Source organism: Boleophthalmus pectinirostris, unplaced genomic scaffold (genome assembly GCF_026225935.1).
Source record: "Boleophthalmus pectinirostris isolate CB_2022bp ecotype Guang Dong unplaced genomic scaffold, ASM2622593v1 HiC_scaffold_9, whole genome shotgun sequence".
NCBI lineage: Eukaryota > Metazoa > Chordata > Actinopteri > Gobiiformes > Gobiidae > Boleophthalmus > Boleophthalmus pectinirostris.
The window spans coordinates 23,247,286-23,391,464 of NW_026571541.1; the positions used below are offsets into that span (position 1 = coordinate 23,247,286).

General features: G+C 38.5%; 1 protein-coding gene across 1 annotated transcript; it reads left to right on the plus strand.

The window, feature by feature from the left end:
• The first annotated feature begins 1,953 nt into the window (after positions 1-1,953).
• On the plus strand, positions 1,954-108,735 carry pdgfd (platelet derived growth factor d). The gene is made up of 7 exons (XM_055147742.1): positions 1,954-2,567; positions 61,292-61,481; positions 66,317-66,494; positions 84,959-85,009; positions 88,349-88,559; positions 102,476-102,693; positions 108,435-108,735. The coding sequence occupies exons 1-7, from the start codon at positions 2,450-2,452 to the stop codon at positions 108,564-108,566; spliced, it is 1,098 nt and encodes a 365-aa protein (XP_055003717.1). The 5' UTR covers positions 1,954-2,449; the 3' UTR covers positions 108,567-108,735.
• Positions 108,736-144,179: the final 35,444 nt, after the last annotated feature.

A 144,179-nucleotide genomic window follows, 5' to 3' on the forward strand; every position in this document is an offset into this window, starting at 1 on the left:
TGGCGATCTTTAAAAGCTCTCAGTAATTCATGGGCCCGAGGCATATGTCTTTGAAGCGGAGTGCGGCTGGCTAAATAGCTTTTCATTTTAATTCATTTTGTCCCTCTCTCTCTCCCTATTAATAACAGTATCATCCCTGAGTGGAGCTAAGTTTGGAGGTGTGCATCGCTCATTAGCCGTTAGCTCAATAATACGAAGATGCACTGCCAGCAGAAACAAGAACTTGGCAAGGTCATCCAAATCTGAGGGTGGTTACTTAAAAGTGGCTGGAAAGTTGTTCAGACAAGTTAAAAGTTGCAAGTTGAGGTAAAATGTGGTAAGTGTATTCGATTTTACAGTAAGTATCAAACCACAATCATAATCCAGTGAAACGGCTTTGGAATGTTGGCTATTTAAACAGTAAAGCTTTGGTTTTCGGCTTTGGTTTCTTTGTGGTTTACATAAATCAAATACAGCTATTTCTGCTAAGCAAACTTAAGGATGTGCAGACATGTTTAGACCACAGATGTGCACACTGTTTATTTAGATAGATTTAATAAAAAGCTGTTTATTCACTGGTAAATGTGCACTATGTAACGTTTTGTATGGGGGTGATATGTCATTGCTCTGCCTGGAATATTCCACAGTATGACTTTAAACAGCTCTACCTTAGATTACAGGAGGCTTTATAGCTCAAAAACACCTGGAAAAGAGGCATTCTGACGGTGGGTGGGGTTACCTTTCCACAGATCTGACCTGTAACTTGGTCTAGTTTGGTTTCAGTGATGATAGAAAGGTTTAAAAACTGTGAGTGTGAAACATTCCAGACAAAGTAATAACATCTCCATGAGGAAACGGGGAAATGGGATTTTTCTCCAGTGACCAGGTCAGGAATCAGAAAACACTACACGGTTTGCAAGAACCCCGAAAGTTGCAGACCATGCACCAGCTAATCAGCGAAAAGCTGTGAAGTCATGACGTCAAACTCCAGCACCTGTCTGGGTCCCTTTTGTGGTACAGCACAACAGTAAACAAAGAGAGATGGATGTAGACGAAGCCATACATTCTGTGTTGGCAACGATTCCTGAGATCGAAGATTTAAATCCGGAACAAAGAGAATGTTTGTTGAATTTTATTAAGGGGAAAGATGTTATTGCCCTTCTTCCTACGGGATTTGGCGCATTACATATGTCATGACCAAATAGCAGTGATTGGTTAAATTTAAAAAAGTACCCGCCTACTGTCGAGTGAATGAATCCTAATGCTGCAAGGTCAGACATTTTCCACAAAGTGAAACTGGCTGATGAATCAGGCTAATTTTATGGACCCTCTACAATAAAAGTTACACAATGCACCTTTAAGAACTTGTAAACAAATATGACCACTTCTTCACCTAATTTCTAGCTGCTGAAATGGTGCTGTGGTGTTACAGACAGAAGGTTAATAACTTTTGTGAACCAAGGATACTGACTCACACTATATTAAGTTAAGGGCACTATATGTAACTTTTCTCGACTGCTCGTCTCCATTGCTTTGGCTGGATTGTCAGAATTCTTTGAAAAACGTGCATTCTTATTATAAGCAGCTCCTCTAATGTGACCTGTAACTTGGCCTTGTGGCATGCTTGTCTCTACTAGGATAGATATAGTTTAATGCCGTACTGTGCAACATTCCAAGCAAAGCAATAACACAGAAACAAGCAGGTGGAACCATCCCTCTGAAAGTTTAGTGCTCCTTTAAATTACAGTGTCTCAAAAGTACTCGCTGGTTTATTTCTGAGTTAAATTATTCAGGCCACTTCACAGCCCCGTATTTGGTCATCAATTACAAGACTCTTTATTAGCTCAACGTGAACGCGTGAACTTCCTCCGCAGACGTGCTTTCAGAGCCGTGTGTCAGCTGTTTCCTCTCCGTAATGTGTCCCAGCAGAGCGCACTAAAAGCCCTCTTCCTCCGCGCGCGCGGGCTCCTGGTGCAATAACACCTCCCGTGTCTCTGCGCGCGCTAACAGGGCTTTCCTCCCAAATGTTTCCTCTCTGGGCTCTGGCGCATTTCCTCGTAACTGTCCGCCTCTCCCCGCGCGCAGCATCTTGTCCACACGCACGAGAGCAGCGAGAGCGCGCGTCACTTATTTGGGAGAAAGTTTGAGACGAAGACTTTGTAACAGGCGTTTATGTGCGAGACACGTCTGACATAAAGTGGAACAAATATGCGCGATATTTCCCAGTGACCGGAGAGAATTTATTGAGAGCGCAGTGATAAGACGCGGGGCGCCGGTAATCTTATATCTGACCATGAACGGGGCTATAATACTCCCCACCTGCGCTTAATCTGACGGAGCGTTACCCTGGATAACTTCAAACGGGCACGGTGCGTATTTGGGCACAACATCTCGTATAATAAAGTGAACTTATCCGCGGATATTACGTGGTGAAGGCGCTCCTCGAGAGGACTAAAGTTGTGCCGTTGTCATGAGTGGACCCGCGCTCCTCCACCTGTGGATGCTTTTGTTGTTGGGCTCTTCCAGTGAAGTGGCGAGGGCTCAGGTGTCCAACGCCAGAGTGATGAGAGGCAACGTGAGGAGAGACGGTAAGTCCACTTTATTATTATGGAGGACATCTGACTGTTTATTAGCGCTGGGTTTTTGTTTAGCCACTTTGAACAACTTTGAAGCACATGAAAAGGAACTTGTGCGCTTTATACCAACATGGCCTTGTTAACTTTGATTAAGAGAAAGTCCATTCAGTGATCATAACAGCGGTACACTTTAAACACATACGAAGTTGGAGTCTTGTTTTGAGAATTATCTTAAGTCTGGAGGGGAATCAGGCATGAGAACAAAAGTGTAAGCAGCTTGAGTAAGAAGCAGACAGTATCATTTTGTAACAATGCCCTGAGCATGCTTTTTTTTTGACACATTTTAGTAGGATGCATTCTGCTTTGCTTTATATGACAGCACTCATTTCTCATCTTTACAATGCCAATACATAATATCCCTGTAATGAGAATATAATTGACACAAGGTACTACTTGGTATTTTGAACTGCATACACTGAGGCCATGCTTACTTTGTATGGGCCCTCGGGCTGGAGTCATGGCCCTATAATTACCCCTCTGCTGCCGGTTTAGTTTTGGCAGACGTATAGACACATTAGAGTCTATCTCCTCATCAACTAAAGGAAAACCTGGATATGTAGTGACCTCCTAGTAACTGTGAAAAATCTGTATAAACAAAACAATATGTATTTTTTTTTTAGAAACTTACAGGGCCTATATTACACAAAATTAAGTCTTGTGAGCTTCAAGTCATGTTAGAATGTTGTTACCTAATCAAAAACATGCCCATAGTTGTATTTTTTTCTCTGCATTATTAGTCTGTCTACATCTCCAGTGCTCTGTTCCACCTTGTGATGTCTGAAGTTATCAGCTTTTTTTTTTTTTTACCTTTTGTTTTGTAATAATTGGCATAATAATAATTGGCAGTTCCTGAAATCATCTGAAATGATTCTAGTGAAGGCATATGGAGTTTAAACACAGTGGAGCATAAGTATATATGTTAATGAAACAAAACAAAATTCCAGGTATGTTTTTTGATGGGGAAACAACATTATAACATAGATCAGAGAATAGTGTAATATTGACCCTTTAAAGTGTCACTATCTGGAAAATGTTGTAAAAGTGAGTTGAATCTTGAGGTCAGACAGTCTCCAGTGTTCACTGCTTTAACTTAACTTGATTTAATATAAAATAATGCCTGCTCCCATTTTAAATCAGATTTTTCTTACTACAAAGAGACAGAGTGATAGTTGTAATAGTTGCACATATCCCTGAGCTGTCTCCACTTGCCATCTGGCAGACTCATTCTAAATGTTGAAAGTACTGCTGCTTCTGGCTCTGTGCCTTCCAACTCCGAACTGTCTATGAAACAATGCTCTGATGAATCTGTCATCACGGTGACCAGACACCACAGATCAACACACGGATATTTCTTCGCTGACAGGTACATTGCTCATGTCTTGTTTGCTGATATACACTTAAAGGGGCATTGTGTAACTTTTCTGGTGGAGGATCCGTCAAATACTTTTCTCTATGTAGATGTTATTGCTTTGTCTGGAATGTTTCATAGTATGGTGGTATGGTATCATCATGGAGACCAAACCAGACCAAGTTACAGGTCAGATCTGTGGAAAGGGAACCTTGCTTATAGTCAGGATGTTTGTTTTTGTAGGTATTTTTGAACTATAAAACCACTTGCAACTTCCTAAATGTTCATTAATTCCATTCATTAATGTCATACTGTGGGACATTCCAGGCAGAGCAAAGATATATCCATAGAAACAAGGAGATGACGGACCTCCAAACAAAAAGTGACATAGTGCACCTTTAACATAGCATTGCTTATTTATTTTTAACTTTAACTTTTATTTAATTATTGTTTCTTCATCACAAACAGACCTAGAGTTGTGTTTTGTTTCATTCACACATGTTGTTGTCCTGCATATTGAGCATCAGTTCTTCTCTCAAACTGAATGATTGCAATGTCGTACATGAAGTACTCCACCATGTTTTTAAACTCCATACAACTTCACTAGAGTCATTTGGATAATTTCAGCCCGGAAATGTCTTGTCTACTGAAGAAAAAATAGCTGTTAACTTGAAAAGTCTTCAAACTTCAGCTTCATGACATTTACTTAATTCAAAAGATTAACCAATCATATGTGAATGAAACAGAATACAACTCCAGGTCTGTTTTTAAAGAGGAAACAACATCATAAGAGTCACATTTGTGTAATATAAGATCTTTAAATTCATTGATATGGTGCAGCAACAGCTAAAAAACAGAGTGAACTACATAGACCATGATCCTTTGCTTGTTTGTTATTAAGCATTTTAAAATCTTAATTATTTGGATTATGACACAACCAAAGACTTGGCAAGGCATTTTAAAAGTAGGGGAAAAGTAGTATATTCACAATTTGGCAAACGTTCACAAAACATGGTAATAAATATCATACAGAGAGATTTGGATATTATTACATCCCGAAGTAATTTAACAACACAAGTTTAGTGGCAGAGGGACTGTGTAACTGTTGTGTTGTTTTGGAGTTGTATTGCATATTTGTTTATTGAATGGAGAAACTTGGGCTATAGGGACTGGCAAGAGACATCAGTGATACAAAATGGGCTTGTTTTCCCTTCTCATTTACACTCCTGAAGTTGTGTTTACAGGAATTTTTGCATATTTGAGTTGTCTTTACTCACAGTTACAATTACGACACTATTACTCAGAAAACTAAAGTTCTCCCCTTTCCCACAAACTCATCTTTGGCTCTTTAAACAAAAATGCTGAACTCGCCATGATACTTTTAAACCAAATATCAGCTGACATGTGTCTTTCTTTCTTAAATATTTCAATTTAAAATATCCACACATACACAAATCTAAGAAACAATAAATGTAGCAGACAAAAAAGCTTTCAAAACTACATTATGTAACTTTTTTAAACCAAAAATAGACTAAAATAAAAGCATGTTTTTCTCTTCTTTTTTTCCCATTATAGTGGTGTTTAGTGTCCTGCTTGTTTCCATGTTGTTCCTTTGACTATAATATTCCACACTATAACTTTCCACCCCCAGAAAGTTCCATATTATCACTTTAAGAAAAAATATCTAGTGTCTTTCAGTGGTGGTTAAAGAAAGAGCTCGATTTTGTGTATCTTCCAAACAATATTCACGATATTTTTGACAATTTAATAACAATTTTGATATTGACCAAAAAACTTTTTCATTTCTGAACACACTGCACATTTTTACAGTAAGAATTTATCTAAATTATATCTAAAATCCAACTTCACATGTTATTATCTTGACACTAGGACAGGTAGAAGAATGTAGGTCAGTATTCCAGTATTCCAAGTCGCTTCTCTTATTCTATTATGATCTTCACAACAAGAGCAGGAAAAGGGCTTTTGTGGCTTCTCGGATCTTGACCTAGTAAAGTCTGAGTGCATTTTTACCAGGCTTATAGTGCAACGTGAGCTGTGAGTTCAGTGTTTGATTGACTGGTGCTGACGGGCTGTGTTTCATGATCTCTGCTGACCCGGGGCTGGGATGGACTTAGTTTGAGTTCACTTGTTCGTCTAGCTGTTGTTTCTCCTACGTGTCCTTTGTATGTGAGCTTTTGTGCCAATCCTCTGACAGTAGGCCCAAACTTATTCCAAGAATTCACCCCCGGGCTCTCTCTCCCTCCCTCTCTCCCTCTCTCTCTCTCCCTCCTTCCCTCTCTCCCATGTTTGTTCAGTGTTCTGCCCCAGTCTGCTCTCACTGAAGTGTGTCAGTGTGTAGTAAAAAGTTAGAGGACAAGAGAAAGAGAAGCGAGGAGAGAAGATGAGATTAAAGAAGAGAAGAGGAGAAGGGAGAGAAGAGAGAAGTTTAGAAAGGAGAGAAGAGTTAGGAGAAGAGAGGAGAGCGAAGTGATGAGATTAGAAAGGAGAGAAGAGTTAGGAGAAGAGAGGAGAGAAGGAGAGGAGAAGACAGGAAAGAGGAGAGGAGAGGAGAGAGAGAGAGGAGCGAGGAGAGATGAAGAGAGAGGAAAGGAGAGTGGAGAGAAAAGGGAGGAGAGCAGAGAGGAGAGAGAAGAGGAGAGGAGAGAGGAAAGGAGAGGATGGTGGAGAGAAAACAGAGCAGAGCAGAAAGGAGAGAAGAGGAGTGAGGAGAGGAGAGGAGAGAGAAGAAGAGAGGAGAGAAGAGAATGGAAAGGAGAGAGAAGAGGAGAGGGGGAGAGAGAAGAGGAGAGGAGAGGAGAAGAGAGAGGAGAAGACAGAAGAGAAGAAAAGAGAAGAGAGGAGAGGATAGGAGAAAGGAGAGGAGAGAGAAGAAGAGGGAGATGAGAGGAGAGGAGAGAGAAGAGGAGATAGGAAAGGAAAGAGGAGAAGAGAGGGAAGAGAAGAGGAGAGAGGCAAAGAGAAGAAAAGAGAGAAGAGGAGAGGAGAGAGGGAGGTAGTTTTAGGCCTGTAGTCTTATGGAAGTATAGAAATATGCACTCCCACAAGCAGGTAGAGACACAACCACCAACACAATCCATGTCTTACCAGAAGTGCTTTCGCAAAACAGGGTTAACGTTCCCGTTAAAACACGCCCACATATTCCAAATGTTTTTTAAATGATTTTCAAAATGATAATGTGTTTATTACCACAAAAATCCAGAAACTAGAAGAGATATCTGAAATTGTGAGCCAATATTGTTTTGAAGACTGGCAAAATTAGAAAATCAAGCATGTCTTCAAAGACGATATAAAAGACCCATATTACGGTAATGTGTGTGTTATAATGCTGTTTCCTCATCACAAACATCACATCACAACGTGGAAGAGAGCATTTTGAGATTTGTTGGTGCAAATTATGACTGAATGAAAGAAAACACAACTCAGGTATGTTTTTGATGAGGTGACAACATTCTAACAAGGTTTCACAAGAATCAATTTTCTACAAAGAGCCACTCGAAATCTAAACAAAATAAGAAAACATGCAGTGTAATCTTCCAAACAGGGTATAAAGTAATACTTCTGCACTTTAGTGGTCATTTTTACTAACCGTTCATATTTTGCCTTCCACTTGAATCTCAACCAGGGCACGCATAAAGGTACATATCAACACATTTCTGATGGACTGCCTTAAAGACAAAATAGTCCCTACCAAGATTTGCTCTTTTATATTAATAAACAACAATATGAATTTATTCTGATATTTTTCCAAACTCAATACTATTAATTTAACATGTTTTAGTTCACATTTTTTTCATTAGACGTTCTGAGATGTATTCAGTGATATGACGACAGGGTTACTCCTGCTGCTATTTCATTGCCTGCAGCAGAGTGATGTCATTAGTGATGCCAGGAGCCTAAACTGGGGAAGCGGCAGGACAGGGTCAGCACCCAAAGATGGAGGCTTGAGCAGGCGTGAGTTAAGACGCTGCTCACCAAACTTTGAAAAACTTTTCAAAAGGAACTTACTTGGCTTCATTTTCAGTTAAACTTGCCTCATAATGAGTCGCCTTGGAAAAAGAGCGACTATCGCCACAAGTGCACCTCCCAAACGGAGCCCTACTCGTGCACTGTTAGCAGCCCAATTCTATTGAGAATATTCCATAGGAAAATGTTTGGACATTACCTCACAAATATCTCATCACCAACAAGCAAAGGGAAATCTGATACAAACGTCTACATCGCTGTTATCCGCTAAAGAATCATCTTAGAAGGGCAATGGACATAAACTGTACATTTTGCGAACTGAAAAATGAAACCACCTCTCACTTATTTTGGACCTGCTCAAAGTCTGTGTGTTTTTGGAAAGAATTCATGAAACATATACATACTTCTTATCCCATTTTACCCTTTCTTATAAAGATGTGCTGTTTGGTTTTTGCAGTGTGCATCATACGAAAATTAAACAATATTATAAAATTAATCTGTGAATCAAGTAACCTATCAGTTGGTTTCATGAGGGACATTCAGGGACAGCTAGTCCAAATAATATAGCAATGTTTCATTTTGTCTTTAGTAGAGGCTAGTTTTCAGCATTTATCAGAGTATGCTACTGCTATTAAAGGCACAGTACCTTTCCCAGTCTTAAAAACATGAAAAACTAAACTAGTTCATTTGACATGGTTTGCAGTGATCCAAAGTTATTCCTCACTTACCTAAGCATTTTTCACAACCCTCAGATATCAGTGCGGAGTTCTGCTGTGACAGTAAAGCTAAGAACAACTAGCATGCTAACTCACACTTCCTGATTATTGGACAAGGAAGCACTTTATAATCAAATGCAGACGGCACAGAGCAGACTTATTTTGACTTAGTTTAAACGATACAAGTGCTCAAACACACAGACAGAATTATGGACAGGCCCTTTAATATACTGGCTCTTAAAATGGCTCCCATGGACGTCACCTCTGAACCACTTTTTATAGTTATCTTGGAATTACAATTACATTCTCTCTGTAGTCTCAGTGCTTGATTAGTGTTAATGCATTGTTGTAACCTTCTGGCCCCAAAGACAAAAAAGATTTGTCGTAAAATGTAATGTATCCTCACATCTGCTAATGGACACGCTTATTGTAATATATTAAAGGAAATCCAAATTGAAACCATGGACAATGACAGTGCTTCCTCAGAGATCCACAGAGGCTGAACTGGTGACTGGGATGCCGTGAAGAATAGATGGTGGTGTTTAAAGGCTGTGTGTCTGTAAATGTCAAGTCCGCGATTAACTGGCCATTACACAGACTCTGCTCATGGCTAATGTCAGCTCTGATAGGCTCCGGCCCCACAAGGAGGAACACAAGAGCAGATTTCAACTGGAACATTGTAGTATTGATGACTACCCCAATGGGACAGTCAGTATAATTCTTACTACTGTCAGTGAACAGAGGTGGGTGGTATTGACAAAAATTAGAGCTGCATTTTTTCCATTATTGGCAGGTTTTCCACACGCACTCAGAAATGTGCTAAAACCTGTCAGTAAAAGACGTGTAAAGGTATTGCACAACGTCAGAAAGTATTATGAAATTAAACGATTTTTACTCTTTAACCTGTGTTTCTTTGTGCATTCTTTGCTTGTTTTTTTTTTTTGTACTTTTTACATGTAAGTTGTTCATTTTTGAAAGTGTATGATTTAAACACAGTTTGACATTGAACCATCTACACAAGGTTACATTCTCATAGTAAGCCTTTATTATTCTGTCTGTCTACATCTCCAAAGCTCAAAAATGCACTGTTCCATCTTGTGATGTCAATCGATGCGGTAGTTTTCAAGTTAACAGCCACCAGAAAAGTTCATAGTGTGCCTTTAATAGATGATATATATATTCACAGTTTGAATATATCCAAACCTACAATGGCAAAACCATCAACTTTTTCACCTTTTCCAGACAAACATCACCGTGAATCTTTGTGTTTTGGAGCTTTATTGCAATAGAGTGATTAAAGAGCGTACATAGGATTGTTGTCGTAAATATTTCATAAACATCTCCAAAAATAAAAGGTTTTTACTTTGGGTTGCCAGGTCCTGCATCGAAAAACCACTTTGCAATAAACCCAAAAGGGCTTTTTCTCTATGATAGGATGTGTCCACTGTGTAAATTACAGCTAATGGCAAGGGCAGCCTCAGTGGTGATTGTATTGCTGTTTTAAAGCGATAGGAGTTCATGTTACTGTTATTACTTGTAAATGCGAGAATTAGGCTCAAAGCTACTCAATTTGCATAAAAATGATGTGAATGGAGAATATATGTAGAAGAGGATAGAAAGACCATAAACATTCAAAATTGCCCTCTGTACGAAAAAGCCTAGTGCAAATCTCTGCTTTGTTAGCGTGCGTCTTTATCAGTCTTTCGTTTGTCCGTGCATCTTTACATTTCTCCTTCAATCTCCCCTCTCTTCGTCTTCAATATTTATCTTCCATTCTGCTGTCATCTGTTTCAGGTCTTTTAATTCAAACCTATTTCAGCGTGTGGACAGTGTGAGCAAACAGAATGCAAACAGTGTGAGGGACGGGACGGGTTCACTGCAGATTACAGTGAAGGCAAAGTCACCTGGACAAGGACGAATCACTTAGTCCATCTATAGCAGCCTCCACGACCTCCAGCTCCTGATCATTTTCTGTCTCTTTTCACACGGGCCAAAGATGAGAGGAAACCTTGGTCACTTTTGTGGCGTTGGTGAGGGACCAATCATCACCGCAGTTCTGGGATGGAACTTGGCGTGTTCGAATTTGTGACGTTTTTGACAGAATAGGAATTGTAATATTGGAGATAGTCAGCTGGAGATATTTGGGAACTGTTGGTGGTTTTCAGATTATAATGTAGTCTATATGAAATCATACTCTGCGATGGGGGACAAGAGACAGTTTTCCAGATTAATAACATTGTACTTTGTCATGAAATATCCAAAGACTGGCTCAAAGAGCTTTCCATCAAATAGGGCACATTTTACGCTCTATGCTATTTTTGAGAGTAGAACTGCATTTTGGTTTGTATGGCATTTTTCAAACAGGCACTTTCCACATCAGTAGCGCTGAAAATATAATAGACTTAGACTTAGACAAACTTTATTGATCCACAAGGGAAATTATTTGGACACAGTAGCTCACAAACGCAAGAGACAGGTGTCAAAAAAGATATAATTATATAAATGTATATGTACAAGTCAAAATAAAATAGAGAGATAAGTAATAAAATATAAAATCACAGCTTTATAGAGTTCTATAATAAGGTAGTTGTTGAAGGTTTCTAAGCAATGTCAACACAAACAGTCAAAACTGCTTTTTGTTGAAAATATTTATTGTGTTTTATGGTTCTAGATCATTATTTCCACAGTAAAGTATTGTTCAGATGTAAAACGCAGGTACCAAAGAATTTGAAGATAACCAGCACTAGTGAAAAATGTATTTTAGTTATGAAAACTCAGAATATATAGACTTAGACTTATATAAACTTTATTGAACCACAAGGGAAATTACTTAGAAGCAGTAGCTCACAGATCACATTATATTATAACAAAGAGAAAAAATATAAATGGTAATAATAAAGTCTAAATAAATCACAAATGGCAAGACAGTGGTGTCAAATAAGGCATAATTATTAGGGATGTAACAGTATCCAAATCTCTCGGTACAATATTTTCACGATATGCATCTCACGGTATGATATTGACAAGATGACAAGATTTGGTGCAAATCATTACTGTCATAATCCCAAGAATTCAAATAAAAACATATTTCTTCATGTTGTCTGCACTGAAATGAATCATGGTATTTGTAGTTCTCTATGTTTATTAGCTTTTGCTACTATAAAACAATACATTTAAGCAAAAAATCTTGTAATTCGATATATTGTGACATCCCATGATATTACTGTGAGACTTTTTGCAATACTATGTCATGATATTTTGGTTATTGTTACATCCCTAATAATTATATAAATGTATATATACAAGTAAAAATAAAATAGTAAAATAAGTAATTAAATATCTCAACTACATACTGCTATATACTGATAAGACATCTTTTGGAACTGTAATCACGGTGACTAGATTTGCATACGTGTTGATAGACTGAGTTGAGATGTGTTGGGATCTGAGTGAAGAGAAAAGTAAAAAATATCTGTTTTAAGTGTTTGTGTCACAGGCCCGTTGCTGTGGAACCCATTACATTTACTGTTTCAATAGAATCACACAGCTGGTGATGTAATGGAATTCCCCAAAAACTCACATGACTAATAATGTTTCCCATGTAAGGACTGCTTTGTAACTGTTTATTTATATGTTCTCCTTTCACTCCTCCTTCATGTTAAAAGGTACATGTTAAAAGCGCAACTTTTCTAGTGAAGGGTGTGTTACGTACTAGTTTCCATGGAGATGTTATTGCTTTGCCTGGAATGTTCCATGGTATGATATTAAACATATCCATAGTATGTATTCATTACGGGTGTTTCTTTTGCTCAAACATACAATAATTCTTTCTGTGAATAGGGGCGGCTCTCCACAGATCTGAGCTGTAATGTAACGTAGTGCTGTAACCTGCTTGTCTCACTTGTGATAAATAGGTTTAATCTATAGTGAGGAACATTCTAGACATATGGAGACAAGCAGGTGGCAGACCCTCCACTAGAAATGTTACGCAGTGCATCTTTAAAGGTCTTATATTACAGAAAAAGGGTTATTGTGAGCATTAAGACAGACATACCTGGAGTTGTGTTTTGTTTCATTTACACATGTTTGAGTAATCCTGTATAATTAGTCTGTCTACATCTCCAAAACTCAAAATGCTCTGTTCCACCTTGTGATGTCATGAAGCAGTAGTTTTTAAGTTAACACCTACTTTTTACCTTTTGTTTGGTGGAGCAATTTCAGGTCTGAAATTATCCAAATGATCCTAGTGAAGTAGGGGTGTAATGATATCCAAGTCTCACAGTATGATATTTATTTCGATATCGTGGGAAAGCTCACGATATGGTGGGGAGGCTCGCGATTAGGGATGCAACAATAAATCTCTGAAATTTCTCAGTGCAATGTTTTCACGATATACATCTCACAGTACGATATTTACTGTGATATTTTGTGGAGGCGAACAAAACTGTCAATATGCTACTTTTTTGTCTTAAAATGCCAAGACTTAAAGGTTGTATGGAGGATTTTTTTTGTTTCAAATTGTCAATGATAGCATTATAGAGGTGCAGTAGCCTTGTAATTATGATGACCAAAAAAAAGAGAATAAAAATTCATCAACTCTGGACGTGGTGGGGCTAAACATTTGCCAATAGATAACGACACTGCCTCGTTATCTGTTAGCTGACAGGCTGTCAATCAATCTCCCTACATTTCTAGCGTAACTGACTTGCCTGCGCGCTGCCATTACGTGGTTTACGTACGCCTGTCACGCAGTCCACAGATGCACAGACGCTGTTTACTCCACCAACGCAACAGTTCTTAGCGGCTTTTTTTTGACCTATATCTTCCTCGCAGTTAGCACAAAGTTTGTTGCAATGGCGACAAGAATCCAGGAGCAGTTAGCCGCAAAAGAAAGTCTGTTTTTGAGATTGCTGAAAGAAGAAGACAAGGGGAAAAGCAGCGAAGCCAAACTAAGGTGATTCTTGTAGATTCATTCCAGCGATGGCGCGACTGAAGCAGACGCAGGGTCTAAAGACTGATGCATTGGTCGCCAAATTACTCCTGGACAGGTCACTTCTGCTTATTATGAAAACGTACTTTATTTCCAAGAGCTAGACAAACGTTTTTCAGGACACGAATGCGATATCCTATGTCTGAAAACTTAATTTTCAACGCAAAGAAAGAGTCCGCTTGCTGCTGCGTGTTGTAGTAGTAGCTAGTTCATTCGCACGGAATCTCCGCGCAACCTTCTCTGCCCGTTCCGCTCTTCTCCCTGCTCCTCACGGAATCTCCCTCACCGCTCCCCTCTCCTCTCCCCTCTCCTCCTCCTCTCCTTGCTCCCCGCTCCGTTCTTCTCCCTGCTCCTCACCTCTTCTCCGTGCACGAAATATCCACGCCCCCCCTCCCCCCGCTCCTCACTTCTCCACCTTGCCTAACCAACACTGTAGTTAGTTGTTTACAAGTCATGTGCAGCACCGGCTGTACCAACAAACCTGTTTCTGGCCGTAAGGAGGAGGCGGGAGGAGGCGTTTCTACGTTCTACGTAGGAGCTGTAGGGGAGGGGGGGTGGTTTCACGCATGCGCAACATTTGAAAAAGGACAAACAGTCGCTGGATTTCTCGTTCCTTGGAAAATCCTCTATACAACCTTTAATCCAAAGAACTAAGACTTAAAAGTGCTTAGAAGTGTTATTTCTTCATGTAGTCTACACTGAACTGGAGCAAAGGATCATGGTCTGTGTAGTTCCCTCTGTCTTTATTTAGCCATTGCTGCACCATAATTTTGTAATTCGATATATTGTGATGGTCCACAGTATTATTGTGAGATCTTTGATGATACGATATCACGATATTTTGGTTAATGTTACATTCCTATAGTGAAGGTGTATGGAGTATAAAAAACACAGGTTACCTTTTCCTGTATTAACACATGACATCACAAGGTGGAACAGAGTGCTTTCTGTTTGAGAGTCTAAAAATACAGGATCTGTGTGTTAAACATGTGTGATGTGTGATATTTGTGGAAACAGCATTATAACATAGATCAGAAATAGTGCGATACGGGTCCTTTAAAGAAGACATACTAGGATTTTCCCAGGTACATCGTGAGTGTGTATGTGACTCAGGAGTTCATATAATCCCACAGAGGACAATGACAGGATCTGCCTCATACAGAGAATCCCCACACATCTGTCATCACCAGGAACTTACAAACCCCACCACCCCACCTCAGGGTCCAGTGTCTCTTCCTCTTCAGACAGGACACAGGGAGGGGAAAGGCAAGAGTCACATGATCTCTAAGTACAGTTAAAAATACGACAGAAAGCAAGAGCAGAACAGAACAATTAAATATGAATTTGAGATACGGATGTGAGGTTAATAACAACGGAAACAGCAATAGTCTGATAGTCAAAGCACTGACCACCAGACTTCCCTCCCCCCCAGACACTTCCTCTAGCTCCTCCAAGTCCCATGACATTCAAAGGTTAATGCTCATGGTCTTATACTAGGTCCTCTACCTACTCAAGATGTCCAAGTCAACCCCTCTAGGCATTGTAAATGTAGATGTGGTTTCTGTTAAAAATCACTGCTGAAAACTACTTATTTTGCTCAAAGAAAAAGTTGTATACATAAATCTTGTGATGGTGTGGTGTTGGTCAGAGGGGCCAAAGGTTACCGCTACACAGTATGGAGTGAATGGATAATGAAGCTCTTTGTACATTTTAAAGGTCTTATATTATGGACAAAAGATAATTGTGAGCTTTAAGCCATGTTATAATGTTGTTACCTCCTCAAAAACATACCAAGAGTTATGTTTTGTTTCATTCAGACATGCTTGAATAACCCTTTATTATTAGCCTGTCTACATCTCCAAAGCTCATAGTGCCCAGTTCCACCTTCTGATGTCATGTCGTGGTAGTTTTCAACGTTACGGCTCCCTTTTATTTTAACTTCTTGGGTTCGTTTTAAAAGACAATATAGTAAAGTGTATTTACCTTGTTGACATGTTTAGGCTGCTAGTTGCAAGCCATCTTCAGAACTGTCTCCAGTGTTGGTGGTGACGTGTCGTATATCAGCTGTTGTTACTTCGTGTAGGCGTGGTCAACCTGATGGACCTGGCAGGTCGCTCAGAGTGACCACACCTCCTGTTGACCAGTGTTCTCTGAAGGAGGGTGTCCCAGGTGTGTGAAAGGAGGAACGCTCCGTCATCACGTTAATGCTGTCCTTGCCTTCTTTCCTGATTTCAGTGGCCTCCCTAATCCAACATTTGAACTTGTTGTTTTCTGATCCAGTGACCCGAGCCCCGTCCCAATCCATAATGTGGTTATTTCCCAAGAACTCAAGAAGTTAAAATAAGTTAAAATAAGAAGACAAAATTAACATCTTTGGCTACCTTTTATTTTTAGTTCAGTAGAAATTGGCAATTAAAGGGCTGAAATCATCCAAGTAATTACAGTGAAGTTGTATAAAGTTTAAAAACTCAGTGGAGCACTTCCTGTATTACCACATGACATCATAAATTGGAAAAAAAAAGTGCTTTCTGTTTGAGCAAAGAATTAGTGTGTTAAATATCTGTGACTGAAACAAAATTATAATGTTTCCTCATCAAAAACATAGTTGGAGTTGGTGTTTCATTCACAGATCTGATCAGAAAATGTCATATTTGGGCTCCTTAAAAGACACCAATATATAATAAAGAATATTAACGCTAAATCAGATTAAGATTATTTATCCTCTGACCCGTCCTTCAATGTGTATACAGCAATATGGTGTTTTGATCAGGACCATTATTATACTCTAATTATTATATTCTCTTTTGCATTACAGTACAACCAATGCTATAGGTGAATTCTAGTGATTTTCAACGGACAAATGTTAAAAATAAAAGTTTGAATGAGGATTTAAAAACTTTAAGGAGCAAAATGTAGGTATTACAGAGCTTAGATAAGTTCAAATACGCCATCATTTCAGTTTTTGGCCCTGTCAGCTTTAGAGCGGGAGATAGTGGACCAACAGCCTGCCAAATGGACAAAGTCTGCCGGATGAAGGACAGACAGAAGTGTAGGGCACATTCTGTATAGATAAGGTAATTATAGAAAGGACAGGACGATAAAATATAAGAATAATATCTGATCTCCACCCCAGTAAAGCAATGTCACTGCAATGAATCTTCACATGCGGCGTGTCAAATGCTCCGCGCCCGTCTGTATTGATTTTCCTCTCCTGACCACTGTTATTGAGAGGCAGTTGCCATGACGACAGGTTTGATGACTGTCTATCAAAAGAGACGCTGCTTTCGATGGTTACTGAAAATGTCTCTAGTTGTTTACTTCATTGTGGCTAAGCATGTTTATTTGGCCTTTATGTTGTAGTGATGTTCAAAGTTCAAAGTTTATGTTTTAAATGTGTCCAGGCAGAGGCGGCGCTACCATTAGGCAACTGTAGGCAGCTGCTTAGGGCCCCCGAATCTCTAGGGGCCCCCAACCAATTACCCTCAGTGCCACTAATGGCCGAGGCCTCAAAGCAATTAGATTTTCTTTCAGTATGACATTAAATGAGAGTAGTTTACATTTAAACAAGAAAACACCATGGAAGTAATATGTGCTTGTCAAATCTATTTTAACTGTCAATGCGTTCCCCCTTTCACATTAGAATGGATTAGTCAGCTTGACCCTGATTTGAACATAATCAAAGCATAATCATAATCATGTGTAATGGATGCAAACAAAAATGTAATTGTACTAGTTTAAAAAATAAAACTATTTCACCTACAGCTCTGGATTTCTAGTAGGCTAATCTAACTAAATTTCCAATGCACCCTAATTCAAATAGAAATGTGCGCGTCTCAAGAACAATGTTGAAAAACAGACAATAAGTATTTAAAAAAAAAACAAAAAAAGAGTGCATTATAATGAGGGCCCAAAGTCAAGTTCGCCTAGGGCCCCCAAATTGCTGACTCCGCCTCTGTGTACAGGAGAACTGACAACAGATCTAAACTACATATTTAGACATTGTATCCAGAATTTTTAAATTTGTCAATTGCATCCATTAAAACTGTGATTTTGCTTATGCGGCTGGTATTCCTCTGTTGCATTTACAAGTACATTCACTAAACTTTTAAAGAATACATATTATGCTTGAGGCTGCTATAGCTATAATCTGTGGATCCTTATTGGGGTGGACGAGGCACAATTCCACAAAAGACACAAGACACAAGATTAGGTCCACGAGAACGAGACAAGACAAAATTTTAAAATAATTTATAGATAATACATAGATTATATATAATAAAATATTTGTGCAATCCCATGTGCAGTTCTGCTCTCCCATTTTTTAACTAAATATTTTTTGGTGCAGAAGTAGATCTACTTTTTGGAAGAGATGTAACTTACCTCTTAACTCTTTTTTGTCCAGCTCTCACCAGATCATTTTCATCACATGTGCAATCTTGTGGCAATTTCATCTCCCATCCCTAGTCATTATGTTGTAGTCTGCACATTTTAAATCACAATATTTATCTAAAACAACTTAATAAAAGAGACACGTCTACTGATTTCCGCTTTAGAAAACCGCAGTGCCCAATGGAAGTCACAACAAAGACTCGGCAACTCCTATCTGCACATCACGCGAGCGAATAACAGATTTTTTTTTCTACTAAAATAAGTATGTGAGTCTGCCAGACCATTACTACTACTACTTTTATCACCGATTAAGAAAATAAAATTGGAGAGTACAGAGCAGTGGGCGTATACCAGTGGAGGTGAAAATGGGAGTCGGCAGAATGGTGTTTGGAAAATAAGTGATTAGAGATTGCTCAAACGTGCACGAATCTTTCCAAATACAACTTTATAAATATATGCTCTGAAAAGTCGACTTTGCATAATAGATCTGCTTTAATACAAGTGTGTAACAGTACTCTTACTTTACTACTTCCTCTTCGTCTTAAGTGTTGGATACTCTTGGCACTGTGAAGTCTACAAGTGACACTATTAAATGATTTGAACATTCTCGCACCGCTCCTTCAGATATGACTTAATTTTCTCCTAACCTTTAAAAATGTATTTGTGACACAGTCTATCTCTCCATCTTTACAACCCATTTACATTTATGCGGTTTTATGACTTTCCTCCCTCTACTCTTATTTCCCCACCAGCAACTCATGAAAACTTATTTTACCAAACTAAATTATTCCTGTAAGATTTTTTTTCTTTTTGCCTCTTGATCTTTTTGTGATGAAGTCTCTATAACTTTCTAAATTAGAACTTAGACGCTTTCTCCCATAGGTTCCTTCTTTTACTATTCATGTATTCCTCCTTGCAGAAGCTCTCTCTCCTCCTCCTCTTCCTCACCTTCGTCTCTTCTTTGACTTTTATCATGCGCTCTAGCTCTCCCCATTGGCCTAATCACGTTCTCTGATCCCTCTCCTGGTGGTATATGTAACGCAGTCTTCTTCACTGGGTCTTTCCACCCCATTTACCCTCCTGGTCCACACTTAAAATAACGTGTCTCTCATTGCTGCTGCTACACACCTGCCTGTGTTTTTCAGTGGGGATGGGACAAGATCTCGCCAGACAAAATTATGAAAAAAAGATTGTGAACTTAAGAGAAAAATTATCTTTTTTCCCCAGTGTTTACATTTGGATTGGAGAAAACAGTCCTGGCGAGTTATGTCTTTAATTAGTTCCAAAAAGCAGTGCCAGGTTGACAACAAAAATAGTGAATAATATGGAGTAAATACGAAATTGGGAACTGAATCAAACAATTTTTATCTTGTCTAGTGGAAATTGTGTCACGTCCCATCTCTTGTTCTCAGTTATACTAAATTGGAAAAGTTCTATCAGTTTGCATCTAATTCATTGCACTAGAATCAGAAAAACACAAATTACTCTGCAGATAGAAAAGTTTTTCTCATTCTCAGTATCTGAACTGCTCATGCCTCACAGAGCTGCAGAGGCTGCACTAGCACAAACTAGTGGTTGTCTGCAGGTGATGTGGTTTAGGTAGTGACCATTCAGATCAGAGAGAGTAGTTTTAGGTTTAAATCAACTGGATTTCACTGAAACTGGCAACACAAATGATGCTCATGCTGCTTTCTGATAGATAATAGTCTGGAAAACCAAACCACCAAATTATAACATAAACAACCTGGCCATCATATCTAGAGGTGTGCAAAAGTATTGAAATGTCAATATATCGTATCGTTTCATGTGATGATACAGTATCAATATCGTGGGCGGCTGTATTGATATATATCACCAAGAGTATTTTTTGATATATTTTACTAAATAATTTTGTTACAGTGCTACAGTTTTGCTGCTTGTTTAGAGAAAGGAAACTCATTTGACATTTTCACAGTTTTGAGGATTAAAATCAGTGTGTTTCATAATCACTTTGCACAAGAAGTGGTTTGCCAAAGACTTTTAGTATCACAGCCATCATTTAGCCATGATTTTTTATTGAACCGTATCGAATCGATTTGAAATACATCATATCGAATCAAAATCTCACTGTATCAAGGCCTGTGTATCGAGGTATGTGTCGTATCTGCAACTACTTAATGATACCCAGCCTGTAGGAGCCATTCGTGGGTTTTCTATTGGTTTCCTCACATGACTAATGTGCACGCGCTTTAACTCTGTGCACTACACTGCGGTGGCTGGGGGTGGCACGGTGGGTGTGGTGTGGCCTTTATGTGAGCGCGCTCACCTGCTAAGTGTAAGGCCTTGGATCATGGCGGTGGGGTGAGCATGAGGAGCAACTTTCTGTTGACTGTATTTTAACAGGAAAGATTTGCACATAGAAGGAATCAGTGTGTGGCTACGGATGGCAGCAGCTTTAAAGTAAGTGCTCAAACGCGTATGCCTTGTTTGTTCCGAGTTACGCGTCCACAGTGTTTTACCCTGTGTCTTAGCCTGCCGCGGCGTGTGGGATAAGCTTTGAGCTACATACGCCGCAATACAGCCCAAATCATAACCAATATTTTTGTTACAAAGAATAAATCAACATTAAAATTATTACCAGTAAAAGCTACAGGTTTCATGAACATGTCTACTCAATATCTGGGGACACGGTTAGGTCAGGTTTATGGCTTTTAAAGTCAAACTTTTACATATGGCTGCTTTAAAGCTACCATCTGTAATTAGAATGAGCGCCCCGCCACCACTAGATGCTATCTACATTAATTCCGTCTGATGTGTGCGAGCTTTGGTCTGACAGAAGAAGAGCAGAGTCCACAGGTGAGCCAGAGCAAAAGCCAGGTGAGGGGAGGGAGGACAGGTTTCACATCTGCATCTACTGGTAAATCAAAATCAATTTACAGATAGTAGCTTTAAAGAAAACATAAAGCATCATATTATAAGAGGACCACATGCGACAGCTCAATTCTGGCTTGTGAAATATGTTTTACGTTTTACTCTTTAAGTAATTTTTTAAATAATAGATAGCAGAAAGTAGATTTTTTCATGTGATACCTTTACTTTTACTTGAGTATTTTTTGCTCCTGTATCTAAACTTTTATTTGCGTAACAAAATCGAGTACTTCTCCCACCACAAATTACACCTCATACTGCTGTATAACGCACTTCCAAAATTATTACCCATCAATGACTACAGCTGCCAACAGAATTCTAAAACCAGTCACATTTTAGAGTTGGAAAACAGTGCAGAAATGAGCACCTCACCACCGCCATGACAGCTGTGCGCAGGTTAAGAGTGTGCTGAACAGTGGCAGAGACTGGTCCCTAAGCACTAGCATGGTTTTATGTGTGCGGGGGTGTCTTTGTTACTCTCACAATGGGTCCCAGACACAAGCCAAAAAGAACCCATTTTCCTCTTTCTGTCAAACACTTTTATCTGTGCCTCTGCAACTGTCAGCGCCTCGTCTCCCTCCATGTTTGTGTACCTCAGCACAAATCCGTCTGTCTCCTCCACTTTGCCCTGTCTCATCCTGTCTTCATTAGCCCTTCTCTGTCTTCTCTCTCCTCTCTTCTCTCTCTATCCCGTCATTAACACCGAGCGTGCTTTTATTGTGATGTGAATACTAAGGTTGAGGAAGCTACAAGGACTGTATTTTTATTTTTATTTTTTGTATGGTGACTGGTAGTTGGAGGACCACCCTTTGTCCTTGGAGGAACATGTCAAGAGGACTTCAGGCATCTGCACTACAATGTCAGGGAAATGTTGTTTAGAACTTGAGTTAAAGCCATTGAAAATCACAAAGACCAGGATTCTCAGAAAAAAAAATATTTAAATCACTCCAGATACTCCAGATACTAACAAATAATAAAAGTAGTATAAATCCTAGATAACCAGTTTGAACAAGTATTGATACAAAAAATCCAATAAGTAAAACCATATTGGACCTTTCCTGAATGGAGTGGTTTTGATCATGACTAATATGTCAAGATGAAAGAAGCTACGATTATTCTGTGAGGAAAATGTATTTAGTTACAGAATACTAAATACCTGCATTAAAATGTATTTTGTGATGCATTCTGACACGTGGTCCAATCAGAGTACTGTATTCTGAGTTGCATTTAAATTATAAAGACGCAACATAGGATTAGAAACACATTTACATTTATTTGATTTCATTTGTTCTGCATGTATTTATCACTGAGAATCTGAGATCACTGAGATCAGAAAAGGGAAAATCACACATAAACACACCACAGGAGCTGTATTTTATATTTTTCTCACTAATTCTGTGCAATTTGAAGTCTAAATTGTGTGATCAAGTACCGCCATGCATTCCTCTAGACCTTTTTACAACAGCCGGAAGTGCCGCGGTGTAGGGTAAATGTAACTCCGTGTTAATGCTTTTCTGTGCCAAAATATCTGTGGAAATGTTTGGGGTATTCTCCACCAGCTTCATAAATCTGCCCCATCACCAAATCTCCATCCAAAAAGGTCCACAAAGGACATATTCTGCATGAAGAAATTATCTACAACTATCAAGGCAAGAAAGACAAACAGGTAAAGGCGAACAACGACTACCATTAGTGAACTACTCCTGAGCAAAACTAACATTGTGATCATGAATAAAACATAAGTAATAAGTAATGCATTAATAAGTAACTGATTCTAGAATAAAATTAAAAATCTATTTCATAATGTAGATATTGGCATAGACAGAGAGATTTCTGCGGCTTAAATGCTATACATGTACTCTGTGAACACCTGTAGCATTCAAACTGCACAAATCTGTCTATACCAATATCTACATCATGAAATACATTTTTAATTTTAATTCTAGAATCAGTTACTTATTATGAATTACTTATTACTTATATTTTATTCATGACCATAAAGTTAGTTTTGCTCAGGAGTAGTTCACTAATGCTAGTCGTTGTTTGCCTTTTAAGTTTTCGTCTTTCTTACCTTGATAGTTGTGGATACATTTTGAATATGTTCTTTGTGGACCTTGTTGGTTGAAAATTTGGTGATGGGGCAGATTTATGAAGCTGGTGGAAAATGTGTGAGGAGAGCATTAACCAGGAGTTACGTTTACCCCACATCACGGCACTTCTGGCTATTGTGAAAAAGGTTTATTCAAAATAAGTATTCTCAATCCATGTATTTAGTTACTTCCCAACACTGGTTGAAAATGACATTCTATTGTCTGAAGTCTTTCTTTTGTATCAGTATTAACAACACTACAGAGGGCACATGCAGCAGACTCAATGAAAGCCTACATAGTGTGGTCCATGACTCCAACATAGGCCCTTAAGACTAAAACTATTATTCCACTGTGCTGTCCATTGTTAATGTTTTAGAACTACAGAAAATTAGCCAGGACGCTGATTTAAGAGACTTCAAACTGATTCTTTTTTAAAAGTCAAATTTTCGTGAATCATTCTTGGTACACGTGGTTAGCATCAAACAAAAGCTGTTGTGGGAAGGAAAAATGGGGAACTGGCTTTTTGATCAGAAGACAGGTTTTTAAAAATATACACCCACTGACTAATTGATACAACATGTAGTACTGAAACTAGATACTCATATGAAGTAATGATACTGAAGAAATGACATATATAGGACAAGTGAGATCTTTTCCTGGATAGTTTTAGAATGGTATTTCCGAAATATATATAAAGACACTGTAGCTGTGGTCACAATGTTAAACTTGATCAGTGTAGCAGTAGCACTTTACCAAACAACCAGCCACAGCACACTCACTATAGACATTCAAAAACATCAAGAGACAGAAAAGTAAAAAATATATATATATATATACTCTGTGTGTGGTAGTGTGAAGCCTGGAGCAGGGTAAGTGATCCCAGCGGTGAAGAAGAGGTCAGATGAGTTGGACAGGCAGGCCAGTGCTTAACCCCGCTCTGTTACAGCACCGCGCTCAGGCACTTCACACAAAATATACACTACACACAAAATACACGCACAGTACACACACAGTACACACCCAGCAGACAGGCCAAGATGGCTGTCAAAACATAAGCAACACAGCACTGAAGAGAAGGCCTCAGAGGGATCCCATTTGATAAACTAGTGCTACTCTGCTTCAGCCTTATCTAAAACATGCACGCTCCCACACAGCAAGTTTTGGGGCTAAGTGTATTTCAGTGATGCTATTGATAATAATGATAAGGTGGTTCCATTAAATGATAGTGAGTGGACTTGTATATTGCACTGGGTGCATATTGAATTTTGTAGACAGATTTGAGTTGTTTGTCAAGCAGAATTTGACAGATATCCACCAGTTGTACTATCATGTCTGTTTTCCTTGTAGCTGCCCCATAAGCGACTAAATGGAATGTTTAGTCAAATCACCATTAACTTTTATCAGCTTTGAGATAGAGTACAATTTGTTGGGACTTTTTGCTCCATAGATGTTGATCACTGTTCCTTCTTTGGACCACTTTTGAAGCCAATGCAGAGTTTGGCAAAATTTTATTTAAAACATTCCAGATTCTACCTCTAACTTTGAAAATTAAATGTGCACAAACTAGAGTTTGAAGATTTGCACATTCAACACATTGTGGTATTGTCCATTCAAGCCTGGGTATGCTTTAACTGTAGGGAGTATTATACCTCTGATGACATAAGCTAAGATAACGTTGCACCCCCAAAATGCACGACTCACGTTCATTTTAACTTTGGGCAACTTCTAATTTCAGATTTCGGTTCATTTTTTAACAAGCCTTTTTAGTTTTTCTGCCTCTTTACAACAATAACAAATCAGTGTGCTCTTCCCATAAGCCTTTAAGTCTCACATTCTTAAAGTAACAGTAAAAGCCCTATTATTACATATGTCCAATGAAATTACAAAATAAAAAATATTATCAATGAAGTATGTATTTATATCAAATGAAAAAGTTTTTTAGCTATTTAAATTAAATATGAATATAGTCTTATGAATTTTATAACAGAAATATTGCCTTTAAATTTTCAGGGCACTACAATAACAAGGGCTGAGCTGGCAGTGTTGGACTGACACAACACAGCAGTTCAATTAATTAATTCACAGCTAAAAAATTAAGTCATTTACATTCAAATTTTATTTAGACCTGAACTTATATATTTACTGTATGTTGTAAGGTTGTCAGAAGAACTAGATTTTAAATACTGAATTAGGCATTCTATTGTGTATTTTTTTATCATTATTACCGTGATATCAGAATCTGTTTTGAGTATCGAGTCTATTCCTTTGTATCGAAATCAAGTTAGAAGTTTTAATGTCATAACAAAACTAGTATACTGAGATATTGCAATTTATATTAAACATACTTAAAAAAAAATACTATATTTTCTTATGGTGTGCAGCCCTAATGCCAGATTTATGTACTGAAAATGTAGAAAACACAGGAGACCACAACAGAATGCATTTTAGATTCTCATGTCTTTAACAAATACATTTGCAGCTCTCCCTTCGGGACAATATATAATTCACAAATTCAGTGTTTGTATTGTTAGCATGTGGGTACTCATGGCCCCGGGCTGCTTCCTGACTCTTCCTCCTTATGCTCCCCCAGAGGCGCTCAGTGATGGATGGGTTAAGTGCGTGTTGAATTTCCCTATGGGTTTAATACAGTGATCCCCCGTCCCGCTCTGCTCCGCACTGTACTATCTCTGTGGCCCTGCTTTGACCTACCATTACCACTGTCCCCTGTGACTGGACCCAACCTGCCCACTTTAATACCAGGATGATAGCTCCTGGGTCCAATCTCTCGGGGCGCATTTGGGGGTGAGCTGGGGCAGTTGTTATGTAAGGGGGAGGAAAGAGTCCGTATGGGTAGTCTAATGTTAGATACTCAATTAATTCTCAAGCTAAGTAGAGTCAGTGATGATGTTTGTTTGCTTTCTGTCTTTTTTAGGTTAACAAAAAGAGAGTGTTGAAGTGAGAGAAGGTCTGAACTTGAACTTACAACACTGGCAGAAGTAGCACATGTAGTAGCTTTGGATAATTTATTTATAAGTACAGTATGTAACTTTTCTGGAGTGTGCTTCATGTGTCCATGGAAATGTTATTGCTTTGCTGGGAATATTCTGCAATATGGCATTAAAAATACTTAATCTTGCTTTTATTCAATTTCAAGAGTTTTTCTTGATTAAAAAGCATGCATTCTTACTGTGATTGGGCTTACTTTTTCACAGATCTGACTTGTAATTTGGCCTGGTGTTGTCACTTAATAATACCTTGATAAAGCAGGTATTGGACCCTCCAACAGAAAAGTTACTGATTACAGATTTAAAAAGGTTCATATTCCACTATGTTCTGAACTGTTATAATGTTATTTCCTCATCACAAACAAACCTGGAGTTGGGTTTTGTTTCATTCACACGTTTCATGCTTAACACACAAATCCTGCATATGTACAGAGGTCTTCTCTCAAACAGACTGGTGAAACAGGAAGTGCTCTGCTGTGTTTTTAAACTCCATACACCTTCACTAGAATCATTTGGATTGTTTCAGATCTGGAATTACCAATCTCTACTGAACAAAAGGTAAAAAGAGCTGTTAACTTGAAAACTATCCCTTCATGACATCACAATGTGAATCAGAACATTTTGAGTTTTGGAGATGTAGACAGACTAATAATAAATGGTTACTCAAACATGTGTGAATGAAATAAAACACAACTCCAGGTATGTTATTGATGAGGGCAGCATTTTAACATGGCCTAAAGGGACAGTGTGGAATTTTGGACATAGGGCCTCATTTCCTAGTGAGCCAGAGTGTTGGAGACGTGTGGAGACACTTTTTTAAATATTCCATCCAGTCCTTGTATTTGCAGAGGTCACTGGTGCTAGGCTAGCACATGTCAGTGTGCTAGCTGTGCAGTGTCAACTGTCGATGCAAATGTCTGTGTTGACAGAATAATGTTTGAAATAAAACTAACCTTGCATCGCATGAATCGTCGCATGTTGAGGGACTATTTTTTTAGCAGCAGCGGAATTTTACTTTGCCGGTAAGATAGGTGCTAGGTGATATCCGTCCGCCGCTGCCGAGCTTTCTATCAGGAAGTACAACTCACTGCCGCTGTTCAGACATAAATCCTTCAAATGCAAGGTTGTTTTTCTTCTAAAATTACTCTATCACAACACAACATCAATAGTCTGGTATAATAATAGATTTGATTCTGGTGCTTTGTGGAGTGGAGACTTTTTTTTAGTGGCAGGCTAACTATGGCCATTGACATGCACTAGCCTAGCACCAGTGACCTCTGCAAATACAAGGACTGGATGGAATTTTTTTAAAAAAGTGTCTCCACACGTCTCCAACACTCTGGCTCACTAGGAAATGACGTCCTATCTCCAAAATTCCAGACTGTCCCTTTAAATTCACAAGAGTCAAATTTGCGTAATATAGGATCTTTAAAGACATTATTAATAGCAATTTGTGGTAATTAAGACTAATCAAAGTTTATTTATTATAAAGTGTAACCATAATCCCAAGTATATTTCATTACTCATAATATTTGAAGTTAACTTCAACCTAACTCATGCATGTTCATCACAAACCATATGCCCATACATCTCTTTTTCTTCATTTGCGGAGCTCCCAGGGCCAAGGCGAGATTAGAGAGCTTGGCTTTTGTTGGACTATTCAAGAAATGCCACGAAATTCTCCACATGCTTCCAACGCCTGTCACTCACGCCGCCAAATGTCAAGAATGCCCCTCACGCGTCTGCGCTCGCCATTTCCGACCATGAGAGCGCATTCCACACGGGTTATGTGGAGTACCAAACTAAACATCGGATTGTCCATTTGAGCTAATGGGACAATGCAGTGGGGATGGGGTTGAGTGTTTGTGTTGGATTGCTACTTAAGATTAGAGGTGGAAGAAGTACTTCATTTTGTTATTTAAGTAAAAGTACAGATACCGGAGCAAGAAAAAATCTCAAGTAAAAGTAAACTATCACATGAAAAAAAATCAACTTAAAGGTGTATGTAAATTTTTTGGTTGGGGGTCTGTCACCTGCTTATTTCTATGGATATGTCATTGCTCTGCCTGGAATGTTCCACAGTATGACATTAAACAGCTCTACCTTACATTTATTCAATTACATGTGATTTCTAGCAAAAAAAAAACCTAGAAAAACAGGCATCTGACTGTGAGCGGGGTCGCCTCTCCATAGGTCTGACCTTTTATTTTGATCTGGTTTGGTCTCCATGAAGATTGACAGGTTTAATGCCATACTGTGAAACATTTCAGACAAAGCAATAACAAGTCCACGCTGAAAAGCATTTGACAGACCTTCCACCAGAAAAGTTACACAGTACACCTTTAAGTAAAAGTATTAAAGTACTTAATATGTACTTAAAGAGTAAAAAGTAAAAGTATTTTGTGCAGATTTTGAGGTCTTCCAAGGCTTAGAATGTAGTGGTTTTGATAAAGTTAGTGCTGAATTTTCACTTGTTTTCAATAAAAACAAGTTGATCGTTTGTTTTCCAGCAGTATTTATTTGTAAATGTTTGTTTACTCAAACTATCAGCGTGTTACAAGATAAACTCTCAGCCTTTTCAGCAGGTCTCTGATAACACAAAAAAATACTTTTACTGTTAAAAATGTAGTGGAGTAGGAAGTACAGATAACTTCTCTCAAATGTAGTCAAGTAAAAACAAAAAGTATCCACTTTCAAATCTACCTAAGTAAAGTACAAGTACAGATACCAACATTTTTTACTTAAAAGGTGCATTGTGTAACTTTTCTGGTGGAGGGTCCGTCAAATGCTTTTCTCCATGGAGATGTTATTGGTTTGTCTGGAATGTTTCACAGTATGGCATTAAACCTTTCTATCATCATGGAGACCAAACCAGACCACGTTACAGGTCAGATCTGTGGAGAGGCAACCCCGCTCACGGTCAGAATGCCTGTTTTTCTAGGTATTTTTGATATTTGAGCTATAAAACCACCTGTAATTGAATAAATGTAAGGTAGAACTGTTTAAAGTCATAATGTGAAACATTCCAGGCAGAAACAAGCAGGTGACGGACCCCCAACAGATGCATATTGCACCTTTAAGTACAGTACTTTACTACATCACTTTGTTACGTTCCACCACTGGTTTAGACTCAAGCAGAGAGATACTGAAGTCAGAAACAAGGAGGGGGGGTGGGGATTATCAATTAGTGTTGCATCTCACATACACTCACATTGAGATTCTTGTAAGGATGTCTGCAGACTAAAGCAGAGATCTAGCATCGTGCGATGTAAAGGCAATCCAGGCATCGTGGTTAAACATGATAGAAGGAACATGAGGAGGCATTTTATCACTTTGTTATGACATTGAGAAACTGGTCCCAGGGAGATTAAAGGTTTAGTTAACATGTGCATGTGTGAGGTGGTACAGACATCTTCGTAGTACAGTGCATATGATTTGTGGTGCTGTGGAGAAACATATGGCCATGTTCCAGTGAGCTCATGTAAAACAGTCTTCGGCTGCCAACTTAATTACAGGGATGACAGACTGCAAATTTGTCATTCAAGCAATATGAGTTAATGCAAATTCTCTGCTACATTAAGTATCAGTGTTATTGTTCACATTTCATTTTATCCACATGAACCCATTTAGTCCACTATACTTTGGCCAGGGTCAACTATATGCAAAACCAACAAATCACAGCTCATTCTTCTAGTTTTGTAAAGTTTATAAAGTTTTTTTGTGTGTGTGTGTGTGTGTCAATATTATGTGAATAGCAGCTTTGTTTTTTGTTTTTTTAACCAGAAATTGCTCTTGATAAATTGTCTTTAACGGTCCTGTATTACGCAAAATTGACTTGCCATGTTAAAATGATGTTGCCTCGTCAAAAATATAAGTGGAGGTGTTTTTTGTTTCGTTCACACATGTTTGAGTAATCTCTTAAAAAGAAAAGACTCTGTTCCACCATATGATGCCATGTGGCGATAAAGGACGTGCTCCACTGTGTTTTTAAACTCAATACACCTTCACTACAATCATTTCAAGACTTGGATTTGCCAGTCACCACTAAACAAAAGGTAAAATGAAGCTGTTAACTTGAAAACTCACTCAGTCGCTTTGTGACATCACAAGGTGGAACAGAGAATTTGGGGTTTTAAAGATGTAGACAGATAGATAATTCTCAATTTATTCAAATGCATGAATGGAGTAAAACACAAATCTTTGTATGTTTTAGAGGATGTAATAACATTCTAACATGGCTTAAAGCTCATAAGAGTCATTTTTGCATAATAATGCAATAAATCACAATGAACAATTGCTGAGTAATTACTTGATAAAAGAGTTGGGGGTAGGAGATGGATTAGGGTACGTAGTCACTAAGCCTGAAATGTTCTTAATAAACAATTTGTTAATTTTTTCAAGTTAATATATAAAGTGTTACCAGGAATACTTGGTGAGTTCTAACATGTGTTATGTCCTCAGTTGTCTACAGCATTTGACCCATACTTCAAATCCACTGAGGCAACTTGGCAATAACTTGATTACAGGGCCAAGTTGAGCAAAGAAGTCCTGTCAGTTTTTTTGCTGGAGCCTGCAGGAGGATTATTGTATTTTGCATCTTAAGTTGATGAAAATGGTGTACTCAGAGGAAACCCACAATGGTGTGAAATTAATTTAATTTTAATAATCAATGATCTGTTTAGGGCTTTTTTTCCTTTAGAGATGTACAGCCGCCAGAGTTCACACACTGTAGGACTACGTTTGACTATTGGTTGCGTTAAATGGCACTGATCCAAAGTCTGTATCGTCTATGCTTAGTTCACACTTATCTTAGTTCAGTTCTGGTCTGGTCCCAGTTTAGTCTCGGTCTTGACTTGGCTTGTTTCCCTTCTAGTCCTGTTTTAGTCCTGGTCTAGTCCTCGTTTTGTCTGTCCATTGCTCTTGTTAAGGGTTGTAGATGTTTGGAGCTTATTCCAGTAACGAGGTACATACACAGGGCTGACACTAAGAGGGTGGAAGTGTCAAATCTACTCCCAGAGATTAAGCGAAGAGAGAACACTAAAAGAAATTCACTCTACATAATCTACAATTCAAACCCTGTGCAACAATCAAAGACCATTAGAACATACACAAAGCCAGCATTAACAGTTATGTATTAGTACTAGTATTTGAAATTTCAGAGAGCAATTATGCAATTTTCTTGTGTGTGTGAATGTACTTAGGTATGAATGTGAAACTGTAAATGCTTTTTATCTTTTGTTTTTAAGTGAGACATATTTCATTGCATTGCGATCGACCGATATGAGTTAGGATTTTGATACAGATTTGAGATGATCATTAACATAAATATTTCTATACCTTTTACTGCTCTGCATAATTAAGTATAATAAAGATCTCGATTATCTCAACAGAAATTCATTTTAGACAACTGTTTTTTCTACTAACCCATAATGAGGCAGTGTAATCTCATTTCATTGCTCATTGCTCAGTCTTCATCATCGCACTAAAGTGTTACAATAATACTCTATATTATGCGGCAAATGATGAGCCCATACCAAATATCGACCTATGCAGGAGATTTAAAGCCGATAACCAATCCACTAAAAAGTGCAAATGTATCAATATATATGTCTGTCTTTAATTGTTTACTGTGTTTTAAACTTTCTAACAGAACCTGACTTTGCTGCATTGGATAGAGTATTGATTAAAGTTAGAATATAATGAAGAAACAGAAGTATTTGGTGTTTAGCAGGAGGACTGTGTTGCTACGGTGATGGTAAATACACTCTATTACAGAGGAGGAGGTGAGATCAGGACAAGGCCCTCTTATCACTCATCGCTTGTTTCCATCTATTCTGCCATTCCCCTGAACCCTCCTCACAATCTGTTCTATAAGACAATCTCCTTTTCTACATCTCTCCATGCCCATTTCATTTTCTATCTCTCTCTTTTTTCTTTCTATCAATCTGCTCTCACTTTTTAGGAATTTGCCTCCTCTATATGGATATTTCTTGTCCTGTGACAGAATCTCTTGTGTTCCTGTCTTCCTTTGGCATAACAGCAGGTGGGCATGTGGGCTTCTCTGTGACCGGGACAGCTCTTGTTTAAAGTGTGATCCTTTGTCTGAGTGGTAATGTAGTAGTAATGTAGTCTAATGTAGGTTAAATCCAGGTCTATTCTGTGATCAGTCCTTATGTTAATCAATTGGCCAACTTTGCCTTTTAACTGTCAAAATGACCTGGTTTACATTTAATACCTCTGTAATTACTGGCCATGTCTGAAAGAAACAAAAATTGTCTTTGTGGAACTACTCTCATCTAGCCTGATTCATCAGCCGGTTTCACTTCGTGGAAACTGTCTGACCTCGCAGCATTAGGATTCCCTTGATGGTAGGTGGGTACGTTTCTTATTTAAACAATCACTGATATTTGGTCGTGACGTATGTAATGCAGCAAATCCCATAGGAAGAAGGCCAATAACGCTTTTCCCCTTCATAAAAATCACCAAACATTCTCTTTGTACCAGCTTTAAATCCTCAATCTCAGGAATCGTTGCCAACATAGAATGTCTGTCTTCGTCTATATCCATCTCGACCTCTTGGTTTACTGTTCTGCTGTACCACAAAAAGGGACCCAGACAGGCGCTTGAACTACAAGTTCTGGGGTTCTTGCAAACCGTGTAGTGCATTTTGATTCCTGGCCTAGTCACTTGAGAGAAATTAAATTGAGCAGAGGCACTAGGTGGTGCTAGCCTGGCTAACTCTCACCTTCTTCTCAGTTTAAATGTTTTTAAACAACAGTAAAAAATGCCCATGGATTTGCGAAGAAAATATTACACTATTGGAAGGAAATGGAAGAACACTACAGTATAACTTCATAACTTTACAGTGTGTAGTAAAGAAATCACTGTCCCCTTTTACTATTTTGTTTTTTCTATTTCCAGTTTGTTTGTGTCTTGCATCTGTGTGTCCATCACTTCTTCTGCTCTGATGCTTTGTTTTATTGACTGGTGCAGTGTGGTGATGTTTTGTGGTTATGATCTCATGACAGAGCAGCAACAGTCTCACTGACCACACACATAAAGAGCACAGCGGTTTGAACATCACATAGGAGGTATAATGAGGATGATCCAAAGTCAGGTTATGCCTCCTCAAAGTCTGGGAGAAACTAAGACAGCTAAATCAGACAAATGATTCTGTAGTGCGTAGCAGGTAAGACACCATCTACCGATTCATCGACTAAAGAGCTAAAGGACTATAGCCCCACATCCAATGCGACCAAAACCAGCCATTATTTATTGTGAAACGTCTTCACAAACCAACCAACCAACAAACAGGGCAAGTGTCTGCTCTGTGGCTGTAGTAATTATGTGCCTAGTTCTGATGAAGCCCAGTTTGTCACCCACACCACTGCCAAAGGATATCACACCTACAATTATGTAATCTTACCACTCATTTCCTGCATGAAAGAAAAGTTATAAAAATACCAGACCGTTTGCTCAGAAGAAGTGCAATTTCCTTGACGACTGCAAATGGGCACAGCTGTCAATCAAAGCTCACACGTTTTCATAAAGAGGCATTTCATTTGCAGTTGTGAGCTGGCATCATCCAATGGCCAGCTGTCCCACTGTCTCCAGTTTAACCCCTAATACATGGAAAACACTATGTATGAAAAATTAATAAATCAGTTTATCAATCATTATTTCTTTCAAATGTGGACTAATTTTTTGTCCTAAGTGCTTGCGAGGTTGACTGTTCTTACTGACTTTGGAAAAATACTAGATTCTAAAAAATAACAAAAAAATAAATAAATCATTCGCATCAATATGAGCATTTGCAAACTACAATACAACTGAAAAAGATCTCCCTTAAAATGTTATACTTTTCTTTTTTTTTCAGTTTTTCATGAATTTTTTCGATAGATATTTTGAAAACTTTAAATATCAAAAGCTTAAAGGCTTGGCCATTTTGTGGTTGTTTTCAGTCCGAAAAACAGATTTAAAACCTAAAATCTGACAAAATGTTATTCACTTTTCACAGAGTTTAAATATGTTAATATGTTATATAGCAGTTTAGCCCTAAGCAAGTTTCAAGTCAAACCTTTTAGTATTACCTTTTCAACAAGTCTATGGTAAATCTAATTGTGGTGAAGTGGTGAGTAGTCACTGTCTAGCTCCACTGGACAATAGTACTGGTGCCATGGCATGAGAAAGTTGAATAATTCATGAACATCGTGCAGAGAATGATCCACCACGTTGAATCTACAAAATCTTTTCTTGGTTTCTGCTTTTAACTTTAATCATAAAAGTAAACTTTTTTTTTTATCTACTTTGCATAATTTCACCGATCACACGGTGACTGATGATGGCCCATTATAGTGCTCTAATCAGAGCTCCAGTGCGTTCTATAGGCAGGTGTGTGGGCTGTGCTTTAATGTACATTGATTATGCATTTCGCCTATCTCTCCCGAGCAGGTCCCTGTGGCTGCTTCTTCATTCAGTTGTGCGATTGTGTGTGCGTGTGTATGTGTGCGTGTGTATGTCTGTGCATGTGTGTGCGTCTGTGTGCACATGTGTATATATCTGTATGTGTGTGTATGTGTGAGTTTCTATAGGCCTGTGCTGGGGCTGCCAGACTGCATCTGCACTGGCCTGTGCTGGAGCTGAGTCAGCCCGAGCGTGCATTATTCAGGGAGCTAAGGCGGAGGTGTTAACCAGGGGCATCACAGCAGAGGACAGTGGAGGGCTAAGTGGGCTGGCACACCACGGGCACAGAGGTGCACACTGGAACAGGCTCCAGCACAGTAGGAATGGCAAGATTATTGAGTCAGGCTGCAAATCTTAATTGGTTATAATTGTAAGAACTAGAAAATCATAAAAGTGAGAACTGTGAAGCCATTGCATTTCAGTCTTGCAATTTAATGATGTTTCCTCATCAAAAACATAACTAGAATTGTGTTTTGTTTCATTCGCATGTTTAACACACAAACCCTGCATATTTAGAGTTCTTCTCTCAAACAGAAAACCTTGTGATGTCATGTGGTAAAACTGGAAGTGCTCCACTGTGTTTTTAAACTACATACACCTTCACTAGAATCATTTGGATGATTTCAGACCTAGAATTGCCAATGTGTACTAAACAAAAGGTAAAAGATAGCTGTTTTCTTTGAAAGTTACCACTAAATGACATCACAAGCTGGGGCAGAGCATTTTGAGCTTTGGTGATGTAGACAGTTTCTCAAACATGTCTGAATGAAACAAAACACAACTCCAGGTATATTTTTGAGAAGCTAATAGCATTCTAACTTGACTTAAAGCTCATAAGAGTTAATTTTGTGTAATATAGGACCTTTAAAACTAACAATGGCCTAGTTGCTAATGTTTGACCAATATTTAAATCACATCTTTATATCAACAGAGATATATTATGATAAACAATCATAATGAAACTACTTTATGCCACTGACACAATAACAATAATGCAAAGTAATCCCACTGAGACATTTTTAAATAGACTGTATCATTAATAGGGCTGAGCTGCAATAAATAAATAGCAGAGGGAACCAATTATTATATTCAACTCTCTACAGCTCAAATCTTATCGTACTACAACTAAAATAACACATCACCTCTAATGCACAGATAATGTACACACAATAAATACTGAGCTTCAAAAAAAAAAATATATATATATATATATATATATCTATATATATATATATAGATATATAGATATATAGATAGATAGATAGATAGATATAGATATAGATATATATATATAGATATATAGATATAGATATATATAGATAGATAGATATAGATATATAGATATATAGATATAGATATATAGATAAATCCACAATATAGTCATTCTTGTGACAGGCGTGTAAAGAACACATAAAATGCATTCCTCTGGCCTTAGTTCCCTTTTGTGGTCTCCTTGGGATAAGTATTTCACATTTTCTGTCTTAAAATAATGCCCCTCTGCTGTCAGCAATGGGAATGAGCAATGAGACAATAAACCAATGAATCCATTAGACAACGTGACTGCTATGCTAATAGAGTCATCCTTTTGTTGTGAGCACACTTTGAATGCAGAACAAGTCCTCTGATGGTTATGGACTTAAAAACTACACAGGAGAAGTTTGGATTTTTGCATGGGACACAACAATCAGGGCAAAATGCAAATCAAGCAATGAGAAGTGTGTTTTTGATGAGGGGACAACATTATTTTGCATAGTGTTCTTCCCATATTAAGATGTTTTCGGATCTATGTTATAATATTTTTTTCCTCATCACAAACACACAAACCCTGCATATTTAGGTTGAGCTCTTTTCTCAAACTGAAAACACTCCACACTGCTGTTCCAGGAAGTGCTCCACTGTGTTTTTAAACTCCATATACCTTCACTAGAATAATTTGGATGATTTCAGCCCTGGAATTGCCAATCTGTACTGAACAAAAAGGAAAGAAGTAGCTGTTAATTTGACATCACAAGGTTGAAAAGAGCATTTTGAGCTTTGGGGATGTAGACAGAATAATGTTAAAGGGTTACTCAAATGTGTGAATGAAATAAAACACAATTCCAGGTATGTTTTTGAGGTGGTAATAATATTCTTTAAATAACTGATTTTAGTCAGACTATATAGATGGACAAATGTCTGTTGTTAGTTGCAGTAGTTAAAGGGATAGTTTGGAATTTTGTACATAGGGCCTCATTTCCTAGTGAGCCAGAGTGTTGGAGACATGTGGAGACACTTTTTGAAATATTCCATTCAGTGCTTGTATTTGCAGAGGTCACTGGTGCTAGGCTAGTGCATGTCAATGGCCATAGTTATCCTGTCACTAAAAACAGTCTTACCCACTTCACAACGCACCCGAAGCAAATCTATTATCACTCCAGACTGTCGATGTAAATGTCTGTGTTGATAGAATAATGTTTGAAATAAAACTAACCTTGCATCGCATGAATCGTCACATGTTGAGGGAATATTTTCTCATATATCAGTCCGCCACTGCCAAGCTTTCTGTCTGGAAGTACAACTCGCTGCTACTGCTCAGATATTAATCCTTCAAATTAGAGCCCGACCGATATATTGGTTGGCCGATATTATCGGCTGATATGGACAACTGGAGGCATATCGGCTATCGGCCGATATGTTTGCTGATATGGGCCGATATTTCCCATGGTCATGTTATACTTCGTTATAAATCTTAGACTCTCTATATTATGTTCATTTATTCCAATTTACAGTCAGATAAATGTCCTAATATGTGTCTCCGCATCAGTATTTATGTCTGTGTGTGTGTCCTTACTGTCCCTGAACACATCCCCAAAGTCGCGTCACTCACGTGTGTTTGTTTACACCCGCAGACACAGATCCAAACACTGAGATTATATTCTTTTTACGGAGAATCGGTTTGAGTCTGGATTAAAAGGACATTTATTAGTGCAGACTTGTGATGTGAGGAGGAGCCTGTATGAGCGGTGAGTGTTGGAAATATGTCGACTTTGAAGCTATTTTTTTCTAATTAGTTTGCTATTAGCTGCTGTAGCTCCCGCACATAAACAAGCTGTTTTCTATTGGCCTATTGTAAAGTGACTATATTGGCCGTATATTTGTTACTGAACCTGCATTGATATGTAAAGGAGCTGTGAATAGACGTGTGAATGATGATACTTGCGCATATAATTAATTACCGCGGCGCGCAGCATTTACGGCTAAAGGCTAATAGCGCTAGTTTTTTTGCTCGCTAGTAGTGATGGGTCGGTCGCGAACGAAACGGCTCTTAGAGCCGGCTCTTTGAAGCGAACGACGGGAGCCTGATCCTTATTGGGATTGGGAGCCTTGCTTTCGCTTTCTCTCACTTTTTTTCTCTTCACGCTGCGTGCAGACTCGTTGTAGTTTGACAGCGGCAGCGGCTGAAAACGAAACTTTCATAAATCTGCGTGTACATAGGATTAAAAAAAACGTGCATATTTGCCTGTAGTTCAGCATAAAATAAATAAACCAGGACTAATCTTGGGCTCGAGAGAGGGAGAGAGATAGAGACCGAGTTCCGACACTCAGTCCTGGTTCAGTTCTGGTTTAGTCCTGTTTTACACATGGTTTAGATCCGTTTTAGTCCTGGTTTAGTATTTTTTCTGTCCTGGTTCAGTTCTGTTTTAGTCCTGGTTGCAACAAAACAATCTGAAGAGCCGCTTAGGACCCAGAAGAGCCAGCTGCTTTTAGTGAACCGAGAAAAAGAGCCGGTTCTCTAAAAAGAACTGGAATACCCATCACTAGTAGCTAGAATGTGATGCAAAAAATGCCATTAGGCCGACGTACTGTCTGTAAATATGACATAAAGAGTCAGAATAACAATAAATGTTGCTTAAATAAACCCAATTTAAAATCAACTAGAGCCAAACCTAAGTTTTTTTAAACAATTCAAGATTTACAGTGAATTTTTACATCACTAAATATATCGGTGATTATATTGGCTATCGGCAGCTTCAACTCCCATTATATCGGTTGCATATCGGCCACAACAAAATCCATATCGGTCGGGCTCTACTTCAAATGCAAGGTTGGTTTTACTTCTAAAATTATTCTATCAACACAGACATTTACATCGACAGTCTGGTGTAATAATAGTTTTTCTTCTGGTGCTCTGTGGAGTTGGTAAGACTGTTTTTAGTGGCAGGCTAACTATGGCCATTGACATGCGCTAGCCTAGCACCAGCAACCTCTGCAAATACAAGGACTGGATGGAATATTTAAACATGTGTCTCCACACGTCTCCAACACTCTGGCTCACGAGGAAATGAGGCCCTCTGTCTAAAATTCCGAACTGTCCCTTTACAGTTAATCTATTAATGTAAACTTTATCGTCCCTGTAAGGAGATTTGTCCTTTGCATTTGACCCATCCTTCAGTGCTATTGGGGCAACCTGTCAGGAGCTACAGTGAAGCCATCACATTACAGCGCTACAACCTGAGAACCCAGCTAGAGATAACGAGATAGGCTTGGTCAGGACTACCTTAGCTGGAGGATTTTACATATTCTTCATGTTTTGAGTTGTAGAAGACATAGTAACAGTAGTGGTTATTGCAACAAGATCACATTAATGTCACAGACTACTTTCAAACATCCTATCTTGGCCACCTTGCTTTTAAAACACCCACACAGTTTCCACAGACATCCTGAGATTGTTATGGTGCTCTTTGTGGACTATCATACAATCATATCCAAAAATAAAAAGCATTATCTCTTTTTACCCCAAAATGGCGGAGTACTGGTTTTCCCCTCTTCTTTTGGCCATTAGAATAATTTCGCCCCATCAACAGGTGCAGTGTCGTACAGACCTGAGAGCCACTCACTGAAGCAGAGTGGAGGCTAATGCTAATCACATGCTCCAAAGACCATAGACAGACACTGGGAAAGATGTGAGGACTGGGTGAAAAGAAGAAAGCTAATGGTGCATGCGGTAGACAGCTTACCGATTTTGGAGTCTGTTTTTGCCTTTGAAGGAGATGACAAGGAAGATAGCTGCAATACCTCTTGGCAAAATGTGTCACAATAGCAAATTTGAATGTTACAAATACTGTGAGAAGAAACACCGTGAGTTTGACAGACTGTGGTCAAATGACTTAATTTTGCTTCTGCAACTTCCATGAATATTTTTTTAGTTCAGTATTTCTCAAATTGTGATCTTGGTTAACAAAGTACTCCTATCTTAATTAGCCTTAAGAAAGCATGAAGAAACTCATAATGAAGAAATGGTTTATTAAGATTAATTAAACTACTTCATATAACTACCAAAATAAGTAATTACAAAGCCTGAAACATTCCTTAAACCTATTTCTTCATTATAACTAGTGCAGTACCCAAGCTTCTTCTGGTGGTACACTGATTCCACTTAGAAATGAACCTTGTATTTGTGTGTTGTTGTCCTTTGTTGAGTTCTTGTTTAAACTACTGTAGCAAAGGTGCAATCCTGTTTTAGACTTGGTTTAGTCATAGTCTACAGTAGACCTGGAATAATCCTGTTACAGACCTGCTTTAGATTTTGTGGTACTCGATACAACTGCAAGATGAATCACAATCAAATCGCAATTTGAGTGGACAATGGCAAATTAGGCTGAAATTTTTAAAGTACAAACTTATTCTGCATAAAAACCTCTAGTGAAAAGTGGTTCTTTTTATTCATTTGTCAGTTCATATTTAAGTTTTTGTCCTGGACATTAAAAATCAGAACTTTGAACAGAATTGTATTACTAAGGGCCTGTTTACACGAGAACGCTTGTCAAACAAAGCACAATATTTTATCGGAAGTGCCTTTCGTTTGGATAGTGATAGTGTTTTTACGGCTTAAAAATGTAAAAATCTTAAACCAGCCTCCAGAGTGGAAAAGTTGAATACGTTCCGCCATAGCATTTCCGTCTACACTGCCCAAGATGCAAAACTCTGCTCAGATCTGCTCATGTCGTGTACACGTTTATGTCACATACATACAGTATCACAGAAACAAACATATCAGATCATTTCCATGCGTTGGACCTTCAAAATCAGCCTGTAAATAGATTGATTATATCCAAATAAAGGCCCAGCCAGGATATTGACTGAAAAGATATCATGAAACCATGGGTACCAGTATCAGTATCCCTACATATTTTTCCAAAATTGTTCAGCCTTAGTACTCGGTAGCCTAAATATTTACTTGTATGAGAAGTCACTATATATATTAGGGATGTAACAATAACTGAAATATTGTGATATCCTGTTGTTAAAAGTCTCACAATAATATCGTGGACTGTTACAATATATATCGAATAACAAGTTACTTTACTTAAATGCATGGTTTTATAGTAGCAACAGCTTATAAACATAGGGAACTACATATGCCATGATTAATTTCAGTGCAGACAACATGAAGAAATATGTTTTTTTACTTGAATTTTTGTTATTATGATGGTAATAATTCACACCAAAATCTTGTCAAGGTATTTTAAAAACAAAAAAGTGTCTTATCTACAATTATATTATTTTATATCTTAATGAATATCATACTGTGAGATGCATATCGTGATAATATTGTACCCTGAGATTTGGATAGCATTACATCCCCAATATATATATATATATATATACTGAGACCTGAACTATCTCAATTACCAATTAACCAAATAAAATGGTCCACACATTGAGCATATAGTAGTGAGTCCATAGCCCCATTGCACAGTCACAGAGCTGCAGAGTTATTCATGAGTGAAGCTGGAGCAGGCTCTTTGGCTCTTGTGTGTTTGATGTGCTGAGGCGTCGGGGGGCTCGCTGGACTTTCTTGTTCTTTTTTGCTACACTCTCATGGCCGTGCTTTCACTCCAGATCTGCTCCAGCATTTGTAATTTCAGTTATTGCCACTATAATTTCTCCATATTTCTCCAGCTAGATCAGATTTGTACAAAACTACCATGAATTTTACTGTTGCCAAAATTCTCAAGGAGCAAATTAAAGGAACACGGTAATCCTGACTGTGTAAGTGAGATCATGATTACCTGAAACTATTATGCTATGGGTTTGAGAGTGAAAAGGTTAGGCCAGTTGGCATGGAGATTAATATTTTTTAACAAATTACTGTAGCTTCTGAATAAGAAATAATCCACAAAATGTTGGATATAACAAGAAGATGCAACTCACAAATATAGTCAAAAATAACCTGTAATGGGAGAATTGATTAATTTTTAATGTTTTGAGAACTATATCATTGTCGAATGTACCTGTTTTATTGTTGTTTTTATGACACATTTTCGTTATTGATTGGTGGAATAATTGCTGTCATAATCAAAAAAATTCAACATCCACAGGGTTTGTCTGTCTTCATAATAATAATAATACCAATTCAGACTGTGGAACATTTTAGGCATAGCACTAAGATTTAATGGGAAAAAAGCAGGTGAGAGATCCTTAACCAGAAAAGTTACCCTTTAAGGTTAAAGGTGGTCAGAAAATATATTCTATTTTTAAGTTTTTACATTTTAAAAAACATACACATGACCTGATCACTGAGATTGACCAATGCGTTGATTGTAATCTATCTTTTTTTCTCCATGATTTTGAGCTAAATTTTTGAGTAGGCATATTCTTGTGACTTTAATTTCAATTTCAAACATGCTTTTGGTCACCTCGGGATAAGCATTTCACATTTTCTTTTATTTCCAACTTAAAACAATGTCCCTGTGCTGTCAGCAACAGGAATGAACAATGAGAAAATAAACAAATGAATCCATTAGGCATCGTGACTGCTTTACTAATAGAGGCATGTCTTTGTTGTGAACACATTTTGACCTTAGAAGTCCAGGGATGGTTTATAAACTTAAAAACTGCAAAAGAGAAGTTTGGATTTTTAATTGTGATGCAAAAGTCCAACCAAAAAGCAAACAGGTAACAATCAGAAAACCCTTTACCATGCACATATTAAAGGGAAGATGTACATGTTGCATAGACTCTAACTGAGTACATGACTTTGCTTTGGACTTGCCCCCCACAGACTACAGACAGAGTGTAAGCTGTAGATATGAGCTGTTGTCATTCCAAACTGTGCCATCCTAAAGTAAATCCTCTGTGGATGGAGCACATTTGATCTTTCCCCGCCCCACACTGAGAGACCCGGTGGGCTGGGGATTGGCTGTTTGGCTCTTGTCGGCCATTATTGTTTGTGTAACCCCTGACACGTCTCTGTGTGCATTTCAATGGGACACAAGTGAACATGCTGGTGAGGAGAGGAGGTATGCTCCAGCTCCCTGTGGTTTCAGTTGTGTAGAGGTGGTCTCATACAATAGCACAGAGAAATGTCAAGTTATATTGTAGAATTAATGGATGTAATTCGACACATGTAACTTAGCAGGGATTTGTTAAAGGTATAATACGCAACGTTTCTGGTTGACTGTAGAGCTGCGAGGTTAAAGGTTCTATTATTCTATTTTCTGATCTGTTATAATCTTGTTTCCTCATCACAAATAGCCCCAGAGTTAAGTTTTGTTTCATTCACAGATAAACCCTGCATATTTAGGCTGAGTTCTTCTTTCAAACAGAAAACACTCTGTTCAACTTTGTGATGTCATGTGGTAATACGGGAAGTGCTCTACTGTGTTTTTAAACTCTATACACCTTCACTAGGAACATTTGGATAATTGGAATTGCCAGTCTCTTCTGAACTAAAGATAAAAACAGGGGTGTAGTGAGATAAATAACACATATAAAATAGCTACAACTTAAATGTCAAACCGGAGCTGTCAGCAATGGTGAAAACAATTGCATAGCCTCATGGTATTTGCAGAACTGTCCTATTGTGACCTGCAACATGAGGGTACAGGACTGATCTCAGAACTGAACCAGGAGGACTAAACCAGGACTAAACCAGGACTAAACCAGAACTGAACCAAGACTGAGTGCCGGGATGGGCCCGAAGGTACACCTGCGTAGAGCATTGGGTGAACACAGGCGAAAGGACTGGCACAGAGCTCCTCGCCCACGGGACTAAGTGCAGCAGTCGTCCGATCGCACTTTGCAGACACCCTGCTCTGTGCTCTCAGGGGTCTCTCTCTCTCATTCTCAAGTCCAAGATTAGTCCTGGTTTAGTAGTCCTGGTTCAGTCCTGGTTCAGTCCTAGTTTAGACGTGGTTTAGTCCTGGTTTAATCTTATGCTGTAGACAAATATTGTAGCTTATGATTTATGATATGTAAGTGATTAAAAATGGCGTTAATGTTAATAATAGTGATGATAATAATAGTGATGACGTCACAAATCACGTACCCTCACTTAAAAAATCCCCACTACACCACTAGTGAAAGGTAGTTGTTAAGTTGAAAACTACCTCTTCATGACATCACAAGTTGGAAAAGAGTATTCTGAGCTCTGGAGATGTAGACAGAGTAATAAATAATGATTACTCAAACATGTAAGAATGAAACAAACAGAACAGGTATGTTTTTAATGAGGTAACAGCATTACAACTTCATTTAAAACACTCAAGAATCCATTTTGTGTATATAGGATGAATCTTAATCACAATTTGAATGTATGCAAATAGCAAAGGCTGCAATTTGAGTACTAAAATTTCCTCCACAAACAATAAAATATCCTCTTATTCTGTGTAAAACTGCTAACCCTGTAGTTTAGATCTGTTCAAACATGTATTTGAAATATGATTCTTACTTCTACTTATTTCACATCTCAGACTTTTTGTCAATTTTTCTGTATGTCTTTGAAATGTGAACTTTGAACATAATCCTGCTTTTGAAACATGAATCGCAAAGAAATTCTGTTATATTTTTCCTAAATCATTCAGCCCTAGTTGACAGTCTACCTTTACAGAGATGTTTGGCCTCGAATATTTCACAGTATTTGCAACATTTACCTCATCTATCTCCATGGAAACAAGTATGTGATAACACCAGGTCAAATTACAGGTCAGTCCTGCGGAGAGGCGAGCCCACTCACAGTACAAATGCGTGTTCCCACCTGACTGGGCTGAGCTACTTGCAAATAAGGGTTTGATAAGTGATTGAGGTGTACTGAATGTGTGGAAGGTGGGAGGCTGGTCATGAGTCATCCAAATGTGCCACTCAAGTTTGAAAAATCCCTTTAAGAGCACCTTTAGAGTGTTACCACGGCAACCAAGAAGCTGCAGCTACTTACCCTGCCATTATGATATACAGGAGGCGTAATGTGCAGCATGTAGAGTGTTCCTGTGTACACAATAAAGCGTGGTAAATTTTCTATAGTCTTCGTAGTTTTCATAATTCATGGTTTCTACGCTCCAGTGGCTGAAGTATGGATGAGATTTGCACATGAATGCATCTGTGGTCTGCCTAATGTACTGGACACTCCCACACAGCAAGTCTACAAGTGTGTTCTTATCTCCTTTAAGTTACATTATGGTTTTCAACACCACAATGTCATGATATCTATAAAACTGTCTTTCCAATGACAATATAACCTGTTTCTTCATATATGTATTTGAGCATTAGAATAGTCAATGCATGGAAGTCAGTAAAAATCTGTAATGTAAAGCCTGTATTCTTTCTTACACAAATTTAGCTACATGTGTTTACAAGGTTTAGTGTAGTCCTTGTGTTATCCCAAAGCCTGGATCAGTGGTGTTAGGGAGTGTATCCAATGTAAAATCAGCACTGTTAAGGTAACTTTTTAAAAACTATTTCAAGGCTTGATAACTTTGTAACTATGCCTTAATGGAGTTCAACAGTTCCACCAAAGTCCACCTTAGCACTAGAAGGAAATTTTATATTCAGTTTTCTCATAGTCGGGGTTAATGCTGGTTTAGACCTAGTTTAATCTTGTTTTAGTTCTGGTTTAGAGCTAGTTTAGTCCTGGTTTAGTCCTGATTTAGTCCTGGTTTAGAGCTAGTGTAGTCCTGGTTTACTCTTGGTTTAGACCTGGTTTAGTCCTGGTTTAGAACTAGTTTAGTTCTGGTTTAGTCCTGGTCTAGTCCTGGTTTAGACCTGGTTTAGACCTGGTTTAGTCCTGGTTTAGACCTGGTTTAGACCTGGTTTAGTCCTGGTTTAGACCTGGTTTAGAGCTAGTTTAGTTCTGGTTTAGTCCTGGTGTAGTGCTGGTTTAGACCTGGTTTAGTCATAATTTAGTCCTGGTTTAGAGCTAGTTTAGTCCTGGTTTAGTCCTGATTTAGTCCTGGTTTAATCCTGGTTTAGTCCTGATTTAGTCCTGGTTTATTCCTGGTTTAGTCTTGTTTTAGTTCTGGTTTATTCCTGGTTTAAAGATAGTTTAGTCCTGATTTAGTCCTGGTTTAGAGCTAGTTTAGTCCTGATTCAGTGCTGGCTTAGTCCTCCTGGTTCAGTTCTAGTTCTAGTTCTGTAGGTGATTATGAATGGCAGTAATGTTAATACCATCAATTACATCACAAATTGCATACCCCTACTTAAAAAAAACAAAACACTACACCACTGAAAAAGTCTATGGGAAACATTTATTTTCATCCAGAACCAAGCAGGGGGTGGCCATTGTTGACTCCCTTTAGCCATAATAAAGTATAAAGACAGTCTTGATTTATATAATGAACAAATAGTTGATTAAGAATGATTCAGGTTTAGAAACTTCTTAATTACTACCCTCAACTTAAACCCTGTTGTGAAATGGCACCCTGAAAATACTGGGCAGCAAAGTTCTGCAGTTTTAAACAGGAAGTCAATAGATGTTTTTCTGTTACATTGTTTTAGATTAACATTGCTATTTACAATAAACAAATGTTGAATGAGAATCTAGCTGGTTCTATTTTAATTGTAACTAGCCAAAAGCACAATATGCCTTTAAACAAACCAACAGTAAACTCCAATCTAACATCTTTAGGCTATTAGAAGAGCCCTGGTGCAGGATGGAGAGATCAGAGGGAGGAGTGTGGAGGAGTGAAGGAAAGGGATGAATCTAGGGCATATACTGTCCTCCCCCACCATGCAGCCTCCACCCCGAGGCCATCATGTGTGACTTTTTCATGCCTGTACGCCTGGGCAAGCGTGACCAGGACACAAGGGCCAGTGTTTAGAGCTGATTTGTCATAAGAGAGTGGCTAAAGACAAGAAACCCACACCCCTCAACACCCATAAGGCTTTCAGCAAGAGCATTTAGCCAGATGGAGAAAACTTGGCTTATTTCTCAGGGGTGCGTATTTGCTGGGAGTGGATGGCCATATTAACAAGTGGAAATGCATTTGCCATAGCGACAGATGTGCATGTAAGCAGATGTGGAGGATACACACAACCAATGACATGAGCCAATGTTTTTCTAATGTGCTTGTGCTGCTAATGGGCAATGTTTAACACCGACCAAATACAGATGTGTAAACAGCTAAGCGGATAACTACGGATGGAAGGCTGCTTCAGAATTTGAACAAAACTGAAAAATTAACTCAAAAATGAAAAGAGAATTTGTCTGTGTAATACTTCAGTCATCCAGGCAAGGTCTATTGCAGAATTTCAAAGTCCGATATAATGCAAAATTGACTCTTGTTATAATCTTGTTACCTCCTCAAAAGCATACCCAGAGTTGTGTTTTGTTTCATTCACACATGTTCAGTCTGTCTACATCTCCAAAGATCAAAATTCTTCATAGTAACAGCTACCTTTTACTTTTTGTTTAGTAGAGATTAGCAATTCTAGGACTGAAATTATCCAAATAATTGTAGTGAAGGTGTATGGAAAAAAAACACAGTAGGTGCCTTCCTGTATTACCACATTACATCACAAAGTGGAAAAGATTTGTTTTCAGTCTGAGCGAATAACTCAGCCTAAATATACAGGAAGTGTGTTAAACATCTGAAAATAAAACAAAATACAACTCCAGGTATGATTTAATAAGGAAACAACATTATAACATAGATAAGAAAACAGCATAACATCGTCCCTTCTGTCAACCAAATTAAAGTTTTAAGAGTGAAAATGTTTTGCTAGTGGTGTTTTGTGAATACAACAGGGCATGGAATTATCCTAAAGTGTGAACCTGAGTCAGATTTCATGTAATGAGGCATTGGTTCTGGCTGGGGGCTGGTTCGCAGATTGGACAGGGTCTTTCTATGTGGGGCATATTTGTCTTTGTGGGTTTCCTCAAGCTGAATCGGTTTCCCATATAAACAGCAAACACGCAAACTAGGCTAATCCTCCATCTGGATAGTCCACTAAACCTGGCTCACAATCTGGAGATGCGCCCACTGGTCCTGAAAGTTTGACCAAGTAGTATTGGAGGATACATCAAATGTAGAGGGTACATTTGCCTACAGGGATAATTACCGTATTTTTCAGACAAAAGTCGCTACGGAGTATAAGTTGCATCAGTCAAAAAATGCATAATGAAGAAGACAAAAACATATATAAGTTGCTTTTTTGGGGGGAAATTTATTTTATAAAATCAGAGACCAGGAACCGACATTTCATCTTGAAAGGCAAGTTATAGTAATAACAACAGAATAGAGAACAACAGGCTGTTAATGTAACATATGAACAGTTCTTCAGATAACTATAGCATAAATGACAGAACATTCACCAAACTCTCATCTCACTCCAAATCACTAAATCTACTGAATTCTTCATCCTCGGTGTCACTTATGAGCAACTCTGCGACCTCCGGAGGTGAACACAGTGCCGCCTCCTCTTCCGCATAGCTGTCGTCAGACTCAGCATCAGTTCCAGTTAGAATTATTCTGGCTTTTCTGAATCCCGACAGGATGGTTTTGGTTGTCTTTATGTTTGTTTAAATTTAAAATTTTCAGTGTTACAGAAGTAATGGTGCGATCGACTGACCTGATACAGACAGGACAGTGGCTCTTTCTGTAGGAGACATGCGAGGTAGAGCAGTAGTACAGGAGTAACAGGAGTAGCAGATACTGACACACAAGCCTAGAGCGCCCTCTCTCTGTTGCCAGTGGGACCTTTTTAATATATAAGTTGCACTGTATTGTAAATCTTAGGACTACCAAAACCATGAAAAAAAGTATGACTTAATCTGAAAAATAGTCAAAGTATAGTCATGGTGGTTGGAATTGTCTTGACATAAGAGACATCATATTAGTGAAAGTTATTTAGAAGAGACATGCCTGTAGATTGTCTTGTTTATTCTAGCAGTACAAAATAGGTTGTTGAGTTTCACAGCATTAAAACGCATCCACCTTCTGTGCATTATAGAGACGTATTGAAGAAGGAGCTCAAATAGAACAAGAGTGACAGGGTATGGTTCCACGGGGAGCTCCTCTGCTTAAATTGAAAGTATTATGTGTTTCTGTTAGCGGCGTTCAAACTGCACAATTCATCTGAGCAGTTCAGAATAAGACAGAGTGAGGCAGCTTTAGCTTGTTACAGCAGTGTCCTGTGGGAAGGACTGAGGAGGCATCATAGGATAACTGTCAGACTAGAGTTACCCTAAAGGGCCTCTACCTGATTTTGAAGCATGATTCAGGAACGTGTTTGAGTTTGAACTATTAGCCCCTCCCACTTGGTCGTTTCTGCAGCTCTGAGATAGCCCCACGGCACAGAAACAACTGTCTGGAATAGTCTTGTGCAGTTTTCATCGGTATGCCCTCAGGTTTTGTTTTTTTCATGTTTCTGCATAACGTCTGGAATAGTGTCAGGCAGGTGACTCCATGTGGTACCTGGTGAACAATGTGCTTGATTGGACAAAAGATATGTTCCTGTCAGTGAGTGATTACGCAACAAAATGCTTTGCAAAATACACAGGTTATGATTTTCAGTCTCTTTTTTTTTCTCAGTTGTCTCCAGTTCCCATAGACCACTGCACAATATAAAGAACATAGATCTAAAAACACATTCAAATTAGGTACAGGCCATTTAAGACTGGATTATTGCAGCTTTACATTAGCGTCTTCATTAATGGTTGGGTATTTGTTAGGAGCACCATTGTTACACCTCCCTTCATTAGGTTCTCTGGTCAAGCAAACTGATTAAGATGCATGTGTTGAGGGCCTCGGCTAACTGCAGACTCAGCTAAATCTACAAGCTCTGTACTTTCAAATTAGCATAATGTATGTGTGTGTCTTTTGTAATTCAACACTTTCGCTCATCTTCCATCTACTCAGCGTCCTTCATTTTTCTTCCCTATAAGCGTCAGCATCACAAGGACTGGGTACCCAAGCTTGTTTTTGAGCAGGAACTGTTCGAAAAGTACCGGCAGGGAAGAAATCAGTTGTTTGGTGCCAGCTTGCAGTTCCTTGGCCAGTAAATACCTCTCTCAGATTTATTTGATAGCAGTGCAGGGGCTGACTAGCCTAATTCATCAGCCGGTTTCACTTCGTAGAAACCGTCTGACCTTGCAGCATTAGAATTTGTTTGCTTGACGGTAGGCGGGTACTTTTATTTAACCAATCGCTGCAAATCCCGTAGGAAGAAGGGCAATAACGTCTTTGCCCTTGATGAAATTCACCAAACATTGTCTTTTTTCTGAATTTAAATTCTCGATCTTGTGAATTGTTGACAACACTGAATAGTTGGCTCTTTGCTGATTGACTGGTGCCCAAACTTGCACTTCTGGGGTTTTGCAAACCGTCTATTGTATTTTGATTCCTGACCTAGTTGCTGGAGAGAAATGAAATTGAGCGGAGGCACTAGGTGGCGCCAGCCTGGCTAGGGGCTGACACATTTGAGTTATAACTGAACATTATAATTCAAGGATTGTAAGTAGTAAAAGAAAAATAGTAAAAGTATTTTCTTAATAATATCGGTCATTTATGTATATTAAAAACAAAGGCACTGAAAAAAGAAAAGTTCAGGAACTGGTATCGAAAAGCAGGTATTGTTAAGGTACTGTTACTGAAAAAAAATATATAAAAAATCAAATGGTATCCAGCCTTAAGCTAGCCTGATTCATCAGCCAGTTTCACTTTGTGGAAACTGTCTGACCTTGCAGCATTAGGATTTGTTCACTCAGCGGTAGGTGGGTACTTTTTTTATTTCACCAATCGCTGCTATTTGGTTGTGATGTATGTAATGCGCTGCTAAAAGGACTGACTGGTATATTAAGCTTTTCCAAAATCCCATAGGAAAAAGGACAATAACATCTTCCCACTTGATAAAATTCACCAAACATTCTCTTTGTTTCGGCTTTAAATCCTCGATCTCTGGAATCATCGGCAACACAGAATGTATGGGTCTTCGTTGATTTGCTGGTGCCTGAACTTGCACTTCAGGGGTTCTTGCAAACTGTCTAGTGTGTTCCGATTCTTGACCTAGTCGCTGGAGAGAAATGAAGTTGAGCGAAGGCACTAGGTGGCGCCAGACTGGCTAGCTCTAAGCGTCACATTGCCTAGAAACCAGCAAGCACACCTGTAGCATCACAAAGAGAAAGTCTGAATAGATAAACAGTATAAACTTTTTTATTACAGTTAGTCATGCTCTCTCCTCAGTCACGAGCACGGTATCTCATAGTTATATTTTAGTCGCAGATGCATGTAGTTGCCGGGCAATTAGCACCATGATTGGCACTTGGATCCGAAATAGATCGCAGAGCCACGAAGAACATCACACCCTGCTCAGTCTGGAGGTGGGAGAACTAATAATGTACCCACATACATTACAGCCGTCTCTTCAAACTTACACAATTCCTTCATTTTTGAACATGGAAAATACACTTGATTTTATATGTGCACTTTTGCAGGCCCCGCACACACATTGTCAGGGTTATCTAACTGTCGGGGCAGACTGAAGGCCTAATTGCTGGTGTCAGACATAGCGTCGGTGTGTTTAAGTGAGTTTAAACGGAGGAAAGTGACTCAGAGCCATATCAGCAACACTATTGACATCACTGGAGCTAAAGCAGGCTTGATCTGTTGGCTGCGAATTAAGAGTTAGAGGTATTCATTTTAAAAGTGCTCTACCCTATTTTCAAGTAATTAAAAGAGGGAATATTATGCTAAAGCGACTTTTTGGAGCTTTTTATCATGTTATAACATTCTCTCACAAGAGGTTTTAGATGTCATCCATGCATGTTTGAGTAATTAACAATCGCTTTCAGGACATATTCAAACCGTCTTTATGGTTAGCTGTACGTCATCCACGCTCCCAAATGTAAAATTTCCATAAATGTATAAAAAAAGCATGATTAAAAAAAAGCATGATACAAAACAATACAAGGAGAGCAAAGTGTAGGGGGAGTTAAAGCTTCAAAAACAAAAGTGAAACAATAAAAGGTAACATTGGAATCTAAACATGTAATGTGTTAGCAATTAATACCAGAAAGAAGTACAATAGTGTAAAAATATAAATAAAATCTCTTTTGCTTGAGTAATTGACTGCTTTCTGCTATATGTTATATTTTCACTAAAAAAAAGGAGGTGCGCTGTTACCAGAGGTGGGACCAAGTTGTTGTTTTGCAAGTCTCAAGTAAGTCTCAAGTCTTTGACCTCAAGTCTGAGTCAAGTCCCAAGTCAAATACAGGCAAGTCCAAGTTGAGTCTCGAGTTACTGGCCCATAAGTCCAAGTCAAGTCCAAGTCATCTAGTTGGGCTTCAAGTCATTTCAAGTCTTTAAAACAAAGCACCAATTTATATGACTTTTAAATTAAACTGTAGTTAAAAGTCATGGTATATTTATATATGAGTATTTATATGGGTATAAAAGAGTTGTAGAAATTATTTTAGTACATTTTTCCTTTTTAAATTTAAACTTAAAAGATCTTAGTGTGAATCATTCTGGTCAGAATCGAAAGAATTCAGATTTAAAAGTGCTTCTCAAGTCCAAGTCAAGTCCCAAGTCTTAGTCCATTTTATCATGTCAAGTCTCAAGTCCTCAAAATAGTGACTCAAGTCTGACTTGAGTCCAAGTCACAGTTTGCAAGTCTCCACCTCTGACTGTTGTCATGCTAATGTTTGTCAGCTTCTACAGTAAAACTCTGCTCTGGTCTCTGAGTTGAGAAAGCACTTATAACCTCATTGTGGTGAATGATTACGATGCTCGGAGTGCATTCAGCAAGTGAGCATTACATTTGGACTGTGTTCTGTTTTTCACATTTTTAAGAGTGTAACAGAACTATTCTGTGCATCGTCCAGTGATTGAGTTCTCTTTCCTGTTCTAGTTAAAACATTCGCATGTCCATTATACAAGTGACATCGCTGCATGATTCATGTTAAGGTCAGTGATGTGACTCTGAAACCCCAAAAGACCTCTGTGTCCTCTCCTCTGTGGAACTTTTGCACTTACAGGATTCAAATGCAAGTCTATAGCAGTCACATTATCACCCAGAGCTAGCATAAATATACATTCATTTGCACCTCTTCTCTGCCTCAGAATAGCTCATGATATACATGACTTAGGGATGGTGTTAAGGACATGACTTAGGGGTGATGTTAGGGAAAACACCATTATGCTTCAATTTTGTATGTAAACAGATCCGTCCGGTCCAAAAGTGGTGGTTAAAGCTAAATAATGAACAAAAAATAAAATAAAAAAGCAAGAAAAAAGCCGCAATAAATCAAACATGGAGGCATCTACAGCGGCTTTTAGATCACATTTTGAATAGGCTGTTTGCTGAGTGTTACATGTTATTGTAGGTTGTTATCAGGAGAGTTGATAAGGGGGGTAAAGGGGTCTGTTGGTCTGGCTCCAGGGTCTTAGGGGCTCAGAGTTTACCCATGTAACATTTCTTGCTAAATTTCTGTCAACAGGCCTGGTTGTCATACATTGTGTTACATGTTACTGTAGCTTGTTACCTATTCTATATTCAGTATTGTTTATCGTCTGTATATATGTCTGCAATATATTGTACTTCAAAATTATTTGAGACATTGAATAGCAGAGGTGGAGACTTGTACTTGGAACTTGACTTGGACTTGAGAAGACTTGAGAAGCACTTTTAAATCTGAATTCTTTCTGTTCTGACTGTAATAATTCACTCAAGGCGTTTAAAAAGGAAAAATTTGCTAAATTAATTTCTACAACTCTTATATAAATACTCATATATAAATATACTATGATTTTTTAAGTACAGTTGAGCTTAAAAGTCATGTAAATTGCAAAAATCTAAGCTCTATTTGGTACTTTGGTTTTTAAGACTTGAAATGACTTGAAGCCCAAAGCAGACGACTTGGACTTGACTTGGACTTATGGGCCAGTGACTCGAGACTCGACTTGGACTTGCATGTCTTTGACTTGAGACTTACATGAGACTTGCAAAACAAAGACTTGGTCCCACCTCTGTTGAATAGTCTATGATAAAAAAAATGAATGTAATAAATATGTAACCCTTCTCACTGGTCATATTGTAATTCTGGTGTTTACAAAGACAGTTGGCTTAAATCAGCTAACAGGCACGTGTACAGTCTCCTTTAAAATATGTAGTTTTTAATTCTCCTACAGGCTGTTGCACAGTCTGTTACATAAAGCAGTTACAGTGTATTATGTGTATAGTAAAATTGTGCCATTAGTTTGTGATTAAACATAAAGTAACCTCAAATATCACAGCACAACCAGCACAAAAACTGTTACAATGAACAGAACATATTAAGGAATCACAGCAAGTTGAGCAAGTTTTAAAATCCAGCATGTGCTTACTATCTAACAGCATTTAGCAATTTTGATGACTGTTCAAGATGTATCAGTCCTTTGCAAGCATTAATGCGTTCCCCTGGGCTTTTCAGGTGAAAGTTCCTGACTCTGACATAAGCACATTTTTTTAGTCAATGAACCTACGCCGTCAGCTTTGTGATCAGCAGAGTGGAACAAGTCTATTTCTAACCAACTCCACTCACCCCATGCACTCATGTACATACTTGTCCGATCATATCATTCAAGCACTCTTAAAGTTAAAGTATCTTCGTATACAGTAACAGATTGGGTTGAATTTGGGACATTTTTGCCTCAAAGCTGATGTTTCAGAAGCATGTAATTTCAGAACTGTGGAATGATTTAAGTGAGTTTGACAGGGGGGAAATTGTGATGGCAAAATGACTTGGTCCGGGCTCCTCCAAAATTGTAGCTTGTGTGTGATGTTTTGTGCCTGCCTGAGTATGTCTGTTTCTATCACAAGAAAGTGGCAGGTGACGCATGTGAGAGCAAAAGCTGGTTTGGTCCAGTTCGACAGGTGCAATTGTAGCCACCTGATTTTCTCTATCTTCTGTATGATTGCCAAAAGAGGAAGTTAGCGTGGTACAGTCTAAATATGTAAAGAAACTAAACTGGCAAAGTGTGTGTCTCTACATTTTTTATTCAGAGGGATTTTAGTCTTAGTTTAGTCCGCCTCATCTCGAGCCACAGCCAAACAAAACTGTACAATTCGATTTGTTCATTTCATTTTTAAAGCAGCCATAATTGTTCTGATGCAGACTCCCTGATTGGCTAATCCACCTGTCAGTCACGCCCATCTGCACTAGGACTCACTTCCAAAGTATTGGAGGAGTGTGTATTCTGGATCAGGCAATAAAGGTCCAGAGTAAACAGAGGAGGTGTGGTGAGGTTAAGAATCTACGCAGAGTCTAAATCTCAGGATTTCCCTTCACACCATGACCCTGTATCCTGTATAGATGCAGTGTACAGTTATCGTCATGGTTCATGTTTTGTAGTCGTTGTTTTTGCTTATTTTTGTTGTGTCTTTCTCCTGTAGTGTAGTGTGCCTTTGGTGTTTTCTTTTGACATTTGTCCTGTCAGCTTCTAGTTTTGAGTTTTACTTCCTGTCTGTTTGTTTTTCCTGCCCTAATGTGTTACAACATATCTGTGTGCATATGTGCTCTGTGTTCTCCTCTGCCCTTTGTTAGTCCATTGTCTTTGTCAGTATTATGTCTGTTGTTTCTATTTTTGGATTTTTGGATTTGTTTTTTTCAGATTTTTGGTTTTGTTACAATAAACCACTGAAGTGCATTCCTGAATTGAATCCTCACCTGTGTCTTCATAACAGTTATGTAAATGTCTGTATGTCATTTTTTTTCTTTCATAAATAATAATTTTATGAATTTATTAATATTTCCCTGATTGACTGTAAGATGGAATAGCATGGGCAGACTTTTGGTTTTTTCCTGGCGCGATGCAGAAAAGAGGGAGCCACTGTCTGTGAATGTTCATGTATGTGAACAGGCACGTCTATCCAGCTGCAGAATTTATTAAACCAAAACATTCAAAATGGCGGCAGCATCGGACCAGTCTCATGTTACTGTGCATCTCTTGTCCTTTCGTTCACACACCCACACGCACATAAACACACACCCGCACACACATACATAAATATTCCATTTTCACATTAGAAAGTGTGGATCTTACTAAAATGAATCACTATTTAATGAACTTTAAAGTTGTTAGATTATCACTAAGAATATTATATACATACCTTATACTGTGTAAATACTTGACTGAAAAACTATGTGTGGGTATATAAGGTCTGAAGTTCTGTCTTGAAGCTAGTGCTAACTGAAATTAAACTGAATAATTCATGTTAAAAATACCCCACAAACTAAACTCATTTGCATACAAAAACTATAAACTAACCATTAACTGTATTTTATCAAGTTATTATTTTCAATTTTATGTTAATTTATGTTAGCCTTTAGCAGTGAGACCAAAACACATACTTTTATAAACAGACATATTCTCCAGTGAGGTATTTATAGCGTATCTAAAAATCTTAACATGCTGCCAGTGATTTGCTGCATGTTCTTTAAAAATTGATTGATTTTAGCGAGACTCGGCTCACACCCAAACAGAATAAAGGTTAAAGGCCGCTACACGAATTTTTCACCATGTATCTGGGCAAAACTTGTATTGGCTCAGTAAAGATTTTTTTTGTAAAAGCAGCTATTGAGGTCAAAATAAGTGTGGTGTGTGTGTGGTCTGCATCTAAAGCATTTCATTGTCCGATAATCAGGAAGTGTGTCTTAGCATGCTAGTTGGTAAATGAGAAATAACTTTAGACCAGACCTGCCACATACAGCCATTTGGTTGACTCTGATCGGCCCGTTTAGATAATTTGGAATTGCAAAATAAACACATCATTTTACCTCATGTTTGCACTAAAGATGCATTACTTTTATTTTAGAGGTGTTTTTAATGAATTTTTTTTAGGCAACCTCACTTTGTCATAACATAACCAACTTGTCGAAACAATGCTATTTACTGCTTTTTTAATAAAGAAATTCAATTAATATTATTCAGAATTTAGTTAAACATTTTGGTCCGGCCCTCCACATTTTATATTTCTCATGTGGCCCCATGGAAAAAATAATTCCCCGCCCCTGCTTTAGACCACTGTAAATTGTTTCAAAGGAACTAATTGTGTTTTTCACATTATAAGACATAAAAATACCTATAACACCTTAAGGTATTTGTACGGTATTGCGCCATAGGAAAATTTCTTCACAGTGTTTGGTGCATCCCTCAGTGTCATCGTCAGGAGCGGTGAAAATTCAACCACAATTTAGCGTGCACACATTTGAGGCAACTGGAACAAGCAGGTTGTATTATAGTTACATGCATCACACTCTGCAGAATGGTTTACTCTGCATTTGTTAGTTATGCCTTGGAATTCAGTCAAAGCTATACTAGACTTGCCTTGGATCCAGAATACACATTCCTGCAATACTTAAAGAAGATCTGAGTCTGTGAATCTCCTTGAGCACGGATGGGCGTGAATGACAGGTGGTTTAGCCAATCAGGGACAAGCATGGTCATATCAAATCCATATCCATATCAATCCATCAAAACAAATATGGCTGCACTAAACTTTGTTCATTCTCTGCATAAAAAGTACGAGAGATATCATTCTGGACTTCACAGTGGCAGCACGCTGAGGCAAAATCCTGCACGGGTCAATTTTTTGGAGACCCGCGCCCGCCCGCACCCGTGCAGTACAGTACTACCCCCCCCCCAAACCTGTTAATATTCTACCCGTTACCCGTCCGTGCTCGTGATAAATCACACACATATTAAAGAGAAGAAGAAACATTGATCAAGATGCCGAACTATTGCACCACACACCACGGACTGAACTAGCACTGAACTAGGACTAAAACAGGTCTAAAACAGGACTAAACCAGAACTGAACCAGAACTGAACCAGGACTTACTGTCAGGTCGGGCTCGGATGCACCCGCATAGACCATTGGGTGACCGGGAAAGGACTGGTGCAGAGCTCCGTCACACAGTCCTGTTTTGCGGACACCCTGCTTCGCTGGGGTTCTCTCCCTCTTAAGTCCAAGATTAGTCCTAGTTTAGACCTGGTTTATTCCTGGTGTAGTCCTGGTTTAGGCCTGGTTTAGTCTTGACCGGACTGTGTGTAATCACTACCTGCCCACATATCCACCCATAAAATTCTATAACATTAAAACCCGCCCGTTTCAGCAACTATTTGCCCGTACCCGTTGGGAATCCATGTGTACCCAACCCCGTGCAGAGCTCTGTGCTGAGGGTGTTCTACATGTATCTCTATTGGTTGAATGTTCATCAGTTACCATGATGCACACATTAGCAAATACTGTCAAAAAAGTTTTAAGATTGTCTGAAAATGGATTTAAATTTTCAGGAACCTGCGATCAATTTGAGCATTCATGACCATGTTTAGGAGTTTGATTTTCTACAGAAAGGTGGCAAATGCTGGCTCGCTTGTAACTGTAATTTTATTTGTAAGAGACTTGTTTAACAGCGCAAATCATCTCACGTGTTGTAGTTCCTGCTAAGTCATCTCTTCCTGCTCAGATTGTGTTAAAACGAAGCTCAGAATAAAGTCTAACTCGAGAAACTGATCTACATGACATTAAAAAACACAGCAAATGAACACGTGCTGTAAAATGAGAGACTAAAGGCAGGCTGCTGTAATGAGAGGATAGACAGGATGGGCTGGCAGTGGGAGGAGAGAGGGCTGTGCAGTAAAGAGGTGGAGGGAAAGGCCAGACCTCCTCCTCATCAGCAGCACGTCCCCGGGGAGACTGTGGAGCCTTGATTATGCATTCAGCTTTCCCACAAAAAGCAGCCAGCACTCACAAAATACAGCTCTGTCAGCCTACTTCAGCACAGCCTGACCTTCAGTGTGTGAGCCTCCGCCGCCACGTAATTTAGCAACTCTGAGATACTCGAGTAAATAAGCCTTTGTCATAGTTTGGGGAATGTTTGGTAGCCAGGTCAACCATTGGATTCTTTGGGTTTTACTTGCTTGCTGTTTGCGATATATGTAAATAGTTGGTTGATAACATTATGTGGCCTTGTTTAAAAGTGCAGCAAAATCTGAATGCAGGTGCCACTTTGGTTCAAGAAATCTAAAAAGAAATTGAAAAGAAAACTCTGATGTTGAATGTGCTGAAACTCTCAAGCAACTTTCAGGTTTTTAATGCAAATTGCATTGTGAAATTTGGTAGAAATTGGATTATGTGAGTGTTTTCTTTTTGTTTTGTTCTTTCAGTACTTGCATTTTTAAAAAGGGCACATATTACACTATTTTCTGATCTATGTTATGTTTTCTCATTAAAAACATACCTGGAGTTGTGTTTTGTTTCATTCACTCATGTTCAGCACACAAATCCTGTATATTTAGATCAAGTTCTTCTCTCAAAAAAAAAACACTCAGTGTGATTACCTAGCTCTGCTGAGCAAAGGTAAAAGGTAGCTGTTAACTTGAAAAACTACCTCTTCATGACATCACAAGTTGGAACAGAGTATTTTGAGCTTTGGAGATGTAGAGAGACTAAAAATGCATGATTTGTGAATGAAACAAAACACAAGTTCAATTATCTTTTTGATAAGGTAACAATGTTCTAAAATGGCTAAAATCAATGGGCCTCATTCATTATTTATTTTATTTTTTTTTAAATGTCCATAACTTCCTCTACTTTACCCTTTTTTTTAAGATCCTGAGAGAACTCTGCCCTGGGAAATGTTTAAGTCATACACTTATTGAAGTAAGCAGGTGCTTTCGTCGTATTAATCACACTTTCCGGGATTGCAGACCAGCAGTAAATAGCAAGGGGGCTGGGGTAGGGGTGCATAAGAGTGATGGGGACAGTGTGAGCGACGGGGGTGTTGAGTCCAGCGCAGTGACCAGGTGCAGGGCTGTAACAGAGGCTCATATGGAGAGCATTGGGGCTGAGACAAACTGAGGCTCACTGCAGCCTGTATAAAGACATGCCCTATGAAACACATCATAAATGTTATTGAATCACATAGTAATAAAGTTTATAGGAATTAATTTAACAAAATATATAACTTACAATCATGGAGGAATTTAATTTAATTTTATTTTTTTTGTTGCATTATCAGAGTAATAATATTCTAAAACAGTAGAATATTTGTTCTTACGAGTGCTCCTGGCTGTTTTTAGGATTTGTTCTTCCAGAAGAACATTTCAGTTAAGAAAAAGTTTTGTGAATGCCAAAAATGTTGGTAAGAAGGCCTAAAGTAAAAATTTGTTTCTAAGAATGTTTCATGAATGAGGCCCAATGTTGTGTATTGATCAGACCTTTCATTGTTGTAAAGAGATGTTTTACCAGAATAACTAAATTGTCATAAACCCATTTGTATCATTGAGCACAATATTTCTTCTACTATCCTGTCCTTCCACATGCAGAGGCTTACTTCACTATGTACTTATTTCTTTCCTTATTGCTCAATATGATGATTAATCAATATGCACAGCAACTTTGAGCATTGCATTTGTTTTATTGATAATGCAATGCTCAAAGCAGAAAAGAAGCAATGCAAACATCACTACACACTGTTATTGTAAAATTTGAATTTAAGAACTCTTCTCATGCCAAAGCAAAGAGAAAAAAATTATACTAGTTACAATACTTAAATTTAAAACTCAATAGACATGAATAGGAATAGACTTGCTACTCGATACCAATTCCAGTATCACCATATCTGTGTAATCCCTCAGTCGTCCAGGTAGGGACATGAGCATATACTAGTCTATGTGGTTTTATACTTGTTCTGATACAGCTCAAGATCATTCTAAAGCTATTTAGGAAAGATTTATTTCTGTCCTTTGAATGTGAATATTGATACATGATCAAATGAGTATCTAGTTTCGAGTTTTGATTGACTTTTGACAACCCCATACTCGACCAAGTCTGTCAGCTGTTAAGAGTGAACATTGATTTGATGTTTTCTCCTGAGCCCTTGCAGTTACTGGGCAGAGGCCATCAAACAGACAGGAAAATCAGAGAGTAAATGAATGCACTGGCTTAGAAATGTTGGCAAAAACAGGTTTCCACTCCTCATGTTAAATTATGTTTTCAAATATAATGAGGTAACAGCACTTCATACAAGTAAAGAACTGCAACAACAATTATCTTCCACCTATAGTGTAGATTCTGATACAGTGTTGTTATTGTCATTAAAACACAACACAATTTATTTGAGTACATCAAATACTGCGTGGTAATGATGTAAGTGCAATAAAAGTTAAAGGTGCATTGTGTAACTTCTCTGGTGCAGGGTCTGTCAAATTCTTTCCTTTTGAAGGAGACAAACCAGAACATGTTTCAGGTCAGATCTGTGGAGAGGCAACTACACACAGTCAGAATGCCTGTTTTTCTATGGATTTTTGAGCTATAAAACCACCTGTAATTGAGTAAATGTAAGGTAGATTAATGTCATACTGTGGAACATTTCAGGCAGAGCAATGACATATCCATAGAAACAATCAGGTGACGGACCCCCATCCAAAAAGTTACACAGTGCACCTTTAAATACTAAATACTGTCCTGTGCTAGTTCTTGGTATGTCTTGTATCACTTTGTACAGACTAACTTTGTGGCCACTAACAGACAATCACCTCACCACAGACTTGTACCGCAGTGAGGAGAGCATCAATGTGACGCAGCTCGCCGGAGTCATCTTCAGCCCACGCTATCCCGAAGCCTACCCTCGCAACCTGCTGTTGTCATGGAAACTGATGTCTCCGCCGGGGAGCCGCATCCACCTGGTGTTTGACAAAAACTTCGGTTTAGAGGGGCCAGTCAAAGAAGTTTGCAGGTAACAGACAAAGGATTCAGATGAAAAAAAAAAAAAAAAAAAAAGAGAAATAAACCTGGACTGTAATAGGACCAAATCAGTTCTTCTTTAAAGGGGCACTATGGAACTTTTCTGGTGAAGGGTCTGCCATTTTCTTGTCTCCATGTAAATACTATTACATATGGTCATCTTTGCCATCTTGCAGTTATTCAGTTATTCAGTTCAGTTGTGTTTATATTGCTCGAAAAAAAAAAACGTTAAAAAAAAAAAAACAAAAAACATGATTTCTTACTTTGTGGGGGGTTGCCTCTACACAGATCTAACCTGTAACTTGCAGTAACAACTTCATGGAGACAAAGAAGTTTAATGTCATACTCTGGAACACAACTTCTGAACAATCGCTGTCATTTATTTTCTGTTTTTTTCTCAATTTTCCTCTATAGATCCTCCAATACACTGTGCTCAAATTGAGTTGGCAGGAGTAACTTATACTATATTACTATATACTATATAATTTATACTTATACTAAAACCAGTATCAAAAATAGATTTCAAAAGTAGCGATACTGACAAAATCCAATGAACAAGCCAACAGCTTTATCAACACCAGGATATGAATACATGATAACGCAGAGAACAGAATGTAATTTTTAGCACAAAATAATACTGCTTTCTTTTTTTTAACTATTTAGGTAGCGAAATCAAGCCTTTTCCTTAGTATCAAAATCGAGTTTGAAGCTGTAGTATCATGGCAGCATTACTGTGCAGTAGTCTTGTAGTAGTGTGTATTCCTCAGCCCATTAGAACACACCACAGTTATACAGCAGCTGAACCAGGTGCATAAAGATAGAGGGGAAGACTCACTTTTACAAAGACGGATGCTCAGAGTTTGCTTTCTTGGCGAGAATCAGAAGAAGTTTGTCCTTGAGGGTTGAGGGGGAGAAAATAGACGTTTTAATCCCTGTATGCAGCCGTGGCGTCTTTGTAAGCACTTTGTAGAAAGCAGGAGCAGCAGGAGGTAGAGGTGTGAGTGGGAGAGAGATCTACCGCTCTGGACACTGCTTCAAATGCTGCTCATTAGTTTGGTGTATCGCAAGTGTATGATACTTGGACTTCAATTAAGACGAGGCAGACTAGGGTTTTCAATATTTATAGAATTGGATGTACTCCTTGGGCATGTCAATATCTGTCTTACATTTTCATGACTGTTACATAAAAGTTTGGACTAGGGAGCTTTCAAACTTGTCCTAGTTTAGTCCTCGGCAGCTAAAGGCTAACAAAAAAAACATTTACTATTAAAGGGCCCATATATGCTATTTTCTAATCTCTGTTATAATGTTGTTTCCTCATCACAAACATACCTGGAGTTGTTGTTATTAGGTTTGTTTTTCAGACCAAGAGTTTGTTTTCATACCTGACAGTTTCGACTGCTCACTCGTCGTCTTCCTCAGAATGATCACGTGATGTTGCTGTGATGTGTTGGGTCAGCTGATTTATACAGGCTTTGGCGCTGCCTTCCAACTCTCACACACCTGGGATACTGTCCTGAAGAAGTCGGTCTGTGGATTGTGTGGTCGTCCTGCCTCCATCAGTAGGAAGACAGCACTAAAACCTGTTTAAATCAGCTGACCGGATACATCACAGCAACATCACGTGACCACTCTGAGGAAGATCGCTAGTGAGCAGCTGAAACCGTCAGGTGTAAAAACAAACGCTTGGTCTCAAAAAAGAACCTAATTTCATAAATTATCGAAAGATATAATGTAGTGTAAAGTAAAATATACAAATGATTAATGTATGCCTATCATACATATTTTATTTGGCATAAATAAAAACACTTTAAGCAGCCTAAACTTGTGGTCTGATGTCGTGCACATTTTAGACAATTCCTTTCCACTTCTCCATGTTTGATGGAGTTTAAGAGACGAACGTCTCTATCTTGTGGGAGCATCAAAATATCGCAGATGCGGGCAGAACATTCTGTTCCACGCAAACCTCTGCCTCATTGCTTCATTCACTATTTAACACACAAACCCTGCATATTTAGAGTACATTCTTTTCTCAAACAAAAAACACTCTGTTCCATCTTGTGATGTCATGTGGTAATACAGGAAGTGCGCCACTATGTTTTTAAACTCTATCCTTCGTGACATCGCAAGGTGGAACAGAGCATTTTGAGCTTTGGAGATGTAGACAGACTAATAAGAAAGGATAACTCAAACATGTGTGAATGAAACAAAACACGACTCCAGGTATGTTTTTGAGGTATAAAAAGCTTAAACCTCAGAAGAGTCAATTCTGTGTAATATAGGACATTTAACAGTGTTAAATGCGTTATCTTTATTGGTAACATTTTAATTAAAGCTGGGACGAAATACCAAATGTTCACCCAAACAAGCTGTTAAAGTGGACAGTGCCCAAAGGACTAAAGGGAAGAATGAGGAGGGCCGAGGTCTGGACGTAACTGTGTGATTGGTTTCACAATTAAAACAGTTCAAACTCTGCTTCCTCAGACTGGTATATCTAATTGTTTCTAATCAGAGCAGAGGTGGGTGGCCTCTTGAAACATGGAGAACATGGAGGAAGTTGGCAGCCCACAATCTGAAGTAGGACTAAACACCTTAACTCCACCCACAACCACAGTTCAGATAGAGACGTTAAACTGGGCTGAACAAAACAGTGTGAGTCAGTCTAACAAGTATCCACACTTCAAAACCAAAGTTTATGTCATGTCACCAGCTGCTTGAAATCACAGTGGCCCCCTAATGCTGCACACTTTGATTTAGAAAGCTGCAAAAAGTACATAATCTGTGCTGAAACTGCCAAAAAAAAAAAAAAAAAGGCTAAGAACAGTAGACAATGCTATTAAAACACCATATACACAGTTGAGTCGTGAAAAAATGCAATGTTTAGCTCCACTTTTAGACTCCGATCTGCTAATTACTTACACCAAAATAGACTAAGAAACTGACTACAGAACAGCGAATGCTCTTAAAACAAATTGTACACAGTTTACATAATTGTCAAAGTTTAGTCCCACTTTACAACTGCATTTGAATCCTGAAAATGTTTGCTTATAAATCCTTGTAAAACACATGCTCTAATACCACACAGCAGGCTTTTAAATTCTGTCTACTGCCTGTTTACAGTTTGGTACTTCTCTGTGGCACTGTCAACACTAACTGAAGCCATTGTGTTTTAATGATCTGCAAAATGTGTAAACAGCGGACCAGCCTTGGGTACATTTAGCGTCCAATTAAACAAAACGGCGTCTTAAGAGTGGCCAAAGGTGTGAGTATATGTGAGAAAATATCATTAGCCAGAAATGATATGATGTTTTCTGTTTGGACTGCCGCAAAAAAGTGAAGAAGTTTGAAAAGCTGTGAAAACGAAGCAGATCTCTCAGTCATTATCTATAGGGAGAAACAAAGCAAGAAAAATATTAGAATAAAGTTTGATTATGAAAGTTGCGTTAAATGGGGATGTCAACTATTTAAAGGGTCCATATTATGCTATTTTCTGATCTATGTTATAATATTGTTACCTCCTCAAAAGCACCTGAGATGTGTTTTGTTTTCAGTCACACAAGTGTAACACACAAACCCTGCATATTTAGGCTGAGTTCTTCTCTCAGAAAAGAAAACCTGTGATGTGACGTGGTAATACAGAATAGGGGGGTGCAAAAATATCTAAATAGTCGTAAATATGACTCTGTAACTTCAAAGATATACTGCATATACTGGTGTTCTGTGGACCAGTAGTGCCAGTACAAGTGTTTATTTTGTTACATATGCTTTTTTTTTACCTTGGCTACTATGTATTTATGGAGAGTAGTCTTGTGCAGTAGTACTGTCACAAGTCATATACTAAATCAATAGTAAAACCAGTATCCAAAATAGATTTTAAAAGTAGCGACACTGAAAAAATCCAATGAACAAGCCAAAATTTGAGCTTCATCAAAACCAGAATAGACCCACACTTTATAATGTAATTTTTAGCACAAAATAATACTGCTTTCTTTAAGTGTTTCCTTTTTTCTTTTTTTCCACTATTTAGGTATCGAAATTGGTCATTGATCAAGCTTTTTCTTTAGTATTGAAATCGAGTTAAAATAAAATAATATAAAAAATGCTGTACTGACATATCACCAAAAGTGGTGTTTACTAAATTATTTTGTTACAGAGGTACAATTTTGTTGCCTTTTTAAAGGAAGGAAACTTTTGGCATAGTCACTGTTTTGATGATTAAAATGGGAGTGTTTCGTAATCACTTTGCACAAGAAGTGGTTTAGGAAAGACTTTTAGTATTGCAGCCATGACTTAGCCTTTATTTTTATTGACCCGGATTGAATAGATTTGAAATATATAGTACTGAACCATATTGTATTGAAAGCTCACTGTATCTAGATACGCGTCGTATCGTGGCCTGTGTATCAAGATATGTATCATATCTGCAACTTCTTAATGATACCCAGCCCTAATACAGAAAGCGCTCCACTGTGCTTTTAAACTCTATACACCTTCACTTGTGTAACTTCAGCCCTGGATCTGCCAAGTCTCTGCTGAACTAAAGGTAAAAGAAGCTGTTAACTTGAAAACTAACACTACATGACATCACAAGGTGGAAGAGAGCATTTTGAGTCTTGGAGATGTAGACAGACTAATAATGCAAGAGATACATAATAATATTGCCCACCTCGTTATTCACTTTCATACACTCTTTAAGGTCTAACACGATCTTTTTGTACACAATTGCAGCCATGCCTCTGCAGTCTGCCCCACGGCAACTATGGCTATTTTAGTGTAAATCATATCTTATAACAAACCCATATCTTTTACCCTTGCATGTGATTACAGTAATGACTACGTGGAGGTAGAGGACGTGACCAAGGCGGCCTCCATCATCTGGGGGCGCTGGTGTGGACAAAGAGCTCCCTCCAGTCTCAACTCCAAGAGCAACATCCTGAGAGTCACCTTCAAGTCCAATGACTACTTTGTGGCTAAACCTGGCTTCAGAATCAACTACTCCATACTGGTAAGACCCCTCTATACATACACATATACATAATACACTACTCCCTACTATTAAGACTCTCTTCACTGTAGCCCACCCATGGTTTAGGAAATTCTTATTCTTTACTCTACAAAAGTTTTGACACATTTTTTTCATTTCAAGGTGCACAGTGTAACTTTTTGGTTAGGGGTCCATCACCTGCTTGTTTCTATAGAAATGTCAGTGTTCTTCCTGGAATGTTCCACAGTATGACATTAAACAGCTCTGCATTATATGTATTGAATTACAAGTGGTTTTATAGCTCAAAAATACCTAGAAAACAGGCATTCTGACTGGGAGCAGGGTTGTCTCTCCACAGATCTGACCTGTAACTTGGCCTGATTCGGTTCCATAAAGCTAGAAAGGTTTAATGCCATACTGTGAAACTTTCAAGACAAAGCAATAGCATCTCAACGGAGAAACGCATCTGACGGACCTTCCACGTGATGCACCTTTAATGTTTTTTCAAATTTGCAATTTCTGGTTGTTTTTTTTAATCAAAGGATTCACATTGTAAACACATCTTGAAGAATTGACACAAAGGCTGAAACATGAATACAAGAATCACATTTCAGAACATGTTTGTACAGATCTAAACTACAGGATTAGCAGTTTTTATGCAGAGTAAAGCAGAATATGTTTGTGAAAGAAAAGCTGGTACTTGGTAAAACTATAAATGAACCCATAAGAAATGTAGTTACCATAATATATTTTATATTTTAGATTCTTCCAAATGGCCACCCTTTGCTTTAATCGCTGCTTTGCACATGCACTAATGAACCCTGACAAGGCATACAAGTGTGAAGTGAAAACCATTTCAAGTGACTGAATCATGAACCTCACTTACAAAAGGTGGATACTTTGAAGACCCCAAATTCAAAATCTAAAAGTATTAGACTTATTAAAAATCCTCTATTACACAAAATTGCCTCTTGTGAGCTTTAAGCCACCTCTGTTATTAGTCTGTCTACATCTCCAAAGCTCAAAATGCTCTGTTCCACCTTGTGATTGAATGAAGATATAGTTTTCAGCTTCAGTTTAACAGCTCCTTTTTCCTCTAGTTAATATTGGCAAATCCAGGGCTGAAATTGACACTGTATCACAAGTTGGAACAGAGTGTTTTCTGTTTGAGAGAAGAACCTAAATATGCAGGGTTTGTGTGCTAAACATGTGTGAATAAAACAAAACACAACTCCAGGTTTTTTGTGATGAGGAAACATTATAACAGATCAGAAAATCAGAAAATAGTGTAATATGGGCCCTTTAAACTTTTTTTTGCTACCCAATTCCATACATCTTGCTTCATATACAGGATTTGATGACTGATAATGTATTTTAATAAGTTGCAGGAGAATACCCAAAGGTAGAAGACTTAGCATAACAAAGAGAAAGCGGTAGATAACAGAATAAGGAAAAGGTTGAATCTAGCAACACTGTCAGGAGATGCCAAAATGTATTAAGCCATGGTGTTGTTCTCACATGTCCATTTGACAGTAGAGGAGACGAGGAAGGAGGAGACAAAGAAGGAGGCGATGAGGAAGGAGGAGAGAGGAGGGAGGAAGCATGCAAGTCCTCTTCTAAAGCTGTCAGAGGAACAGATATGAAGATTAGCTTTGTCATTCTGTCTGAAAGTACACAAAAGAAAGACAGACTCTGATTTTAAGATGTTTCCTCTATCCCATAATATAAAAGGAGATAAATAAAACAAAATGAGTAGCCACTAGTATTTGGATCATTGTGCAACAGCTGGGTCCCTTGACAACTGATATTTTGCAGTGACATCACAATGGGGGTGTTGTACATGTATTTATAGGTGGAAAATTAATCAGTTACTATGGAGACATAAGCCATACACTGTTAAAGGTTTTAAGAAAAAACTACTAAATGGGTTTAAAAGCACACTGTCAAGAGCCTGTGATTTATGAAGAGCGTTGATGGTCGTCATAGGTGTTTGATTTTCAATAACAAATGTGAGAGTGACTAACTGAAAAACTGTAGGCTCACTTGTGAGTCTGTCTGGGAGAGAGTATGAATCATCTCACCTGTTGTAGTTCCAAGTAAACCAACTTTTTTTTGGTCAAAATGTGATAAAATAAAGCTCAAAATTAAAGTCTACTAAACCCCAGATAGAGCAGTGCTTACAGTTAGCATCACACCCCCAGAGAATGATAACATCAGCTGTGAAGTATCAGTAGGTTTCTGATGGAGATGGTAGCTATATCTGTATTTTGTATGGCTTGATTTCGCTTCTTTTTTTTTTTTTTCTTCACCTGCTTGGACAGTATTAACCTGATTCATCAGCCAGTTTCACTTCATGGAAACCGTCTGATCTCACAGCATTAAATTTGTTCACTTGACGGTACACGTGTAGGTTTTTTATTTAACCAATCGCTGTTATTTGATCGTGACGTATGTAATGTACCAAATCCCGTAGGAAGAAGGGCAATAACGTTGTTCCCCTTGATAAAAACATTGTCTTTAAAGCTTTATATCCTCGATCTCTGGAATCGTTGCCAACACAGAATGTATGTCTTCGTCTACATCCATCTTGACCGTTTTGTTTACTGTTATTGTACCACAAAAGGGACCCAGACCGGCGCTTGAGTTTGACGTCATGGCTTCACAGCTCTTTGCTGATTGGCCGGTGTGCGGTCTACAACTTCCGGAGTTCTTGCAAACCATCTAGTGTATTCCGATTCCTGACCTAGTCGCTGGAGAGAAATTAATCTTAGAATGTGACACATTAGTAGTGGTTTTATTGCTTAAAAAGCCCATGTTACATGATTTTCTGATCTGTTATAATGCTGTGTCATCATTGAAAATATACCTGGAGTTGTGATTTATTTCATTCACACATGTTTGACACACAAACCCTGCATATTTAGGCTCAAGTAGAAAATACTTGTGATAATACTCCACTGTGTTTCTAAACTCTGTACAACAGACCTGGGCATTGTACAGCTCCATGGCCACATATGGCCCTTTGATTGACACTGACCAGTCCAGTTTCAGCTAATTTGGAATTACAAAATAAACATATTTTAACATTTTACCTCATGCATGGACTAAAGCTACATTGCTTTTATTTTAGAAGTGTTTTTGTAAGGCAGCCTCACTTTTTTATTGCTTAGTCATAACAAACTCTTACCCATCTCACCAGCTTGTCAAAACAATGGTATTTATTGCTTTTTAAATACAATTAATATTATGCAGAACTGAGGTAAGCATTTTGACCCAGCCCTCCACAGTATTTTCTGTTTCTCATGTGGCCCATGGAAATAATAATTGCCCACCTCTGCCGTACACCTTCACTATAATAGTTTGGACAATATCAGCCCCAGAATTGCCAATCTCTACTGAACAAAAGGTGATAGGGAGCTAACTTAAAAACTACCACTCCATGAGATCATAAGGTTGAAAAGAGCATTTGAGCTTTGGAGATATAGACAGACTAATAACTCCAGGCATGTTTTTGAAGCTCACAAGAGTCAATTTTGCGTAATACAGGACCTTTAAAGTCTAAATGCAGCCCTAACACTCTCTTGTATTGGTGACAAGAAAAAACAACAGCGTAATATAGGGCGGGATAGAGAGCCAGACAGACAGACTATTCCAATCTATTTCCATTCATGTGATTCATACTGGAGCTGTTTTCAATACATGCTTGGATCCAGTCAGGAGCCAGTCACTGAATAAGAATTTGATTATGCCATTGCTTTAAAATGTCAACCTTCATTTATGTGAAAAGGGTAAGATCAGAGCACGTATAGGAAACATATGGGAGAACGTTATGATGGCATCTGCTGTAGAGCTTGTCAGGACTCACTGCTTCACTCACTTAAAAAGAACTGTTGCTTATAGAGCCTGGGAAACCAAACAAAGGGTATATTTCAGATCAAAACTGTATTGACACTGGAGTTTTGATAGTTTTAGACGTAGAGACAGTATGAGTGGAGAAGAATGTGAAAATATGAGAGGGAATATACTATACTTCAGAACAAACCTCTGTCAAAACATTGTTTACACACAAAAAAATGTAATGGTGCTCAAACTAGAAGGCCTTAATGAAGTGGTGATTCATCAAGGTAAAAAAAAAACACAATGACAATGACAATTACAATGACAATGAGTGCTTGTAGCTAGTGTTTTTAGCATGTTCCTCTCCTTGTATTACTGGTTGTGATTACATGCACTCTCAAAATCTGATTATTAACCGATTTTAGAGTTACAAGACTTTTAAAAAGTAAACAACAGCAAAATTATCTCATCAATCACAACAGTTTTATCGGTTTGCATGCCATTTCAATCATCTTAAAGGTCCAGAAATCAGATAATAAGCAGATTTTGGTTTGCTGAACATAGTCTCATGGAGAATTGATGAATATAGCACTTTTAGAACAGTAAAAGCATAGTGATATAAATATGTCATGTGTTAGCAGGTAATACCCCATAGAGGTTATACTTCCTTCTTTAATAAAGCGAGAAGAAATAAGTCCATAGTTTTTTATGAATGTTTCAAACTTCAGACTTCAGACTTTTAATAGGAGTTAGGGTCATGGGATTAATTCTTAGTAGTCTTATTAAAAAAGGGGGTATTACACTAGGGCTGCTCGATTATGGAAGAAATCATTATCACAATGATTTTGGTCAGTAATGAAATCATGATTATTCAAACGATTATTTTTTAGTTACACGATGCATTTATTCAGCATTTATCTCTCAAAAAAACCCACTTTATTATTGATCATTTATGCAAAACTTTCACTTAAACTTGAAAACAAATATAGGCTACAAATACAGTAAGTACCTTTGAGCAGTTTTGCAATGTATGAAACAGAAATTGATAAAATATACTTGACATAAGGCATAGAAAAACATAAATGTATCCAAAATAAACTATATATCCAGCTGTTATACAATCTCTACATTTAAAAAAATAAGATAAATATACTTTAAAATATCCCAAAATAAGTTAAGTTAAGCTTTATCGTTTCAACTCGATTATATGAGTTTGGAGATCATTTGACGCACAAATCAAAATTTATGGAGAATTGTCATGTGGGAGCATGCATGACATACGCTTATGGGCCTGCATCACAAGAACATTGGAAAATTGGACACAATTGAACAGCTAACAATAAGGAGGGTATGAATAGGGTGAGAGAAAGAGAGAGAGAGATCGCTAGATTACTCAAACATGCATGGATGACAAAACCTCTTCAGGCATTTCTGAGGAAGGAATAACATTATAACAAGGCAGAAAGCTCCAGAAAGTTTATTTTTGCATAATACCTCTCTTTAAGTCTTTCTTCATGCTTTACAACTTTTTGGTTATGGGTCAGTCACCTGCCTGTTTCTATGGAGATGTCATTGCTCTGTCTGGAATGTTCCACAGTATGACATTAAACTGCTCTACCTTACATTTATTCAATTACAGGTGAATTTATAGCTCAGAAATACCTAGAAAAACAGACATTCTGACTGTGAGCGGAGTTGGTTCTCCACAGATCTGACTAGTCACTTTGTTTGGTTTCGTTTCCTTGATAATAGAACAGTTTAATGCCATACTGTGAAACATTCCAGACAAACCAGTAACTCTCCATGGAGAAAAGCATTTGACAGACCCGCCACTAAAATTTAAACAATGCTCCTTTAAGCCGAATTCTTATTACAAAAACCAAATTACACATTTACTCCTTGTTTGTCACCCCATCACATATTATTCCTTTGATACTTTTCTAGCCAACAACTCAATCAGAACTAGCAAGCTCCCTAGCACAGCCCTAACTTTATTCGCAGGTATTTAGACAGAAATGAGCCAAGCCCCTTAGGAAATTGGAGCCCACAACAACTCAGCTGACTTCATTTGGAGCTGTCGATTGGCCCATAGCTCTTTAGGCTCCCCTCACACTGCACTGAGAGCTTCTGACACATCCATTCATTTACAAGGTGATTTAGCGCTGGAATAATTCACTTCACTTGAATCCGGTGGTCCATAGTGAGTGTTTACCTGCACAGAATAATATTCACAGGCGTACGAACATGTGAGTCCAGCCTACAAGTACATGGTTTATTCTATAGGGGTCTCGAAGTACACCTGCAGGGTATAGTGAGAATGCATTTACTTTGCAGTTACATCATGCTGGGGGTGTTCTATATGTATCTCTATGGTGGAATGTTCAGCAGTTATCATACAGACACAGTGCACTCATTAGTAAACACTGACAAAAAGTCTTAGGAAAGAGAAAGAATACATAATGGATTGAAACAACACATTTTCAGGAGCCTGTGATCAAAGAAGGCGAGAGTGACTGAAAGACTTTTGGTTAATGTTTGCTTTCTGACTGTAATTTTGTTTGAGAGAGACTTGTTTAGCAGCACAAATCCATTCACCTGTTGTAGCTCCAACCAAGTCAGCTCTTTCTGGTCATATTGTGTTAAAACAAAGCAGAGGTGGGACCAAGTCGTTGTTTTGCAAGTCTCAAGTAAGTCTCAAGTCTTTGACCTCAAGTCTGAGTCAAGTCCTAAGTCAAATACAGGCAAGGCCAAGTCGAGTCTTGAGTCACTGGCCCATAAGTCCAAGTCAGGTCCAAGTTGGCTGCTTTGAGCTTCAAGTCATTTCAAGTCTTTAACCAAAAAAGTACCAAATATAGCTTAGATTTTTGCAATTTATAAGACTTTTAAAGTAAATTGTGCTTACACTATATACTGGTATATGAGTATTTATATAAGAGCTGTAGAAATGTTAAGTTTTTCTTTTTAAATGTCTTGACAAAAGTGTAAATTAATACAGTCAGAATAGAAAGAATTAAGAATTATTTAAAAGAGCTAAATAACAGTTATTTTATCAAGTAGTCTGCAATGAAATGGAAGGATCATCTTGTATGTAGTTCCCTCTGTTTTACTGTATTGTACTGTATTGTACTGTATATTACTGTAGTACATTTGAGGACACCACATCACAGTACTTCAGTTACATCCAAAGTAACAAACAGAGAAGTGGGAGGGACATGTTTCTGTTTGTTCCTGTAAAATTCAGTGCTGCATTTATCAAATGTAAAGAGAAAAGTATTTTCTAAAAACATATATATTTTTAGGAGAAGCATCAAATCTTCTCAAGTCACAGGGCTCAAGTCTGGGTCAAGTCCCAAGTCACTGACCTTCAAGTCCAAATCAAATCCCAAGTCTTTGTCTATTTTATCAAGTGAAGTCTCAAGTCCTAAAAATAGTGACTCAAGTCTGACTCGAGTCCAAGTCACGACTTGCAAGTCCTCACCTCTGAAACAAAGCTTAGTCTAAGTTGTGTGACAGAGCTTCAGAGAGAGCAGTGCTTTAGTTAGCATTACAACCCCAGGGAATTTTGACAACATCAGCTCCAAATATCAAAATATAAGTAGTATTGTGTTTTTGTCTCTGATATAGCTCGGTGTAACATGTTGAGGTTTCAGAAGCGGTCACACGCCGTAGATAAATGCATTGCCCTTTGCAGCCTGTTGAGGAATTGTTTATTTGACCTTTATTAAATCAAAGGGTCAGCCACCTGCTTGTATCCACAGATATAGCAATAAATGTATCTATCACCATGGAGACAAGCGGATGGCACCACCAGGCCAAGTTACAGGTCAGATCTACACAGAGGCAATCCTGCTCACAGTAAGCATCCATGTTTTTAAGGTGCTTTTGAGAAATAACTAAGCAATAACATCTCCATGGAGACAAGCAGACTTATGCTGCATTCGTTTATCCATCCATCTCCCACTCACATCCCGAATATGACATCATGTCCACACTTCAACTGTTTTATTATGATTCTTGTGTCTGACTTGGAGAAAACATGGAGGCTAACGGGAAAGCTATTGTTGCTTTAGCACTGGCCAAGTGCTAGGAGCTCTAAAATATAGTATGTGCTTCAACTACACAACCTCGAGGAAGAATTCAGTATAAATAGTATATTTTAGTATATTGGAGAAGTGAAAGCGATGGTGTCGAGTGGTAGTTGATCATTTTGGCACGTTAGCTAGCAGGAAATGCACTAAAAACGTGGGTGACACTGACGGCCATACCCATAGGCGGTGATACAGATGCAGTAACGTATTGCAGTAATACGAGTGACTGAAATTGCCATTTAATGGTAAATAGTAAATGGTAAATGGTCACATTTTATTATAGCACATTTCCACCTTCAAGGCATTTAAAGCACTTTACACTAAGAAACAAACCCATCCACACACACATTTAAACACCAGTGTACACAGACACTGGGGGTGAGGTGGGTTACGTGTCTTGCCCAAGGACACAACAACAGCAGGAATCACACCAACCTGTGGGTCAGTGGATCTGACCACTCAACCAATGATGTTTATGTCAAGAGTGGGATTTGAACCACCAACCTTCAGACCAGTGGACAAACACTCTGAGCTACTGCCACCCAAACCACCAAAGCATCCAAACACAATGAAAACAGTTCATACTACAACTGACACTGGGCACAGGCATCTTGGGTTCTGTCTTGGAAACCTTGCTCAGTCTCCTCTGAGCTCTTCCAAGATCCGAGTTGCACCGTCCGAGGAAAAGGGGCGTGTCAGTGCGTGTCACTAGGCAACGTTCGCGGACCTCCTAGTCGGATGGATAATAGAACGCATCATTACCTACCAGAAAAGGTACACAGTACATTGTTAACAATGTAATGATCATGTAGGGGCTGTTTGTAAGAGGACAGGTGAACCTTTTTAAAATCATCATCACATTATTTCATTTCAAATCTATTTACTAAAACATCTGAACTTGCATTTTGTGTGAATTGTTATGATGTCACACAAAGTATTTACATTCTTTGTCCCAATTAGGGTTGTCAAAAGAATCTGCTAAAACTAGTACTGAAACTAGATACTCAGTTGAGGAAGTATTAATACTAAAAAAAAGTCAAAGGACAATAGTGAAGATTTCCTGAATAGCTTTAGAATAATCTTGAGCTGTATCAGAACAAGTATAAGACTGCATAGACTAGTTTACGCCCATGGACCACTATGGAACCTATTACAAAAATATAAGACTGCATGGTAATAGAAAAAAAAGTACTGTGATTTCATGTTGAAAATGACATTTTATATTGTCTAAATAAAGTGTTTTTATTGTCATCGTGGTATCACAATTGGTATTGGATAGTATCAAAACTGAGTTTGAAACTTAAGTATTGCAACACTAGTCCCAATTCAATCTGCATGTGTTTTGATTGAATTCCATATATTAAAACTTGTGTACTTGTACTTTCCCAGCACTTGTATACACTTTGATACACACCGTCTTTTTCAGAATGGCCCACATAGCTGGGTTAAGTGCAGTGCTTGGGTTCATTTTGCTCATTATTTCCAATGCCTGGTTTAAAGCACAAACACCCCCCTTCTTATCTCCAGCTCTCAGATCCTCTCCTCATCGTGCACTGTATCTCCTCTGGTCAAATAATCACGCGTGTACATCCACAACAGAATCCGACTGTTATCGCTTTATTTAATCACCATTTTTCAAAGCTCTCCCTGAGTTTTGGTGCATTTCGCCTTCTCTGTGTGTGTGTTTGTGTGTGTGGCTTAATTTAGCTGGTCTAATTTGCTCTCTGTAGACTTGCCGGACTGATAAGACGCAGGAGGAGAGGCGGTGGGCAAGAAGGGATGAGAGGGAGGAGGAATAGAGGGAAAGAACAGGTGTCTGTGATGGTATCAACATGTCAGCTAATGACTGAGACAACCTGCATGGAGAGACCAGTGCTGCCAGATCTGTGCCGGGCTCTGGAAAGGAAGGAGGCAGGGAGGAGAGGAGGGGAGGGAGGGAGGAGAAGGAGGGAAGAGAGGAGGAGAGGAGGAGAGGGGGGCAGTAGATAAACCAGGAGCCCCCAGAGACAGACAGGCAAATTGCGGTCAAAAGAGCAGGGAAGACCAATACAAATGCTTCGTGTGTAGGAACTTTTGATACTTCAATAGGGACTGCACCAAACTGATACAAGCGTTAATATGAACCAAAAAAAAGCCTCTCAGATGTAGGCCAAAGCGTTTTTTTGTTTTTTTGTTTTTTTTTTCATTGGATTGTATATGCTTTGAAGTTGTATGGTTTAATTTAAAGAAATACTATGTAAGATTTTGATCATAAATGTCATAAACGTGACCTATGTATCCTGAGATATGAGGCAGACATGATCCAATCAAAAGTTATTTGTGTTATACTTTGGATAATTGTCTTGAGAACCAAAACACTAATTAGAAAGCAGACAGAGCCTCACATGATTCTCTCATTTGGGTTGAAATCTAGTGCGTTTAAAACTAAAATCAGAATACTGGCAGTGAGGGTGGTAAGAGATAGCCTGATTCATAGCCTGGCATTAGGATTCGTTCGCTCGATGGTAGGCAGGTACTTTTTTATTTAACCAGTTGCTGCTATTTGGTCGTGATGTATATACACCGGAACGCTCAGTGGTGTCCAAGTAATTACTGACACAACAGCAAACAAAGCAGAGAGTGAACAAGTCTGTCAACGATCATTGCTGTTTCTGTGAGGTGAACTTGTGAATTAAAGGTGCAGTAAAAAATGCGAAGTTTGCATTTGACAAAGGAAGTCCAAAGGAGGATAGCATATGCAGTCTGCTATCGCAACTCGGTGTGCGGTCTACAACTCTCGGGGTTCTTGCAAACCGTCTAGTGTATTCCTGACCTAGTCACTGGAGAGAAGTGAAATTGAGCGGTGGAGCCAGCCTGGCTAGGTAAGAGAAGGCCGGTAAAAATATTTTTGCATTAACTATAATGAAGCAATACCAAAAAGGGGCTTAGGGTGCAAGTGCTACAGTTGTTGTTTTTTTTTTGTTCTTTTGCCGTGCATACTGTTGTTGTCTCCTTGGCAAGACACTTCACACACTTTGCCTTTGTATGATTGTGGTCTGTGCATGGTGTCGCAGTTGTTGAGAGTCCAAACTTAAAACTTAGTGTTATATTTTCAGTAAATGATTTGTTTTTGTCTGCGGTAATAAAATTGATGACAGTTCAAGCTGAAAAAAGTTGCTAGATGAAATTGTTATTTGCTGCTGTGTCGTATATAATCTTGCTTTTGTATGTGTCATAAGAGGAGCAGATAAGACAAGTTTCTCATTCCAGAGAAGTTCCTTAATTGACCTTGTAATAAGAGTAAAAACCTCCGTCTCCAGACTGCGCTCTTTCAGACACTACACTACTCATTATTTATGTGAGTGCTCCCAAAATACCACATCTTTGATCCTTTTTCAAATGTTGTTTTAGAGTTTGTGCCTCGCCAGCTCTCAGCCTAATGAGCTCTTTCAATCTCGGAAATCAGCCCATGCAAAGTTGATCACCACTATTTTATATATACTGAATAGAAGGGATGACAATAACCCATTTTTATGTAGCTTTAGAGTAGAGCTTGATACTTTGCAGCTGATGTTATCAACATTCCCTGTGATGCTAACAAGAGGAACTGCTCTGTCTGAAGGTCCTTGAATTAGACTTTAATCTGGGCTTTGTTTCAAATAGAGCCATACACCTGACACAAAACGTGCGGTGAGGGGCACATTTTGAAAGCTCATTGCGGGCGTGAGCTGGAATGGGACTGCACACTGCAGGAGTGGGAGGGAGGGATGATAAACTGCAGTCTCACAAACTAAATATGAGTGTAAATTAAAATATACAAATGATTAATGCATGCCTATCATACAACATTTGTGCTGGATATTTTATTTGGCATTAATAAAAACATGTTAAGCAGCCTAAACTTGCGGACGTGGTCTAATCTCGCACACATTTTAGACAATTCCTTTCCGCTTCTCCGTAGAGCTTAAGAACATGAACGTCACCATCTTGCAGGATTTGCGGGTGGGAGCGAGTCAAAATATTGCAGATGCAGGAGGGAGTGGGGATGAAAATTACAATTCTTTGTGGGTGCGGGACCGAAAATTCTGTCCCGTGCAGATTTCTAGTTTCAAACTCCTAAACTGCACCGGAAAGTGTGTTCTTTAAATCTATTTTGTATTTTGTGTGTGTTTCAGACTATTTTAGAACTTGCTGGTAGTGTTTGATAATGTGAGCATTGTGTCACATGGAAACTTCTGAACATTCCCGCATAGACATACATGCAGATCCTGGACCAGTCTTCATTCATATCCATGGGTTTCAAAATAATGAAAAACTGTTAAAAACTAATTATCATATCTTTTTCAAACAACAGGAAGCTGTAGCCCATGAATAGGCATGGATCAAGTGCTTTGCTGAAGGACCCAACAATAGTATGCATTTCTCTGAACTGGAATTTAACCATCAAAAACCCCAATGTTGCACCTATATATAGATTTGAACCACTCCACTGCAACGCTATCTGATTTCCTTATATGGACCAAAGATAATGTATTAGTGTAGCAAGACTATTGACTAGTAAGATGAGTCAAGTGTCTTCCCACAATCCTTTAGGTCATTGAATACAGTCATTCTATGTTTTCTATAGAAGTGACTCAAGGGCATTCTTGGAAATACGAGCTTGTACATAACAAACGGAGACTAGATGAAAGCTACATTCACGTGTAAGTCTTGAAAACACTAACTGGTGCATAGACTGTGTACATTCCACTGTGTATACAGGGACTAGATGACAGGGAGGAAAATGCGCACGGCTGTGGTAGAGGTGATCTATGGGCTAACTTGTCTGTCCTTGGGTGGAGGGATACAGATAAGCGCTCAGGCTGGGTGAATGTGGACAGGCTCTGGCTCGCTCACACTTAATCCTGCGCGCTCCACTGTCCCCCGCTACAAAATGGAGGTTGAAAAGGCCAGCTCCCTCTAGTCCCCTCCACTCCACTGCTACTGTAAATAAGAGCCTTCGCTGGTCACGCTGCATTAAATATAGAAGCACATTAAAAGATATGAAATATTGTTTGAAAAAAGTTGTAGTGGACACTAATAGCCAAAAGTTATTATTAAGAGTCTAGTAATTATCATTCGTATTCATTAAGTTGATAATTTGTCAGTATTTGTTAATTATTGTTTTACATTTACGAGACGTGTGTGTAAAGTGTTTCTACAAAGACATCTTAGTTTTATTTTAGAAACTATGACGAGCACAGTCCAATTACTCACTTATTTTTAAACACATTTTAATTCCATTATACAAGGTCTTCACAAGTCACTTTAGAACTTTACTTTTATAAAACATTTCTAACTGAGTACAGGTACATTGTTCTGCAATAAAGCAAGGCAAGGCAAGTTTATTTGTATAGCACACTGCTACGTCCATATAAGGAGCTTTAATCAAATCTCAAGTACATAATAATGTAACCTGCACCTTTGGATTTAACTTTACTGTAATTGCACCATGAGTGAACATTACATCTATGGACTTATACACGTGTACAAAGATGAAAACAGAGCTATTTTAATAACTGATCAATTTTGACATTTACCATAATTCCATAATTCAGACACTTACTTTATTTCCCAGTTAATTTCAGTGGTAATTCCTTGAGTTATAACATTCCGAGGTAATTCCTAAACAATTATAGTGGTCATTCAAAGGTCAAGGTCAGGTTTAAACAGAAATGTCAAACTACTTACTACTAGGCATGTAACGATTTCCAAGTCTCTACGATATTCACAATATACATACATTTCACTGTACAATATTTATGCCAATGTTTTAAGGAGGGTTACAAAATTCTGAATATGCCATGCCATAATCCAAATTATAATTAAGATTTAAAAATGTAAGTGGTATATGTAGTTCTATCTTCTCTCTGTAGTTCTCTCTGTAGCTCTAACAATGAATTTAAGCAAAGAAATGTGAAATTCAATATTGTGATGGCCCATAACATAATTGTGAGACCTTTGACAATGCGATATCACGATATTTCAATTACTGTGGCATCCTTTCGTACAACATTGGTGAGTTTAGGTAGACTGTTGGTGTTAGGAAATGTAAAACAAACTCTGATTCCTTCATGAATCCTTGAAATGATTGCACAAGAAAATAGGATTGGCAGTGTATCTAGTTACAAATGAACACTTACAATGTTGGACACTTAGTAAGTTTTGTCGTGAAGTTACCAAGGATATTGCACTTATGTTATGTTTAAGGGAAAAAATGGACACTTAACCATTAGCTGTGGGCTTAGATCACTTGACAATGAAGTGATATGGTTATAACAGATAATTAGAGATATATTTACATGTGCTTAATAAAGGGAATAACAAGATGATTGCAGACAGCAGACATATGGAAGACATCATATATATTATCTTCTATTGTACTGAATAGTGCATTATTGTTGGTTATTGCTGAAGGAGTTTATTATAGATAGGCTATAGCATCAGTCTATTTCACTGAGGAAAATACCAAGTACCAGTCAAGACCCTGTTGTTCAGTGTGAGTTCAGAGGTACAGTAGGTATAGCCTTGAATGTGAGATGATATGTGTCTGTGGAAGAATCGTGATGTAACCATGGTAACGTCAACTGGAACCTTCAGTATCGTCAGACTGTATGGTCTAATCATGTATCAGGGCTTATTGAGTCAGCAAAGAATAGAATTATCTTGTTGAGATGTTAAGTCATACTTTCAAATAAGTTTCAAACAAGTGGTTTAAAATAAAAAGCATTTAAAAAGGACTTCAAAAGGTTACAGCTTTATATTAACTACACCTTAATTAGTAGAATTAAAAAATGTATATTGAGGCTTAGTGATTACTTTAACCATGTAACTTTGTGAAGGCGGTACATCATCTCTGTGGTTCAATGGAAATAGAAAGTTAAAACCATACTGCGGAATATTCTCCATGAAGATGAGCTTTATGCCATACTGTGAGATCATAGAAAATACTTCCATGGAAACAAACAGGTCTACCAAGTCAGGTTTGTGGAGATGCAAGTCAGCACAAGAAAAACATCCTTAAAAAAAAAAAAAAAAAATGCATTTCAGTCTACTTTTTTGGTTAAAATTTTACATTTTGGAACTTTAATTAAGGGTTAGAGTTAGCTGTTAGGTGCTTAAAGTAGTTACTGTATTTTCTGCACCTTATAAGTCTCCAACCCCATCAAAAACCTCACCCCACAATCCAGAGCGCCCTATACACGAATCCACTCGGGTGTCCCAGCATGACTGCAGTAAAGTACAAAGCCGCACCACCTTTAGCACACGGAAACACGCATGGAGCAGACAGTGACCGTGCAGCGAAAAACACCCACGGCCACACTCATCACTCCGCACGGACGTGGAATGGAACGGAGTCGCTGCGAACACGGCAACAATCCAGCGGTCCCAGACAGCACCCTCCCTACACGCCACAACTGAACAAAGCCGTGAACGCGCCAAACAAAGTCTGACTGATTCATCCAACTGTGTTTCTTTTAAAGTCCAGTGCGGTTTATTTGTTAAAAAAGTTTGAAAATAGACAGTGCGTCTTATTATCCAGAGTGCCCTATAGTTTGGAAAATACGGTACTAAGCCTGAATCATTCTTATTTCATTTTGTTCATGCTTTGTTCATTCTTAATTAAAGCTATTAAAAGTGTAATAAAGTGTTACCAAAATGGAATAAGCGCTACTGTATGTTCTTCCAATATGTCTCCATTCATTTAGGCCTATACCATTCTGCATTGAGTCTACACAAACATGTTTTGCCTAAGGACACAACATCAGTATGCATTGCTAGTTTCAAGGATAAACTCGCAAATGTTGGAGTTAAGAGAATTTTTCGTATCCTCAAACTCCACTGTCCCCATCCTCGTAAGATGTTGTTTACTCGAATATTTGTCCTTAAAAGGGAAAGATCGCAGGGGTTTGTAAACATGCACTTTTTGACCCCATTCACAGCTGTTAGGGGAGAAGTGTGTGTGATAGTGTGTTTATCTAAAAGCCACATGTGAGACGGTGTTAAACAAAAACCCGCTCGCACCCTCCACCTTTGATGTCAGCTCTATCCTGTCTCTGCACCCGCACGGCCACACAAAGCATCTCTGAAGTATTCACACAGATTTACTGTTCTACACAAGCAGCCCGGGTACTTAAGAGTTTTCAAGGAGATTTAGAGGAGCAAAACAGACGCAAGAGGCTGCATTTCAAAAGACAATCCCAAGGAGTTTATTTAGTTTGTGTGTATAACCTTTGTAACTAAGATTAAAGTTATTTTGCATAGAGCTGATATTTGCTGATTTCACCTTTATGCAAACAAAAAATAAGTGTATTATAGTTCTATACCAGTCAAGTGGTAGTTTAACAAAAAGGTTGACAAAAAAGATGGTACTGCAAGGTTAAAGTCCTTCAAGCTATGTCATCATTATACGCTACCAGTCAAAAGTTTTAGAACACCTTAATTTTTCCAGTTATTTATAGCAATTCAAGTCCAATGAAGAGCTTGAAATGGAACAAATTTAAGTACTGAACAGACAGAGGTTAAAAAAAGATAAACGATAACAAAACACAAGTCCAAGCTCTGCCAAAACTACCTCAGGAAAAAAGAACACGATGGTAACCTTAAAAACATGGAGTGTCCAGCACAGTTTCCAGATTTAAACCTCATTGAGCTGGTTTTGGGATGAACTGGACAGAAGAGTGAAAGCCAAGCAACCTACAAGTGCCACACATTTATGGGAACTTCTGCAACAGACTTGGGGAAAAACTTTATGAAGAATATTTGATTTCTATTGTAAAAAGAATGAGCCACGAGTGTGTTCAGCTGTTGTATCTGCCAAAGGAGGACACTTTCATGAATCAAAAGTTTAGAATATGTTTTGGTCAACAGTATACAGTGAAAAACTGGAAAAAATGTGGTGTTTTAAAACTTGTGACTGGTAGTATAAAATTCCGCATTTTGTTTCATGCACTCATTTTAGCTCGGAAATCCTGTACATTTAGTATAGTAGACATATATACTAGAGCCCGACCGATATGGATTTTGTTGTGGCCGATATGAAACCGATATAATGGCGGTTGGAGCTGCTGATATAATCACCGATATATTTAGTGATGTAAAAATTCACTGTAAATCTTGAATTGATTAAAAAACTTAGGTTTGGCTCTAGTGGACTAAATTGGGTTTATTTAGGCAACATTTATTGTTATTTTGACTCCTTACATCATATTTACATACAGTAGATTGGCCTAATGGCATTTTTGCATCACATTCTAGCTACTAGTGATGGGTATTCCAGTTTTTTTTTTTTTTTTAGAGAACCGGCTCTTTTGGCTCGGCTCACTAAAGAGCTGGGTCTTTCGGCTCCCAAGCGACTCTTGAGATTGTTTTGTTGCAAGCAGGTTAAACCAGAACTGAACCAGGACTGAGTGTCGGGACTGTTTCTATCTCTCTCCTGCACTCGAGCCCAAGATTAGTCCTGGTTTATTCATTTTATGCTGAACTGCAGCCAAAATGCACTTTTTTTTATCCTATGCACACGCAGATTTCTGAAAGTTTCGTTTTCAGCCGCGGCTGCTGTCAAACTACGGGTCTACAAGCGGCTTGAAGAGAAAAAGTGAGAAATAGAGAAAACACGGCTCCCAATAAGAAACATGCTCCCGTTGTTCGCTCTAAGAGCCGCTTCGATCGCGACCGACCCATAACTCCTAGCTAGTAAACTATTGCTATTAGCCTTTTGCCGTAAATGCTGCGCAAAGCGGTAGTTAATTATATGTATAAATGTGGATCATTCACACGTCTATTCACAGCTCATTTACATATCAATGCAGGTCCAATAACAAATATACGGCCAATATAGTCACTTTACAATAGACCAATAGAAAACAGCCTGTTTATGTGCGGGAGCTACAGCAGCTAACCGCTAACAAAACCTAAACTCGCTTCAAAGTTGATGTATTTCCAACATTCACCGCTCAAACAGGCTCCTTCTCACATCACAAGTATGCACTAATAAATGTCCTTTTAATCCAGACTCAAACCGATTGTCCGAAAAAGAAAATAATCTCAGTGTTGCGCACCGCTGCGGGTGTAAACAAACACACGCGAGTGAAGTGACGTCACTCTGGTGGTGTGTTCAGGGACAGTACGGACACAGACACAGACAAATTACACCGTAGATAAATACTGATGCGGAGCCACATATTAGGACATTTATCTGTCTGTAAATTGGATTAAATGAACATAATGTAGAGAGTCTAAGCTTTATAACGAGGTATAACATCCATGTGAAATATCGGCCCATATCAGCAAGCATATCGGCCGATAGCCGATATGTCTCCCGGTGCCCATATTGGCCGATAATATCGGCCAGCCGATATATCGGTCGGGCTGTAATATATACTAGTAGACAGACTAATAATAACTCAAACATGTGTGAATGAAATAAAACACACCTCCAGATATGTTTTTGGGGAGGTAACAGCATTATAAAATACTGCTGATAAGAGTTAGTTTTGCTTAATATAGAAGCTTTAATATGTCTTTATTTTCTGTCCGCAGTATGATCCTCCTGCTGCCAGACCAAACTCTGAGGAAGGCATGCTCATGTCGGTAAGTCCTGTACACAATACACATGCATTAACCATCATCAAACACACAACTGGGTCAACACACAGCTTTAGAACAGCTGTTTCAGACACAAAGTGAAGTGAAAGTAAATGTATTAGACTTAGATGAAGAATTTGTATTTCGCACATTCTAATTTGGAAAAAAAAACTTTGCAAACTTCAAACTTCACCTTTGTTTCCAGTGAGCTATTTAGGCGCCTGAGCTCCCTCTGCTATCAGCAACCGGAATTAACATTTAGAACATAAATAATACAATAATTGTGAATGCTATGCTAACAGAGCCACTGTGAAAGCAATTTGTCTGCAGAATCCAGTCCAGCATCCAATTATGTTTTATGGTCTTAAAAACGGGATAGGACAAGTCTGGAGTTTTTTCTATGACATAACAAAACCAGCAATAGTTTTGAGTGCTCAGAGAAGGCAATTTTAGATTTATGGATTAATAAAACATGAGCAAATGAAGTAAAACTGTTTTTGAGACCAATATATGACATGATCAAAAGGTCACAAAGTAAATTTTGGCATAATACGTGTTCTTTAACTCTGACCTGATCACAAACTATCCATCAGCTCCAGACAATGTTTACTACAATATGTTAAACGGGGGCATTTTTTTTCTCTTTTTTTCATCTTTAACAATGACTATATTATTAACAGTGACAGACGCCTAGCCCAAACTCCAACATGCACATACTATTTTCATATTATCCACACGCCTGATGTCCAATGACACGCTCCCTTAGACTCATGTTTCCACAGAACATGTTGTGATTGTAAAGGGTGTACGCGCGCAGCCTGCTCTGACATTTGTGATGATGATAATAATTATTGGGCGCTGGACTGTGGCACTGTGGGTTTTCTGCATGGGCTGGTAATGCGTATGCGTGGGTGGAGGTTTTGTCTTCTTATATACAGCACTCGTGTACGCCCGCTGATACTGTCGGCCTTGAATTATCTGACCAAAAGGCCGTGAAATACAGCAGCACATCACTGAGTTGTTAATCATACTTTTCAATAAGTTTACTCATGGGATTTGAATTTTAAGTGCCACATAGATTTTTGGCACGGGTGGTGTTGCAGTTTATAGTCTGCATCATATAGTCGTATTGCACAATAGTAAAAATAGCAGGATAGCTTGTTCTTGAAAGAAAGCAATACTGACTGGAGTATTGAAAAGTATTGATTCTCAAGCAGAAAATATCAATATTGTATTTTTTTGGTAAAACTGTATTTTAGGGTACACTTATTAACATCTATTATGTAATAAATAAATAACTAACAACTCTTATGTAATAAAACACTCTCTATTAGGTGTTAATAGAGTCCAATTAGCCATGAATTAAGTCATTAAGCCCTAAATATGTCCCCCATTCTAAAGTGATGTTTTGATTGTAGCTAAGAAATGACTAGAAATTGAAATTGAAATGAATATGGTCCCTATTCTAAAGTGGTTTCTTCTTCACACTTAATTCATGTATTGTGACATGCATATTAATAGTTCACCTAATAGAGAGAGTTTCATTACATAAGAGTAAGCTAAATTTATTATACGGAAATAAGCAAAAACTACATTTCTTGTGCTACTAGTCCTTAACAACACTCTTATTAGAATCATAATTCAAGGACAAAAATGGCTTAGTAACATACTAATAAGCAGTAATAAGGAGTGTATTCATATTAAAATGTTTGTAAATGTATAACTAATAGCAGAATAAGCTTATGGGGATTTAAACATTAATAAGGGCTGAATAAATACTAGTTAATGACAAATTAACCATCTACAACTATGCTGATTAGCAGGTAGTTAGATGTTAATAAGTGTACCTTAAAATAATAATAAAGTTGTTGTTTTTTTTTTTTACATACATAGTTAACATATTTTGTGATCTATGTTATAATGTTTCCTCATCACAAACATCCCCAGATTTGTGTTTTGTTTCATTCTCACATATTTAACGCATAGGCCCTGCATATTTAGGTTGAATTCTCTCAAACGGAAAACACTCTTCCACCTTCTGATGTCATGTGGTAATACAGGAAGTGCTCCACTGCGTTTTTAAACTCCATACACCTTCACTAGAATATTTTGGATAATTTCAGACCTGGAATTGCCAACCTCTACTGAACAAAAGGTAAAAGGTAGCTGTTCTCTTTACTGCTTCATGATATCACAAGGAGGAATAAAGCATTTTGAGCTTTGGAGCTGTTGACAGACTAATAATGCAAGCTTACTACAATTTACTGTATGTGAATGAAAGAAAACACAACCCCAGGTATGATTTTGCGGAGGTAACAACATTCCAACAGGACTAAAAGCACAAAAGAGTCAATTTTGCGTAATATAGGACTTTTAATATGTTAGTTTATCTGCAGATATATTTCAAATCTGGATCAGTCCAAGCTGGGGTGTATCAAAGACAATGACACCTTGACACAAGAGCTGGTATCATGTTTGTCATAGTATTTCTTAGTATCGTATCCAGGCCTGCCACGATAATTATTATATTGACTTACCGTTCAGTATATGAAATCAGGAATCATTTTATGGGGGGTCAGTAATTATCGTTTCATTCTGCTGTTTATTTATTGCAGCTCCTGGCTCTTGATTTTTTTTTTTCCAACTTGGTTTATTGAACATTTTAAACATTATCAAACAAACAGAGTGCACTGTATTGAATAGTAACATTACAGGTAAGTAGGACACATCTGAATGTCCTGATTTTTTTTTAACAATTTTGTAGATTTAGAATAGTTGTTGCAGTTTAAATTTGCTCTTGGGTGATTGCGTCAGTGGCATAAATAAGTTTCAGCATTATCTTTTATCGTCTACATTTACTTTAGCAATGCATCATACTTGACACATGACAGGCCTAATCATATCCAAACAAAAATCACTGTTATCGTGCTCACGTTGACAAAAATAAAAGATGGCGTCTGTAAGAGTAAATGTGTATTTTTGAATTTTAACTGGCATATTTTTCCATTTTGAGTGCTAAACTAGGGGTCACGTCGTCGTTAAACATTCATAGCCAACCCCAGACTAAAACATTTGTTCTTCAAATAAATAAAAAAATGTCAAGGTCTGAGAAACAGCGCTGGAGAACTATTCCTAATACAATAAAAGTGCCAGTGTTTTGGGTAACCTTTTGAACAGAGTCTCACAACAGAATAGAGATTTCATTAAAGTAGAAATGTGGTGACTCATGAGTTTGTGGAGTTTGACTTTACAATCTGCCAAGTGCATGGAAGAGTGACTTGAGCTGAACACAATCCTGTAATTCACTGCTCTGCCTCTGTTCTCTGTGCTCTATGCTCCACGCAGGACTTTGGGGCGGGCCAGGTGCCTGTCCCAGAGGTGCCCTTCTCTCTGGAGGATCTGGACAGGACCATCGCAGCCTTTGACACGATAGAAGATCTGCTCAAGTCCCTCAGCCCAGACACATGGAGACAAGATCTGGACAGTATCTACACAGCAGACGCTCAGATCCTGTACCGCTCCAGCGCCTACCACCTGGTCAGCAGACATAACAAAGGTGAGACGTACACTGGGAACGTAATGGGGATAACTGGGACTTTAATTTGGTGCTGAACAACTCCAAGAGACTGTTTAAAGAGTTAGTTAATGGCTACCTATTTATCACAGTCTTAAAAACACAAAAAACAGAGCTAGTTCATTTTAAAGTTATTCCAAAGTTATTTCTCGCTTCCTAAACGCACTCCTAGCATCCTGATTATTCACCATGATGAGCTTATACGAGTTTTTCAAAACATTCAGAGGCCAGAGCAGAGTTTGGTGTTATGGTAATGCTAACAACAACTAACATTACTGACCTAGATAAATATATGTTGTATTACTGTAGTTCTATATTATTTTTTACGTGTACATATACATTTGTAGAATTATGTTTTATTTGACAACTGTCTTACTGTTTTTGCTACTTATTTTGAATTTATTATTAGCATGTGTATTTTTACTCTTTATTATATTATATTTTTGCTTTTTATTATATTATATTATATTATATTATATTTAGGGTTGTAACAATAACCAACATATCGTGATATCGTATCGTCAAAGGTCTCACTCTTAGACCATCACAATATATCGGATTACAAGTTTGTTTGTTTAAATTAAGAGCTATGGTGCAGCAATAGCTAAAAAAAGACAGAGAGAACTACATAGACCATGATCCTTTGCTCCATTTCAGTGTAGACTACATGAAGAAATAACAGTTCTAAGCACTTTTAAGTCTTAGTTCTTTGGATTAAGTCTTGTCAAGGTATTTTAAGAGGAAACCGTAGCATATTAATAGTTAACTTTTGTTCACCTCCACAAAATATCACAATAAATATCATACCATAAGATGTATACTGTTAAAATATCGTACCGAGAAATGTGCATATTGTTACATCCCTAATCGTGAGCCTCCCCAACATATCGTGAGCTTTCCCATGATATTGCAATAAATATCGTACATGAGATTCATACCGTGACAATATCATATCATAGACCCCTAATTATTTTATATTGAGATATATGAGTTTCTGTGTTCAAATAATTTTCCTTGATGATCAATACATTTTGTCTAACTCTAAGTGTAACTGATATGCTGTTCTAACACATCAGCCTTACTTCCTGGTTCACAGACAATTAAAAAATACTTTATAATTAGATGCAAAGAGGAAACAGCTGACTTATTTTGTTTTTACAATATAATAATAATCTGTGACTAGACATTTTTTCAGGTTTCAGAAAAAAATGATAGGCTGCAGACCCTTTAACACTGGAAACTCCAGTTTAAGTCCTATTCCTTTCGAGTTCAAAACCCAAAGTGTGACTAAGAAGAAAAAAATGATCTTGGTCTATAATAAAATGTGGTTAGATTTTCGGTGTAGAGCTGTGGAGCAGTTCGCAGGTACAATAAAGAGGTGCAGAGGCCAAAAAGGGCAGCAGCTCTCTGTCACACAGTGCACACTCAGCAGGACCACCATTTACCTGCATTAGACTGTAGACTTAGCTCCAGTGTGCACCGCCATTGAACTAAATATACAACTCCATTTTCTATGGAATATATGGGTTTGAACAGTATAATGTGGCTGTTTTAATGTGAATGTAAGTTAAATATTGCCACTTTTGTGTATTATAGTTAATGGAAGATAATGTACCGTTAGTGTCACATGAGGTGAGCGGTCCTTTCTTAGTTACTATGGTTACATGCACGCCAGGAAAAACAGATAACTGCCCTAGTCTGATTTAGACACATTAATCTAAATGCACCACACCTTTAATCCAGCTACAATAGAGCTCCTGCACCCACGTGACTAAATCCCACAGGGAAGCCATATTGGCAGTGGGGGATTATACAGCAGTAATGAATGCCAATGAGTAGGATTTTTTTATTTATTTATTTTTATTTATTAAATGAAATTGCAGACAATAATGTATCTTAAAATTTATAGGATTAAACTTGAGTGACCCTTACCTGGTATGGGTGTGATTATAAAGAGTACTCTGTTACCTTCTTATATCATCCAGAAGGGTCACACTAGATTAGGCACAGATGAGGAGAAGCATGAGGGGAAAAAAAGAGCCTGGGAAATAACAGACGTATTTGAATGTGTGCAGTACTCTCTCATTTTAGATCAACAGAGATGACAAAGTACTTCACCTCTGATGACCAAGAATTTCTTTGGGGTTTTGAATAGAATATTTGACTTTGGTTGTTTTATCGCAGTGGTTCAAGGTGTGTATTCCCTCAGAATTTATGATAACTGTTGATCTTCTTAAATACTACCATTTCTTATTATATACAATCCCAAACTTTTTTTTGATGGAAAGAACCACTCCAACAAAATAAGGACTATGAAAAATAAATCTTTCATTCAAATTTGGTTAGAAACAAGGGTTGAACATCTGAATTTTACTGTGATACCATTCTGGAGGACGGCCATCATACTGACAAGGGGTCCCTGGCCTCAGAAAGTTTGAGAACCCCTTTAGGGCTCTTAGATTTTTCATGGTGAGTGTGTGCCCATTATTACAGAGAATAGCCTATAGTCTAATAGTGTACATTTCTCCCTGTAAATACATACAAACTGGACCTTGCTGTCATCACAAAATCGCATGTTGCCATTGTCTTATAGGATGTTGTATTCACTTCACAACTAGAAGCACTGACACCATTTTGAAAGGCATTCATTTTAATATAAGATTCCCGACTATATACATTTATCTGACAACGTCAGTATTTGACTTCCTATTTCCTTGACAACCATTACTCAATGACCAGCACAGTATCATGTCTATCTGCTACAATGCACCACACCTTTAATCCAGTGACATTAAAGTAGTGTGGGATTCCCCTGGATTTAACGCTCCAGCAGTTTGCAGTCCCCATGGACATCTTAACCTGGTTCAGTGCATGTATCCTCACACACTAACTCCACATAATACACATGTGTGAAGGGCAGGGTTGCCAGATTTTCAGAGATTAAAGCGACAAAGCCTGAGAGAAAAATGCGCCGAACAAGCAGCGCCAGCCTCACAAATATAAGCCAAAAAAAGAAGCAGCTAGTAAATATCTGTTATTTTCAGTTCCAGGTTTAAAGGGACATTATGTAACTTTTCTATTGGAGGGTCCATCACAAACTCGTCTCCCTGTGATGTATTTGTTTTGCTGGAATGTTGCACAATATGGCATTAAACATGACAATCTCCATGGAGAGGTTGCCCCTGTGTAGTAAGAATGCATGTTTTCAAAGTATTTTTTTAATATTAATAAAACAACTAATGAAGTAAATGCAAGATGTTCAGTTAAATGCCATTCTGTGGAACTTTTCTGGCAAAGCTGTAACATCACCAGGAGACAAGCAGGTAAGTGACCCTATACTAGAAAGGTTAACATATTTATAATGTGATCAGGTAGTACTTCAGTCAATACTGGGTCTAATATTGTCAAACAGAATCAAAATAAAATCACATCTTTTATGACTTGCAACCCGTGAAAACAAGAACGCAACTTCAGATTGTGAAAATTTACAAATAACTTCCCAAAAGCCCAAAGTTCCTATAAAGAAGCAAACTTGGCAACTCTGGTGAAGATGCCCCCTGCCTCCCTCACCTGTTCTTCTCTTCTTCTTTGGACAGCACATCCATCTCTATCAGGGCTCACACATGACAGGTCTGATGCTACACACAGCTTGTAGAGGCTCGGTACAGGGAGGTCCATGATCCACTGCGCACTGCACTTCTCTCTAATTGGAAATTCAACCTGTGCGGCCAAGCAGAAATGTGCGTCCGTCAGCAGCTTAGCTTTGTTTTCATTAACGCGTTCAAGGCTCCTGCCCACCTCTGGAACAGCAAGGACACCAAGTCATATAGAGATATTAATTGGAATTTTGGGAGCTATAGTTCTCGAAGAAACTTGTGAATAGTATGTACAGTTCAGAAATAAGGTAATTACCGTGGAAGCTCTATGGAGAAACAGTTCATTTCAGTACAGCCCAACCTTAAATACTGCCTTATATTATAAAAAATTATTTAAAAGATTAGTTTGGCAGATCTTTAAGCCAGATGCACTTCCTGATATCACAGTACTCCATGTGGAAGTCTGACCTTGTGATATGTGTGAATAACAGATAGGAACCATGAAATATAATATAATATTTTGTAATACTACTAATTGAGTTTTACAGTTGAGTTGCAAATATGCCTTTAGTCTTCATATGCATTGTATCATGACAACGATAAATATGAACCATTTCCAATTCAAATACTGGCAAATTGTTATAAATATAGTACCTACACGAATCGTAACACAACTGAAATTGTGACTCCTGGAATCATGATATGATTTTGGTACATAGCTCACCTTTTCAACATTATACTAGAGCATATTGATGTATTTAAAACATAATCCAATCCACTTTTAGCTAGGCTGGCGCCACCTAGTGCCTCCACTCAATTTAATTTCTCTCCAGCGACTAGGTCAGGAATCAGAATACACTAGATGGTTTGCAAGAACCCTGAAAGTAGACCATGCACCAGCCAATCAGCAAAGAGCTGAACCAATCCACGTTGTGATATCAGACTGCATACGCTATCCTCCTTTGGACTTCCTTTGTCAAATACAAACTTCGGATTTTTTATTGCACCTTTAATTCGCAAGTTCACCTCGCAGAAACGACAATGATCATTGGCAGACATGTTCACTCTCTGCTTTGTTTGTTGTTGTGCCGGCAATTACTTGGACACCAATGAGTGTTTCAGTGCATTACATACGTCATGACCAAATAGCAGAGATTAAGCAGAGGTTAAATAAAAAAGTACCTGCCTACCGTCGAGAGAATGAACCCTAATGCTTCCACATTCCACAAAGTGAAACTGGCTGATGAATCAGGATAATCCACTTTATTCATATAACACAAACAACAGCTTCCAAAGTGCTGCATAATACAGATGTAAAACAAAATGGAAATATAAATTAAAGCTTTAACTTTACTATTCCTCATTAAGAAAATCAAACCAAATTAGAGCTATAATATCAATAAATAAAAGTGTGAAACCATAAAACGTAAACAGAGACTTAAGATCTGTAAATCCATAACAGGCATGAAAACTAGTTTCCACATTTTGAACATTTTGCCAGAGTCACCCTCCATTTTCCCTTTCTCTCTCTTCCCCTCTTCCTCTTCCTCTCTCTCTTCTCTCTCCCTCCGTGGTCGTGAGGTTGTGAGTGACGTGACCATTCTGCAGTCATACAGCGGTTCTGTCTGTCCCCCCAGGTTCCACACCGCTGCCTTTGTGAGATTACATTTATTCCCCTTTAACAGATACAAGCTCAGCCCTCAGGCACACACACACACACGCACACACACACACACACATATACACATACACACACTCACGCACACGGACATACACACGCACACAGACATACACACGCACACAGACATACACAGGCAGGTTTAGAGAATTTGTGAGGCCATAGACTCATGTAAAGTTCCTGGAGATCGCTTTAACATTAATCATAATTACTAACGTGTCTGTATGCCGAGAAACTTATGATCTATTATTTATTCAGTATTATAACTCACCTCTCTCCAGATCTGACCTGTAACTTGGCCCTGTGGCATCACCTGACTGTCTTCATATAGATAGGTTAGTTTACACTTTTGGGCAAGTTACTTCAAAACTGCAATGCGCTATTTATTACTTGTTACTGTCATTTCAAAGTAATTTGTTACATTACAATATTAATGCGCAACTATTGCATTACTTTTAAATTACTCTCATCAGAATAATTGTTATTTGATAATCAGCGAGCGAAGATGCCAAACTTTTGCACCGTATATGGACTGAACCAGGACTAAACCAGGACTAAACCAGGACTAATCCAGGACTAAACCAGGACTAGACAAGAACTAATCTTGGTTTAGAATGTGGAAACTAGGACGGCCCCTGAGAGAACCCCAAGCCCGTGGAGGAGGGTGACCGCAAAACGCGATTGGCTGTCAGCTCTTTTGGAGCATGGAGTTATGCGCCGGTCCTTTCGCTCGTGGTCAACTGACGGTCTATGCAGGCGCGTCCTGACACTTGGAACCATAATGATGGCATTTCACTGCTGTTGATATCTGTGTGATTTTAGCGAATTTGTATGAAGAAAAACAAAAAAAACAACAACATTGTAACACACGTTACTGACATTTTTCTCTGTAATATCTTACATTATTGCGTTACAGCAAACAGAAATGCATTACAGTAATTCTTTACTTTGATAACATGTTACTCCCAGCACTGTTAGTTTAATGCCAGACTGTGGAGCATTCCACAGGCAACACACCAGGCACAACATCTCCATGAAGACAAACAGATGAACAATCCTCCACAAGAAAAGTAACATTGTGCAGCTTTAAGCTAAACCCTAACCTTAGATTTCATTGCAGATTTCATTCCCCACAACTTCTCCACTACTCTCACTCACGCGCACTCACAAACACACACACACACACACACAGACACACACATATCTTCCACATACAGGCGACTTGGGGCCTCCTGCTTACTGTATTGTTTGGGGATATTGCTCATTGTCCGTCATGCACTAAACTCAGTCTTTGTGTCGGGGCATCTGAGGCAGAACTCATTGTGTTTCCCCGAAGACAAAGAGCAGCGCTGTTACAGCAGCCAGTCGTGGAAACATTCAGGAAAGTTTGAAGAAATTCTGTCAACTTTGGATGTTTCACAAAAGAATATGAATTATAGATTTATGTGAGGTGTATTTGCTCTAAAACTGTCAGTGTACTCCCAACTACTCAAGGCATCAATGTTGGATTAATAGCAGGAGAGTAAAAAGCTTTTCATTGTCACAGCTCACATCTGTAATTTCTGCATCTGAAAATGTATCATGAAAACACCACCGAAATGACAGAGTAGATCACTCTCTTTGTGCAATATTTTACCAAATTAATATGTAAAGGGCCCATATTACACTATTTTCTGATTTATATTCTAATGTTGTTTTTTCATCACAAACAGACCTGGAGTGTTTCGTTTCATTTGCACGTGTTTAAGTTAAGTTGTGAGAAACAGAAAACACTCTATTCCACTTTGTGACATATTGTGGTAATACAATAAGAGCTCCACTGTATTTTTTAACTCCATACACCTTCAATAGAATCATATGGATGATACAGTGTCAGCCCTGGACTTGCCAATCTCTACTGAACAAGAGGTAAAAGGAAACTGTAAACAAGTAGGTGTGTTAGTTTCAATGTAGTTAGCTCCTCCCTTAAGGCAGATATAAGGAAGTGTCCACCAGCGTCTGAACAGAACTGAAGAAGCAGCTTGGATGAGCTGCGAAATGTTTTCGACCTAAATAAATGTTTGTCCACTTGACAAATTTAATTTCTTCTTTGCCATGGATTCTACCTGGACAACTGAGGGATTCTACACATAGCTCTTAACTTTTGAGCTTTGAAGATGTAGACAGACTAATTATAAAATACTTGACGTGCATCCAGGACATTTGTTGCCCTGGAAACAAATGCCATTTCCCAGTCTTTTCCCAGAACAATGGAAGACCAGGCTGAGAGAGTCATTTTAGTGTATTTATTACATAAAACCATCAGCGGAGGTCATCGGCTCGACGGCTCTGGCGTGTATATATTCATACTCCTCTAATGACATTGGTTCAGTCCTGGTTTAGTCCTGGTTTAGTCCTGGTCTGGTCCTGGTTCAGTCCTGGTTCAGTCCTGGTCCACTTCTGGTGTAATCTTGGCAATCGGCTCGGCAGTTGCGGTGTATATATTTATACTCCGCTAATGTTGTGCGTTCCTGATTGGTTGACGCGGTGTCCAAGTTCAGCATTTTCAACGCCTGAAGTATCAATGCACAGTGTCAACACCAGATTCGCGCCACGCTGATGCTCGCAGGCGCGCTGCAAAAACGCAGAATGCCCTAGACACGCGTCCATAGACTTTGCATATAAACTGGTCGCCTTGATGCTCCGGTCTGAACGGGCCTTAAAACATACACATTTTGATAAAACAGTAGCAGAACCTTCTAACCATCTCCACAAGTTCCTTTGTGATTTGTAGCATGGATGCATGACAGAGATTTGCTTTTGCCAAACAATTGCTTATTGATCTCCGATATAAGCGTTTTTTTTCTTGACCCTACTCCAGCTTCTTTCACAGACCCACTCCTGCACCACCAGCACATTCCATCATCAGAAGCACAGCTCTGTTCCTCAGACACTTGGATCGCATGACTGATCTCTTGTTAACTTTTGCCGAAGAGGCTGGAGAAAATTGTCGAATGCTCCGCGATCAATAGCCTTCTCAGAGAGTCACACTGTGTCCACGCTGGAACACACAGCTAATATTGACTGCAGCAAATATGTTACTGTGTTTGGCTTTAAAAGACTCATGCTCGGGGACAATGAAGCGATGACAATGGAGTTCAAATTCACTCATTTTTTAGTGCAAAGAAAATTGTGAGAATTGGACTGCGCAGTTCATAATCCCAAACATTGCTTATATGAAATACAATCCTTTTTTTGAGAATACACCTACATACAGTGGCTGTCACTCAAATGCAGTCACACTGAATTGACTTTTATATCAGATGCCTGCTTAAGATGTAATCTTAAGCAAGAAATGTAGATGAGGTGTGGATGAAGACCTCAGTGCTTTCTGCAATAGATACAGTAGGTCAGTTTGTATGTTTTTTGTTTGAATTCCTCCTTCTAGCTCAAATTGATGCTGTGTCTTTAGGCAAAACACTTCACTCAATGCAGTGTGTGTTAGTGAATGATTGGTGGTCATATTATTAGCAGCCATGTTAACAAATATTTTGTATTCTGCAAGAGCACATTACTTTCAAAATGTCTAAATCAGATCTCATTTGAATCATCTCCAAGTGCATTCAAAATCTGAACATGTTAAACAGTAAATAGCTAAATTTATTTTAAAAATCACATATAAATTGTAAAATAAAGCAGCCCTCAACATCCCTACAAAACACTACTACCTCTGCATTCTTCACTTGCATCTTTGCCATCTGTGCAGATCAGGTTTAAAGGAACTGAATGTAGCCTGAGCTCTTACAAAAGCCATTACAGCATTGTCAGTGTCTTAACCTGCATATAGAGGACACATACAAGTTTTTCTTTTTCCAAATACACAGTATGACCTCTCCATGTGAAAGCTCAGAACCTCCAGAATTCACTCACAGGTGCTGAGGTTTACGTAGTGAGGATTCAGATCAGAGAGAGTGCTTTTAAGTTCAAACTGCACTGAAACTGCCAACCCAAATTATAGACTCATGTGAGGCTCACTCTGCTTTCTGATTGGATAACTGTCTGTCATATCCAATGTTTTTGAAATTAAGAATAAATCAGAATTGCACGTCTTACCTGTAAAAAATATATCCGATTTGAACATGTCTGTCTCATATCTGGGGGCATAGATGGGTTGTGTTTATGAATTTAAAATCAAAATCTTACGTATGGTTCCTTTAAAGTGCCTATGACAGGTTAGACTTTTTTACTAAAACAGTAAAGATCATTATAATGAAGATTTTTGCAAAAACATTCACAATAGTTTTCACTTTCTGGTTGGATATTGTGACATCACACTAAGGAATTGTAACCTAGAAAAACTTCACTAATGCACATAGAAATCATTATCCGACAAATATAAGAAAACACCTTTATTTTTGCTGAAATAATGAAAAAAGTTGTATTTTAAGTGTACATTGTGCTAAAATTTTGGATAGATTTCTCCCTAGTGTGATGTCATCAATGTTTCAACATTTTTCAACTTCTCTTCACAAATTGCGTATTGATTTGTGTAAAACTATCATTTCTATTTACAATCCCACCAAAATTAGAGACTCATCAAAATCTCACATATGGTCCCTTTAAGAGTAGTGATTATATGACTGTTACAATGCACAGTCCAGCGGGGTCCCAGTGAACCATGAAGACCCCGCATCAGCACTTCGTAGTCCGCTGTGAGCCGGTGCTGCTCCCGGCTGTTCACCTTAAGAGCTCATTAACCAAGTCATCAGCCCCTTTTACACCCTTCATTAATTAAACGCCGCATTATGAACACATGAAGAGGTGCCGACTAAAGACTTTAATGATCTTTAATGTTTCAAACGTAATTGTCCAAATTGTCGTCCACTTCAATGCGTCAATGCTTTGGGGCTGTGTTGACGTTGGTTACTAGCAAGTCTTAACTCTCTTTTTTAAGAATATGACTGAAAAGGGCACTTAGATGCAAAAATATGATGCTGGCTCCAGAAACAACTGCACAAGATATTAATACAGATGTGAAACTCACTCAAATCAGCTTTTTTCTACTGATTAACTGTGTATATGGAGTTTTAATAGCATTGTCTACTGTTCTTAGTCCTTCTTTGTCAATTTTTGTGCAAACTAGGTACATTTGGAGCTGCCTCGACTGGCCACTGCAATTTCAAGTACTATGTGACATCACGCAGGACTTCCTTGATAACTGCTAGGTGTTTCAACGCCTGAGTGCAGGGGTGGAGTTTGAAGTGTGGATACTTGTTAGCCCAATCACACTGTTCCTTACACCTCCAAACCCTACTCCTCCTCTTCCTCACTCTTTTCTTTACTCCTCCAGATACTGCCCAGTTTAGCAGCTCTGTTTGAAATGTGGTTGCAGGTGGAGTTTAGTCCTACTTTAAGGATGATGTTTAAGGGTTAAGCCAATCAAGTAACACTAAAAGGTTTTCAATACCAGCCTCTGTTGACACTGAACTTCTCAAAATGTAGTTATTAATACAGTTAATTTAGCTCATACATTAGTTACTTATAAAAAATGAATTTGTATCTTTGATAGACAGGAAAACTGTTCAACAATATATTTTTTCTTTACCTTTTTTTCTGAAATCCATTGCCAATTTTGACCATTATTTATATCAACCTTACCTCAGACCAGAGGTGGGGACTTGCAAGCCGTGACTTGGACTCGAGTCAGACTTGAGTCACTATTTTCAGGACTTGAGACTTGACTTAATAAAATGGACTAAGACTTGGGACTCGACTTGGACTTGGAGGTCAGTGACTTGGGACTTGACTCGGGCTTGTGACTTGAGAAGACTCGAGAAGCACTTTTAAATCTGAATTCTTCACTAAGATTTTGTCAAAACATTTAAAAAGGAAAAATTAACTACATTAATTTCTACAACTTTTACATACTCTATAAATACTCAAATACAAATATACTATGATTTTTTTAAGTACAATTTCTCTTAAAAGTCAAATAAATTGCAAAAACCAAAGCTATATTTGGTACTTTGGTTGACTTGAAATGACTTGAAGCTCAAAGCAGATGTGACTTGGACTTGCCGGTATTTGACTTGGGACTTGACTCTGACTTGAGGTCATAGACTTGAGACTTGCAAAACAAAGACTTGGTCCCACCTCTGCCTCACACACCAACCACACACTACAGCTCAATAACATATTTTACTCTAAGAAAAGGGCAGAAGAAAATATCCAGGACTATTAGTCAAACTCGAAAACAACAAATGCATACAAAAATACAAGATTCATTTTATAATCAGGTCACATTTTAAACATGCCTAAGTGCATACGAAAAACTGAAAGTCTTCAACTATGAACTACGAAACTAATTCAAGACCCCCATGCATTTAGAACATGTTTGTAGAGATCTCAGCTCCAGGGTTAGCAGATTCCATGCATAATAAGGACTTTATAACATCTACATTTCTCTTTTTGATTTCGTTTGCATGTTTTTGTATAATTTCTTTGATTTTTCCTCTTCCTAATTGAACCCAGTGGGCTACATATCCTAAACTCTGTTCCCAATGGAGTTCCTTGTATGAGAATGATTGGAAAGAGTCTAAATCAATAGTACAACAGTCCCACAGATCAGCTGTAATTTGCACCCATGGTACGGACACAGTGTCATGATTACGCCTGATTGGTCCTCTTGTGTCCTCTGCTTTTAGCCTGTGATTTCATTTCTTATTCTCACCCCAGATTACCAAGATTTTAGGTGTAGTATGAACACTATGCACTGGAATTTACTGGAAACATAATATAATGATATATGATATATCATTTGTGTTGACAGGATCTCTAATGAATTCAATCAAGTAATACCTTTTTATTTTGTGATTTTATAATATCTTTGCTGATGGACACCCCAATATCTCCACAAATTTAAAGGGCCCTATTATACTATTTTCTGATCTACGTTATAGTGTTGTCTCCTCTTCAAAACACATACAAACTCTTCTTGTCTCAAGCAAAAAACACTCTTTTCCACATTGTGATGTCATGTGGCAATACAAGAAGTGCTCCACTATGTTTTTAAAATCCATAAACCTTCACTAGAATCATTTGGATCATTTCAGCCCTGGAATTTCCAATGTGTATTGAACCAAAGGTAAAAGGAGCTGTTAACTTGAAAACTACCGCTTCATGACATCACAAGATGGAACAGAGCATTTTGAGCTTTGGAGATGTAAACAGACTAATAATAAAGTATTACTCAAACATGTGAATGAAACAAAACACAACTCCAAGTATGTTTTCAGTGAGGTAACAACATTCTAACATGGCTTAAAGCTCACAAGAGTCAATTTTGTGTCATATAGGACCTTTAATCAAAATAATAATAATAATTTAAACTTTAAAACATAAGGGTTCAAGTCTAAGCACAGGCCAGTTGAGAATCAGACAGTCAAGGTTAGAAGGTACAAAATGATTTGGGAAACTGCACGTGTCATTATGGAGTTTACATCCACTATATAGTATGCACAATAAAATTACATTGCTATGAAATGTAGCTTGAAGTCATATTTTATGGTGTGCTAAATCTGGGGCCGTTTCAAAAGTGCTATGATTTGCAGGGGTAAAAAAACAAACATACTTTTTCATAATAATGTTGAATTTGTTTTCGAGTATAGATATGTGATAACAGCAGCTCTCTCAAATCTGCAAAACTAATTTACCTACAAGTATGAATAAAGCAACCTAACCTAACCTGTTTATCCGTCTCCATCTCCAGTTTTTTTTTATCCTTATCTGTTTGTCCTATACCAGGAAGTAACGCTGTTAGCATGCTCTGGCCTCTGAATGAAAAATTCAAAAATCATTTAAAAAGGCATGAAAGTAAGAAATAACTCCAGACCACTGCAAAAATTAAGAAGTTCATTATAAAGACAGTCAAATTTCGACATAGCGCCATTAAAACAAATGGAAATTTCAGAGTCACATTTTTTCCCAATCACATTGTTCTTTCCAGTTGCTTGTATAAATTTATTTATTCTTCTTTGAAGCATATTCAAAACCAATTAAAACACTTTGGGGACATACTATTTGATAGAGTGTGTCATTGCAGTCAACAAAGCTGGCATTTATTTCATTTATGTCTTAATCCTCTTTAATGCTTGTGAAATTATTTTTAAAACCTGTCTCTGAGTCATATTTAAGAGGCTAAGTGTGCCAATGGGAGATGCGGTTTCCTCCAGAGAGAATAGCATTAGCCACTTTAGTCAATCTTCAATCAATTCTGCATCCTCTCTATCCTTTGTGCACTTTTGAATCTCAGTATCATTTTTCCTCGCACATTTATCCAACCATCTCACATCAATTGTCGCCGTACAATAGTCTCCCCACATTTTTGTCATTTAGTCAATCAATATGACAGAGATTTTTTGTTTGAATTGGAGCCACTTTGCACAATTCGCCTCTCACTCTTCACTTAAACGATTTGGGCTCCTGCATATGCCACCAATTTTTGCTGACAGACACAAGAATGGCCCAAAGTAATAACTATGCAAATTGTCCTACGCTCGAATCTCAATAGAGCATATTTTTAGAGGGTTGTGCAAAATGATTAATCCTTTTATTTTATCTCTCTCTCTCTCTTCTTCCATCTAAAGTTGATCTGAACCGGCTCTACGATGACGTTAAGCGATATAGCTGCACGCCGCGGAACTTCTCTGTGAATCTTCGCGAGGAGTTGAGGGTGACAAGTGCTGTGTTCTTTCCTCGCTGTCTGCTGGTCAAACGTTGTGGGGGGAACTGCGCATGTGGTACAGCAAACTGGAACACCGGATGTACCTGCCAACCCTCCAAGTCCACGCAAAAAATGCACGAGGTGAGGAAAAAAAAAAGATCTGAAAACTAGGGTCCATTACCTCCTGAATAAACGCAAGGTAGATAAGTTTAATGCTACTGTGGAACATTTCAGATAAAGAAATCTTCATAGCAAAAAATCAGATGACAGACCCACCAGAAAAGTTACACAATGCGCCTTTAAAGCACACAAGTTGATGCTGAAGTTGCATTGTTTTCCCCTCATCAAATACCCAGAGTTAACAGAAAGTTGTCTTCTCTGAGCTTCAAAAATGACCAGGTTGCAATTTGCCCAATTTGTTGCATCACAGGTAAAAATCCAGACTTTTTCTGTGTAATTTTTAAGCACATATACCATCACTGGACATGTTTTACAGTCAAACTGTGTTCACAACAAATGTATGGCACTATTAGCCTATTCACAGGGCCTAAGGGCTTAATTTACTTATTTTCCCATTGTTCACAGATTTAATGATTAAAAGGGGAATTAAAACCACAAAATCCATAATATGTGGTCTTTAAACAAGTATTGACATTGGGACTAAATATTGAGTACTGATATTGAAAAAGCATTTGTCTTTGTTATCAAAATCAAGTCTGAGTTTGAGTTTAGCATTATGACAGTACTATTTCTGGGCCGTTTGGGTATGTGAGTGCAGGCTTATCAAAGTTATTTCTTCTATTTGTCCTAAACAGTAGATTTAGTCTCAGCACTTAGCTGCCTTTGTAATCATGAGAGCAGTTCATCAATCCTGGTGTCCAAAAAATACCGAAAATGCCATCAAGGACATGGTTTACAGCGTCAATAAATAATGCATCCCTTTTCTATTATAAAATATATCAACTTTTGGTCCACTAAGGGCTCCCCAAGAGGAAACCGCACAGGGCCAAGAAGAAGCTCAAACAGGCTCTGAAATTGGCACTAATTGTCCATTAGACTTGAGCAGAATATCATGTGTATTAGCTCTTTATACTGCTGTCCGGGTGATCCCTCTAAAACTCCTTACTGTGTCTTTAAGTGCCAGGACAGAGACAATAGGGGAAGGCTCGTGCCATAGATTTTGTGGCCCATATAAAATGTCAAAAGGCTTTTTGGCCGGGGTATCTGTCTTCTGAGTTTATGAAGCCAGAAGAAAACTGACAAGAGTTAGGGGGGAGTTTAGAAGGCATAGAGCAGTGTTTCACGGCTAATAAAATCTAGAGTGTACCTTCTTTCTCAAGTGGGCTTCATGGCCCAACATTACATTATGGAATTTCACTTTTTATCAGAACTGAAGGCTGTACTGTAGCTATAATAATCACGGTTAATTGGTCAAATCCCGGTTAACTGATTAAATCTATCATAAATATGCCAAAACCATGCATGGTCTTTTCACTGTGAAACTAAACATGAAATCAACATTTTTTGCTACTAAACTCTGAATAACAATATTATCTATTGTTTCTTCCTTTTTTGCAGTTTTAGAGTAAACTAGGTCTATTTACAGCAACAGTGAAAAACTGAGTGTATGCTGCCTCCAGTGGGCACTGCCACCTCAAGTACTACATGACATCACACAAGACTGCCCTTATTTGAAGTGTGGAGACCTGTTCTCATTCCCATTTCTCCAAATAAGACTGGGCACCAAATTTTGATCATAATGTGATCCCTGTGAAGTTAGTTTGATATTGTACTATTTAATGCAATTATACTCAAATACAGACACTTTTCCTACACTCCTATTGGCCAGTCTGTGGTGAATTCGACCAATCAGAGTGAAGTGGGAGATAGTAGCAGTTCCCTTTTAAATGTGGTATGAAGCTACTTTGAATATCGCGATAAAATTGAAAACGTGATCTAGGCTCTGGAGAATTTAGATTTTCTTTTTTGTTCACATTAATCACCTAAAACTTTCCCTAAAAATTTCAAAACAACATATTCTAAATTTTTCATTATTCATCCCACTTCTACCACAAACGGCAATGAAAAACTGAAAATCCAAAACAGCTCAAAATATAAAAAAATAAAATGGAAAAACTTAGTCGGTCCCAATGTATAGCCCCTTAAATGATCCCAGTTCGACAGCTCTGCATTGGCCCGACATGAACTTGGAGATGGCTTGTGGCAGTCAGTTAGGGAGCACAGGGGAGTGGGGAGAAATTGGCCGTGCGAGAGCCAGCCCCTGCATTCACAATGAAGCAGCAATGCACCACTGGCAAGCTATAGTCTCCCTCTCTCTCTGTCTGTCTGTCTCTCTGTTTCTCTCTCTCGTCATCCATCTCTCTCATCATCTCTCTCTCATTATCTCTCTCTCATCACCTCTCTGTCCCCATCTCTCTCTCTCTCTCATCATCATCTTTCTCTCGTCATCTCTCTCCCACTATCTCCCTCTCTCATTATATCTCTCTCATCATCTCTCATCATCTCTCTCTCGTCATCTCTCTTTCTCGCTTGCCATCTCTCTCTCGTCATCTCTCTCATCATCTCTCTCTCTCGTTATCTCTCTCTCGACATCTTTCTCTCTTCATCTCTCTCTCGTCATCCCTCTCTCTCGTCATCTCAATGTCTCTCTCTCTAGTCATCTCTCTCCCTCTCTCATCATATCTCTCTGTCTCGTTATCTCTCTCTCATCATCTTCCTCTCTCTCCTCAAATCTCTCTCCCATCATCTCTCTCTCGTCATCCCTCTCGCTCTTGTCATCTCTCTTTGTCTCGTCATCTCCCCCTTTCTCTCTTCAGCTCCCTCTTTCTCTCTTCATCTCTCTCTCATCATCTCATTCTCTCTCGTCATCTCCCTCTCTCTCTCTTCATTTCTCTTTCTCATCATCTCCCGCTCTCTCTCATCATCTCCCTCTCTCTCTCCTGTCATCTCTCTCTCTCTCTCTCTCTTCATCTCCCTCCTAGTCTCTCATCATTTCCATCTCATCAGCTCCCTCTTTCTCTTGTCATCTCTCTCTTTCATCATCTCTCTCTCAACTCCCTCTCTCTCTTCATTCTCTCTCATCTGCCCCTCTCTCATCATCTCCCTCTCTCTCACTTCATCTCTCCCCCTCTCTCATCATCTCCCTCTCTCACTTCATCTCTCCCCCTCTCTCATCATCTCCTCTCTCTCACTTCATCTCTCCCCCTCTCTCATCATCTCCCTCTCTCTCACTTCATCTCTCTCCCTCTCTCATCATCTCTCTGTTTCGTCATCTCTCTTTCTCTCTCATTTCTGTCCTCCACTGGTTTCTACGCCATCTAGTATTCCCAAAATTCCCCCACTCGTCCCTATCTATCCATCAACCCCATCCCAATTCCCATTTTCAATTTGTTCTTTTGCACAACGCCATTTTAAGCCAGTCATTCAGTGCTTTGTCCTGCTTTCCGGTATCTCAATGCGGTTTTGTTCTAGCGTGGCTTCAATATTAAAAATCAGCTCTTGTGTTGCGCTGCCTGTTAAGAAGTCGTACAATGGGACCGGAGACAAAAGTGGGATTTGGGTAGTAATTCCTCCTCGTGTATTTGAGCCTGTGTGTGTAAATGGGGGCGTTTATGCTGGAAATGCATGAAGTAGTATGTGACAGCCTGACAGCCATAGGGTTTAAACTGTTCCACGCGTTTGGGATCATTTCTAAGGGAGCCTGATATTTGGCACTGTATTGTTCCAGTGCTGGGGCTCTCCTCGCTCATAAATCATGTGCAGCAAGGAGGAGAGAGAGTTCACTACATCAATTTTAGAACAATTTGTACTCATGTAAGCTATTTGCGAAAACCTGTATTTGCACAAAAGTGACTCAAAGTTGGGGTATTGATAAATGGTGCATGTTGGGGGAGTGCTGCCGGCTTATTGTTAAATCTGCATATTCTCCCTGTGGGGTTTCAATGCATTTTTATGTTTCTATTGTGGTATTCTGTAATGCAATTGTTGTAATGCAAAAGTAACTGAATGTGCAAACCTCATGTAGATATCCCCATGGTTACAGCAGAGTGACAAAATCGACTTCAAGGTGCATTGTGTAACTTTTCTAGTGCAGGTTCCGTCAAATGCTTATTTTTTCTTCACAGAGATGTTATTGCTTTGCCTGGAATGTTTCACAAATTGGTATTGAACCTTTTTATCATCATGGAGACCAAATCAGACCAAGTTACAATCAGATCTTTGGAGAGGCGATCTCTCGCTCACATTTGGAATGCTTTTTTCCAGGCAGAGCAATGAAGGACCCTCAACCAAAAAGTTACACAGTGTACCTTTAACCATCTCATAGTAGTTCAAGAGGAGGTATTATGCAAAATTGACCTTTTAGAGATTATCAGAAAATAAGCAATATTATCATATTCGATGTTCAGCCCACAAGCGTACGTCATCCATACTTTTATACAAAAGCATGATACAAAACAATGCACTACAACTTCACAAACCTGATGTGATGTGCAGTAGTTTCATCAGCGGGATGCACAGTCTGAAGGAGGAGTGACTTAGTGCAAAAGAACAGCAAATGGAGGGTCAAAAATGAAACTGAAGCTTATTAAACATTTTAGTATGTTGTTTTTGGTGAATATAGCAGCAGTAAATGGTAACATGGTGATCTAAATTAGCCTAACTTATCAGCCGGTTTCACTTTGTGGAAACCGTCTGACCTCGCCGCATTAGGATTCGTTCGATTGATGGAAGGCGGGTATTTTTTTATTTAACCAGTCCCTGCTATTCGTGACATATGTAATATGCCACTAACGGGGCTAACTTTAAGCTTTTCCCAAACCCCATAGGACAAAGGGTAATAACATCTTTCCCCTTGATAAAATTCACCAAACATTCTCTTTGTTCTGGCTTTAAATCCTCGATCTCAGGAATTGATACCAACATAGAATGTATGGCTTCGTCTACATCCATCTCCACCTCTTTGTTTACTGTTGTGCTGTACCACAAAAAAGGACCTAGACAGGTGCTTGAGTTTAACGTCATGGCTTCACAGCTCTTTGCTGATTGGCCGGTGCACGGCCTACAACTTCCAGGGTTCTTGCAAACCAACCAGTGTATTTTGATTCCTGACCTACTTGCTCGAGAGAAATTAAATTGAGTGGAGGCATTAGGTAGCACCAGCCTGGCTAGATCTAAATCTTATTGTTAGCAATTAATGCCCCATAGAAGTGTAATAACCCTCTTTAATGAATATGCAAGAACTCAGTAGAAATAATAACAAAAAAATTTACAAAGCAACACATCCAAGTAAAATAGAACTTTAGTCAATAAACATTATGAGGTCACAATATCAGAATATTCCAGTAAAAAATGGTATTAGTCTTGTATTTTAAGAGAAAATTTGAGCATAGGAGAAAGCCTTGAATCATGATATAATCTAACGCTCGTCAGATTATAGTTTGATTTTCTATTATCATATTGCCTAGAGGACACAAGGGATGATATGAATTGTAATGACGTTTTATAGTCATTTAATGTGCAATTAATCCAATTTTTATGGAGATTGAGATTCAGTTATTTCTAATCATCAGTGATATATGCTTGGCACTTTTTAATCACAGCCAATCCTGTTTTAGCCTTTGGAGGAATTTGACTTTTTTGTGTTAAATGGCAATAAAAACAATAGTGTTATAGTATGTTCTGGAAATTATAATATAGAAAGTCATTTTAATTTGTTTTTAAAAGCCCTATATTTCATGATCTATGTTATAATGTTGTTTCCTCATCAAAAACATACCTGAAGATGTGTTTTGTTTCATTCAGAAGACAGTAAAATCAAATCAAAAACCATAACTGAACCTGATTTCTGCTGTGTTTTGCAGGTGCTCAAATACTCCCCAGACATGTCCTCCCAGCGCCATCACCGATCGAAGGTGCGCTGGGTCATCGGGGAGATCTTCCTCACACATCATGAAGAGTGCGAGTGCTCGTGTCCAAACCAACCGCCACGCTGAAGAACTGTGCATACCCCTGCTCACATATAATACTACAACAGACTATGGAACAGCTCGAACGCAAGTGAACCAGAAGCTACAAAAGGACCAAGAGGATTTCTAACAGGACACAACTTTTAAGCTATAGCCATGTTGTTTTGGCATCAATTCTTCCACTTTCCTATATACATCAGCCAAGGATTCTAATTATTTTCACTCATGATATTTGAGGTTGGATTAAAAAAAAAATATATATAATATATATAATATATATATATATATATATATATATATATATATATATATATATATTGTAAAATAAAACAAAAAAAATTAATTGAATCCACATGGAGAATTTCAGTATTTTTCTACCCATGATTCAACTATCCCTAATTTCTAAATCTCCAAATATGAATATTCTTCCTATAAAGATTCTTAACTTAATTTATTAAACTTTTGCTTCCACTTCTTTCCAATCCATGTTTATTAAGATCTTATATTAGTCTACTTTCTGATCTATGTTATAATGTTGTTTCCTCATCAAAAATTTACCTGGAGCTGTGTTTAGTTACATTTACACATGAAAAAGATGCTCAGTTGTGTTTTTAATCTCCATACACCTTCGCTAGAATCATTAGGAAATTCCAGGATTGAAATGATCGAACTACAGGTAATGGTAACTTAATTTGAGATGTCAACGAATACTTAAATGATTACTCAAACGTGTAAATGAACACAACTCTGGATAACATGGTTTAAAGCTCACAAGGTCCTGTATTTCACAAAAATGAGTAATCATCCAAGTGATTGTGACAGAGGAGCACTTTGTGTAATGCATAACATCACTAGGTTAGTGTGACCAGACGTCCCTATTTACCTGGGACAGTCCCAGTTTTGAACCCTGTGTCCTCTGTCCCAGCAGATTTATCCAAAACCATTGATTTGTCCCACTTTTATACAAGAAATATCCCAGATGTCCCTATTTTTGACCAATCTGATCCCTACCAACAGTAAAGAGAGGCATAAATTGTAATTTGTTTCGGTAAAATACAGAAAAGTTGCTTTAAAATGATCAAAACACAAAGAAAATGTGACTATACTGACTCACATGTTGTAGTCACAAGTGGTCTCTGCATAACAATTTTCCTTAATTACGCGCTTTTTTCACAATATTTTCAGTTTAAACTCATCTTAAACATGCTGGTTTCTGTGTCAAACATGTGTGAATGAAACAAAACACAACTCCAGGTATGTTTTTGATGAGGAAACAGCATGATAACAGATCAGAAAACAGCGTAGCATGGGCCCTTTAACTGACGCACAGTGTATGTCTTTTGTCAACAATGTATTTCATTCGTCGCCTACAGCCCTGGAGGACACAGGTTTTCCCTCCATCTTTGTTTTGTCCACATTCCAGGCTGTCCCTCTGCACTCTCCCTTCCCGTCTCTAGTCTTTTGTCTCTCAGCTCTGTGTTAGTTTTTGGCCTGCTCCCCTCTCACTCTCCAATACATCAAAGCACATGTCAGATAAGAGCGCCGTGCCTCTGTGCCCAGGGCCCTCAGCGTTCCAGGCATTCCAGACTAACGGGAGTTTTGCTAGCACGCTGGAGAGGTGGGAAATGACACAAGAGGGAGCAATAAATACATCAGGATAAAAATTACATCTGCTTTTTAAAGTAATGACTTGGGTTTATGGCAGTGAGGCAGCATGTGAGACAAATCTTAAGATAGAAACAAAACTGATCAAATGTAACAATTAAAGGTGCACTGTGTAATTTTTCTAGTGAGGGACATACCACTTGTTTGTCGCCATGGAGAGGTTATTGTTTTGTTTGGAGTGTTTCAGAGTATGGGATTAATAGCCTTATATTATGTGATATTGGTTAAATTTGAGCCATGTTATAATGTTGTTACCAACTCAAAAGCATGCAGAGTTGTATTTCATTCACACATGTTTGAGTAATCCTTATTATTATTAGTCTTTCTACATCTCCAAAGCTCAAAATGCGCTGTTCCACCTTGTAATGTCATGTAGTTAAAGAGACAGTTCAGAATTTTGCACATAGGGCCTCATTTTCTAGTGAGCGTTGGAGATGTGTGGAGACACTTTTTAAAATATTCCATTCAGTCCTTGTATTTGCAGAGGTCGCTGGTGCTAGGCTAGTGCATGTCAATGGCCATAGTTAGCGTGACACTAAAAACAGTCTTACCCACTCCGCAAAACACCTGAAGCAAAACAATTATAACGCCAGACTGTCGATGTGAATGTCTCTGTCGATAGAATAATTTTAGAAGTAAAAACAACCTTGCATTTGAAGGATTTATGTCTGAGCAGCAGCAGCAGCGAGTTGTACTTCCTGATAGAAAGCTCGGCAGTGACATACTGATAAATGAGAAAATAGTCTCTCAACATGCGAAGAATCATGGGATGCAAGGTTAGTTTTATTTCAAACATTATCCTATCAACACAGACATTTACATTGACAGTCTGGTGTAATAACAGATTTGCTTCGGGTGCTTTGTGGAGTGGGTAAGTTTGTTGTTTTGTGGCAGGCTAACTATGGCCGTTGAAGTGCACTAACCTAGCACCAGCAACCTTTGCAAATACAACGACTGGATGGAATATTTTTAAAAGTGTCTCCACACGTCCCAAAATTCAGGGCCTCATTTCTTACTTAGCCAGTGTCCAAAATTTTGAACTGTCCCTTTAACAGCTCAACTCAACTCAACTTTATTTCTAGAGCACTTTAAAAACAACACAGTCAACCAAAGTGCTGTACACAAACAGAAAACAAACAGTGACAAATACAGTGACAGTGACACGTACAGATAAAATATAATACAATACAAATACAGGTAAAAAGTCAACCCTCAAACTGTGTTAAAATCCAAGGGGAAAAAAGTGTGTTTTTAGTAGGGACTTAAAAACAGACAGTGAGTCGGTCAACCTGATGTGCAAAGGGAGCCAATTCCACAGGCTTGGAGCAGCTTGGAGCAATCATCCACATGATTCCAGTGAATGGAGTTTACAAACACTGTGGAGCACTTCCTGTATTACCACATGACATCATAAGCTGGAAAAGAGGACTATCTGACGAAACAGCATTATAGCATAGATCAAAAAGGGATATTGGCTCTTTAAATGCATCTAGCGATTTTGCATGGAGATAGATTTAATGCCTTTTTGTGAAACCTTTCAGACAAAGCAATAGTATCTCTATGTAAACAAGCATGTGATGGACCCTCACTTGAAAAGTTTTAGTGCAAGATTTAACATTTTGAGTCAATTTCTGGCACATCCCTATTTTTGAGAATTTTAAATCTTGGTTTAAAGTCATTTCAACCATCAACATTGAGCTCGCGAAGAAACCAAACCTCCCACTTGTGTTCCCTGTGGATAGGCCCAGCACTCTCGGGGATAATAGTGAGTAATCACCAGGACAAACTGTTCTTTTATACAAGACCGTAACAGTGGTAACAACTCACATCCATTCATTTTTGATTCCCACTTCCAACATAAAAATAATTACACAAAAGTACAGTTAGTTTTTGTATTCGAAGGTGTGGCAGCAGTAATTTTAAGATGGCAATACTGAGCCTGATTTTTACAGCCTTAAAAATGTGCAAAACTAGTTCAATTTAAGCAGTTTGCAGTGGTCCAAAGTCATTTCGTCACTTTCTTAATGCATGACTGTAACAATAACAACGACTAGCAAAGTTAATAGTGGTTCGAGGATGATAAAAATGGTTTGATTAGACACTGACAGCACGCAAGAACCTTTTATTTTTAGTATTTCTTATATCCTATAAGGTTAGGGCACTGTGGCAAAACAATCTGTACCTTATTACATGAAAAAAAATCTGCTGTCCCTTTAAATCTTCACAGCCATGACCAGGCAATAAGAAATAAGACCTGCCATCTTTCTTCTCTCCATCCTCCCCTCCCCATGTGTCCCTCAAGTCCCCTCTACATAAAGACAGATGCCGCAGTGAAAAATGGAAGCTTTTGTTCCAGAGACAGTTGAGATTGGAGATTCTGACACAGAGATGATTCTTTGGTCACAGTGAAATGCGATGGTGTAGTCTTTCAGCCTGTGCGTGTGTGCGTTGGGCGTCATGGGCCTTATCCACCAGCTGTACAGCACCTTCACATAAACTTAGGTTCTGACATTCCCCCATGCGCATGTGTCAATCCTGTGACTTCTGTAGTGTAAAAAATACCTTTAGATTATGTTCGTGCACTTAATATTAGTTTTTAAAGGTTCTATATCATATAAAATTATCTCCTGTGACATTTAAGCCATGTTATATTGTTGTTATCTCCTCAAAAACATACCAGGAGTTGTGTTTTGTTTCATTCACACGTTTGAGTGACGTTGCATTATTACCGTATTTTCCAGACTTTTGAGCGCACCTGAATATAAGCCGCATCAACTAAATCATCAACAAAATTTTTAAATTGTACATATATAAGCCTCACCTGAATACAAGCCCCAGGTGTCCACATCTTCAAGAACGGTTTCAAGTTTGGGCCATCTGCTTTTATCACCTCTGAAAGCTTTTGTCGTCTTTTTGCATTGAGTCAGTTCGTCACGCTGCCATCGCCAAAGTCTCACCATCGACTCTTTGATGCTGAGCTCACGTGCAGCAGCTCTGCTTCCTTCTTCAACAGCCACATCAGTTGCTGTTAACTTAAAAGCTGCAGCATCTGCATTTCTTCATGTGTTTTCCACATGAAGGGTGTGTGTATGAAGCGCAAAATAATTGTTCAAAACACAATCAAACGAGCATCTTCCTCGGCACATCACCCCCATCTCTCCCTGCACTCAACGGCGTATGACTCCTGCAAGAGCCATTGTCCTGTCTGTATCATGTCAGGGTCTGTTCACACATTTTATCGGAAGTGCCTTTTGTTTAGACGGTGACGGTGTTTTTTGGGCTTAAAAATGCAAAAATCTGAAACCACCCTCCAGAGTAGAAAAGTTGAATACGCTCTGCTGTAGCATTTCCATCTACACTGCCCAAGACATAAAACTCTGGTCAGATCTGCTCACATCACGTACGCATTTACATCACATACATCACCACCTAGTGTCACCACCTAGCCACCTGGCATGCATACACAATCAGTTCCACACACTTTTGCGTCACCATATGCACACAGATTTCCTCCCGAAAACGCTGGTCTAAACGCTGAATAAAAAGTGAAAACGTGATGCCACTTTTGCGTCTTCTGTTCAGACCGTCATCATATAAACATAGCCTCAGTGTCTTGTAGGATTTCAGCAGATTTCAGTCTCTCAGGGGCTAGGCTAGTTCTATCAATCAAGTATGAGTGGTTGTCCGACTACTGAAGTGTGAGGTGTTTCTTCTCATCAATTACTCAAACGGGTAAGATGTATCCTCCTCACTAATGTTCATTTAGCATCCGCTGTGTTGCCTAACCATAGACCGTATATATGAATGGACAATGTGCCAAACAAAGAATCCATCCATATATTCGCCGCATAGTTGTATAAGCCGCAGGGTTCAAAGTGTGAGAAAAAAGTAGCGGCTTATAGTACAGAATTTACAGTAGTCTGTCTACATCTGCAAAGTTAACAGCTCCTTTTACCTTTTGTTCATTAGAGATTGGAAACTCCAGGGCTGAAATCCTCCAAATGATTCTAGTGAAGGTGTAATGGAGTTTAAAAACACAGTGCAATTTGAGAGTCTAAATACACAGGTGTGTTAAACAAGTGTGAATGAAACAAAACACAACTCCAGTTATTGATTAGAAAACAACATTAGAACATAGATCAAAAATGCTGTTATATAAGTTTTTTAATCAAACCAATGAGATTTATTTAGACCTACCATAGCTGCTTTTCTGAACTGGGTCAGATATGCCATTCTCACTGTCTTTTCCTTCCACTGTATTGTATTGAACGACTTTGCCTGTACTGTGCATATCCTGTGTTGTTACTGTTATCAGCACATTCCATTGTTGTATGCCCCAAAGTGACACTCCCCTTTTTCCTCATAACTATTCCGTTTCTCACATCCGCATACATTTCAGCGCTCATTTAAACCTGTAGCCTGCTTTTTACCAGGATCCAGCAGCGCGTCAGACTCCTTCAGGTCCTTTGAAAGTGTTCGCTTTGATCAGTTATTTTGCAGAAAAGTTGTGATGCTTGTCAGATCAAAAAATGTTCTGGCTGCTTGCGCTGTGTCCAGGAGAAAGATTTTCACGACAAAACTGTGTATGCTTTCTTTTAATAATTTATTGTCATTGTTGTCGTTTTTTTTGTTCAACTATCAGCTGGTTGTTTTTCATAAAAGTATTTCTCGCACTTCTGCTTCTGGTGTCTTCATTGTTTTTTTACTAGTGGTGGAACGTACCGTAGTAAAAGTAACGTACTTAAGTATAAATTTTAGTTATCTGTTTATTTAAGTATATTTTTAAGCATTTTACTTTTACCTCAGTACATTAGATAGACCTGTATTCTTTACTCCTCTGCATTTTTGAACTAGACCGAAAAGTAAAAGTATTTTTTATTATTGTCTGAGACCTGCTAAAAACCTGAGGATGGTATTTTTTAACATGTTTGTAGTTTGACCAATCAAAAATATATAAATAAAAACAGCTAGGAAACCTTTAAAAGTGTAAAAAGATCGGGTAGATTTGTAGATTTTTTCATGTGATAGTTTCACTTTTTACTTTTATTCGAGTATGTTTTGCTCCAATATATGTATGTTTTACTTATATTATCTTGGGTACTCTTCTTTGTACTAATGGGGAATTTATTTTTCTGTACTTTATTTTTTTGAGCTATAAAGAGTTGACTAAATAATTTCCATTCACTTTGCTATTTATGTATAGTAACAATAGTATAGTACATTTAGAATAGTTTATACTATTCTAAAACTATAACTATAACTGTTTTATGGTTGTGCCAGTGACAATGAATCAATTCAATATTATCGTTCACTCGCACTAACTTAGCTAGCTAAACTAGATAGCTGTTCGCATGCTAGTTTTTAGCATTATGTGACAGCAAAACTCCTCTCTGGCCTCCGAAAGTTGTGAAACATGCTTATAAATTCAATACTGTGAATAATTAGGAAGCTAATTCTGTTTTTCACGTTTTTAAAAGAGTACAAACTGAGCCTGCTGAACTTTTAACACTCCAATAATTGACTTCTTTGAGCTTTAAGCCATGTTATAATGTTGTTACCTGCTCAAAAACATATCTGGAGTTGTGTTTTGTTTCATTCATTCATGTTTGAGTAATCCTGCATTATTAGTCCATCTACATATCCAAAGCTCAAAATGCTCTGTTCCACATTGTGATGTCATGAAGTGGTAGTTTTCAAGTTTACAGGGATCGTTTACCTTTGTTTATGGGCAATTTCAAGACTGAAATTATCCAAATGATTCTAGTGAAAGTGTATGGAGTTTAAAAACACAGATTAGCTCTTCCTGTATTACCACATGACATCACAAGGTGGAACAGAGTGTTTTCTGTTTGAGAGAACTCAGAACTCAACCTAAATATGTAGGATTTGTGTGTTAAACATGTGTGAATGAAGCAAAACACAACTCCAGGTAAATTTCTGGATGTGGAAAAAACATAACATAGATAATATGGACTCTTTAAAGGTTGTATGGAGGATTTTTTTTGTTTCAAATTGTCAATGATAGCATTATAGAGGATGCAGTAGCCTTGTAATTATGATGACCAAAAAAAGAGAATAAAAATTCATCAACTCTGGACGTGGTGGGGCCAGCTAAACATTTGCCAATAGATAACGACACTGCCTCGTTATCTGTTAGCTGACAGGCTGTCAATCAATCTCCTTACGTTTCTAGCGTAACTGACTTGCCTGCGCGCCGCCGGTACGTGGTTTACGTACGCCTGTCACGCAGTCCACAGACGCAAGCCGCACAGACGCTGTTTACTCCACCAACGCAACAGTTCTTAGCGGCTTTTTTTGACCTATATCTTCCTCGCAGTTAGCACAAAGTTTGTTGCAATGGCAGACAAGAATCCAGGAGCAGTTCGCCGCAAAAGAAAGTCCGTTTTTGAGGTCGCTGAAAGAAGAAGACAAGGGGGAAAGCAGCGAACCCAAACTAAGGTGATTCTTGAAGATTCATTCCAGCGATGGCGCAACTGAAGCAGACGCAGGGTCTAAAGACTGACGCATTGGTCGCCAAATTACTCCTGGACAGGTCACTTCTGCTTATTATGAAAACGTACTTTATTTCCAAGAGCTAGTCAAACGTTTTTCAGGACACAAAAGCGATATCCTATGTCTGAAAACGTAATTTTCAAGGCAAAGAAAGAGTCCGCTTGCTGCTGCGTGTTGTAGCTAGTTCATTCGCACTGAATCTCCGCGCACCCTTCTCTGCACCCCTTTCCTGCTCCTGTCCCCGCTGCCCGTTCCGCTCTTCCCCCTGCTCCTCACTTCTCCGGGCACGGAATCTCCGCGCACCGCTCCCCTCTCCTCTCTCCTCTCTCCTCTCTCCCTGCTCCGCTCTTCTCCCTGCTCCTCACTTCTCGTCCGCGCACGAAATGTCCGCACACCCCCTCCCCCCGCTCCTCACTTCTCCGCCTTGCCTAACCAACACTGTAGTTAGTTGTTTACAAGTCATGTGCAGCGCACCGGCTGTAAACAAACCTGTTTCTGGCGTAAGAAGGAGGCGGGAGGAGGCGTTTCTACGTAGGGAGCTGTAGGGGAGGGGGGGTGGTTTCACGCATGCGCAACATTTGAAAAAGGACAAACAGTCGCTGGATTTCTCGTTCCTTGGAAAATCCTCTATACAACCTTTAAATGAAACTGTGAGACCAGGCCACCTTAGTTTCAGTATTATTGTTTATCTTCTATACTATCTTCATCAATATGTCGCACTTCAAAATGTTATTGCGACAGGCTTAGGAGTGATTACAGCTGGATTTTATTTGGAGCTACAAGCCAAGAGTCAACCACTGGTCAGCAGTGAAAACAGCAGAGCTATGCATTAGTAATCAGGTGAGGAGAGGTCACATAATTACAGCTCTTCACAATCACCAGGCTCCAGGGACATCCATTGTGTGAGTCACTGATGAGCTCCCAGATACAGAGAGCATCACGGGGCTGTTTGTCTGGCTTCTATTACACGTGATGCAGAGCCAGATGCCATGGTATTTATTATAGGGATACAGCTCAGAGTTTGAAATCACAGATACATCTAAGTAAAGAAGTTGGACCAGCCCCCGTTTTTGTAAAACTGATTCTTGGACGAGCCCTCAAATTTGAGAGCCAATACAATATAAAAGAGCAGAAGAAAAATGAATTATGTCAACTGGATAAGAACTTGTGTACAGCTGACTGGATTCAATTTTATTTTGTTTCTTTTGTGGGAAAAAAAATACCTCAGGGATTACACAGACAATATAAATTCAATGTTTTTATCAGATCACTCCAACTAAATTTTGTCAAAGAGCAATGTGATTGGTCAAAAACAATATCTGAACAGATCTCTCAGTTTTGAAAAATGTTTTGTTCCTTTTTGTTACCATCTTCTAGAGATATTAGCAATGACAAAAATGTGTGGATTTTATCAAAAAGGGATGGAACTATACTGTGAGAGCAGTTTTTGAATATTACTACACTAAACTTCAAGCCTCCGATGATATTTTCAAGTGGCACGAACTCTTCATCTGTTTATAAGGATTGCTTGATATACAAGTTGCTAGTTGTATGTCATTGTGCATGTCTTAAATGTTTCACTTAGCTTGAAAATATTCATGCTTGGGTAATGCAAAGATTCCACTGTGTATGAGCTCCCATTTTTGTACAAGTGAATCTTATGTGAGCTCGCCCTAATGAAGTGCAAATACAGATTTTTGTTTTCCTTTTGTAAACTAGATATTAACTTGGATAGTCCTGCTGTCGCACCAGATATCTACCTGTTCATTCAGCTCACACACACATAGAAGGTTAAAGATCAATGCAACACACACTATCAGTCATTTCATGTTTTTGCTTGTTGTTTTTTTCTTTATGTTTATTTCCATCTACATTTTTATACAGAAGACATCAAATATATGATGTAAGATGGAATCATGCACCAAAGAAAAAGAATTCAAGAATTCAATTATTGCACTAAATGATTTTTTATATTTTCTATTCAAATGCTCAAAGTGGCTACACTTTGTTTTGTCGACAGAGCAGAAAACTTGGCCTTCTCTCAGCCATCTTCTTGATGAAATCTCCTGAAATGTTTTTCTCTTCACCAGTTTCACTATTTCTTAATCTAAAACAAGTTTGGAGTTATTTTGAGTTTTATTTTCCATATGTGTTCATTCATAGTTTTGATGCCTCCAATGAGAAACTGCTAGCCAGGCTGCCCCTCCTACTGCCTCCACACACCAGCCAATCAGTGAAGAGCTGTGCAGTCATGACGTCAAACTCAAGCGTTTCTCTGGGTCCCTTTTGTGGTACAGCACAACAGTAAACAAAGTGGTCGAGATGGATGTAAACGAAGCCATACATTCTGTGTTGGCAACGATTCTCGAGATCGAGGATTTAAAGCCAGAACAAATAGAATGTTTGGTGAATTTAATCAAGGGGAAAGACGTTATTGCCCTTCTTCCTACAGAATTTGGCTCATTACATACATCACGACCAAACAGCAGTGATTGGTTAAATTTTAAAAAGTACCCGCCTACTGTCTCGCAAACGAATCCTAATGCTGCGAGGTCAGCCAGTTTCCACAAAGTGAAACCGGCTGATGAAAGAAACTGCGACACAAATAGAAATGAAAATGTGTGCCCAAACTTATGACTGGTAGTGTAGCCACTGATACCATAAACTAGGTATCATTTAAGTACTGTCAAATCAGTTGCACCTTTAAGTCATTCAACATTTAAAACATTTGTTGTAGTAATAAAAAACAACTTTATATATTTTTTTTCCTTCAGTCCACGTACTGCTGTGGTCAGTCTAGACAGCTGCCTATCTCTAACTACACTTTAACAAAGGACAATTCGGCCTTAGTTGACAACATAGATAGAAGGGCACATTTTGCGAAACAGTGATTGGGATTAAATATAGGGTTATAAAGCCCAGTGAAGGAAGGTCAGGCAGGGAGGGGGAGAATGCACTATTTGTTTGAAACTCTGGTACAAGGCTGTTTTTGTGTTTGTCAGCAGCTTCTCAACTAACCCTTATGGACACACACACACACACACATTAATGACTTTTACACATTAAGCTTAAAAGGTGCATTGTGTAACTTTTCTGGTGGACGGTCCATTAAATGCTTTTCTCCATGGAGATGTTTTTGCTTTGTCTGGAATGTTTCACAATATTGTATTAAATCTTTCTATCTTCATGGACATCAAACCAGACCAGGTTACAGCTCAGATCTGTGGAGAGGCGACCCCGCTCACAGTCAGAATGTCTGTTTTTCAGTGTCTTTTTGAGCGATATAACCACCTGTAATTGAATAAATGTAAGGTAGAGCTATTTAATGTTGTACTGTGGAACATTCTAGGAAGTGCAATGACATATCAATAGAAACAAGCAGGTGACTGATCCCAACCAAAAAATTGCATAGTGCGCCTTGAAAAGTGCAGTACCGTAATTGGTTTATTTTGTTTTATTGTGAATGCAAAACTCTGTTCTGGCCTCTGAAAGTTGTGAGATGCTCTTATGAACTAAATACTTTAACTAAATTAAGTAATTCAAATTTTTGACTAAAAATCGTGTACTGCACCTTTAAATGAAACTATGAGACGACATGGCCTCAAGATAACACCACTCCATCCTTTTCTGCTCTACTTTAGATTATATAGACTTCCATTATCACCCCTTTATTGGCTTCACCTTTTTCTGTAGCATCACTCATTCTGTGACGGTTCCTATGACGAGCTTATCAGAAAAAAAAAAAAAAAATCAGCACCCTATAGCGCCAGAAAGAGCAGGAAATGAAACCCTAAAAGACCAAACATATGAAACTACCTTTTATTCAAAAAGTCAATACTTCCTCACTGTCTGCTCTACATGGAGACATTTATATGTGGGTCATTTGTCATTTCTCCAATCTACCTCCTATGCTGTTCCTTTAAGTGCAGATGGGAAAGAGGTGTCAAAAGAATAGTCCATTTTCATTTTAGACATGTGTCATAGGACAGACTTCCATTCTCTGCTGGCTACTGTACCAGGTCTATTTCGGTATTCTATTTTATATAGTCAAGAATTATACAGAATGAAGAAACTTTACTTGGAGTCTAACTGTTTTATTTAACAATCAGCCTCTTAAAGAACATTGCATTGCTTTCTGGTGGCTGTAATCCCCTTTTAAACGAGCTTATGGTCTCTTTGGGATAAGTATTTCACATTTTCTATTTTAAAATAATGTCTACAATTGGGAAACACACTTTGTTGCACCTTGGAGCTCCCTCTGCTGTTAGCAATGAGAATGAACAATTAAACAAACAAAAAGACAAAAAGAGGATCTTAGGCCCCAAATGCTATGCTAATAGAGACATGTATTTGTTGTTCACATAACTTGACCACAGGATATGGAGATGGATCTTAAAAGCTGCAGCAGAAGTTCAGATTTTTACCTGTGACAACATGCAAACAGCATTTTTGAATGTTCAGAAGACTATGGATTTTGGATTAATGGATTAATGAAACAAACATGAATGAGACACATTAATTTATGAATACATATTTGATGAGGGAATGACAATATGACATGTTTAAAAGCTCAAAAATATAATATATTATAGTATCAGATGATGCAGAAAATTGTAAGACTGAATCTTTTAAATAAAAATATTTAACTTTTAAATTTCCAAATGTGATCAAAGTAGTACACAGAATGAATCATGTGCATTACTTCAACTCATTTTAATGAAAGCTGTTTATGATGAGATATACAAATGTATATTTTACACTAGTGAAGATTTTCAAACTGTATTTTTAAACAAAGCTCTGGTTTCCATTTGCTTCAGCTGGCACCATGAAGAATACAGTGCAAGGCATGATGTAATTTAGGGTGGAGTATCATTATATTAAGCCAAGTGAACTGGTATAAAAGGGTGTCTCTTCAGAAAGAAAAAAAAAATAAAGTGAAACAAAATTGAACCAAAACGCCACAGAAAACTTAATAAGGGGGATTTACAAAGACAGGACGGACAGAGCCAGATGATGAGGAGGCGGAGGAGAGCTGATTAAATCACTGGGGCGTGTGGAGGACTGTGAGAATATGACCCAGAAATGAAACACCATGTTGGGACTGCCCTCTTCTATACATCATGTGACCTCAGCTGCCTGTCTGGGCTGTCTCACACTCACTCCTCTGGAATTTACTCAGGCAGGTTTGGGACAAAAGCAAAAACTTGGTAGCCCATATCATTACAGTTTTTGATTTCATATTATGTAGAAAGAAAGATTTAATTATGGTTTCAATACACTAATAAGAATACAGATATAGACAGACAGACAGATACTTTATTGCTCTCAAATAAGCACAAACCAGGACAAAACCATGGCTAAATAAATAAGAACTGTCCTAGACTCTATAGACCATTAATACAAGTATTGGTTCTTGCACCACAATTGAAAACCACAATTCAAACGAGACTGTGACTTTCCCATTTATACAAATGTAATACAAGATAACATAATTCCCCTTCTTTTTCTCATAGATCTTACCACGCTCCACATTTTCTGTCATTTCATTCCACTAAGTATGTCTGGTCCACCCACACCTCCGCACCGCTCTTGACCTGCGATGCCACATCCTGCCTCTTTCACACTACATTATAGAACAGCTTTCATTTAGGTATGAATATTAGATACATCCTTTGAATAATACAAGGCGACGGTATGTGAGGAATCTGCCGACATAAGGAGAAAAAGAGTACGCTCCTAACAGTGTCTCCTCAAAGACACATTTAGTATAGTCCAATAAAAATGACATTCTCGGGTCCAAACTATTCCATTAAATAAATGATTGTGTGAAAGTGCCAGCTGTAGAGAGAGCAGTGCCCCCTGTTCTTTTCTATGAGCATAAATGGGCTGGTGTCTTGTACTCCCTGTGGCTCCTCTTTCGTGGTGCTGTGTCAGACTCATAATGTAGGTTTGTGCCTCAAGGTTGGTCTTTCTACCCTCAAGTGAACTGGCTTCTCTGGTGGAGGGTCCGTTAAATGCTTTTCTCCATGGAGACGTAATTGCTTTGTCTAGAATGTTTCGCAGAATGGCATTAAACCTTTCTAGCTTCATGCAAACCAAACCAGACCGAGTTAAAGGTCAGATCTGTGGAGAGGCTAGGCAAGAATCTTTGATTGTTTATGTATTTTTGAGCTATAAAACCACCAGTAATTGAACAAATGTAAAGTAGAGCTCTTGTTTAATGCCATATTGTGGAACATTCCAGGCAAAGCAATGACATATGACGGACCCCCAACCAAAAAGTTACACAGTGCACCTATAAAGTTGTGCTATGTAACTTTCTGGTGGATGGTTTGCCTACATTTTTGTTTCCAGACAATGTAAACACTTTGCTTGGGATGTTTCACAGTATGATATTAAACTTAAGTATCTCCATGGAAACTAGCACATGTCACTACTAGACCAAGATACCCGTCAGATCTGTGCAAAGGATGTCTCACTGACTGTAAACGTGTATGTTCTTTAATCAAGAAAAACATACAGAATTCAATACATCGTAAATGGATAAGTTTAATGCCACACTGTGAAACATTTCAGTCCACCGCATCTGTTTGTCTCACCATGAAGACAAACAGATGTGGTGACACTCTGTTCGAAAAGTTACACAGTGCTTCTTTAGGAGTTGAGATGGAAATATTAGAGATACATTTAAAAAACACCTATTCTTCAAAACTGTTCTGCATGTATGTTTTTGATGAGGAGGTTTGTTTTTGTTTTTATTCAAGCTTCTTTCATTAGTCCACTAAATCCAAAGTCATCTCTGAGCACTAAAAATGCTCCGTTTGCATATTGGCTGTTTAGTTGCATCATAGATAAAACTCCAGACTTACACAGTTTTAAAGCTCAGACAAATCACTGGGCACATTATGCAGTCAAATCATGTTTACGACAAAAGCATGTCTCTATTATAATGCACAGGAGGAAAAGGACCTCATTTGTTTTACTTTCTAAATGTTGCTGACAGCAGAGGGAGCTCCAGAAGTGAAGTTATTAAGCGTATTTTAAAATAGGCAAACATTATGCAAGTTAATGTGAAATAGTTATCCCAAGGTGACCAAAATCATGTTTAAAAGGGAATTAAAGCCACATGAATGCATAATATGTGTTCTTTGAACTCAAATCGTTGTGGTCGATTTACGTTTCATGAGTTCTTGTCACGATTGCCTAAAACGAACAGTGCTTCATTCAACCATCTGCTAATAATCAGCTCAAGGTTTATTCAAGGTTTTTGGTCATTTGATTCATTTTGTCATAATCTGCTTCAATTACAGATGAAAATCAAGAAAAGAACAAGAGAATCCATTATGTGGTGATGCAGAGGCAGGTGAATTGTCCTGGACATGCACTACAGCTCTACCACTGAGCTACACAAGGACAAAGCCACATCATTATTTTACTACAATTTATTGATTACTACTTCAGATCGACTTCCAGATGGAGGTCGAAATGTCTCAATTTGAAAAACATCGTCCAGATGACTCCCCTTGGAACCTGTGGTCAAACACCACTCACAAATGAGGAATTACACAGTTGTACTACATTAAATTGGTGTATTCAATATAAAAGTTGATTTCTTCTTCACTGTATGTAAACAGCCTGTTGATTGTTAAGAAACAGACTTTGAATATTAAACATTTTTAACCATGACCTAGTGTTTTATACATGATATTTAAAGTCATTTGCAATTTAATTAAAATTTCTTCCTCTACAGTAGATGGCAGATGTGAAACCTGTTCCCCCTGCCCTTTGTTCAGTCTCACCTGTGCCCTCTGCTCTTCTTCTGTCAGGCCAAAGCTGGTACACTATCAGACAGCAGTGATGTAGATAGCATCTAGTGGTGATACGTGGGATTACAGATAGGGGCGGGTCAGTCAGTCTAATCACAGATGGCAGCTTTAAGACCTTTAAAGACATTTTTAGAACCATCTTAAGTAAACTAAGAACTTTAAAGGTGCACTGCATAACTTGTCTAGTAGAGGGTCCAGTGCCTGCTCGTTTCCATGGAGATGTTATTGCTTTCCCTGGAATGTTCCATGATATGTCATTAAACATATCCATCTAGCATTTATTCATTACATGTGTTTCTATTGCTCAAAAATACAGTAATTCCTTCTGTGAATAGAGGCGACTCTCCACAGAGCTGAATAGTAATGTAGCTGTAGTGCTGTAACCTGATAGCCAGGCTGGCACCACCTAGTGCCTCTACTCAATTTCATTTCTCTCCTAACGACTAAGTCAGGAATCAGAATAAGCTGGGCGGTTTGCAAGAACCCCAGAAGTGTGAGTTTGGGCACCAGCCAATCAGCGGAGAGTCATACATTCTGTGTTGTCAGCGATTCCCGAGATCAAGGATTTAAAGCCGGACACAAAGAGAATGTTTGGTGAATTTCATCAAGGGGAAAAGATGTTATTGCCCTTCTTCTTACGGGATTTGGGAAAAGCTTAATATACCACTTAGCCCCATTAGCAGCGCATTACATACATGCCACGACCAAACAGCAGCGATTGGTTAAATTTTAAAAAGTACCCACCTACCGTCAAGTGAACAAATTCCAATGCTGCGAGGTCAGATGGTTTCCACGAAGTGAAACCAGCTGATGAATCAGGCTAGTAACCTGCTCATCTCCCTCATGATAGACAGTGTATACTCTGGAACATTTTAGACAAAGCAAAAACATTTCTACACAGGGAGACAAGCAGGTACCAGACCCTGAAACAGAAAAGTTGCACCGTGCACCTTTAAATCAAATGGCAAAGTCCAAAACAAAACCAACATTGACAGATTTGGTTTAAAATTGTTAACATTCTGGATCTACTCCGTATTACAGCATGGAACATTTCTGGAGTTTTTATTACTTCAATTTGACGAGATTACATCCAGTGGTGGCATCATATTGTAAACAGTGGAGACGGATCACCAGGAAAATTGAACGAGAAGAAAAGAAAAGGAAATAAGCCGTGGCCTGGGGCGGTGTACATTGGGCCACAGTAATATGATGGGAGTGATTCAGTGCTGGCTCTGGCCTCTATATTCTTCAGATAGAGAGTTTGTTCTGAGCAGCACAGTTATACACTCCATTCCTGCAGCCTATTTAATTACCTGAGCTACCTGCTGTAAGGATTTAGGAGCTTACAGACTCGCACTCACACAGACTGATGTTGGCACGCACACAAAACATGCATTAATTCTGGTGCCGAATGAAAATGCCTACATCGACAAGAAAGACACACTGAACACAGATTGGAGTTGCATTTGAATGAGATTAAAAGCTTTACCTCCGACTGACATTTTCTAATCGGGTTTGCAAAACTAAAGGAGCCATTCTTTTATACATCAAATATTGCAGGTACAAATCTAAAGGAGAGTGAAGAGTGAAATTGCTTATATACCCACAAGGGATGCTCTTTGTGTCAGTCCCAGGCATGGATAAGTGGAATAGGTCAGGTGTGGATAGTTCTTTTTGTTTATTTTTGTAGGTTTAGTGCATGTTGGTAAGCAGATGGGTTGCTATGCTAGCCATAAAAATGGAAAAGATATCATGTATAGTAGTTAATAATGCCTATTTTTTATTATTATTATTTTACTTTGTCAGCTTTTTTAAACCTTTTGCTATAAACAAGCATTACAGCAATACAGCACAGCTCAGAGCCGCTCTTGACTGACTGACTGACTTCATGAGGATGTGGATACATCACACTCCTCTGAGTCTTTGGGTCGATGGTTCAAGACTTCAACCATTGCACTGTTTGCTATATTTATTGTCTGAAATGTTACACAGTAGGGATATACGGTGATAAAAATGAAAATGTGTACGCATTTTCCCACATTGTCAAGATTGATTGATTTTTGTATGACAGTTTTTTGCCCTTAATAATTCAGACAGTAATGCAGTTCATTACTTATGGAAGAGAATAGTGCCCATTCCGTCCGACAGTGACAGCAGATGTAGTGCCAGGCATACATCTGCTTGTTCCAGGTCCAACAAACAGAGCTGGCACCAGAGCAGAGGGGCCGTGCCAACCCTCTCAGTGAATACTCCACACTGTGGATCAGTGTGTGGGACATGCTGCTGTAGGACTGACAATATGAGGCACACCATGCTAAAGGTGTCAGAATGATCGGGTATAGTGAAGATGTCTATCCTCTGAGCTGAAACCTGGAATGGACTTTGGGAAGAAAACAGCCCAAATTTGACTTGAATAATGGAATACATGAACAGAGAAATAAACAAAGCACTTTACTACCTTCTACTCTGAAATGTACTGTAACCAAATAAATTGTAATAATACAAATTTGCGAGGCAGGTTTATTTGTAGAGCATAATTTGTATTCATAGTGTTAGTCATGTAATTCATAGTGTTTTAACAAGAAAGACATTCACATCACAATAAAAACTAATAATTTGCTTATCTTATTTTTCAAATGGAGAAAGACTTTCAGTCATATGCACAGCTAAACAGACCTGTTTTAATCCTGAGTTTGAACACTAAGTTGAGGTCTGTCTCACATCTTCAAGAGGAAGAAAAAACTGAAACACTGATTCCCCGTGTTTTGTCCTGACTCTGGACAGAGTAATAATAATAATGATGCTTTAAAAAAGCCCCTCAAAGCTCAACACTGCACTCACTCATGCCCTGGAGCAGACTAAAAGATGTGAGGCTGCCAATCTGTGCCATTGCTCACTCACTCACCACATTCATAAAAGGCAAAGTTGGTGAAGTGCCTTCACCAATCAGGACTTAATTCAAATGAAAATTGATCTGACCTTCAGGGTGGTGGATGAGCCTCTGTCACCCTAAAACTTCACAATTTAAACTATTATATATGTACATATATATGTACACACACACACACACACACACACACACACAGATATATATATATATATATATATATATATATATATATATATATATATATATATATATATATATATATATATATGTTTGTGTGAAAATCCTAAACCTGCAGCCTGTAAAATATAAAAACTTTAAAGCTTTACCAATCCTCTGTGATAAACACACTCCAGCTTCCTCGTGTCACTGCAGAAAAAATGGAGAAAAACCCACTGGACTGATCCGCTAAAGCTGGCCATCTCTCAAAATAGATGGAGGGAACACTGTGGACCTAAAAACAACATGAACAAAGGAAATAACAGCGAGTGCAAAAACAACATCACAGCCTGACAGGTTTTACCTCACAAACGCTGTGAGCAGGGAAGTGTGTGGAGCCTCTGAGTCCAAATGATCCACTCATCTGTGTGCACGAGTGCAGAGTGTGCAGGTGACTGACCCGCACATTTGTCAGGACTAAAAAGGTCCAAAAACAGGAAACACATGGGGCTAATGTTAAAGCCACGTTTAGTAGATGTGGATCTCTGTGTGTGTGTGTGTGCGCGCGCATGTGTGTTTGTGTGCGTGTGTGTGTGTCTGTGTGTGTAGTAGTAGTAGTAGTAGTAGTAGTAGTAGTAGTAGTAGTAGTAGTAGCAGAAGTAGTCGGAGATGAATTGATATACTGTTGAAAATGTTTAAATGATATATATAAAAGAAAAATATAACTTCATTAGTCAAAACAGAAATACATTAAGAGCTGTAAAGTTATTGACAATTTTAGAAAGAACCTTTGGATATGAGCATTTTTTTGGCCAAAAGAATGATGTTGATAATGGGGTGAAATGTACATGTCTCACCCAGCATTAACACAACAGTATGTGCACCTTGATTTAGATGTTTGTCTGTTTTGTTCTGTTTTTCACAAATAGCATTGTGCTTTTCAAACCAAACATGAATTTACACAGGAATATTTTTAAGGGCTTTTTCCGATATACAGAAAATTACAGATCTTAAATGTAAAACAGTGCAAACGTGCAGCCCTGACGCAGCCCTCCCTCCACCACACTCTCACACTACAACAACATAAACACACCATAAAAGGTCAATGCAAATCAGCTCACGTATGATGCATAGAAATGAGACTGCTGATCAACAGCTCTTTACACAGAATTATGGCAATAACCTAGAGGAGCGAGCACATTCACAACAGAGCACAGAGTGTCACCAGTATTTATGTTTACAATACACTCAAATGTATTCCACTATGCAGCACAAGCACTGCTAATGCTATGGCGGCTTGAGTGACCAAACACAAAGCCAATGTCATTTCATCCATTAGTTGAAGTTGTTTTGCTGTATGATTAATAAACTTGTGCTCAAATGCATGGAGCTACTGAATCTAACAGTAAGAACCAAGTGGCATACAAGAAGTTAGATTAGAAAATGTTATTTGTAATTACTTTATTTTTATAATAATGAACAGCAAAAGTATTATGTTTTATAACTACGGCAATTGTGTTTTATTTCTTTACTACAGCTACAGTATACATGGCTACAAGATTACCACTGAAGAAAGTGTGTTTTAAAGAAGCATGCACTCTGTAACAAGAGATTCATCTCAGCCTGGCCAGCTATTGATTTTCAATACATGTATTTGTATTGGATTGTCAGAGCTGAGCAAATTGTCTGTCCTGGAGATAGACTACTATAAGTGTAGAGAACTAATAAGGTACAACACACTGGCTTCACTGTTTTATAAACTTTGACGCACTTGTACTTCAGCACATTTGTTCTGAACTGTAGATGGAGATGAGATAATTTTGATCAGATTAATAAATAGTTTATAAATATGGGTTTTCCAGACATTATTTTCAAGATAATAATTTAAGAAATACTTATCCCAAGGTTAAAAGTCTGTTTAAAAAGGGAATTAAGGCCATAAGAATGAATAATATGTGTTTCTAAAGTGTAGATCCATAGGTTAAGTTTAGGTAAGTAATGGAGTCACTGTAGATGGAGATGAGATCATTTTGATCAGATAAATAATTTAATGCAAACATACAGTAGTTCTCTGTTATCACTTAATGCGTTCGTCTCATCTGGAGCCTTGTCTAAAGTGAGTGACAATGACACACACTGGTATTTGTCGAACAGAACATGCTTTTCACAGTGGGATAAAGTCACATTGAGAAACTTGCAAACACTGTGCAAATTCTCTTTGATGACAAGGACAAAATGACAGAGGAGAAAAGAGCATTAATTAAGGGGTTCAGCTGTTGAAGGGGAATCCACACACAAGCTGTTCAAACTTTATTCACAGTTATGTAACAAGACAGACTCCTGGAACACACCACCAAATGCAAGTACGATTAATAGCTGTTTGAATTTAGGAGTCTTTAAAAAACTTAAACCTGAACTTACAAGGCTATCACAAAGCATATGCCATTGCTGATCCAAGATGGCGGTGTATTAACAAAATGCAGCAAACACAGACGCATAGTAAATAAAGCCCAGAGTGTCTGCCCTTGACGCCTCCAGGTTCATAAATTTACACAGTGTCTGAAAGCGGCCAACCTGACGGAAAGTTCCACACTGTTCTTTACGATGCCATCAGCTCAGAGAGGAGAGGAGAAAGAACAGCCCTGTCAAATCCAGCTTTGATTAACATACTGAGTGCTCCAATTTGTCAGGTCAAATGACTAAACACTTCAGAATTTACAGGAAACTTGATGAAATGCAAAATCTATGGGTTGTTGACACTTTGCAATGAGACATCGCCCAGTTATGACAAGTATAGAAAATTCTAAGTAAGTCAAACCTGTTCCCGGTGCATGTTGGACTCCGCCAGGGCTGCCCTTTGTCACCGGTTCTGTTCATTGTTTTTATGGACAGAATTTCTAGGTGCAGTCAGGGGCCGGAGGGGGTCCAGTTCAGGGACCACAGGATCTCATCTCTGCTGTTTGCAGATGATGTTGTCCTGTTGGCTTCATCGAACCAGGACCTGCAATGTGCACTGGGGCGGTTTGCAGCCGAGTGTGAAGCGGCTGGGATGAAGATCAGCTCCTCCAAATCCGAGGCCATGGTTCTCGACCGGAAAAAGGTGGCTTGCCCTCTCCAGGTGGGTGGAGAGTCCCTGCCCCAAGTGGAGGAGTTCAAGTATCTCGGGGTCTTGTTCACGAGTGAGGGGAGGATGGAGCGTGAGATTGACAGGCGGATCGGTGCAGCTTCAGCAGTGATGCGGTCGCTGTATCGGACCGTTGTGGTGAAGAGGGAGCTGAGCCGAAAGGCAAAGCTTTCGATTTACCGGTCAGTCTTCGTTCCCACCCTCACCTATGGCCATGAGCTCTGGGTGTGACTGAAAGGACAAGATCGCGGATACAAGCGGCCGAAATGAGTTTCCTCCGCAGGGTGGCTGGGTGCTCCCTTAGAGATAGGGTGAGGAGCTCAGTCACACGGGAGGAGCTCGGAGTAGAGCCGCTGCTCCTTCACGTTGAGAGGAGCCAGTTGAGGTGGCTCGGGCATCTTTTCCGGATGCCTCCTGGACGCCTCCCTCGGGAGGTGTTCTGGGCATGTCCCACTGGGAGGAGGCCCCGGGGAAGACCCAGGACATGCTGGAGGAAGTATGTTTCTCGGCTGGCCTGGGAACGCCTTGGGGTTCCCCCAGAAGAGCTGGAGGAAGTGTGTGTGGAAAGGGAAGTCTGGGAGTCCCTGCTTAGACTGCTGCCTTCGCGACCCGGCCCCGGATAAGCGGAAGAAAATGGAATGGAATGGAATAGAAAATTCTACCCAGAAAGACGGGGATTTATTACTCAGACTTTATAGGTGCTGTAAATAAATAAGTCATACTTCATTTTTACATGTGTACATTTCATTTTTTCATGTATAAGACAAAAGTAGACTGTTTGAACGGTGGTACCGAAGGTTTCTAAGGTAGTCTTGTCCATGTTTTTGAAATCAAGAAACCTAAATTTATAAAGCCTTCCAAACGTTAGCAAAAAGTTAGACTACCTTTGAAATATTTGATACATGATGGACTGCTTCTGGATGAATGAGGGATTAAATTGACACTGGTTTGGTGTATATAGGCAATAGCTTAATGAGTTTTTGAAAGTGTGCAGTACCTGTAGAGGATTGATAATAAAATGCGTAGCTAAAAACTGCACCCTGAGCAAACTATTAACCTCTGGAATTTAACCTCCAATCCTCATTACAGCCACCATTCATGTCGAGTGTCAAAGGCTCTTTTAACATATTACCAACACGTAAATGAAGGTGAAGAATAGGCCCACAGTGAGGATTAAACACACTTGACCAGTCCTTCTTCAGGCTAAAGTTCATGAACCTAATGATACTTGGGGTGTCCTGCATGTATCTCTACTGGGGGAATGTTCAGCAGTTACCACGGTGACATAATGCCAAATAAGTTTTAGGAAAAACTCAAGAAAAAATACAAAATGGATTTAAACAATACATTTTCAGGAGTGTGTAATCAGTATGTGCATTCATGATCCTGTTAAGGAGTTTGATTTTCAACAAAAAAGGTGAGTGATGAACTGAAAAACTGTTGCTAATGCTAGTTAGCTTGTGATTGTCTTTTTATGTATGAGAAGGGGTTTGCTGCCTATTCTGACATCCCTGACATGCCGGTATCATAACATGCCTCTATTTAGACGTGCCGGTTTTCCGACACATTTTGGTATCGCTATTCCGTCATATGTAGTGCTCTCCACAGACAACAGAGGCACAAAGGTCTCAAAGGGGCACAAAGAGCATCCTCTGTTTTAGATTAGATATTGTCCCAAAGGCTGGCCTATGCTCTTTTTTTAAAATGCATGACTGTTTCCCACGGCTATCAGTTTCCCACTGTCTGATATCCTATGTGGCTGGAGTGTTCTCTGATTAAGTGTTTTGCAGCAGCTTAAGAATCTCATGATATATATGGGAGCGCGAAGTATAATAGGCTATCACATTAATATTATTCATGTCGGAAAAGCGGAATATTTGAAACATAGTAAAATGCCGCTACTCCGATGATGGAAAAAAAAAAAAGTTGAAGTAGAGTGACGCTTGAAAAATAATGTTTATGTTGCTGCTCCGACAATTAGACGTCAATGTCTAAATAGCGGCATGTTGGAAGAGAAGCATGTAACTGTGTGACTAGGGATGGGCATGATTAGTCGACTAATAGATAATCTTTAAGAATTTCATCGATCATGTTCATTTTTAATCGACAAACTGAATGTAGGTTGCTGTGCATAGCGTAGTGCAAGCAGAGCGCAAACACTGGAGTTGCGACCTCACAGTCCCATGTTTCGGCTCTGCTACACCTCCTTGGAGATCACTGTACCACTCAGTGAGAGTGTTTACATGCACATCTGTATCCCAGTTATGATCAGGTTTTTTGAGTATCCCGGTTTCATCGTGTTGCATGTATACGCAATATCCCAACATAAAGTTGAGTGTGCATGCATTCAAAAGACAAACACTTTTCAGTCTTTTCATCACAGCAGCAGCCAAAATAAAATAAAAAAAGTGACCAACATAAATGCAGTGAGTGAAATTAATGTTAAATAAAAAGCTGTGCTAAGAGCTAAGAGCAGCTGCTAATAGTTATGCAAATGAGCCATGCGGTTTTAAGTTTTGTTTCTGTAAAACGTAAACAAATCTGCATTAAACACATTATAATCTCAAACAAGCTGATGTGACTCTATAGTGGGTATGGTTTATATGTTGTCAAATTGAGTTTATTTATGCAGATTAGTAATAGTAACAATAATGATGATAATTTTAATCAAATGCCCACATCTATATGTGAGAGACTTGTTTGACATCACAAATCAGTACCTGTTGTAGTTCCAGTTAAGTCAGTTCTTTATGGTCAGATTGTGTTAAAAATAAAGCTCAGATTAAACAGAGCTTCAGACAGAGCAGTGTCTACAGTTAGCGCCACACCCCCAGAGAATATTGATGGCACATGCATAGACCAAGCAAAATGCTGAACGCCTTACAGTTACAGTTATAGCACTCAGCGAGATGATTAGGTGTAGCTATGAGGCCCTACATTCACCGCACATTTCCATACAACATAGGTGACTGTTATTCTCCTGTCAACCCACATTTCCTGCAGCCTTCGTCAAAAGCAGAGCAGGATTCGCACTTGTGAGTGGGTGGGAGTGTTAAAAGGATTTGGGAGCCATTAGCGCCGTTTTCCTGTGGCTGTGGCCCTTTAAAAACAGTGGACTGACACCATGTCTTCTTCAGCGAGCTTCGGCTGTGTCTCTAAAAGGAGGGGTGAAAAGACGGCAGACGGGATGAGTCAAGCATGCAAGCTAGCAACTATTTCCTCTGGTAAATGTATCTGCTAAACATCTATACTGTGGGTGAGGCAAAGTTATCTAACGTGAGTCTCACCTCTTGTCTAACTGCTCTGAACTGTTTCCAACCTGCTACAATTCTAAGATGTAGTTTCTTCGCATATTCTTTGAAGGGCCCATTTTACGCATTTTTCCTTGTCAAAAACATACCACACAACACACTAATTCTAGAGAACTAAGAACTATGAAAAAAGTGTATTTCTGTTATAGGGATTAGTCTAAAACTAGAAACCTTTAAAAAAAAAAAAAAAGAGTATAAGAGTATAAAGCCTTATGATTTGAAAGATATAGAGCTCTGAATTAATGAATTATGTATTCAGTTTTGTTTGTTTTAATTTATATTTTGTCTCTTAAATATACATAATCGTAAGTGAAATTGTAAACTTAAACTTGCTGTTCATACGCTGTTTTTTTCTTTGAATGATTTCATTGTTTTACAGGGTATGGCATTATAAGTACCTTTTACTTCAGTCTAAACCCTTTCGGTTATGATCTATGGGATTGTAGTCTGTGTTTCTTGTTTTGTGTTGCTGCAAAATGACTGAATAAACAACTACTACTGCTACTACTAAAAACCTTGTGATGTCAAGCGGTGATACAGGAAGTGCACTGTGTTTTCAAACTCAAACTCTATGCACCTTCACTAGAATCATTTGCATAAACAAAAATAATGTACATTGACCAAAAGGTAAAAGGAGCTGTTAATTTGAAAGCACATAACATAACATCACAAGGTCGACCAGAACATGTGTGAATGAAATAAAACACAACTTCAGGTGTGTTTTTGAGGAGGTAACAATATTCTAGCACGGTTTTAAGATCACAAGAATCTACCTGGCGTAATGTAAGACCTTTAAAGTGGGACTAAACACAACTCTGCCCCTGCAGCCACTCATCTGTAACCAAAATCACCACCATCTGTAATCAGGGCAGTCCTGTGTAATGTCATGTAGCACTTGAAACTGCAGTGGCCATTGAAGGCACTTAGACACGCTCAGACTCAGGATTTTGAGTAGAATCCAGTTTGCACTAAAATTGCTTTTAAAAGGACTAGGAACAGTAGACTTGCTATTAGTAGAATGCTATACAGGAAAACAGTGTTCTTGTTTACATCCGGCTTTTCCACATGTGCGCAGTGGCTGGTAGGCAAAAAGTCAGTCAGGCCGTTCGTTTGTGTTGTCAGTTGCATTGCGTATGTCTGTTGTGTCAGTTACATTGCGTATGTCCTCTTATTTTGGAAGTAAGTTTTGCATTTAACTGTTCTGACATGACTTTATCATCTTACTCAAAGTTACTGAATGTTGAGGATCAAAAACGTTACTTTGAAAAGTTAAAACTCGTCAATAACTGTAGACGATGTTGATGTTGACTTGTTGTTGCTTTTTGCCTACCAAAATGGCTGACGTGATGTCATTGTGTTTTCTTATATCAAAACATGATATACCAAGTTTAGTAGCAAAAGTAAAAGTACAATATTGCTTAAAAACATGAACTGCAATTGAAATGAATGAAAAACATTAGTTGTTAGTGAGTTATACAAGTTATTTGTTCAGCCATCTACTAATCTCTACTGAAGTACAGAAAAACACAAAGTAATACAAAAAGCACATAGAAAAAGTACCCACGGTAAATATTGACCTCCAAAAATATTTAAAGACAAAATTGAGGTAATAGCTGTAGAGTGTATTCCTACTGGTGAAGAATTACAATAAAATATGGTAATAAATATCAAGTAAACATCATAATATGCTAAACAAGTTTCCTTTCTTTATTGTGACTGTAATAAAGAATGGCCCAATGAAAAATCACATATTTTGTCATAATTACCTAATCTACCATACCTAATCTGTGTGTTCCCTTCTGCTATGGATCACTCTTGACTTGCTTAACCTCAATATCCATGATGTCAGTAGTTAACAACAGATGCAGTTTAAAACTCCATCTTGTCTGTATGGCTGCCTTATTGTCCTCTTGTGTGGTGTGTCACTTACTTCTGGAGGCTGTTTGTTCACGGGCCATCTCTGGGTTACAGTAGGTGCTGCTTTGTTCACCATCGGCCAATGAGACTCCAGCTCCTTATCTCTTTCCACACACTTACTGCCCCATATTCCTCCTCCCTTCTTCATCTCCTCTTAAGCCTCTTTCTGGGCGCGCTAAAATGACTTCCCCTATACATTTGTCTTTCTGTGGTCCGACAGTCCCCGAGCCTGGCGGGGAGCTTTCACTTCTTAATTCATTTTCCAAACAGTTATTTTTAATGATGACTTTTGCACATGTGGAGCTGAGACAAAATTGGTCCAGTTGAAGAAGTGGACTGTGTAATCAGCTGCTGACTTAGCGAAAGTAGAAAGAGAATGTTAAAAGAAATACGTCTGAAAATACCGAATTGGGTAGTTTTGCAGAGCTGTACCATTTCCTCACTGTTTAAAACATAACAACATGGATTTATATGTAATACTTTCTGTGGTGGTGAACTACTTCAGTGACCACAGCTGTCCCGGGGCCGCAGACAGGAACATGGCTGACATTAAGGATGTACCAACCCAGCTCCGATATCAATACTTAAGCTTTAAGTATCTGCCGATACCTGATATTAACCGATATCAGTGTAGTGACTGGCAGTTTGAATTAGAGGTCTGTGTGGGACAGAATTTTCAGTTCCACTCCCGCCCGCAATCACAAGAAGTGTAATTTTCATTACTGCTCCCGCCCGCAACTCCCGCAAGATGAAGGATGTTTGCTTTCTTAAACTCTGTGACACATGCAGAAGCGGAAAGGAATTGTCTAAAATGTGTGCAAGATTAGACCACATCCCCAAATTTAGACTGCTTAAAATGTTTTTACTAATGCCAAAGAAAATATCCAGCTGAAATTATGTATGATAGGCTTACATTCATCATTTGTATATTTTGCTTTACACTCATATTTAGTTTGCGGGACTTCAGTTTATCATCCCACCCGCCTGCTCCTGCCTGCACCAGCAATGAGCTTTCAAAATGTGTCCCGCGCCGCACCGGGCCGTCCATTGTTGTGTTATGTACTCGTTATTTATCCTGCAAGTAACTGCTGAACAGCTTTGTATGAATAAAAGTTCAATTCATTATGAGACATTCTAAGCCAACCAGGATATCAACTGAACTGGACTGGCACCAATATCCGATACTAGTATCTGTATCAGTGCATCCCTAAAAACAATCTGTGTCAACAGCCTGTTTGCACGGCTCAGAACTGGCACAGACAAGACAAACTTTCTTCTCTTAAAGGTGAAGGTAGATCAGGTGGTCTTCAGTGGAAGCTTTAACTGCCTTGCAACTTGAAGACAAGATGAAGGTTACAAAAGTATGACAATATTCCAGTTGAGACCAAGACTAGAGATTATGCAAATTAAAGGCTACGCAAAACAAATACAAGATGCCTACTACCTCTGTTAAGGTGCACACAGGACTACACACTTGTGCTATGCTATCAATGCTACAATTTGAAAGCAATTTGCAAGTCAAGTCACATTGCAGACTACCACCGGGAATGATAATGGTAACTGTTCATGGACACAACAGAAAAGCAAAAATTTGGAAGTAGAATTTTCCAAAAAACAAACATTGGCTATGTTCACATGTACACCAAAAAAGAGACCATTATCAGAAAGAAATAAGATGATAGGTACTCATAGGAACCACTCACTCATTCACACACATTCAAACACCAGTGTACTCAGACACTAGGAAGTTAAGTGTCTTGCTCAAGTACACAATGACAGCATTCATCTGTGCTAACCTGTGGGTCATTGGTGAGCTCAACCAATGAATTTCATGTCGAGAGTGGGATTCAAACTGCGAACCTTCGGATCAGATTTGAAGTTTTCATGCTAAGTCTTAAACTCCAAAAATCTGATCATATTGATACGGTTTTGAGTTTGCATGTAACCACAGATGTACATTTGATGAGTACGGCAGCAATTTCAACAAGCTCCCAAATAAAGTTTATTCAGAGAGGTTACAGTTCTACCACACAACCCACATGCCTCAACATATTTGCTTTTCATGCTCACAGAAATGTCTCCCTCTGGTTACATAAGCAGATTGCAAACTCTTGAATGAAAGACAAACACTGAAGACTTGATATTGGTAAAGATGTCATGTGTACGGCTGTCCGACCCAGGGATCACCACCTGTCTCTATTCTCTCCACAGTCAATTTGTTCATCTGTTTTGTCAGACTGTGCCCATCTGCCCGCTTGGCCCAGTCCATCTTTACTAATGAAGCATGTTAGTGACACAAACGCCAAGCCCCCCCCCCACCGCCGCACTTAGAGGCATTACACGCACAAAAAGCACAGACTGAAATGGTACGTCACTTAAAAAAAACTCTGGGAGCATTCATAAAAAAAGTTTAAATGAAACCAGTGGGCCTAAGTTAAAAGTTAGCCTCATTAGCAGTTAGTGTTTATGAAATGGATCGCTTTCAAATCAGTGAAAATCCATCTAAAACAGTTGTCTTATCTTGAGTGTTCAGTTTCTGCAGTGGCTTTTCTTCAAACTATTGTTGCTGAGTTGTTTTGCAGTCTCTGACAAACTGTGTGAGATGATTTGTGATCCCCAAGTCCCTCTTCTTATTATTACTTCCTGTAGGTGTGGTTAAAGGGTTGTGTGGGCGTGGTTAAAGGGCTCACCTGTTAAAGTCACATACACCAAATCCCAAATCTCAAGTCAGTAGTAAGATATCTAGAGTTAAAAAGTCTATGTACAGTATTTGACCAAACAACAGTTATTATGTAAATTTTCCACTGTTATTACTTGAATCGTCCATTTGATCTCAAGTCAATTCTGTCATGTTTACAGTGAAGCAATGCAATGTTTTAGCCAGGCTGGCACCACCTAGTGCCTCCGCTCAATTTCATTTCTGTCCAGCAACTAGGTCAGAAATTGGAATATACTAGACGGTTCACAAAACCCCCGGAAGTGCGAGTTCGGGCACCAGTCAATAAAAACATTCTGTGTTGGCAACAATTCTTGAGATCAAGGATTTAAAGCTGGAACAAAGAGAATATTTGGTGAATTTTATCAAGGGGAAAGACGTTATTGCCCTTCTTCTGATGGGATTTGGGAAAAGCTTAATATACCAGTTAGTCCTGTTACATACGTCACGACCAAATAGCAGCGGTTGGTTAAATTTAAAAAAGCACCTGCCTCCCGTCGAGCGAACAAATTCTAAAGCTGCGAGGTCAGACGGATTCTATGGCATGAAACCAGCTGATGAATCAGGACAGCAATGTTTATCTTGTTTTGAAAATAGGTAATGAATCACATTTTGATGCCACCAGATTGACTGTAGTATAAATATCACAGGTAATAGCAATTTTAAAGAGGCATTATATAAGTTTTTAAGCGGAGAATCCAAAATCTTCTGTCTTCCATGGAGTATTTTTGGCAACATAAATGCTTGTACTTGAATAAATTAACTAAGCTACACCCTGTCTAATTGTTTTGTGAAAATTGTATTGTTTTGCCCAAAATGTTCCACAGTACGGTATGGAGCTCAACAGTGACCACCCACCCATAAAAACTTACTTACTTACCTCCAGTTAAAGAAAAATATTCATCTTTCTCATAGACTTTCCAGAAAAAAAATACTATTAAAAGTTTGAAAGGTTGCTCAGGGCTACCTCATTTAATTTAAAATGTTTCTGAACTGCTAAGTTCTTAAAGCATTTCACAGAATTTTGTATTTTACCAACAGCATTATAAATATAGTTACTATAGTTAAAGTTTGAACTCTTAATATTTAAATTTTTCAAAAAGTCTATCGGAAAAATTAATGGAAAATTTACCTACAGAACCAGAGCAGGCTGTCAGTGTTGGGCTCCTTAACTTATCTATCTTGGATTTAATCAATTAGAAACTTTTTATGATAAAAAAAATTTTTTTTAAAAAAATACTTGGTTTGGTGGGGTTAGTTTCTTGTCTTTATGGAGATAGATAAATTTGAAGACATCTGTAGAAGATTATTAGTTAAAACATAACACGCGCCCTCCACCTACAAATGTACAAAACTCCCCTTTAAAGCTACAATCTGCATGTTTATTTGTTTTTTTTTACTAGTAGATGACAGATGTGAAGCCTGTTGCCCCTCCCCATTCCCCTACTCTGGCTCACCTGTGCTCTCTAGTCTTATTCTCAGGCCAAAGTCAACACATTATTCAACAGCAATAACACAGACAGCATCTAGTGGCGGTACGTGAGAATACAACAGAGCTGGGATCGGCCAATCAAATCACAAACGGTCGCTTTAAATCAGTGTCAAAATTGGTTTAGCTTCACATTTTCTTTGAGATACAGTTAAGAGATATGGTGGTATAATTTTCATGCTATGTAACCAAGACGTGTATAGACTTTTCAGTATCTTCTCCTCCACCATATCATATTCTAATAAGACAGAGGCACTGAGCAGTCATGTGTGCGCCTTGAGTCTGGCTGCTGATGTTTCTCAAAGTTGTGAGAATGCGCTCCTGATAATACTATATATACTGCGCTGATGCAATACTGATGAGACTCTGGAAAGGCAGCCCTCTCCAAATCACACCACTTTTACTGATACTGCATACTACTACTACTACTATAATACTGCTCAGCTTGGACGCACAGGATAAGTAATTGAGAAAGTAACAAACAAATACACTTGTTGTTGTGTTCACTAAGGATGCTCTTGATGAGTCACAAATATGAAGAGTCCAGTCATTTCTGCAGTGTTTAAAATGCAAATGGTGTTGTAATCACATGCAGTGTTCATAATGCAAGATGTGGTTTGGATTAAAGCGGGGCATCTGTCAGCAAAAGCGAACGGCCTGGCTCTGATTACCGCCCATTACAACTCCTCTGTTGCTCCAAACAACAGAGAAGAGAAAGTCAAGCTGGAATGGTGAGACTTCCTATATTACGCAAAATTGGCTTGTGAGTTTTTAGTCAGATTAGAAAGCTGTTATCTCATCAAAAACATGCCTGGAGTTTGTGTTTTGTTTCATTCACACATGTTTGAGTAATCTGTGATATTAGTCAGTCTAGTACATCTCCAAAATGCTCTCTTTCTACCTTATGATGTCAGGAAGCGGGAGTTTTTGTGTTAACAGCTCCTTTTACCTTTTCGTTCAGTACCGATTGGCAATTCCAGGGATGAAATTATCCAAATCATAATCTAGTGAAGGTTTATGGAGTTAAAAACACAGTGGAGCACTTCCTGTATTATCACATGACATCACAAGTGTTTCCTGTTTAGTTAGCCAGAGTGTTGGAGACGTATGGAGACACATTTTAAAATATTCCACCCAGTCCTTGTATTTGCAGAGGTCGCTGGTGCTAGACTAGTGCATGTCAATGGCCATAGTTATCCTGCCACTAAAAACCCACTTACCCACTCCACAAAACATCCGAAGCAAAACAATTATTACACCAGACTGTCGATGTAAATGTCTGTGTTGATAGAATAATTTTTGAAGTAAAACCAACCTTGAAATCCTTCAACCCAATTGAAGGATTTATGTCTGAACAGCAGCAGGAGTTATACTTCCTGATAGAAAGATTGGCAGTGGCGGACTGATAGATGAGAAAATAGTCCTTCAACATGCAAAGATTCATGCGATGCAAGGTTAATTTTATTTCAAACATTATTCTATCAACACAGACATTTACATCGACAGTCTGGAGTAATAATAGATTTGCTTTGGGTGCTTTGTGGAGTGGGTGAGACTGTTTTTAGTAATAGGATAACTATGACCATTGACATGCACTAGCCTAGCACCTGTGACCTCTGCAAATACAAGCACTGAATGGAATATTTTAAAAAGTGTCTCCACACGTCTCCAACACTCTGGCTCACTAGGAAATGAGGTCCTATGTCCAAAATTCTGAACTGTCCCTTTAAGAGAAGAACTCTGCCTAAATGCAGGGTATTAAACATGTGTGAATGAAACAAGTAAGTCTTTATTTATATAGCGATTTTCACAGACATTTTTTGTCCCCAAAGATGCTTTACAGAGCATTATTCAATTGCTCTATACCTGGTGATGGTAAGCTACCATTGTAGCCACAGCTGCCCTGGGGCAGACTGACAGGCGCGCACACTACTTTCATACTAGGCAATGTGGGTGAAGTGTCTTGCCTAAGGACACACAATGATTGAATTGATTGTATTTAACTGACCTTGACTATCAATTGTTCTTGGAGACCTGTGTAGCATGTTTTGGGGTGATGGGGGAAACTGGAGCACCCGGAGGAAACCCATCCAGACACGGGGAGAAACATGCAAACTCCACACAGAAAGGCCCGGGGATCGAACCCAGAACCTTCTTGCTGTGAGGCATAAGTGGTAGCCACTCAGCCACCATGCCGTCAAAACACAAAACACAACTCCGGCTATATCTGAATGAAGAAACAACATTATTACATACTTTCACATAATAGATTAAAAATAGTGTAATATGGGCCCTTCAAAGAAATCCTGATGTGGAAAAATTGAACATTTAACTGAGTTGGACTTATTAATAATAATAATGCATTAGTACTAATGCTTATATTGACACTTAAAACCGCCTTACTGTTTTGTGTATAATTCATTCACTCCATGAAGGTAGCTGAAAACTACCACTTCATGACATCACAAGGTTGAACACAGCATTTTGAGCTTTGGAGTTGGAGCCTAATAATGCAGAGTTACTCAAATGTAAATGAAACAAAACATAACTCCAGGCAACAAGATTACAACATGGCTAAAAGCTCAGAAGAGTCAATTTTGCCCAATATAGGAACTAAAAAAGTATCTTGAGTCAAATGTATCAAATTTAAATTGATAACTATTATAGGAATATATATAAACAAATATAAATAAATTAAATGTATCAAGAAAATTGATGTTGTTATGTATTGTTGGTAATTAGTTTTGCAATGTGAGCTCTTGCACTTTGTTTTATTAAAAGAGCAGACAATGTATCCACCATGGAGCACTCTGTATTGTACTCTGTCCATATTGCTTGGGTGTGAGTTGGCAGTGGGTCCAGGGTTTGTCTAAGGTCTGCGGGACAGGCCTGCAGTCGTAAATCTGACCAGCCGTAACCACGGTGATTTGCAGGTTCAGAGAGACCGTAAACATGAGCTGTGAGAGAGGAAAGAGAGAGAGACAAAGAAAAGAGAGGAGAGAAAGAGGAGAAGGGCGTGAGGGTGAGAGAGGAACAGGGGGATGATCAAAGAGAGGAGGAAGAGATCGAGAGGAAGAGGAGAAGGAGAGTGGGAGCGGAAAGAGTAGAGAGGATGAAAAAGAAGAGGAGAGATTAAAAGAGAGAAATGGGAGGGAGGAGATGAGAGACAGAGAGGAAGAGAAGGGCAGTGAGGGTGAGAGAGAGAAAGAGAAAAGTGAGAGAGTAATTGACAGAGATAGATAGAAAGAAAGACGAAGAGAGGGAGGAGCAAAAGGTGTCTGGATTAAGTGGTGAGTGTGCGTCTGCTCGCCGTGTGTGAGAATGCATCTCTGCTCAAGGGCAACCCTGGCCGGAGATGCGACGCTCCTCCGTGATTGGTCGAGGGTCTGGGGGGGGGGTCATTAATCTCCGCCGCTCCATTGGCTGTGACCGCAGAGGGGAGGGGTCCTTGCAGCTGGTCAGTTAGCCGCTGTCAGCTTTTTAATCTGGAACATTCTTCAGCATTAGATGGAGTGCACAGAGAATCACTGAGGCCCAACTGGATCCTGTAAAGCCCCGTCGCTGTCCGTGGTGCTGTCCTCAGGAGCTTTATTGCACAGCGAGGGCTTTTGGAGAGGCTACGAGACAGGGGGCAGATGAAAATGAATCACGCCTTTCAACTTAAACTCAAACTAATGTCTGAGCTTCGTCTTACATGGGACAATTTGAAAGTTAGTGATAGACAAAGAGACAACAATATTACAAACAAGATACTAGTGTTGTCATGATACTATATCTTTTTATATTACTCTGTGGTTTTATATCTGTGTAGTCCCTCAGTCATCCCGGTAGTTCCATAGTGGTCCATGAGCGTACACTAGTCTATGTGGTCTTAAGTAAGCAGGCCTACATTTTGTAACAATTAGACTTTTAAAAACACTTTTGTACACCTAGCTTTAGTATTACTTGTTGCTTAACGAACAAGTCAGTCTTCTCACATATGAAATTTTTTGTAGTGTGTTGCTAAGTGAAGCCATTAGCCATGAAATGTATT

What these genes read in the sequence shown, in the direction of transcription:
- pdgfd (XM_055147742.1), top strand. Translation starts at nt 2,450, where the DNA reads ATGAGTGGACCCGCGCTCCTCCACCTGTGGATGCTTTTGTTGTTGGGC. An exon ending in CCAGTCAAAGAAGTTTGCAG is followed by an intron (nt 61,482 to 66,316) that starts GTAACAGACAAA and finishes ATGTGATTACAG; the next exon opens with TAATGACTACGTGGAGGTAG. An exon ending in GGTCAGCAGACATAACAAAG is followed by an intron (nt 88,560 to 102,475) that starts GTGAGACGTACA and finishes TTCCATCTAAAG; the next exon opens with TTGATCTGAACCGGCTCTAC.